We start from the raw sequence: 121,976 nt of genomic DNA, 5'->3' as shown, positions 1-121,976 counted from the left end.
TCTTAAAAACATCTTTTATTCAGAAATGTTAGTAGCCATAATTCAATACACTGGCTTGAGTATTCTACTTGTATTGTTGATAGTAGCATCAGTGAAACTATTGAAGCAAGTACTATGTAAATATTTTAAGAGCCCCACAACCTGAGCTGTGGCCCAAATACAGCTTGATGCAAATTTATACAGCACTATTAAATCAAGGGTATGCACCCACTGACACCAAAGCTGAATTTAACCCATTTTCTTTACCAAATACAAGGCCTGACGAAACATAGGAACAACTTTTCTATCATATAGAAAGACGCATAGCAGGCTTTGTCAAGTGTAATTTTATCATGTAAATCTATGAATGAAATAGCAGATCTATGCTAAAATCAGCTATTTCCCTTCCCCAATTCCTACCTTGAAAAAATGTCTTTTAGAGTGATTTATTAGTGCCACCTATTGGACAAAGTGATAAAATAATAAATTTTCTAAAGAAAAAGGGATTAAATAGCCAACTCTAGCTATGAGAAACCTCCTTTATATTCCTATACAGCCCCCCCAACTGCAACCCAGAGAGAGCACTTTAATTTACATGACCTCAGCTCCACACCAGGGCTTCGCATAATGTTACCTAAATGCATGCCTGAGGCTCAAAGTTCAGTTCCAGAGCCAAACTTCTAAATTCAGGTCTCATGAATTTAGAAGTTTGGAGGAGGGAATCAGATGTGGGTGTCTGTTCTGTACATTAGAGGTGTTCAGACCTAAACTGTCAATAAGTTTAGGGATCTTTGGATGCAGAGTTTTGGTTTGGGATTGTTCTGTAATAATTCCCATGCCTGAAACTTCCCATCTTCTATACACCATTCAGATTTCTCTTCCTCGCTTCCAAAGCACTTCACAACTCTGCCACCATGTACATCTCTGCCCACCTTTCTTCATTCAGTCTCCACAAGCTACTTCCCTTACTGTTTCTTTTTTCCAGTCCTGAGGTCTAGGTCAGATTGTGTTGTAAGTACCACAGAATAAGAACCTAGATACAGCAGAACTCAGCTCACCCCTTAAGCTTTGAACAATGTCTCACTTAAAGTATACCAAGCAGTCTCTTCTCTCCTTCACTAAACTTTTGAAAACTCCTCTGATTCTCAAACACCATACATACCTCTAGTCTCTGAACTGTACCCTATATTTCCTTTACACACCCTAGGCCAGAGGTGGGCAAACTCCGGCCCACAGGACTGTCCTGCCCAGCCATTCAGCTCCCGGCCAGGGAGGCTGTCCCCCAGCCCCTCCCCTATTGTCCCCCCTCCCCCGCAGCCTCAGCACGCCATGCCGCCAGCGCTCTGGCCCACCGCACCTGTCGGGCAGCGTGGGCAGTGTGGCTGGCTCCGGCTGGGCCGTGGGGCTGCAAGCTCCTGCTGCTCTGAGCAGCATGGTAAGAGAGCGGGGAATGGGGGGGGTTGGATAAGGGGCAGGAGTCCGGGGAGCAGGGGGGGTTGGATGGGGTGGGGTTCCAGGGGGCAGTTAGGGGCGGGTGTGTGGTTGCCCACCCCTTCTCTAGGCTCCTAAAGACAGAAATCTTGTTGTTTGTGTAGCATATTGTAAAGGGATGTTCTAGTTATTTTAGTGAGAGGAAGGAAGATCCACATTTCCTCTTAACTTTATAGTTATAGCAAAGACCTATAGACTGACTGTTAGTCTTTCCAATGGCCTTGACTTTAAAAAGGTTTAATGTAACAACTTATTTATCACAAATGGTTTAAGTCACTTTTTGTTAACATTCCTGGGCTGTTTCTTGACTAAGCGATTCTTTGCATGGCAGATCAGCTGCTTCCTTACTTATCATGGGCAGGAATCCCATAAGTCCTGATTTGAGAGAGAGAGAGGGATTTTTTTTCCCATACTCTAGGGATCAAAAAAGACTTCAGAAGTTAAACATAGTAGGTCTCTTTTCACAGGAAATGTAACAAAAAGTTAAATAAGGAATGTGATGGATATAAAATGCAGAGTTTCTTTTATAACCTTCCAGTGCTGACATTTACCAGATTGGCAGCTGTTATGGGTTTTGCCATTCACAAAGAGCAAAATGTATGTTTTTAGTCTTATTTTTATTTCAGACTAAGGGAAATAAGGAAAACAAATAGTGTCCATGAGCATACAGTGACATAAAACAGAATAACATCTTACAGCTACCCCTGCCAAACAAACACTTCAAAGGAGGGAATGTATATATGATACACGCAAAACTATGTTAAAGGAACATTAAGGTTGCAAAGTCAAGCACTCAAAAGTTAGGAAATGCCAGAAGTAAGGTTGCTTGTGCAACCTTAATTCAGCTCCCTTGGACTTACGCATTATGATTGTCTTTACCTACATGATTTTCCACAGAACTTCTGCATCATTCAGTGCACAGGTGGATGGTGCTCCATTAATGAGCAGCTATTCAGTATTGTTTTATCATCATAGTTCAATGTGTAGCCCCAGGCCTTACTTACTGTACACCAGTGGTGGGCAACCTGTGGGCCACACACGGCCCGTCAGGGTAATCTGCTGGCAGGCCGCAAGACAGTGTTTACATTGATCGTCCACAGGCACGGCTGCCTGCCTGCAGCTCCCAGTGGCCGCGGTTTGCCATTCCCAGCCAATGGGCTCTGTGGGAAGCGGCACGGGCCGCAGGGACATGCTGGCCGCCACTTCCTGCAGCTCCCATTGGCCAGGAATGGTGAACTGCGGCCACTGGGAGCAGTGGGCAGCTGTGCCTGTGGACAGTCAATGTGAACACTGTCTCGCAGCCCACCAGCAGATTACCCTGATGGCCCGTGGGCACAGGTTGTCCACCGCTGCTGTACCTTCACGATACCCCTGTGAGGGTGAAAGGGTGGTATTTGCCCTGTTTTACAGATGGGGAGCTGAAGCACAGAGAGATTAAGATTAAAAAGTATTCACCTATTTTGGTGCCCAATTTGAGTTGACTAGGACTTGATTTTTTCAGAGTACTTAGTATTATATAAGACTCAGAGAACAGCTCCCATTGACTTTAGTTGAAGCTTAGCACTTCTGCAAATCAGATCCTTGGGTCCCAAGTTGGGCATCCAGAAAATGAAGAACATACAATTAATGCCCACTTGTGAAAATGCTGGTTTAAGTGACTTGCCCAGCATCACACAGGAAGTCTGTGGCCAGAGTCAGTGATAGAATCCAAGTCTCCAGGGCAGTATTCAGCTGGCTTAACCATGAGATCATCCTTCCTCTTCCTACAATCTCCTACCTCATTTGCTACATACCTTGCAACTTCTGCAACAAATGAAGCAGGGTCCTACAGAAACTGTCTCTTTCATTACACATCCCTGACTCATCCTTCAGAGTGGGTCCATTCTGTGCACTAAATGGTGTGGGTTTCTGTGGAAAAATTAGTATATGACCATGTAAATACTGTCATAAATATCTCTGTCAAGAAGGCCAAACAAAGGTTGCACAGGCACCCTTAAGTTTGGCATTCAGGCATTTTCTAACTTGAGCATTTGACTTTGCAACCTTACTGTTCTTTAGCATAGTTTTGGGTGTCTCATGTCCTAGGTATTTTAAAAAAGGAAACAAAAAATGGCAATTCTATCATGGGTCATTAGCGGGGTTAGAACAGCTAGATCAACTGCACAGACCTCTGCCACTCGAGCTACTAGAGTAACCGAGAGCCATAGTAGGTGGACGTCTATGTGGACCAGCATTAGAAGGGGATGAGATATGCTTTGCCAGAAGGTTTGCAGAGGAATAGTGAATCAGGAATCTTGGGTTCCATTTCAGGCTCTGGAGGGAAGTGGTCTCTAGAGGTCATAAGCCCTTCTGCCTGTTCCCCTGCACTCCCTAACCTTGACCCCTTCTGCCCCATTTCTTTCAACCTGTGCCTGTCCCAGTCCTGGCTCTTCCTCACCCATTCCCATCCAGTCCCATTCTCCTTGTCTACCCAGTCCCCGTCTCCACTCCTGAGGCTTTTCATTCCAGTTCTCTCCTCAGCTCATTGTCAGATCTGTCCTCTCTCCCCACACCCATCCACTGGTTCTCAGTCCCAGTCTCCTTGTCCAGCCAGTACCAGTCTACCTGCTCCCCTAGATCCATGTCCGATCTCACTATTCCCCTTCCCACCTGCCAACTGGCTCCCAGTATCCCCCATTTCCCATCTTCCCCAGACAATTCCAGTCTGTTCTCCTCCTGGCTGCTAGTCTGCCCAGCAACTCAGCGTTTCTTTCTCTCCTGTCACCCCACCCCCTCCAAATCCCAGTCTGACCAGTCTCCTTTTCCTAATCTACTTTCCCTCTCCCCGGTCCAATTTTTGTCCCCTCAACATTCAAAACAGGCAGTTTCCCTCTCCATGCTGCCTGGGTGCCAACTGACTGGGATCACTGAGAGCACAGGAGAGACAGGCTCCCTGCTCTCAGTTCCAGAGCCCAGCCCCACCCTGGTCCAGAGTAGGTGACAGCAGTAGTTACAGGGAAAGTCCTTCTGAGCCCCAATAACCCTAAGCTGGAGCAGGGTCATTTGCTTTGAGGGATAGGATTTGTAGATGTGGTCACATATAGAAGCTGTAAGGGGCTCGAGAATGCTCAGTGAGAACTGAATCTATGGAGATTTTAGTTGCTAAACTCTAGTGAGTTTCTTTTGAGTATGTGCAATCTGATATTTTTCAAATGCTGATAACCTAGCCACATTTGTGCAGATTTCCACAGAGCCATGCCTTTTGCTGATCCTGACACAAAGGCCATCCCCTGCCCAATTTCAAGTTTCTGCTCCAAAGCATGGGGGCACTCAAAGAAAAAATTGGCAGAATTTTTTAACATTGTTCTTTGAATCAGATTAAACATTCTGGCTGAAACTTGCCAAAACAATTCAGTCTAGAGACAGCCACTGCTCTTACAGAAAATTTCAGCCCTAACAGTTGTAGTTTGGCCAAGTTATAAGCAACTGAAAACTGGATTTTAAATGTGACTGTTGGACAATTTTAATAGATGTGGTACTATCCCACCTCTACTGTCTGGTTTGGGTCATTCTTATAGATTCAGGTTGATGAGTATTTTGCTATCAACCACTGTAAATAGATAGAAAGATCCAGTTCACATGCAACCAAACACTGCAGTATTTAAACAGCAGTGTGATAGGGTTAAATCAGCATGGCTTCAGTAAAGGAAAAACTGCCTTTCTGAGCAGGTAATTATTTGAAACTCTTAGTAAGGGAGTATATTGAATGAAACAGTTAGATGTACAAATCTGGATTTTTTTAAACCTTTTCATAGGTCTCCCATAAGAGATTATTTAGAAAAGTAGCCATGGGTAAAGTCGTGTTGTAGGAATCCTGCCTCCGTTTACAGTGTAAATGAGTACAGGCTTCTTGCTGCCCTGTGTGCACAGCTTGTGTAGGTCAAAACTTTCCAATTGTGTCTAACCCTCTGGCTGTTCAGGGAGGTCTATAGAGACCTGACTGGTCACATACTGCTGACATTTCTCCTTGTTTCCAGCTTCAGCTATTTATTTGCAGTGATTTCCGTTTAAAAAGGATGGTCCATGCTCCAAGGATTTCAACTTTTGCAGAAGTCCCTTAGGTCTGTCCTCTGCCTGCAGAGTTGTCAGCAATATATTGATAACATTAATAGCCCAGCTGAGGAGTCTAGGAACACACCTATACCTGTTCTTAGATAGCCCTTCCTTTGATTATGTTGCCTAGCAGGGGATATGGGAGCCATATTCCAAATTTTCTGAAGATCCTTGGGAATATAGGAAAGAAATTGATGGTTCCTTGCTTTCATCCATACTTGTTTTGAGTCCCTTTTGCTTATAAGCTCTGGAAAAATTTAAGTATATCTTTCCCCACCCTTCCACAATGCAACCTGTTATATTAATGGGAGGTGGTAACACCTTTGTAACACTCATGAACTGTATAGCATTTACCCTTTCCTAAGAGTTACTGTCCACATAACTTTAGATGTCATTGAACTTTTGCAAGCAGTGTTACTGAAGGCACAGTGGATTGTTTGATATAGTGCATCAGCTGGTTGGTCAATGTGCTATGTAAAAAATGCCTGTCCTGACTATATAACCCTTATCTCGTTGCTAGGCCTTTCATTGATTTTCGATGAAGTAAGAACTGGCCAAGCATGAAAAACACAACTTTTTGGGGGTAACTCTGCAGACATGTACCTTTACCCTGCTTCCTGTTTATTTCAACTGCCATTGGTGTCCCACTAAAACACCAACATCCCAGTCAGGACAAGAGTGATACAAGCAAGCAGAGTCAATGTTACATAGTGGCTCACTGATGTATGTACCTATCCCTCTGGTATTTAACAATGCATGTTTGCTAGACATGAGTAATGACTACTACATGTGAGACAGTAAATACTTATCCTAAGACATGATGTCCCAAGTTCAGCCAGCAACTTGGGTCCTAAAATTCCTAGCTCCCAGGTACAAAAGCCACTGTTTAAGAGTAGTGCCACCTTATGCTCATTGCTCATATAAAAAACAGCCCCTGCCCATCAAATTATTCAGCGTATGTCACAAAAATAACCTGAGACTCTATGACAGAAGGAGTGGAAACTTGAGTGTTCAGAAAGTGTATAAGGAAAATGACATACTTCAAATAATTCATTATTACCCAGCAACTGGGGTTTGAGCAAAGCCCTCTGGGCCCATTTTCATTCCAGTTGGATCTGTTCACATCAAATACAATAGATGAGGGGTGGACAAACTATGGCCTGCGGGCGGGATCCAGCTCCTCAGGGCTTTGGATCTGGCCCCCGCAGGCCCCACGCCACTCTCAGAAGCGGCCGGCACCATGCCCCTGGGGCCCTGGGAGGCGGGGGGGAGTGAGGGGGAAGGGGGAGGGGCGGCAGGCAGGAGCAGAGGGCTCTGTGCGTTGCCCTTGCCTTCAGGCACCATCCCCTGCAGCTCCCATTGGCCGGGAACGGGGAACCGCGGCCAATGGGAACTTCGGGGGAGGTACCTGAAGGCGCAGCAAGGGCAGCTTGTGGAGCCCTGTGCCCCTCTCTCCTCCAGGGGCCGAGCAGGGACATGGTTCCGGATGCTTCCTGGAGCAGCGCGGCATGGGTCCAGGGCAGGCAGGCAGTGAGCCTGCCCTGGCCCCGGTGCGCGCCGCTGCCACTCCGAAGCCGCTTTAGGTAAGTGGCACCAGGCCAGAGCCTGAACCCCTCCTGCACCCTGCCCCCCAACGCCCTGCCCTAAGCCCCCTGCCTGCACCTCGCACCCCTCCTGCACCCCAACCCCCTTCCCTGAGCCCCCTCATACAGCCCGCACCCCTCCTCTGCCCCCATCCCTTGCCCTGAGCCCGTTCCTGCACACCGCACCCCCTCCCACACCCCCTCCTGCACCCCAGCCCTCTGCCCTGGCCCTGCATACAATTTCCCCACCCTTGGCTCAAAAAGTTTTCCCACCCCTGCAATAGATGAATGATTGCTCCGAAGAATGCCCCTGTAGTGACCCACTAGGATTGCCACAGGGTTGGTGGGTTAAAGGCAGTGTGCACTGCAACATATGCATAGGCAAAAATAAACAAAAGTGGCCAAGGACCCTAAAAATCACAACTTAATGAAGCTGCATGAAAAAATCACAAACTCTTAAAAGGGATTTTCACACTGGGGCAATCTTGAATACTGAGAACACTGGTACAAGAAGCAACATAATTAGACAGGAAATTTATGTCATAAGCTTTGTGTTAGAATTGCATCCTTCTCTCTGACTGCTGAGTTTCTCCTCCTTGATCTTTGCAATGCGATCATATTCTATCTTGTCTTAATGACAGTGTAGTGGATTGCCATGGGAAAAGTGGCAATGTTCCAAATTAAACAATAGAAATTCATTGCCGATCAAATGAAGGGAGAAGATGAGTGGTGAGGAATAAACCTGCATTGTTTAATCACAAATACCCTTGACCATTAGCAAAAGGGACAAAGAAAACTATGAAAAACAGGTGAACTGAAAAACTAATCATAACAGATTGACCCCATTGACTGAGGAAGAAATCAGGCACATGAAGAAGGTTAAATCAGCTAAGAGAGAGAAAGAGACTCACTCATTGTATTTTCACCCAGTCTCCTATCAGAAAAACCTCATGTACACAAAATTGGATGAAGAAATGTCACCAGACAGAAAGTGTTTTTGTAAGTGTGGAAGATGATATTTCAGTATCAAGCCATAGTCTCCTTTTGTTCACAGCAGTGAAACCTCATATTTCTTCAGTGGGTTACAGCACTATAACTGAGACAATTTGTGTTAGACATATTAGTCATCTGAACTAATGCTGTACAGTATTAGGAAAAGGAAGAAGAAATATTATCTTGGCTGCCAGCTACAGATTGTAACAGCATAGGATAGTTTGTAATCGACTTAAGCTAAACCGATTTTAAGACCAATATAGGAATGTCCACACAAAGTTTCACCAGATTAAATAAACTGTTTCTAAACTGATTTAGTTCAATCAGTACACAAACTGTGTAGACAAGGCCTCAGTGCCAATAAAGTAAAAATAATCATTAATGTAGGTAGGGACAGCAAAGTCAAAATACTGTAAAGTAGATAATATAAAATACTAAAAATCTGGAGTCAGAGTTTTTAAACAATTCCTTTTCACAATCTTATCAGTCCAAAATCCATTAGTTTTCTCATAATAGCTATCAAAAAATCAGGCATTATCATGGTAAAAAAATCTCCAGAGTTCTCATTTTCAGATTAATATGTGGGCCAAGATTTAAAAAATTAATACCTAAAGTTAGGCTCCTAAATCCATATTTAGGCATCTAGGTACTGGCCTGATTTTCAAACCTGCTGAGCACCCAGCAGCTCCCACTTTTAATGTGAAATCCTGGATGCTCAACATGTTTGAAAATCAGGCCAATATCAAGGTGCGGAGGGCCCTGACCTTGCAAAGATTTATGTATGTTGTTAACTTTATACACAATGTGAGTAATTCATTTGCAGTTGAGGGTGTTAATATTGATTTAGGAACCTAACTTTCAGCCTCTGGTTTTGAAAATCTTAGCCATAGTTTTATTGGAAATAGAATGGTGCAGTACTGTATTACTAAACTCTATTTTTAGTGACAACAAAATCCACAAAGAGATTTAAATGTTGCAGTGCCTAACTTTTAAGCACCTAGCTCCGCCCAGGGGAATCCACAAACCCTGAGTTAAGTTCCTGAGAAGGGGATCCACAAAAGCCAGCATTGTAGGTGGGACTGAAGACCACCTAAATAGCCTATGTTGAGGAGAAGGGTATGTCCTCAGCCTCACTCCACTTGCAATCCATGACCAGTAAACTTCTCCTGGAGCCAGGCACCTAAGCGGGTTCTTGCAAGAACAGTAGTGACACATGCCTAACCCCATACAAAATAGCCAGGGATGGGGGAAAGGAAAACATCTCCCTGCTATTCTTCAGTGCAGTGTTCAGGGCACTTATCCAGCTTGTGGGAGACCCCTGCTGTTCAATTCTCTCCTCTGCTTGATGTGGAGAAGGGATTTGAACTGGGGTTTCCCTTCTCGTCATGTGTGCGCCTTAACCCCTGCACTATGGAATGGTCTGATGTGGGGGGCTATGGCGCCAGGGCCAGGGGGCCGTACCCCCCACTTTTTAACATGGGTGTAGTTGGGGGGTATGGCCCCCGGTGAACTGCAAGGTTCGGACAGGCATGTAGTAACACCAGCAGGGGCTGCGCTTCGTAGCAGGGGAGCTGATCAGGCTTGCAGCTTTGCGGGGGGAGGGGCAACACTGTCAGAAAGCGCAACCTCTGCTGGCCCTGCTCCACTAGGCTAAAGGTTATAAGAGAGTCTGCCCCTACTCCCACCCGTCAGTTTAGGTGGGAAAAGAAACAGTTTAGGCGGGAAAGGAAACAGTTTAGACACCTAACTCCAGGAGGGGATTCACAGCTGTGAATCTCAAGCACAGCGCAGATTTAGACCAGAGGGATGGGGCTTAGGCCACAACCCACTTCTTGGAATTTCCTGTTAGCCAATTTAGGTGGCTTCCCACTCAGTGTGTGGGCTTTTGTGGAGCCCATTCTCAGGCACCTAACTCTCCAAGCACTGTATAGGGACCATAAGTGCCTACCTCACGGCTGTGAATTCCACCAAGTGACTTTGCATCTAAAAGTTAGATGTCGCAACACTTAAATCCCTTTATGGATTTAATCCTCAATCTTTCTTTCCAGATGTACTAGCTAGGCAGCAGCAGAATCACAGTCTGCTGTTAACTCATGTATTTCTGATAGAACAGCATCAGTCAACCTTCCATTAACCCTGACAGCTGTTTTGAGTGAATCTCACAGCTGTGTACTCAGAGGCAACTGACTGTTTTCTACACCATGGATTTACCTGACAAAATGATGCAGATGTGCAAAGGAAACCTTTGTCCCCTATCCTTTCATGTTCAACAAGACCAGCTACTTTTCCAGATGCCTGTAATCCAGGGGTGTGCAAACTTTTTGGCCTGAGGGCCACATCGGGGTTCTGAAACAGTATGGAGGGCTCGGTAGGGAAGGCTCTGCCTCCCCTAACAGCCTGGCCCCCACGCCCTCCCACTTCCCTCCCCCTGACTACTCCCCTCAGAACTCCCCACCCATCCAACCCCCTCTGCTCCTTGTCCCCTGACCGCCCCCTCCCAGGACTCCCCCAACCTCTATCCAACCCCCCCTGCTCCCAGTCCCCTGACTGCCCCCCCATCCACCAGCCTGCCCCCTGACAGGCCCCCCATACCTATCCAACCCTCCCTGTTCCCCACCCCTGACCGCCCTCCACAAACCTCCGGCCCATCCAACCACCCCCTGCTCCCTGTCCCCTGCCTGCCCCCCTCCGCCCCCTTATTCAACACCCACACTCTCCGCCACCCTACCATGCCACTCAGAGCACCAGGACTGGCAGCCGCACCAGCTGGCCGGAGCCAGCCACACAGTCTGGTGCACCAGGGCAGGCTGGTGGCTCTCACAGCTGCCTGCCTGGCAGGAGCTCAGAGCCCTGCCACCCAGAGTGCTGATGGCACGGCGAGCTGAGGCTGCGTGGGAGAGGGGACAACAGGGAAGGGGCCGGGGCTAGCCTCCCCTGCTGGGAGTTCAAGGGCCGGTCAGAAGGGTCCCACGGGCCGCAGTTTGCCCACCTCTGCTGTAATCTCATCCTTTGTTCTAACTGCATTATATCCACTAAACTAATCTGAATTAGGCCTGGTCAGTACTTGGATGAGTGACCTCTAGAGAAAATGCAGTTGCAGGAAGTGGTGTGGGTGATTCCATGGGAATCTTCTGGTTGAGTCAGCAGCGTATGTGTGCTAGTGTAGATGGAGGGGTTTGGATGAGATGTAAAATAGAGCCCCCACCTATTAAAGATCCCATGACACATTTTGCAAGAGCAAAAGTGTTACCCTGGTTTCCTGGCCATATTCCAATCATGGTAATTACATCCATTACATGGATGTCTAAAATTCCCTATGTAATTTTAGATTCATAAGATATTCCTCACTTCCTCTTCCAAGTAATTGTATTTCTGAGTGCTGTAACACAGGTGCTGCATTTTCAGTGGTGGGAGACCTGGTTCCTTGCCAAAGTGAGGCACTTGTATTCTTTTGTCTTTACTGGAATAATTAAGGATTGTGGTGGAAGTCTATCTTGCTAGTATAAGATGAATTATTAAAAGAAAGAGAATCTTTCTCGGATTGTTTTATTTTTGTGCAACAATAAAACAGATACTAGGAAAAAGGTATAGGCTTAGAAAACAAAAAAATACTTGTTCATGATATTGTACTATCTCACAGATGGTTTGAACTGTGTAAGCATTAATCCAGTATGTAATGAATGAGCCCCAGACTAGAAGCCATTTTTAATTTTTTAAAAAGCCTGTATTGTATTTCAGTTGATTGGTGAATTGTTCCCTTAGAAGATGGTTATTGTTTGATGATCTGTTAGTCTAAGGTGTGAGGGAAGAGGAGAGTCTATGTATTGTTAGTCAGCACAGCAAAAACAGAACACATTTCCTCTTACATTTTTAAAGTTCTGTGTTCAAGTTTATTCCAAGTAGCACTGGTTTGTCATTGCCTTCACTTAGAACAGTATTGGCCCCTCAGCAAGGAGATGGTGGATAACGGGGCCATTTTCTCAGATCTTTCTGAGCTATGTTTGGCACAAGAATGAAGTGGGAAACCTGAGCAAAGAGAGCTTTGTGCCTCCCATATTCTAGAGCTTTCTCTGACGCATGGTTGGTCTCCAGTGCAAGTTAGAGCAACCTCTAGGCTGTTTAGCTGCAACAACCCCTTAGGGAACCATTCTGCTGACAAGATTAGTCAGAGCACAGCATGTGCCTCTGGCCAAGGTGCCTCCCTCCCCAACATGCCTCCTTACACCTTAGGCTGTGGGGGGACTAGCAGAGAGATATTCCATCAGCTCTGTATCACTAAGGGAGCCCCCTTACACTGAGGTTTCTCCAGAGTAGGGTGCAAATGTGAAAAATTGGGTGTGGGGGGGTAAAAAGTGCCTATATAAGAAAAAGCCCCAAATATTGGAACTGTCTCAGAGGCTGCTTCCATGCAGTTTACAACCCTTTTACCTTTCCAGAGCAACATAAAAGAGCACAGGAACGTGGCCTATTAGGACTCTGGACTGAGGATAGCGTATCTACATTAAATTCCTGGCTCTGCCATTCAGTTTCTGAATTACTCTGGGCAAGTCTCTTAACCTTGCTGTGGTTCAGTTCCCTCATTGTGGAAGTGAGGGAGCATGACTTACCTATCTTCCAAGAAGAAAAGGAGTACTTGTATCTTCCAAGGGTGTTGTTAAGTATTAATAGCAGCAGAGGGAGCTGCTAGCATGCAACACCCATAACTAAAGACACTTCCATTTTATAGCTATACTGTAGCTATAAAGAAATGATGGGTTTCAGAGTAACAGCCGTGTTAGTCTGTATTCGCAAAAAGAAAAGGAGGACTTGTGGCACCTTAGAGACTAACCAATTTATTAGAGCATAAGCTTTCGTGAGCTACAGCTCACTTCTTCAGATGCATATCGTGGAAACTGCAGCAGGCTTTATATATACACAGAGAATATGAAACAATACCTATTCCCACCCCACTGTCCTGCTGGTAATAGCTTATCTAAAGTGATTTCCAGCACAAATCCAGGTTTTCTCACCCTCCACCCCCCCACACGAATTCACTCTCCTGCTGGTGATAGCCCATCCAAAGTGATAACTCTTTACACAATGTGCATGACAATTAAGCTGGGCTATTTCCTGCATAAATCCAGGTTCTCACATCCCCCCCACCCCCATACACACACAAACTCACTCTCCTGCTGGTAATAGCTCATCCAAACTGACCACTCTTCAAGTTAAAATCCAAGTTAAACCAGAACATCTGGGGGGGGGGGGGGTAGGAAAAAACAAGAGGAAACAGGCTACCTTGCATAATGACTTAGCCACTCCAAGTCTCTATTTAAGCCTAAATTAATAGTATCCAATTTGCAAATGAATTCCAATTCAGCAGTTTCTCGCTGGAGTCTGGATTTGAAGTTTTTTTGTTTTAAGATAGCGACCTTCATGTCTGTGATCGCGTGACCAGAGAGATTGAAGTGTTCTCCGACTGGTTTATGAATGTTATAAGTCAAGAATTATAACATTCATAAACCAGTCGGAGAACACTTCAATCTCTCTGGTCACGCGATCACAGACATGAAGGTCGCTATCTTAAAACAAAAAAACTTCAAATCCAGACTCCAGCGAGAAACTGCTGAATTGGAATTCATTTGCAAATTGGATACTATTAATTTAGGCTTAAATAGAGACTTGGAGTGGCTAAGTCATTATGCAAGGTAGCCTGTTTCCTCTTGTTTTTTCCTACCCCCCCCCCCCCAGATGTTCTGGTTTAACTTGGATTTTAACTTGAAGAGTGGTCAGTTTGGATGAGCTATTACCAGCAGGAGAGTGAGTTTGTGTGTGTATGGGGGTGGGGGGGATGTGAGAACCTGGATTTATGCAGGAAATAGCCCAGCTTAATTGTCATGCACATTGTGTAAAGAGTTATCACTTTGGATGGGCTATCACCAGCAGGAGAGTGAATTCGTGTGGGGGGGTGGAGGGTGAGAAAACCTGGATTTGTGCTGGAAATCACTTTAGATAAGCTATTACCAGCAGGACAGTGGGGTGGGAATAGGTATTGTTTCATATTCTCTGTGTATATATAAAGCCTGCTGCAGTTTCCACGATATGCATCTGAAGAAGTGAGCTGTAGCTCACGAAAGCTTATGCTCTAATAAATTGGTTAGTCTCTAAGGTGCCACAAGTCCTCCTTTTCTTTTTTTAAAGAAATGATGGTGTATGGTCTGGGAAAGGTTTTATAGATGCAAGACTGGGATGACCACACTGTTTACAACTGATTCTGAGAAAACTGCCAAGAGGAACTCTGTGTTTCTTCCTCAGTTTGAATCCTGGACTCTAAAATAAGTAGGACTTTTTGAAGAATAGCAGAGCTAGGGTTCTTTCTATCCAGAATGAAAAAATGACCATATTTATATTATTCTACAGCTGGGCTTGAGAAACCAACAAAAGTTATATAATTGGCAGACCAATTAGATACCACCAATTAGATTTTCCTTGGTACTGTATGTAAATAAAAACAGGAAAGTTGTATATTATGCTTTCACCTTATAGAATCAAATTTACTTATAATATTTCTTAGGTGTCCTATTGCCTTGGTATTTAACCATCTTGAGAGCAGTTGTCTACACTGGAAAAAACCCAATGGCACTGATTAGCACCACTGAAGGAGTACAGAGATTGAGCTACCTTCTCATCTCTAAGTCAGGGTTGAGTAGAGTTAACCTGTTTTATATTTTGAATTAAATCCCTCCCTTTTCCCTCCTCCCCACCTGACAATTCCTACCCAACACAAAGCATATGATCAGATAAAAAGTATGTTGTGAGCAGGGGTGGTGAGTTATATGGGCCTGTGGTGCCTATACTCCAGGAATATTCAGGGGCCCAGCTCCACCAATGTTCGGGGCTGGGTCACTCCCCCGGCCACGCCTGCCACCCCTGTATGCCTCCCTCGGAGCATCTGGGAGTGGTGCCTGCAGGGAGCGGAGCACGGAGACTCCCTGCCCCTCCCATCTAGGAGCCGCTGACAGAGGGGTGTACAGGTCACTTTCAGGAGCTGCCCGAGGTAAGCCCTCACCCTCTCACACCCTAACCCCCTGCCCCAGCCCAGAGCCCACACCCACACTTCCTCCCAGAGCCTGCCTCCTGCACCTCAACCCCCTGCCCCAGCCCAGAGCCCACACCCAAACTACTTCCCAGAGCCTGAACCCCCTTCTGCATCCAAACTCCCTCCCACCCCTCACTCCTCCTGAACTCCAACCCCCTGCCCCAGCCCAGAGCCCGCACCCAGCATCCAAACTCCCTCCCAGAGCCTGCACTGCTCCCACACCCAAACTCCCTCCCAAAGCCTTAGGTATGTATGGGGGCGGGGACTTGAACCCGTTCTGGGCACCACCAAAATTACACAAACCTGCCGCCCCTGGTTGTGAGATGCATAAATGGCTTATTTGGCACCAAGCATCAAACATAGGTGGCATGTGATGTCCCCTAAAAAAACCCAACCAAACAAAAAAGCTGTCCCATTTCTTATACACTTCTTTGAAAAACAAGCCCTCACTTTAAGGTGTTTTGGCAGAATAGGGAAAAGGGATGCTGGCATGCCAGTGCTCCCTCCTAGCCTAAACAGGCTTTATTTACACTGGTGCAGTTGACCCCAGAGCAGCCTGCACCGGTACAAACCTTGTCAACGCCATGAGTTTGTTCCAGGAACTAAAATCCCAGCGTGTGAGCTCTTCAGGACAGAGCCATCAGCTGAGATTTTTAAAAGTGACTAGCGACTTGGGGTGCCCAACTTGATCCGCCTCCAGAGAGCCCATCCCCTGAGCAGCGGCTCTCACGTGGGCGCCCACCGTCTCCAACAACCACCGCTGGCAAGCTTGGCCGGCGGCCTCTTGCGAACGGGAGGCGTTCGGGACGAGGCACGGTGCCGCGGGCGGCAAGGAAACCCCCGCGGGCGGTCGAACCAGGGAGAAGGCGCCTTTACGCTCTGGGTGCTCGCCGCCCCTCCTCCAGCCGCGGGCGGCAGCGGCCGGGCGGGCCGCAGGGCCAGGGGACGGGGTCGCTCCGCAGCCCCGGGTCCCCGGCAGCAGGGCGCGGCGCGGCGCGGCGCTGGGGGATTGTGGGGATTGTAGGAGGGAGGCGCCGCTCTCCGGGCTCTCTCTGGGCGGGACTTCGCTTCCCGGCGGCCGCAGGCAAGCGGGCGGGGCGAGTCGGGCATAGCTGCGGAGCGGCGGCCCCGAGCAGCCGCCTCCGCGGGAAGCCCCCGGCGCGGGGCGAGGCGGGGAAGCGGCCGGCGGCCAATGCGAAATTGGCTGGTGCTGCTGTGCCCGTGCGCGGTCGGGGTCGCGCTGCACCTCTGGCTGCTGCTCGGCGGCCCCGGGAGGCACCCGGCAGGTAGGCAGCCGGGGGCAGGGCGCACGCACGCCTCGTTTGGAGCGGGAGGCGGTGGGGTGCTGCCACTCCCCACCCAAGGCGGGCCGGGGGTGGTTCAGGGTGCAGGCACCCTCCCCTGAGGGGGAGCGCTGGGCCGGAGGGGACAGAGGTGCATGCCCGGTGGGAATGCGGGGTTCACGCTTCCCTCCCATAGCATGTGTCCCTCTTAAGCCTTTCCCAGTTTTCTCAAAGAAAGAGCGTCCAGGGGGTGTTGTAAGGGCCGCAAAGCACAGAGGTGGGCTGCTAGCAGCAGACCTGCCCAAATGGTATGGGGGGAGGGGGGTCTTGCAAATACATCATTTGAGGAGTGATGTGGGAAATTGAAAAATAAATGTACTGCATAGTATTTGGCCATCTATAGAGCTGATCACAAATAATTAGGTCAATTAAAATAAGTGATAAAATCCATTGGTTAGATTATATACAAGAAATAAATTGACCAACTCTTCTTATTCCCCTGAGTTTAGAGAACTAGCAATGAGGCCCCCCTCCTGTAAACCCTTAAGCATGTGTCAGGTTTCAGAGTAGCAGCCTGTTAGTCTGTATCCGCAAAAAGAAAAGGAGTACTTGTGGCACCTTAGAGACTAACAAATTTATTTGAGCTGTAGCTCACAAAAGCTTATGCTCAAATAAATTCGTGCCACAAGTACTCCTTTTCTTTTTAAGCATGTGTGTAATTTGAATTTGGGAAGTAGTTCTATTAATACAAACACATTGCATTAGAGATCACAATTTTTTCCCTTTTAGGGCAGGGTTGGATGTTGTATAACTCTTTAACTGATTGAGTGAAGAAGCACATGCTGGGCACACAGTTGTTCAGGCATTTCTGTGGTTGAAAAATTCCAAGCAGCCTGCATGAAAATATTTGATATATAGATTTAGTGTGGAGCCAGTAGAATGCTTTTTGTTATTAGATAACCTACAGAGGAAAAGTGCATGAAAAGGTAATGTGGGTTTATAGGAAAACAATGAAGAATTATGTAGGACAAGAGAACAATTTTGTGCCTGTATTGTTATACTGGAGCTACTTCATTACAATTCAGCAAAGTGATTACTGGCAGTACAGTGGAACTTTCTTCATTGAGAGTCATCTGTTTTTTCGTAGATTAACTTAGTTATGAGCCCAATCCTGCTCCCATTCAAGTCACTGACAAAATTCCTCTTGACTTCAGTTGTGTAGGACAAGGTTCTATAATATGAATTGCCATTTGGACTTTGCTGTGTAATCAAAACCAGTAAGGATTTGCATTGCCCTTACTATAAAGTGGTTCATACTAAATCAAGGTGGGTGTAAGTGGATTTCACTTTATGTTAATACCTATTGGTCAGAATAGGCACTCTCATCAACTAATGAGATTACTCCATTGGTGGTGATTGTTAGAAGTAGATGACCATAAATAACTTTCCATGCTACCTGTCAGTGGGTTTCTGAAATTTTGCTATGGAGTTTTTTTAATTTGTTGGAAATGTTCTGTTTTGAAAAGAGACTAAGTAAAAGTGGTGTTTTATTACTTAGGAGATCTGCTTGGAGCCATGTATTTGGAGTCATGATAGCTAATTTTATTTTATTAACAAAAATATGTTTTTACTAGTACTGACTCCTATTAGCTGGGCAGAATCTACACAGCTAAGAAAGAATGAGATGGAGTCTGTTCTTTCTTAGGCATTTTTCTGTAGAATTGTTCACTAAATTCAACAGTCAATTAGTAACACCTGTCTAACAGATGTAAAGTCACTACGGTCACAGATATGTCAATGGGGGCCTGTTCTGGCGTGTGGAACCTGAATCTTGGTGATGCGTGAGCAGGAAAAAATCCAGCTTGGTTTTCCAGATCCTAGGTTGAACTTGCAGGACTGTCTGTCAGAAAAAAATCTTTTTCTTTGATCTGGAGTCATGGAGAGGCAGTAAACAGGGAACCCCTTGATGCCTTTTTTATAGTCACTTTTCAGCATTGCTCTCCAAATGTAAACGTTTCCAAAAGATGATCTAGAAGTGTCCTGGTAGAGAGAAAGAAATGGTTTTTGTGGGTTGTTGAAGAATATTTTAAACATGAGGGTAAAGATAGGCTGTTTATAGTTCCATACCGTGTTGCTGGGCCATTTATACTTCTACTGCTCTACTTTTTTCACAAGTTGTAGTAAAACTAATAATTTGTATTGAATGCTTATTAGATTGTTACAAGTTTGCTGACTTGCCTGAGGAAGTGATCCAGCAAGAGAAAGATATTCCTTTCCACTTCCTGCACCTCATATTTCTGGTGCTGACTTGTATCCTTTGGGGAAAAAAGACCAACCTCTCCCCAGGAAGGGCAGAGTCACAGTTTCAGAAATGCAGTGTTAGGGTAAATGATACAGTATTCGTATGTGACTGTTTTGTTTCCATGCTGTGGATTTCCATTTCCATCAGTTGTTACTCTTTCCAGGACAAACCCTAGTTCCTTTCAAGCCAATAGCAAAATTCTCATTCACTTCAGTAGGACCAATATTTGGCCCTAAGTGTCATACTGATGATGATTTTGATGTTAATGTATTGCTATTTGGGGGGCCTCAGTCCTGCAGACACTTCTATTACTATTCTTTATGCTCACCATAGCAAGTAGTCCATGTGACTGACTACTCGCACTGTGTCAAATAGTAGGTGCTAGCAGGATCAGGCCTTTAGTAGTCAAGCAAATGCACAATATTCTCTCTTTCCAGATTTTATTCTGAATTGTGCAGGGCTTGTTTAACAGTAACATATAGAATAAAGCAATGAACCTGAGCAAAGAAAAACACAGGAAATTTCCCCTGATATTAAGTGTAAAAATGAAATCTTTCAGTATATGGAATAGTTTCCTAGAGAAAGCACTTTGGAGCACTCTTGCAAAGAAAGTGAAAGGATCATGCACTTAATAGACCTTAAAAGCTTCTACAGACACATACACTATAGGAAACATTCCTGCATTGCCAGAGAGAGGAAAGATGAGCTAAGAGATTTCCTTCATCTATGATGTCTATTGTTCTGTGATTTTTGTTCTTCAAAGTGCTTTGTGAACATTAATAAAGTGGTGATAGGTTTATACCACAGAGTAGGAAATGGCCTTATTTTTTAAAACAGTTTTTGAAACTTGAATTATTAAGATGGTCTGGTACTGTTTGATAAAACCAGCCTTGTTACTTATTATTGATTAGTGAGGGGTTTTTGTTTTTATTTTGTGTGCCTTCTGCTCCTTTGCCTTACCACCTGGATTCTTTGGCATGAACAAAAATTGAATTGATTTCAAAAGTGTTTTATGGTAACTGGGGCATAAAAATGTGTTCTTGGTGTGTGTGTTGGCATTTAGTTAACCTTTGGCATCACAGCAGTCGCATAATTAGCCACTAGCATGGGTCAAAGGTGGCATGAACAGTGATCAGTCACAACATACTGAGCCAAATTCACCCTAATGTTACTCCGTTGTGGTAAATAGATTTACACTGGGGATTATTTTGCCCTTTGAATGGAGGTTTCCTCGAGAGTTGAGCTGCATATTGTGTTAATTGTTGTTCACGTTATTTTGGGGCTGGATAGCCTGCATGCATTTTGAAAGAAAGGAGAAATAGATCTGGAAGTCTAATTACAAAATGAGGGTTCGGCAGATGTGATGTGTCTGTACTTTTCTCTAACCAGATTAATCTAATCCAGCATATCTTTATTGTATCTTATTTTATTCTGGAAGCATACCAGATAGTTGTAAAACTCTTCAACAAATATAGTTCTTTTTGAGGTATGTTTATTGAAGAGAAAACTAAAAAGTGAAGAGAAACTTCTGTAAAAAGAAAATAGCCCTGATTCATTATTAACTGCACAATGCCTAAATTAACCTGAGTAAAACATGAATCTGAAGACCCTGCAGCAAATATGTGATTTTACAATTTCCCGTTTTCTTGGAGTCCTGAATTTAATGATTTCTCACTCTGCCGAGGCATTACCAGCCTGCGCTATGTGTTGGTAATGTCACTTATACTGCTTTGGGCAGGAGTAGGGCAAGGTGGTGTCTGCAAGTAGAGATAAGAGAAGCCCATTTTTAACCATTCAGAAACAGAAATAATCTAAGATTTCCTGTGTGTTCCTTTTTATGAGTTTCATAATATATTATAAAATACACTATAAAATTGCGAAAGATAAAACAGCTTCTGAAAAGTTAATTACAACCTGCCCCTCCCCCCAATTTTCTTTAATCCCTACAGATGGACTCAGTGCTAAGCAAATGTTCAGTTGATGGCACCACTGGCAGAGGCTATGTCTAACAGAAGTTGCTTATTGAGGGACTTCAGTATCTCCTCAAGAAGGAAACACACATTAAATTTTGCAAGGTACACCTTTGCTGAAATGCCCTCTGAGACATTGTTCCACATATGTTTATTTGGGCATCTGGCATCATTTAGAATTGGGCCCCTGTGTGTGTGTGTGTGTGTGTATAATGTCAATCTTTTACTGCCAAATAATTAAAAAAAAAAAATACAGCACCGACTCTAGTTCCCACATATTGAACAGCACATGAATGCCATTGGCCATCATATGGCCTGGTTCAGCAGACTACTTAGCATGTGCCTAACTTTAGGCATTGACTTGAATGGAATTATGCACCTGCTTACTTAGGCTCATGCTGAATTAGTGCCACAGTGCGCATGGAGTATTCTCTGTGTGACGTATCGGAGGGAAAGAAAGTGAGTATGGCCTGTGTTTGGTTTTTTAGTGGAGTAAGAATTTGTTTAAAAACAAAATATACAAGCAACCTCTGAAGTTGTGAGCAAGACCACGTTCTGAAGGGAGAATGTCACTTCATAAAAGTGTGTTCCATTTTGGGTCTAAAGTACTTATTTGACAGGGTCATTTTAAGTTTTTCAAGCATCCTGTTCAGGCAAATGTTAGATTGCTCACTCTAAAACTCGATAATTTGTGGAATGATTTTTTTTCATCTGCTTCTGAGGGCAGCAGGCTGACAGCCGTAGAATCTGAAATGGTCGGTCTACAGAACCGGCGGAGCACAGGCAGCAGCCACACAAGCTTTCCAAGAATGGCCTTGTGCCCTTTACTACAGGGACTCTCTAGGGGTGAGGGTGGCAGCTCGTTCTTCCTGCCCCTTTAGTCATTCACCTCTTGGCCAAAGGCCAACAAAAGTACCATTGTAGTGAAGTTGGTTTGTAAGAAAGACCTGTCCACTGGGAATTGTATCAATACCACCAGCTTATTTCTAAATAGGCCACTGAACAGTCTTGAGGTGGTAGCCGTCTTTTGAGTTTAATTTTTATTCTATGTCTCGATAAGGCATTCTGTGGCCAAGACAGCCTCAACTAGTAATGATGGGTTAAACTGCCAAATAATAAGTTTAGTGCTATCGACAAGAGACTTCACAAACAGGACTTTTTTTTTTGTATCTCCATTCCGTCTCCCACGGCCATTGCTGGTGGTAGTGGTCAGTGTATCTCAGATCTCTAGTTCAGGGCAAAAAGGTCTTGCCAGAAGTTTGTGAGTGCTGTATCATCACTGATACACTATCAGCTGCTATAGCATAATAGCCTCTCCAGTGCTTTTGTCTCCTCTTTACATCTGAGATGTTTACTAGAACTCTGAATGTTCTTTTAAAGGGGTATCATCCACAAAAAAACTTCCCTTCTGTCTAAAAGGTTTTGCTTACTGAAGCTATAAGTAACATCTAAGGGCTTACCTCCATCAGGGATTTTTGCACTGGTGCAGCTATGTGAGTGCAAACCTCCTGTGTAGATGTGCTGCACCAACATAAAGTGGATCCTACACTGATGTAACGTATCCCAGTCTCCATTTGGGTTAAGTCGCACCAGTGCTTGGCACTTACACGGGGGGTTGCATTGGCGTAGCTACATCACTGAAGAAATCCCTAAAGCAGGTAAATTCTAAGGCCTGGTCTACACTGGGGGGGGGGGGGGGGGATCTATCTAAGTTATGCAACTTCAGCTACATGAATAACGTAGCTGAAGTCAACGTACTTAGATCTACTTACTGCGGTAAGATCTACTTCACTGCGATAGGTCAACTGCTGACACTCCCCCGTCGACTCAGCCTACACTTCTCACTCCGGTGGAGTACCGGAGTCAACGAGAAAGCACTCGGCGGTCAATTTATTGCGTCTTCACTAGATGCGATAAATCGATCCCCACTGGATCAATCGCTCCAGAGGTAAGTGTAGACATGCCTTAAGGTGACTGTAAATGAAAAAGACTGAGGAGAGAGAGAATGTCTTTCTCTGTTTTTTCCAGTTCGTTCATTTTGTCCATTTGTCTGCACTTTGTGAATAATGAGTTTCTCAGTATACTCAGTTTGTTTGATTCTTGTACACAGCTACGCAGCCCATGGGAGAGTAAATCATGTAAAAAATAAGAAAATGTGGTTGCATGCAGTAGTCCCCGAAACAACTTTTGGTTTGGAAGTTGGTGGTATCCCTGGAACCTTTTGTCTTGGCTACTCAGTTCTCAGAATCTTTTGAGTCCATCCCTTTATTATTTAAAAAAAAATAAAAAATCAGTAAGTGCAATTACTTCAAGTCAAAGTTTCAGAAGCCTCTATCCCAAGAAAGGGGAAAAAATTCATAGGCAGGAGTTGTAGACCAAGCAGGATGAGCAAGCATCTCAGAGAGGTGATTAAGAAAAAGCAGAAAGCCTACAAGGAGTGGAAGATAGGAGGGATTAGCAAGGAAAGCTACCTTATTGTGGTCAGAACATGTAGGGATAAAGTGAGAAAGGCCAAAAGCCATGTTGAGTTGGACCTTGCAAAGGAATTAAAACCAAAAGTAAAAGGTTCTATAGTCATGTAAATAAGAAGAAAACAAAGAAAGAAGAAGTGGGACCGCTAAACACTGAGGATGGAGTGGAGGTTAAGGATAATCTAGGCATAGCCCAATATCTAAACAGATACTTTGCCTCAGTCTTTAATGAGGATCTTAGGGATAATGGTAGAATGACGAATGGGAATGAGGATATGGAGGTAGATATTACCACATCTAAGGTAGAAGCCAAACTTGAACAGCTTAATGGGACTAAATCAGGGGTCCCAGATAATCTTCATCCAAGAATATTAAAGGAACTGGCACACAAAATTGCAAGCCCACTAGCAAGAATTTTTAATTAATCTGTAAACTCAGGGGCTGTACCATATGACTTGAGAATTGCTAACATAGTTCCTATTTTTAAGAAAGGAAAAAAAGGTGATCCGGGTAACTATAGGCCTGTTAGTTTGACATCTGTAGTATGCAAGGTCTAGGAAAAAATTTTGAAGGAGAAAGTGGTTAAGGACATTGAGGTCAGTGGTAATTGGGACAAAATACCACATGGTTTTACAAAAGGTAGATTGTGCCAAACCAACTTGATCTCCTTCTTTGAGACGGTAACAGATTTTTTAGATAAAGGAAACGCAGTGGATCTGGTTGACCTCGATATCAGTAACGCATTTGATACAGTTCCACATGGGGAATTATTAGCTAAATTGGAGAAGATGGGGATAAACATGAAAATTGAAAGGTGGATAAGGAACTGGTTAAAGGGGAGACTACAACGGGTCCTACTGAAAGGTGAACTGTTAGGCTGGAGGGAGGTTACTAGTGAAGTTCCTCCAGGGATCGGTTTTGGGACCAATCTTATTTAATCTTTTATTACTGACCTTGGCACAAAAAGTGGGAATGTGCTAATAAAGCTTGCAGATGACAGAAAAACTGGGAGGTATTGCCAATACAGAGAAGGACCGGGCTATCATACAGGAAGATCTGGGTGACCTTGTAAACTGGAGTAATAGTAATAGGATGAAATTTAATAGTGAAAAGTGCAAGATCATGCATTTAGGGATTAATAACAAAAAATGTTATAAACTGGGGATGCATCACTTGGAAGTAACAGAGGAGGAGAAGGACCTCAGAGTATTGGTTGATCACAGGATGACTATGAGCCGCCAATGTGATATGGCCGTGGAAAAAGCTAATGCTGTCTTGGGATGTATGAGGCAAGATATTTCCAGTAGAGATAAGGACCATTATACAAGGCACTGATGAGACCTCATCTGGAATATTGTGTGCAGTTCTGGTCTCCCATGTTTAGGAAGGGTGAATTCAAACTGGGACAAGGACAGAGAAGGGCTACTAGGATGATTCGAGGAATGGAAAACCTGTCTTCTGAAAGACTCAAAGAGCTTGGCTTGTTTAGGCTAACCAAAAGAAGGCTGAGGGGGGAGATGATTTCTCTCTGTAAATATATCAGAGGGATAAATACCAGGGAGGGAGAGGAATTATTTAAGCTCAGTACCAATGTGGACACAAGAACAAATGGAGATAAACTGGCCACCAGGAAGTTTAGACTTGAAATTAGATGAAGTTTTCTAACCATCAGAGGAGTGAAATTCTGGAACAGCCTTCCAAGGGGAGCAGTGGGGGCAAAAAACATATCTGGCTTCAAGACTAAGCTTGATAAGTTTATGGAGGAGATGGTATGATGGGATAGCCTAATTCTGGCAATTTATTGATGTTTGACTATTAGTGGTAAATATGCCCAGTGGCCTGTAATGGGATGTTAGATGGAGTGGGATCTGAGTTATTACAGAGAATTCTTTCCTGGGTGTCTGGCTGGTGAGTCTTGCCCACATGCTCAGGGTTTAGCTGATTGCCATATTTGCGGTCGGGAAGGAATTTTCATCCAGGGCAGATTGGCAGAGGCCCTGGGGTTTTTTTGCCTTCCTCTGCAACGTGGGGCACGGGTCACTTGCTGGAGGATTCTCTGCACCTTGAAGTCTTTAAACCACAATTTGAGGACTTCAGTAGCTCAGACATAGGTTAGGGATTTGTTACAGGAGTGGGTGGGGGAGATTCTATGACCTGCATTGTGCAGGAGGTCAAACTAAACAATCATAATGTTCCCTTCTGACCTTAAAGTCTATGAGTCTGACTAGCACTGGAATCTTTTATCCTTTCCCCGGTGATAATGCCAGTAAATATGTATTTGGCCACTGAGTGTGACACTGTGAATAGGAGGCATATAGTCTCCGAAAGAAAGTAGTAGTAAAATCTATTTATGATAGAGGTTGTTGAAATCTGGTTGGGGCCAATATACTGCCTTCCAGTATGTAACCCTTACTGTGGTGTCCTGACTCAGCTCAGCGGTACACATTTTTACAAGAGGTTCTCTGGATGGCAGCTATATAACACAGATTAGCAGCTGTGAGTGCAGCTGCCTGTTTTATTTTACTGCACTTATTGCCATGAGTTAACGGGGTTAGGCAAAAGAGCAAAGGGAAAGTAAGTATTTTGTGCCAAAAGAATGTAGCATGGGAATTGCAGTGGGGGAGGAGAGGGGGAGACTTGCAAAGATTCACTGAGAAGCCTAAGGCTCCATAATGTGTCTGAGAGAGTCAGTCTTAGGAGAGTTCCGAATCTTGATTTTTAATGACTCTGTGACCAACGTACCAAAAAATGTTCCTTTCTTCTTAGCCCACTCCCACTATCTACAGTTACTATAATATTTTATGCTTTTATATTGTTCTTTACATCTTCGGAGCATTTCATGGTCATTAACTAATTGGTATTCACACTCCTCCTGTAAGATAGGTGAGTATTTTCTCCTGGGGAAAACTGAGCAACAGAGAGTGCCTTGCTCAGGGGCACAGCGAGTCCGTAACACAGCCAGAATTAGAACTCCAGAGGTCTGGCTTCCAGCCCTGCCCTCAAACCACAATGATTCATTTCTTGTGTTTAAGCTTTTTAGAAACTGCAAGTTGTAAACAGATAGTTACATAATCCGTATAAGGTAAGAATAGCATATTATGAGTAATTAATAAGAAGATAAACAATAATAGAGACAACATCAGAGGCTGCTGTTACATGCATAAAGAAAACTCTAGCTTGTGAATGTGTGGAAACAGTTGAATGATGATGCAGTAAGTTTGTTCACTTCTGAGTTAAATATAAAATGATTGACTCAGAAGTCACTAATAGTTTTCTCTGAACTTTTACTGCAGATCACATGTATACAATGCTCTTGCTTCCTGAATGGTTCATCATAGGTTAATATCTTTTTCTGTACCTTTAGCTTTATCTCTTCTTTATATTAGTTTAAAGACAAACTGTTACCCTTTCCATTAGAGCTTAATAAATGCTCTTTCCCATTTACCAGTAATAAATAAGAAGCTTTGCCAGGCAAACAGGGGACTTATTCATCAATTTCAGCAAAATTTGTTTTCATTTTTTAAAAAGTGACTATCTCTTATGACTGAGAAGGCAACTTTCTGAAAGTACTGATGCGGTGCTGTTTTACTAAATCTACGGACAGCGTGAAACAAAAGAGAAGGGACCTGCTACCTCTAATCTCAACCAGGTTAATTCTGAAGGCTCTCTCTGACTGCCTCTATGAAGTGCTTTGTTAAGGGATTGTATCCACATGAGAGAGTTTCACCAGTTTTAAAACTAATTTAGTTTAATCAGTGCAAAACCCTGTGTAGACACTCTTATTTTGGTTTGAGTGGCCTGTTTTGGTTTATCTTAAATTCAGAGAAATTGATTTAAGCTAAATTAATATTTGCCTCTCTGTAACCAAAACAAAGAGAGTGCCAAGGATATATAAAACATAATGAAATAAATAGAGCAGACGCAGGTAAGAGACAGTATATGTGAGGAGAAGGGGGAAGAGGAGGAATTACAAGAGGACGTGTGAGCTACTTCTGATATTGCAGTCCCACCAGACATATGGCTGTTTTACAGATACCAGCTAATAGGGAGTACTGGCAAACTCTAATTGTATAAATGTCGATGGGGACATCTAAAACCTCCAGATAATCAGCATTTACCTATATAAGAGAAAACCAAATAGTATTCTGATGAAAGATTGTCTGACTTGAGCTGGGAATTCTCTCCTCTAACACTTGCCAGGCATTACTTAGATAGAGCAGTTATACACACTTACATGCAGCAAACAAATCTCACTCCTGAAATCTGTCAAAACTGCCATGTATGTTTATTTGTTACAAGAGCCGTAACTATCGGCTTTAGTGAAAACATGCAGGTTTCTGAGGAAGAAAAGAAATGCTAGTCTGTGTAGAAAGAAAATGTTTTGAGAGATTTTTTTGGGTCCTTCAGAGTTAGTTCCTAGGTTATATAAATTCTTTTAATTAAACTAATATCTTAACTTTCTACCTATAGTATGTGAAGATTGAAAGTGTGCTGAAACATCCATGTTTAAACAGCTTGCAGAAGTAAATTATCTTTAAAACCTAATATTGTGTGCCTTTCCTGCAAAATGTCTGTTGCAGAGACACAATGGACGTAGGATTTTCAGAAATTATATTTTACTTCTCTTCCAATTCAGTCCCAGGTCACACATGTCCAGTCACCACGACACATGTTTCCTTCTCAGTGTTTAATGAGGGCACTGGTGTAGTGAATAGAAGTCTGGAACATAACATTGTATAATCTGGTTATAATGGGTAACTTGCAGATATTTTTAGACACCCTAAAATTAGACGTCTAACATGACCTTGTCTGTATTGTTTGCAGTAGCTGTGTTAAAGAACTCTGGCACTCACTCATTTTAACTGTTTGGCTTAGGTCTCAAATTAAGGAGAGTGAGATGGAAGTGATCCCTCACCCCTGCTAAATATAAACCTCTCTCTTTTGGCTTTAGAATGGCTGATGAACAAAACCACGCAGATCCATATTAGCGGTCTGTCTGATTGGTTGTGGGCTCCTAGCCATTCTTCTCAGGTTTCTCTTTAGTCAGAATCTCACTTTAAAGGAAGTACCATTTTTATAATCTCTAAATTTTAGAAACAATGCTTAGCAAGATCTAAATGTTATTTATTACTAGCATTTATGATGAAGCCCATTGCTGGTATATCTGGGGAAGACTCATGCCCACAACTGAGCAAGGCGAAAACATTTACCTTCTATAGGGAGATAATACCCCTGTCCCCAACCCTTTTTCCCACTCTCACAACTTTACAAGGGCAGAGACTAGGAAGGCCCTGCCAATAAACTAAATGGCAGTGGAAACTGAGCCAGCATGGACAAAGACATGTCTCTTAACACTCTCTGTGACCGCACTCAGCTTAAGTGGATATAGTCTAGTGGCAAAAGCCCGATGTCAAGAATGACTAGGCCCCGGGTTTTGTGGTAGGTCAGAGAAGGAAAGGCTGTCCATGAGGCAGCTGAGGCCAGGCTAGTTACATAATCAGGATTATGTATCCTACATTTAGGATTTTGCAGATTGTAAGCAGCACCTTGAATTTCACCCAGAAGGTTTCTGATAGCCAATGCAAAATGTGGAGAACAGCTGTGATGTGCTCTCACGGAGCAGCTTGCTCAGAAGGCAGCCACATGCACGCATAATTGGCTATCCCATCATTCAACCTACAGAGGGGTTTTCTTTCGTTAGCTTTGAAGGTGTCATGCACTTGGTTACTTTAGTTTACCAGCAGTCATTTTCTCTGTTCTTTCCTGTAATAATTTCACAGCTCTGTAATGGTAGTTGTGGCATGTTGAAAGCATCTTCCAGGCTTTTGACGAACAATGTGACACAAATGCTGTTTCTGTTTTTTAATGCTCAGGACGCTTAATACACTTACTTCTGATGCGTTTTTTAATTAACGTTTACAGCTCAGACATTTGGGTTTATGTTTCTGTAATAAATAGTTGTTGTTTTAAACTCTTAGGTCCACTGGCTTTCTTTCCTCAGTGGGAACTGAAACGTTACGATGTTATCGTCGGTGTATTATCCGCTCGACACAATCATGAGCTGCGGAACGTTATAAGGAACACTTGGGTCAAGCACTTGAAACAACATCCAGCGCTGAGCCCTCGGTAAACCTTTTATAAATAATTTATATTGCTTGGGCTGGGTGAGAAGCTAGGAATCAAATGAGTAAATGTTGTTTGTTTCTTATTCTTTATTTTGGAAAAAATAAAGATAGGTTCATGCTGGTAAACACCTTTTATTATGGCTGACAGGGCACTTTCATTCTTAACTCTCCCTTAACGTTTTATAAAAATAATAGGCACTCTGGATTGAAATTAATTTTTTGAATGTGATTAAAATTTGTTATTTGAATATGTGCAAGAGCATTTTTCATCCATTAAGAAATGCTCACAGGGTTGCTCTGTGTAGTTGAATGTTACACGTGGATTTATTTTACCGTGTAGTAGTAATTGGCAAGCATGTAACCTTAGTTCTGTTTTGATGTCAGGAGAAATTTGGTAGCAAGATACAACAATGGTAAAAATGTATTGCTGAGCATGTGCAGCAAAGCTATTTTGTTGACTGTGTATAGCTGCACCAAAGTACCACCCTCTGTTCATAAAAAGGCTGTTTCTGATGGTGCATTAATTGAAATGCAGTGTTTTTGAAGGCGTATACAGCCAAATAACCACACTTTCCATGTTTGCTGTGATCATTCACATACAAACAGAGGCTGGGGGGACTTTAAATCATAAGTCCTGAAGTTGTGTGTCTCTAGGAACAGATGCTCTTTGGCACTTTTCAGGATTGAGCCCTTATTAAAGTTTCATACAGTGTTTGCGAGTTTTATCTTGAGTCAGAGGAGGAAATTACCAACATTCAATGTTAATGCTTCATCATGGGTCAGGTTTTAATCACATCAAAATCAGGAAATGCAGTCATGGTTTCCACAGCAAATTTACCTTATGCTTCATTGCAGAGATGTGTACGTTACATGACCACTCAGTGTGGCATACTATTTAGCAGAGAATACTTGAGCACAGGCAGGATCATGTTTGCTGAGGGAACTACAAATTTTGAATTTCCCTTCTCTTTTGGAATTGATCTCTCAACCTTAAAATTGCATTAAAGTAGGTTTCTGTTTTCCGTATTGAATTGCTACTTCCTAACAATTGGAATGTCTAAATTGAGATGGATGCTGTAATAGTTACAGAACTTGCAGATATGTCCCATTATTTAATAAAATGAGAAATAAAACAACTGATAACAGGAAATTCCTCATTCTGCCTGATGTGAATAGTTTCTTAGTTAACTATCTTTTAAAATGAACTATTAATTCTATTAAAATGACAGCACTTGGCTGTCTGTGTGTATCAATACAGTGTTTCATCGGAGATTTGTGCAGCTAACTCACTAAAATAAATAGATGGTCAAGAATAGGATGTCTAAGCACAATGTTCTTATGAGCCAAGTTCAGTTTTAAATAATATTTATTCTTCTGTCAAACTCCAAATAAACAAAATCAGTATTAAGACTTTGTGACTAATGTTTTAAGGTAATCAGAAAGCTCAAACTATGGAAGGACAGGTCTTTGCATTGAAATTAGCATGTTGAAGATGAAAATAAATTACAGGTGTTAATAAAAACAAATTATTTTAGTGTCCTTGTGAAGTTTATAATAGGTGCACATGGCTGTGGTGTGCCAGTGGAGGACAGAGAAGATCCTTACTCCTGCAAACTTCTGAACATTACTAACCCAGGTATGAATGATAATCTTTTAAACTATTATATCATATTAAACAGAATCCTCTTTGTTGCGACACACGGATGGTTTAGTGGCTGTCCCAGTTAAGGGCCCAATCCTGCAAATACTAATGGACTTAGAGCTTACTCTCTATGTAGGCACTTATATAGCCCACCTCTGAGCCCCATATGCAGACATTAATGGGGGAGATTTTCCAAGGCACAAAGGGCAGACCATTGACTTTCATTGGAGTTGGACATCCTTTGTCCCTTGGAAACTCTCCCCCAATTAATTTATCTTTTCAATATCTCTGTCACATGGGGCTATTGTTCCCACCTCGCAGACGGGGAACTAAGTCAGAGAGCATTAAATGACTTGTTCAAGTTTGCACAAGTCTGTGTTGCTTTAGAACTGAGAACTTAATCCAGATAGTCCAGGTCCAGTGTCTTGGCCACAAGACCATGTGAGGCCACTTCTACTGAAGTGAATACTACATCTGATAGTGTTTGCGGAATCTGTCCTTAGGAGAAGAGGCAATTGTTTAAAGTATAAGTGTCAGAAAATACTTGAAATGAAACACTGTCCTCAATAAAATACATAACTAAAATTATATTTCCTGCCTTTCATTTTTCCTCCGTTGAATATTTACTTTGCAACTATTGTATTAGAATTTCACAACTATGATTCTAACTCCTGGTAAAATGCACTTGGCCTTTTTGGAATGAGTCACTTTAAATGCCACTTCTGCTAATTTAGTTCCAGTTAAGCAGCAGTCGTTGCCATTCAGCCTCCAAACGATAAATCAGATTCCTGAAGGAGATGGAATAAAACAGCTGTTCTTGTTAAATAGAGCACGGTGTTATATATAAGCGTGTGTGTGTGCGCGCTTCCGTTCAGCTCTCTGTACATGCTCAAGCACTGACTTACAGTTGCTGATAACCAGCAGGCTACTAAATCATTCTAAACATCTCCTTACAGCTGTATGCAGTCAGTCATCTTTCCTCTGGAATTTGATTACCTTTGTGCGCTTTGCCAGCCATGCTAATTATTCATCAGACATTCCCATGTATACATAATTCCAGAATGATAAATCTACTCACATTGCAAGTATAATCCTTGTTCCATTTTTAAAATACAGTTTTGAATCAAGAAATCGAAGCATTCAATCTCCCTGAAGATACGCCTTCAGTGCTTTCTGAAGACCGCATTGTCAGTGTGAACTTCCGAGTTCTTTACCCCATCGTCATTACTAGTCTTGGGGTATTTTATGATGCTGATGGTGTGGGATTCCAGAGGAATATCACTGTAAAACTGTACCAGGCAGAACAGGAGGTACAGTATTATAGTTATCTTACCAAAGAGGACTAAAGCACATTTTTTCTTTCTATCGTGGATTGAATGCCTGCAGAATGAGATGTATGTGTTAGTGACCTAGCAAATTAATGATTTCACCTATCATACACTAATAAGAGTTTTCTTTCCTACTGCACTCTTAAGAACTGTCTGCTGAATAACTATACATCTTTCCTATTTCACATTTGTCATCTGTAGAATGTGAAAAACTGGGGTTTACAAACTTTTAATATTAAAATATTTTTTTCTGTATAACTATAGACTACTTTAGATTAGTAATGTGTGGGTTAATAGAAATGCTTCTTAATTAAATGTTCCTTGTAATTCCAAGACAAAACAATTTTAGTTGAAATTAAGGTTATACAAGTTTATCGATAACTTAAAGACTTATATGTATTCAAACAAACAAAAACCACCACTCTTTGAACGTTTGAAAGTAAGGAAATACAGTTAAGCTAGTAATTCTTGTTCTATAGTCTGATCCACTCTCTAGCTAGACATCTAGAAGTTGTTGCACACTGTTATCATTTAGCACATAACCAGTGTAATTATCTCTATGTAGTTTTCCAGCTCTGTTATGGACTCAAAACTTTAGGCCATCTGTAGTCATTGTCATCATCTTTATTTCCACTTCCTTGTTCTGGGTCGGCAGCTTTTATAGCCTTCTTCCAAAACCCATGATTGTATGCCTCTCTGTCATGTAAATTGGTCTCTCTAAGGTCCTCTGATATCTAGTCCTTTCATCGAGTCTTTGCCCTCCTCCTTGGTTGTCTTCTGTCCGTGGTCATTTCAAGGGCCATCCTACCAATATAACCCATACCAAAGTAGCCTAGCCTCCCTCAACTTGTCTTCAGATGGGCAACCAACATTAGGCCCTCTTAACCTTATTTTGTTTCCTACCATGGAGTCTCCAACCATTTAACTATCTCAACCTCTTTATTTCTCTAGTGGAGAGCATACTGATTTCTTGTGGCTGGTCAAGTCTCTGTTCAGTACATTAGGATGGGTCAAATTACAGTTTTATACACTCTACCTTTTAACTTTATTGGTATCTTTTTATCACAGAGAACTTGGGTCAGCTCCTGCCATTTGCACCAAGCAGCTCTAGTACTATGCTGGGCATCATTCAGGAGGCCTCCACTACCAGCAACCATTCATTGGTTCTAGGTATTTAAAGTCTTTCACTCTTCTAAGATCTCTGCCTGTAATATCCTTTATGGTTGGTGGTCCTCCTTCATTGATCAAAACCTCAGTCTTTACCAATGTTCTATGTCCTGCCTGCTCCTAACTGTGTTGCCACCCTTCATTTGTAGGGTGTCACAATCTTCCGCACATATCACTAAGCCATCCAGGAACAGCATATTCTGAGGCAGATCCCTTTGTATATTATCACTTGTCACATCCATGACAGCCGCAAACAAAAAAGGGCTCAATGCTGACCCCTGATACAGGACATATTTACTAAAAAATTTCTGTTGGGTAGCCCCATTTGGCTTTGACTACAGTAGTCACTCTGTCATACACATCCTGGAGAAAATGGACCTATCCTTCTGGCACACCTTGCTATCTCGTACTCCACCAAACTAATTATCTTGGTACATGAGCAAATTCCTTCTCCAAGACCACAAAGGCTATACCCAGTAGCTTTATCTTTTCTCTGAACTTCCCCAGGAAGATTCATACAGCAAAAATATGGCATCAGTGATACTCCTTCCCAGCATAAATCCATACTGACCCTTCCAAATTTCAACTATTCCAGGCAGTTACTTTTCAGTAATCTTCTATGCTTTCATAGCATATGCATCAGCTTCATTGGATGATGATTAGTATACAGTGTAATATCTCCTTTCTGTTTAAAAATGGGCAGCACAAAGCACTGACATCATTCATCTGACATTTTCTCTTTCTTAAGAATATTGTTGAACAGACTTGTAAAATACATGACGCCTTCCCTTCCCATCGACTTCAGTGCATCCACTGGTACTTTATCAAGCCCGGGTGCTTTTTCCTTTCTAATTTTCCTAATGCTTGTCTAATCTCTTCCTCCTGCAACCTGTCATGCCCTGGTTCAGCCTAAATGTTGTGAGTTCCTCTCTTGGGTCCTCCTCATTCATCTTTTTGTTTTTCCTTCTTCAAAATAATTACTTCAGACTTTGCTAATTGCTCATTTCTAATATAAGCAAACTCATTCACATCTTTCGTCATTTTCTTCTCTTGCCTTAGCAAGTTTCCAGCTGGTCTTTTCTCCTTCATATCTTCCTAGTAGTTATATAGCTCATCACAGGCCAGATCTGTAGTTGTTGCAACACTTCTTTTGGCCTCCTTTTTTCCCCTGCATATACGCCATCTGATCACTGCACAAGCCATTGGCCTGCCATCTTTTAAAGGTTACCTTTTTCTTCTCAGTGGATTCTAATAATGCTGGTATAGTCTGGTGGTATAAAGACTTCCTAAACTCTATCTATGACGACAGGTAGATTTTATGAACTGTGAATTTCTCATAGGTTTAGATCAAATGCATCCTAAAACTAAGGCTATGATTTTTGTCACGGAGATCGCGGAAGTCATGGAATCTGTGACTTCCAAAGAACTTCATGATTTCAGCCCGCAGGCGGCTGGGAGCTGTAGGGTCCTGCCGGTGCCCACAACGGCTGGGGGCTGCAGGGGGTACCTTCTGCAGGGTTGTCAATTCAGCACTTCTCATGAGCCCATATATGAGTGTGAATATATGGGGGGGGGAATTCAAAACAAAATACTGTTTGGTTTTAAGGGCTATTTCTGCATGAAAAATAGCTAACAACATTGTTTAAAACAAAAAATGTTAGGGGTTGCTTTAAGAGGTTTGTCCTTTCTATTGTGAACCAATTAAGATTATGTAGGCTAGCATTGTTTTTACAGCCCTTGTGATTTAAGAATGTAAGTTTCTTATTTTTGTTTTCCTTTCTTTATTTTGCATACAGGAAGCTCTCTTCAGTGCTCGCTTTAGCCCACCTAGCTGTGGAGTGCAAGTTAACAGATTGTGGTACAAACCTGTAGAACAGTTCATTTTGCCAGAGGTACGTGCAGTGTTTAATTTCCCATGCTGATTTGATTTGTAAGACTGGCATTTACTTTTCATTTCTTTATATTTTTCAGGCTTCATTTATATCTGTTAGTGGCATGAGATGGTGAAATACCCACACTACACATTCTGGATGCTAGTATCTCTCTTTAAAGCTAATGCTTTAGAGGTTTTCATTTACTGTTCACTGCCTTAAGAAATCTCTTAAAAATGATTCAGTGGTTTGGAGCTAGCTCTAGAAGCTTTTATGTGAGAATTTGTCTCCAAATCTTGGTCTGTAGAGGAAATGCACTAACATTCTGTGGGATAGTGTTTTCCATACAGTGGGTTATTTCCCGTTCCTTTAGGGGTAAGTGCAAAGGACTATCCAGGGGGCACAGACAGATCTCTCAGTTGTTCTCTTGAGTCTCTGCTTTCATTTTGAAAAAAGCACTTCTTTAGCTATTATGGTTGCAAAGAAAACTTTCAAAATATGAGATTGGTGTAAACAATGCAGAAGCATCTGCCTGAGTTTGCAGAGAGCCTGAAACAGTAGCTCTGAAGTGTAAGCATCACATAATGAATTACACTATATTAGTGTTTCTCAAAGTGAGGGGGAATGTGCATGAAATACTAGCCATAGGTGGGAGAGTGTACAGAAGTTGTGTAAGTTAAAACACATCTGCCTTTAACAACACATCTGCCAGGGTGCAAGGGGTATGATTGGTTTCATTTTCCTGAAGTGGGGACTCAGCTTTCAAAAGTTTGGAAATCACTGCTGTGTGGGGTGGGTTGGTAATGTTAACACTATTGCTGCTTGTGAGCAGCAGTTGCTAAGCTTCAAAGGCTGGGTCCTAGGTTTTGTGATCCCACTTGGGAATGGTGCCTGCAGTTTGAGATTGGGTTGTACTGTAGGGATATGGTACCAAATGGTGCTTTTCAGGGTTGTACTGGAAGGAAGTGGTTAAACATAGTTTAAAAAGAGTGTGGGAAGAAAATAGAATTAACATTATTACAGTTAGGGCCTAATCATAGAATATCAGGGTTGGAAGGGACCTCAGGAGGTCATCTAGTCCAACCCCCTGCTCAAAGCAGGACCAATCCCCAACTAAATCATCCCAGCCAGGGCTTTGTCAAACCAGGCCTTAAAAACCTCTAAGGAAGGAGATTCCACCACCTCCCTAGGTAACCCATTCTAGTGCTTCACCATCCTCCTAGTGAAAAAGTTTTCCTAATATCCAACCTAAACCTCCCCCACTGCAACTTGAGACCATTACTCCTTGTTCTGTCATCTGCTACCACTGAGAACAGTCTAGATCCATCCTCTTTGGAATCCCCTTTCAGGTAGTTGAAAGCAGCTATCAAATCCCTATTAATCCAACAGTCCTTACTCAAGTGAAACTTCTATTGACCTAAAGTGGGAATGCTGACTGAGTGACTGCTCCCATCTGTGAGGAGCAGTTTCCATGTGAGTTCCTAATCTCTAAATATTTCAGATATAATTTTAAAATTTGGCTTCTTTTAATTTAAATATCTTCTTATATTGTTAAACCAGTGTTCTAATAACTACGTCTTAAATAGAACTAGATTTCTGTCAGTGGTTTTAGGTCCTGGAAGAAATACAGTGAAGTGGTTTATATGGAAAATGTGGGAGAGGAAATGAATGGCTGAGTAAATTAGGCATTCAGGGCCAATTTAGTCCTTGATATTATTCCACTGATTTCACAAGAGTTAATACAGGAATGAATTTGGACCTAGGTCCCTGTGAGAGGAATTAGCAGTTGACTGGGTAGTTTATCTCAGCGTTTCTCCCCCGGGGGGTCCTGAACCAAAGACGATTGTAGCGGGGTCATGAGAATGGCAGCTGCTGGCTGGGCACCCAACTCTGAAGACAGCACTGCCGCCAGCAGCAGCGCAGAAGTAAGAATGGGATGGTATGGGAGTAGAGGTTGTCAGCCTGAAATATTTTCAAAGGGGGTCCCAGCAAAAAAAGTTTGAGAACTCCTGGCTTGTATGCAATTTAATGCTGCTTAAATTTCTTACCCCTGAAGAAATTTAATTTAAAGTGATGTGCAGCAGATGCTGTATGGTATTAATTTTTAGAAAATATTTTGCCCAACAGTATAGCGAGATGGGATGGGTTTCTGCACAACTCAAATATTATTCCTGTAAATCTTCGATTGTTTTTTCCACTATATTAAATTCCCAGGCTCTTGTAATTTTTTCCTCTTATTTTCCAGCTATAAATATTAATACATATTCAAGCTGTGACATAAATTTATCAAAATATAAGACTGGAAGAGACCTCAAGAGGTGATCTAGTACAGCCCCTAGTGTTGAGGCCAGATCAAGTAAATCTAGACCATCCCTGACAAGTGTTTGTCTAACCTGTTCTAAAAACCTCTAATGATGGGGATTCCTCCTCCCTTGGAAGCCTAATACGGTGTAGGGCAGCTCCAGAGCTTAACTATCTTTGTAGTTAAAAAGTTTTTCCTAATATCTATCCTAAATCTCCCTTGCTGCAGATTAAGCCCGTTACTACTTGTCTTACCCTCAGTGAGGGTGTAGAACGATTGATCACCACCCTTTTTATAACAGTCCTTAACATATATGAAGACTTATAAAGTCCCCTCTCAGTCATCTTTGCTCAAGACTAAACATGCCAAGGTTTGTTTTTTATCCCTTCCTTATAAATCAGGTTTTTTAAATCTTTTATAATTTTTGTCACTGTCTTCTGGATACTCTCTCCAGTTTATCCACATCTTTGTTAGAGTGTGGCACCCAGAACTGGACACAGTACTGCAGCTGAGACCTCACCAGAGCCAAGTAGCGCAGGACAGTTACCTCCTGTGTCATACGTAAGACATTCCTGTTAATACACCCTAGAATGATATTTGCCATTGTTGGCTCCTATTCAATTTGTGATCCATTATAACCTGCACATCCTTTTTGACAGTACTACTGCCTAGTCAGTTCCCCATTTTGTAGTTGTGCATTTGATTTTTCCTTCCTAAATGAAATACTTTTCACTTGTCTTTATTGAAGTTAATCTTGAATTCACACCAGTTCTCCAGTTTGTCAAGTTCATTTTAAATTCTAATCCTGTCCTCCAAAGTGCTTGCAACCCCTCCCAGTTCAGTGTTATCTGCAAATATATTAACTAATTCTCCACTCCTTTATCCAAGTCATTAATGAAATATTGAATAGTACTGGACCCAGGACAGACCCCTGCAAGACCCCACTAGGTATGTCCTCCCAGTTTGACAGTGTTCCCCTGATACATTTTTGCGTTCTTATTGAAAAAAAGGTCTGAAGCATTGTTTAGAAAAGAGACAAACTCCAAGTGCTTTATATTGATATTTTTACTATGTTATTGGCATTGTATATCTACAGGATGACATGACATTTCTCATTTGGATTGATGGGGTTTACTCTTTGTCACATAGTCTTTGTGATATTTAAGATGCTGAAGCATTCAGGACCACCCAGAAGAAATTTAATGCACATATACTGACATCCAGTTATCTGAGATCTGTTTGTAATGAAGTGTTTAAGTGCTACAAGATTGGTATGAGACAATACCTTTCTCTACTCCTCTACATTAAGAAATACTGGATTGTTCAAATTACCAAAGAACTTCATCTGTCTTTCAGCTAAAGTGTTTGTTTGTTTGTTTGTTTGTTTGTTTGTTTGTTTGTTTGTTTGTTTGTTTGTTTGTTTGTTTGTTTGTTTGTTTGTTTGTTTGTTTGTTTGTTTGTTTGTTTGTTTGTTTGTTTTGGCTCATCCTTGTAAGAGTGAGGAAAGATGGAGGGAATTATAACTTCAGAACAAGCAGTTGGCAGGCCAGATTGTCAAAGACAGGCTCAGTCATTCATTTTCCAGATGATTGTGGAGCAAGCGAGCACAAATCAGCAAACTTCTAAGGATGAAGGAGGGATTCATAGACAAGTTTTAAAGAAGCATTTTTATTTTACACAGAGCTCCAGACCACTCACATGGAATTAAGACTCTGTGCCATTTGCTGACTGTTACTAATGAGAAATAGTCCAAACAACAAAAGGCATGGCACTGTAACATTCAGAAAGGAGTTTAACAGGATTACATTATGTCAGTCCACCTGTTCAATCTTCATAATAAGTGCCAATGCTCTCCAATTACAGAGAGGATGGACTGTAAATAGGGAGAAAACAGATGGTGTGCGCTGGTAATGTTCTCCTTTCCGCATTTTTACAGATGAAGTTTCCATTAGGCAGCTTGGAATAAGAATAGCTGAAGGCTAAAGTCATTCGTGAACTTGCTCACATCTCTCAAGATGTAAAGCAATAATATTTGGCACTTCTAGAACACCTTGCATTCAACCATCTAATTGATTAAGTCTCTCGATGACCTTTTTGAAGTGGGTATAGTAAGTATTTACATATCCTCTTTTACAGAGGAGGAAACTGAGTCACATACAGGCTAAGTGACTTGCCCAACGGCACACATGCAGTCAAATGGCAGAGCTGGAACTAGAACCCAGATTTATTGATCTCTAAAGCAAAAATTGTTACCGTGGGAAAAGGCAGTTACTAAAATACCTTGTAAATACAGATGCTTGGTAAGTGCTGCTATCCAGGTTTCAAAGCCTAGGGTGATGGGGAATCCTGCCATTGACATTAAAAAAGTCTTAGTAATGGTCCACTTGTCATATTAAAATGACAAATAATTAGAAGTAAGCAGAGTGGAGGTACTGAGCACAAAGATCACACCAGGATGAGTACTGATTTGGTCCATTGTTCAACGATAAAACTAATTAGAAGCAACAGACGATGGAGGATATGAGACTTTTGAAATGTGTGGCTGTGACTGAATATCAAGCATGCTATGAGCATAAAAGACGTATTGATGGAGGATGTTAAAGAGCTGGAGGAAGTTGTAAGAAATCAAGCTGGACTGTTTTGGATCTGTCAGTAAGAGGACACAGTCTGGAGAAAATGATAATACAAGGAAATGAGTTGGGAAAAGGTCAAAGGAGAGGCTCAGGTAACTGGAAACCAAAGAGTGGGATCTGAAGCATACAGCAGCAGAGAGTTAGCAAACAGTTCTGAACATTGAGGATCTGTCTGCATTTGTAGATAAGTTTAAAACAAGATGAGGTGTTTCTGTGCTTGAATAGCTACGTTTATGTGCAGTGTGTCAAAATTTTTGTTTTAGAAGATGAGGAATTGATTTAAAGCTATATCATGTATTGCTTTAAACAAAATCATTTGCTTTGGTTTAACATTCATGAAACTAATGTTAATGTATTCAGTGTGTAGTCTCTCGACCAGAACAGGATTACCTAAAAAAACTATAGAACTTTAAATTACTACTTTAACTTTTTTTATATTGCATTCCCTCTGTCCCTTCCTAACCATCTTAGAGACTTTCAACAGAAAATAATAGTAATATATGAGATATACTGTATGGATAATATGTAGCATTCAGCAAATCAGTTTAAAGGTGGACTGAACTGCTTTTTAAAAACTAAGTTACACATATAGCCTCTTAGTGATGTAGGATCTTAGGTTTTTTTAAAGTGTCATACGGTTTAAATAAAAAGGGAAAAAAGACAATTTCCTCCTTTACTTGTATACCAAGAACCGAGGCCAGGGTTCTCTGATTCTCCTGTTACAACTCATGACACCTGTACCAAGGGAAGAAAGGAAATTCCCTGCTTCCCTCTAAGTTTTGGTGATGTCAGTGATTGTTGCAGGATCAACAGAGATCACTAATCTCAAGTCTTGGCAGATAACTAAAAGAGGCATTGATTTTCAAATTTCTTATAATATATTCTGTTTGTAACATTGGTTTTTATAGTTAATTTTTAAAAATCATTACAGTTCACCTTTTAAATAAAATTTTAAAATTTAAATAAAAAGGAAAAAATCTTTCATTATAGACTTCTGTTAAAGTTTAATCTCACTCGTGATGTAGAGAAATAAGTTATTTGACTTAAAGCACATTGTCTGGTTCTGTTTCATAGATGCATCACTTTACCTAGAACTGATTTTATTGCAGTGAAGTCTAAGTAAAAACATTATGCTATATTATAAAACTATCATTTATGTAAAATTGACTGTTTTTTAATTAAAATTGTGATACTTCCATTTGATTCCACTCTCTAAAGTCTTTGTGTGTGTGTGTGTATATATATATATATGTGTGTATTTTTTTTTCCTGTTAATAGTGAATTGTGGTGTGCTTTCTTAACAGAGTTTTGAAGGTACTATTGTGTGGGAAAGCCAGGACCTTCAAGGCCTTGTTTCTAGGAATCTTCACAAAGTGAAGGTTAATGATGGAGGAGGAGTTCTCAGAGTCTCTATGGTGCGTCATCTCTTCATACTACTTATGTTCCAATCATAAATTATTTTTTGGTAAAACTTTAACTTAAGATCTTTTTCTGTCCCATTTCCCTGTGCTCCCTAGGTTTCCTTTGTAAATGTCCAGTCATTTCAGGTCACATCAGTCTGGCTTCCTCTATTGGTTTAATTTTCTACTTACACCCACCTTGGGATCCAGCCCTTTGGTGAACCAAGAAAATGGTGCCACTGACTGTATTAAAGACCTGTTTTCCACTCTGCGTGGATATAAAGTTCACCCCTCCCCTTTGTGGACTTCAAAGATAATGGGTCAGATTCACTGCAGCTGAATCTGCATGAAAGACTGTTCTTGAACCCATTTTTGCCAGCAGTGAATTCTGCCCAGTTACTGCAACCCTAAGGCGATGAATTCTCTTTCCTTGTCACCACTTTCTGCTGATTCACAAACAGCATGCTGAGCCCTTGTATTTTAGCCATTTAAAGTATTCCCTTTCCTCTTAATTTCAAGTCTAGCTTTCCAATGTGATATGAGGATGGAATAGAACACAGAAATTAATGCTACAATTTTGAAAGCTGCCTTTGTTTTGGATGCCTCATTGCTATTAATTTGAATGACAATAGAGCACCTGAATCCCTTAGGCATGTTTAAAAAATCTCATCCTAAAATTATAACCATCTAAAAACATGTACTGTACATAGTTTTATTCTTAGTTGTTATATCAAGCTTTGTATTTAGAGAGAGAATTAGCTCAACTTTCGCTACTGACATATTTCTCTTTTTGTAATGTTTTTAATCAATCTCTAACAGACAGGGGAAGGTTCATGGCCACATGAATTCACAGAAGGTGTGGAAGGAATAGCAGGAGGCTTTATTTACACTATTCAAGGTAAGTCTGCAAAAAATGTAGTAGAGAATCTCTCTATCCTCGTACAATAGAACATTTAAATGACAGCTCTGAAATGAATGATCAAACTGTGTCCAATATTAATTTGATTGACTAAGAAGTTCTACATTTAGTTTATTCCTCTCTCATATAAGTCCGGTACTAAGTAAAATTTTGGTGACATGCTGACATCTTTGGTTGCTCCTTATCACCTAGCTAAGCCAATTTTTATCTCTTTGCTGTCTTTTTATTAACACAGTAACCTTTTCCTCTTCTGTCCAAAACGATTTCCCTGTCCCCGTCCTTAATTCTTGTTCAAAAGACCAAGTTAAAGAAAAAAGTTCTACATTGGTTGTCTTTAAGAAGTCAACTTGTGCTAACAGTTACCACTTTTCCCCTATATTTAGAATAGACAATAACTGCAGTTTATCTTGCAACACTATGGAGCAACTGTTGGCTAATGGTGACATTAAAGCTAAAGTGGGCTTGCTTTTCCCAGCAATGCTGTTGCCCTTTGCACCCATTTCAGCAGGTTGTGTGTGAGCCTCTGGGAGCCCTTTCAAACTCTGCATGGTCTTTGGGCCACCTAGTACTGAAGCATCTAAACTGGCACCACAGAGCAGCTGCTGTAATGCAAAAACTGAGGTGGCTCTGTATTAACACTTTTCAAAAGTGAGGCTGGCTTGTCTGCCCTGACATAAGGAAAACCAGAAATTTATTTTCCATAAGTAAAATAACTAACTTAGTTTTAAAATGTGGTTTGGGGGCACACAAACCAGCTTCAGCCTATAAAAACTTTTCAGTGAGTTAAAGCTTTACTACAAGAGGAAAATAAGGGAATAATGGATCCAGTTCTGGGCTTTCCTCTGAGCTAGTAAGTGCCTGTCTCCACTACAGATCTTTGCTGTGTGTAATCAGATTGTAACATGGTTGACTCCACACAACAATTAATATCGTGTCGGACGCCAAACCACATTCAAGTACCATTTCTGTGCTGAGTAGATAGGACTGGCAGATATGATTGAGCAGTCTAATCTCCCATACATCTGTGCAGGAGGATCTTAAAGTGCATTGAAACCATTTATAAAACCCGTTGCCGCCTCCTCCCCCCTATTCTTAAAAGTTCAGGTAGTACAGAATACCTGCTCTGATTTTTCCTGAATATGCTTATGCAAAACTGTTTATTCACTGTGGTAGATGTGGACAGGCCAGCACGACTGTACCATGAAAATCGGTTGTGTTGAGCCTTGTCAGAGCAGTATGTGAGAACCTGGTTTTCAGCCTCTGTCTATGCTACAGGTAAATGTGCTTAGGATAAACTGATATTGAGTTGGGTAGCCCTCCTATTCATCCTGTAAAAAGTAGAGAGTAGAATGCCGGATAATTTGTATAAAACATTCTTAAGACTTTTTTGAATTCTTTCATTAGAGCAAAGAAGCATTCTGTTCCTTTTTCGTTAGGGTATATGTAGGGCCCTACCAAATTCACGGCCATGAAAAACGCAACACAGACCGTGAAATCTGGTCATTTTGTGTGCTTTTACCCTACACTATACAGATTTCATTGGGGAAACCAGAGTTTCTCAAATTGGGGGTCCTGACCCAAAAGGGAGTTGCAGGGGGGGTCAAAAGCTTATTTTGTGGGGGGAAGGTGTCACGGTATTGAAACCCTTCTGCGCTGCCTTCAGAGCTGGATGGATGGAGAGCAGTGGCTGTTGGCTGGGCGCCCAGCTCTGAAGGCAGTGCCCCTCCAGCAGCAGCAGAGAGGTAAGGGTGGCAATCCCATACCATGCCATCCTTCCTTCTTTGCTGCTGCTGGCAGCGGCTCTGTCCTCAGAGCTGGGCGCCTGGCCAGCAGCTGCTGCTCTCCAGCTGCCCAGCTCTGAAGGCAGCGTTGCTGCCAGCAGCAGTGCAGAACTAAGGATAGCAGTACTGCAACCCTCCCACCCCCCAACAATAACCTCGCATCCTCCGCATACCTCCTCTTGGGGTCAGGACCTCTGACAATTACAACACCGTGAAATTGCAGATTTAAACAGCTGAAATCATTAAATTTATTATTTTTTAAAATCCTCTGACCAAGAAATTGACCAAAATGGACTGTGAATTTGGTATATGTATGACTCCTTCCCCTTCCCTCCCCCAAAAAAGTATTGTCTGCAACTTTTACTTTTTATCATTGTAAATCATTTTACATTGTAAACTTGTAAAATTAGTGCCTTCATTTTTTAAAAAAATTGCAAAATTTCCTAAATCCAGATTTTGGCTGGATGCTTACTCATAAAATAAATATGTAAATATGCTACTTCTAGTACAAGAAAAATATACACAGCTGTATGTAGTGTACTGCACATGGATGTTAACAGATGTGTAATTTTGGCTATGTATAATTTCTCCTTCCTCCCCTTTAGAAGGTGATGGTCTTTTACAAAGCCTTCATACTCGCCCTGAAAGGTTTGTAAACCACTTAAAAAACCTTGAAGAGGAGGATGCATTATTGAAGGAAGAAAGCGGAGCCTATGATGATATTGTTTTTGTAGATGTTGTTGACACCTACAGAAATGTTCCAGCCAAATTACTGAACTTCTACCGATGGTAGGTTGGAAAAAAATATTTTTTAATCAAGGATTTCCCTGGTTACTTCTGGTGCCAGATAGTCCCTGATATGCTGTATTCTGAAAAATTACACACTATAACTGGAAATTATTTACTCTTTTCATTGTTTGTTTTTGTTTTGTTTAGTTTTCACACTAGAAAGGCCAAAATTGTATTACTCCATCTGGTGATTAAAAGTGAGAGCTCGGTTTTTAGGATTGATCTTTACTGACTGAACTCCTTCCCTTCCGCACCCCAAATATCTGTAAAAACAGATATCTGCTCCACAAATCCACATATGCAAGTTAGGGTTAAATCATGCCCACAGCCTTACCTGGGATGTTTGCTAACAACATGAAATCACAAACCAATCTGAAGACCAGCAGGTTAAATTTTAAATGCTGGCTGTCAGCCTGATTTACAAACAGAAGGCCTAATCAAAAGCCCATGGAAGTCAACAGAAAGACTGGCGTTGACCTCAGTGGGCTTTGTATCATGACCAAAGGGTTCAACTCTGTCAGGTCCTGAGCACCCTCAATTTCCATTGCAAGGTAGATTTCAGCTTGAAGTGCTCAGTGCCTCATGGGACCAAGCACCCAACATGGAGAGGCTCAGCACTCAGACCAGAAAGGCCTTCCAAATAGCTTTGAGCACCCTTTGTCATCACAACAGTCTCACAAGAGCTGCCTGCTACTGCCAGAGCCCTCTGTCGTGTGTGAAAATAGGGTCTAAACATTAATGCCTGAAGCATCAATCTAAAACATGAATTGAAAAAGCAATTGATAATACCTGCAAACTCCTTGGAGTAAAATGTATTTTAAAGGTTTCGGTTTCTTGGAGATGTTAGCCATAAAAGCTGAAAAAACACAGCCTTTCATTCTAAAAATTAGATTTTTTTTTTATTTTAAATTCTGTTTAGTTTCAGTACATTTGCACAACATAAATGTATTGGAAGATATAAACATGAGTAATTATCAAAAACAAATACCAGAACATTTTGAACATTGCATAGTTCCAGTTCTAAGCTCAGTTTACAATATATGTGGGTATTTATTATTATTTATTTATTTATTTATTATTTGTAAACAGCAATCCCCTCCCCAAAACTCACATTTGATCCCCAAAGGTATGTGCTTAACTTTACACACACAAATGAATAATCCCATTGCAGGATCAAGACCTCAGTGAGTAATACAATCAGAACTGAGTCATCGGAACTTTAAAAATAGCATTGATAATTAACTGGAGAACATTTAACTGAAAGCTCAAGCATATTTTATAGCACCTCTTGCATAAAAATAGTCTAAGGAGATCTATTTAGATATGTGCAGCAAATCTCCTACAACTATGCATATATATTCCCAAATATATGCTTACACATCAGTAAAGACAATGGGCTTGGTTTTCTGTTCACACTCTCTTGTAAATAAGGAGTAACAATTGAAGCCACTGGAATTACTAATGTTGAACTTGGGCTGATTCTTCCGTTGTTAAATAATAACTTTAAATGCTACCTGTGGTGTTTGGTTTTTTTAAAGCCACCAAAGGAAGGTGCCGAATAGTGTAGAATACACAAATGAGAAACAGAAGAACACTTCTGATTGCTAAAAGGGGAAATAAAGTTGAAGTCATCTAACTCTCTGTGGTGACTGGTTGCCCATTAGCAGAAAATTGTTTCTTTTTCAGTAATAAAGGATTTAAGGAAAACAGTTTGCTACTTAGGGGAAGTGAATATATAGGAATGTCCTTCAAAACATAGCCTGTCTTTCTGGATAAACCAAGGAATAATCTCACTCTAATTCTTTTGAGTTTCTCCTTACAGTCAGCTTCTCTATCCGTAAAATAATGTATGTACCTCACAGGGATGTTGAGGATTACCCATTTAATATTTGGAGAGTGCTTTACAGAGGGTAAGCACCAAATTATTACTACAAATCATTACTACAAATCAATTATTACTACAAATCATTCCTTGTAAACTTTCCTAGTTGCACTGCCCTTGAACCAGCTGTTCTCATACAGAAGGCTAGCTGGACTACCAGCCCTTTATACAAGCCCTGGCATTAATAGCTGTGATGTAGTTCTCAGCGGGAGTTCCTATCCTTTTGAGGTCAGTGCTGTTTTAGATAGATTCATTGTAAGTTAAACTCATCAGCTGTACTGGATAGCAAAAATCCTACCTCAGGTTCCTTTCATACTTTGTACAAACCCATGAAAATAATACAACAGCTATGTGTTTCTTCTTTAGAACTAGTACACAGTCCTCGCTATCAGTCTATAGGAAAAACATTTGAAAGGAAGAGGACAAATGGCTTACCTTTCCAATGGGTCCTTTCACTGTTTATGTTGCGTCCAGGTTACGTTGTGGAGTTGTAATGCAGTTTAAAATTATTTCCCAGTAAATCATCACCATTTTTCTTTTGGCAACAGGACAGTAGAATCAGCTAACTTTGATTTGTTGCTGAAGACAGATGACGACTGTTACATAAATTTGGAAGCTGTGTTCAACAGGATAATGCACGAAAAACTTGACAGGCCAAATATCTGGTGGGGCAAGTGAGTCTCAAACTCTTCTGCTTACTGCGTTTTTCATGGATCTTTTAATTTCTCCATATGTCTATGGAATGTTTTACTGCTGTAAAAATCAGTTCAGCAGTTGCCTTATGGAGCCACCTCCCCCCCCTTGTGCCCACTTCAAGTCACTAGTAAAGTTCCATAACTTCAGTCAGAGCAGGTCTGGATCCTGAGTTGCAGAAGCCAGCTAATAATTGTTCTAGAATGTGCCCTTACAATAGCTGATACTGGGCTATTTCCCCTCTGATACTGGGCTATAACATGCGTCAGGTGGCACATAACATTTCTCTGTAGCATATAGGAAGTGGTAGGTAATACATATTTCTGTGTAGAAATAAGATGAAGTTAAAAACTGCAAGCATGTACCAACATACCATTGTTTTGAATTTTACCTTTTTTTTCAGGGCAGTATGACTTTTTCTGGTTGAAAATGGGTTGTGTATTTTCAGAATACAGGGTTGTGTATGAGGGGACAAAATTGGCTTTATAGTCTGGCACCATGTATTCTGCAGCTTATAAATGACAAAAGTCAATATTACCTATTTTACTACTGATCGTGTTACCAAAACATCCAGCTAATGTGCTTATCCCAAACTACCTACTACATCATTCTAGTTGCCAAGAAATCCCAACTGTCCTCTATCCACCAGCTAAAATGCCAGCTTTGCCCCACTGACAGCTGTACAAGGCAGCTATGGATTGTCAATATAAAATAGTCTGTGACACACTGAAAATTGAATTTACTATTGAAAAAAAATACAAATTTTAACAGTGAAGTTAATTAATCAATCCTGGGAATTGTTTACCAACAATATGGTGAATTCCGCATCACTTAGACATCCAATCTTGATTTAAGATTTTGTTCTAATATACTGTAGCTCAACCAGGAGTTACAGGCATGATGCAGCAATTACTGGGTAAAATTCTATGGTTGGTGGTGTTCAGGAAGTCAGACTAGATTATCACACTCTCTCATATTTTAATGGAAATGGGTTAAAAACACCAGAATGTTCCAAGCTGCAACTCTTGTGTGCCAGGGAAACCAGGGGTCTAGGCTCGGAATTTACATTCATCTTGCAGTGGCCTTGCTTATAATGGAAACTCTGTTGTCACCCCATTAAGAACTGCAGACACACAGGACCACATTAATCTGTGGCATAATTTCCTTGGCTTCAGTGGTGGTGTCCAGAGATATCAGTGGTAGGTTTGGTCAAATGAGTTTTAAGGGTGGTTGCCCTGTGAAACTGATTCTGGTCTCTTCAAGTTGTAAAAGAAGAGTAACTCCTTGAAGTCAAGGGGGTAAAAATGGATGAAAGTTCAGAATTTGGCCCTTAGTTATGAATTAAGATTAAAGAAAAACAGGAGGCTTCAGAGATTTTTAATGATGATAATTAGCAAGCCTACCCCGGAAGGTTTATCTAACCTTCAAACTAAAAGAGTCTGTATCAGCTGCATAGGGTAGGTCCCATCCTTACTGTCGTGTCCTGGTAACTGACAGGCTTGAAACCTCACCCAGACTTTTTTACAAAATATCATATTGTATGAACTCATTAAGATTCTCGCTGCTGTCTACTCCCAACTCAAACGGACTGTTGAGAGCTTTCAGCTTCTCCCAGTTACACCTATATTGAGGCCAGTAATTTGTGTATGACTAAAACATCTTCCAAAAAGGCATCCAATCTTGGATCTGACGATTTCAAGAGATGGAGCCACCACTTCCCTTTAACTCTTGCTCCTTTTAGCCATGATTTTCCTGTGATGATACCTAAAAACTGCCAAGACCAAATTGTAGTCGGGCACACTGCTCAATAGACTGACCAATGTGAATTGAGTGAGCTTAACAGAGTCCTTTGAAACTGAGGAAAGTATGCCATTCAGGAAGCAGTCTTGACACAGGAAAAATATTAAGAATCTTAAATTCAGATTAAACTCCATTACTTGTCTCTGTTTACACAGGTTACCAAGTATCTCCTCTCCAGAAGTACACAGTCCATGCCATCTGGTGTTTAACAGGAGACGCTGTTAACACCTTCAATTACAATAATGTGGCTTTAGTGGGACATAGAAATGTTAAACTCAATTTTAGGCTAATCTCTTGGCAGCGCTTTTGTAAACTTTCTCACCAGTGATGCTGATATCTTGGGGATGTTATCATGTTGCAGAAGCCCTACTGGACTGGAAGGGTGGGGCTGATTAAAGGTTATGGCTAAGCTGCAGTCGGAAGCATGATTTTTAGCATGGGCTGCTATACCCATTCTAGCATGGCTAAAAATAGCAGTGAAGAGACAGTGGTGTGGGCTCTCCAAGCATGCTAGTATCTTACTTGTGGTGCTAGCCCGCACTGCTGCATCTTTAGTGCTGTTTTTAGCCATGCTAGTTAGGTTAAAGCTTTGCCAGCCTGTGTTGCAATCACACTTCCGATTGCAGCATGGCCATACCCTTGATACTTCCGGTGCTTGGCACTACTTGACAGAGCCAAAATGTCTTATGAAGTTTCTTGAGTAGCTGAGACATTTCATTTCATTATATAAGCAACCAAGTATCCGAGTGAGTTATCAAGTGTTCTTCAAGCATTGTGTAGGAAAATAACGGAATATGCTAACATTCGGTAAAGACAAAGGCAAGATTGTAATAACCTAAAATTTCAGTAATAAATAAGAATAATTGTGTTAATCCCTATAGAGGCCTATACCCTACCTTTGGTACATGGCATTCAGATTTTCTCATGGTAGAATCCATTGTCTCTGATGGATATACAGCAAACAACCATAAATAATTAAGGTGTCAGAGTAGCAGCTGTGTTAGTCTGTATCCATAAAAAGAACAGGAGTACTTGTGGCACCTTGGAGACTAACAAATTTATTAGAGCATAAGCTTTCGTGAGCTACAGCATCCAATGAAGTGAGCTGTAGCTCATGAAAGCTTATGATCAAATAAATTGGTTAGTCTCTAAGGTGCCACAAGTCCTCCTTTTCTTTTTATAAATAATTAAATTGTAGTCCTGAATGCATGATATTTGCCTTCTATCTTTAATTGCCAGGGCTTGATGCCATCTAAATATACTTAAGGCTTTGCTTAGCAAAATTTATGAAGAATCACTGCTTGTTGGTAACAAGCCTAAGCAGAAAAGGTCTCAACCACTTGCAGCTGAGTACTTTTGGGTGAATGTCAGTGCTTGTTAAACAGAGATGGCTAACAGTGACTAGAGCCGGCCATTGTGTGGGCATATAACGTGATAGTTTCATGTTCACCTCTGCCCATCCATGTCAGTCTTCATCTTCATCTTCTGTTGTTCAGTACTAGGCACCTACCCCACTGCAACTGACATGCCAGTGTGTAATGGCTCTCTGGGCCATAAAAACTCACTTAGCTTTTGATTGACCTAAGCCATGTTAGAACCTGTTTCTAAATAGTAAAAGCCTGGCACACTGACACAATTATGGCAGCTGGCTGTGATTACATCTAGGACCTGTTCATAAAAATATTTAGTTCTTATATAGCACTTTTCAACTGTGCTTCTCAAAACATTGTTTGAAGGTCGGTAAATACCATTATTCCTATGTATAGGGAATTGTGGTATTTTAAGACTGAGCAGGGAAGAAAAGACACTGGAGCCATATTCAGCCCTTGAGGGGTTGTATTTTAAAGGACAGACCTGTGAGAAGAAATGGTCCCAGGGTGGAAGTTCATGGTTTGAAAAAACGCAGGCAGCTGACTGTCTAGGGCTTGGGACCAGAGCCTAGAAGTGTGATTCAGTCCAGGTTTCCCTCTCAACTGGGCCCAGGGGGATGGTGGGGTTAGTAGGCCTTCACCCTAAGGTATGCTGGGAGGGGGGAACAGGAACAGTCTCCCTCACAATAGGAGAGAGTATGAAGGGAGTTTGGAGCCTCTTACGGTATGTCGCACAGCAGCTTGCAGTAAGCCTCCCAGCCTGGATAGATGGGCTCATGCTCACTCTGCTCACCAAATGTAGCTGTGGGGGTGTTGTGGCTTGGGTGGCTAGCCTGCCTCCACCAGAGCTGCACCATCCACACAGTCTAGCCCTTAGGGTATGTCTGTGCAGCAATTCAACACCTGCAGCTGGCCTGGACTTGCGGGCTGTAAGATTGCAGTGTAGATGTTCGGGCTTGGGTTAGAGCCTAAGCTCTGGGACCCCACCCTGAGGGAGGGTCCTTGAGCCTGAACATCTTCACTGCATCTTTTCAGCCCAAGGCCGAGTCAGCTGACACAGGCCAGTGTCAGCTGACAGTGCTGTGTAGACATACCCTTAGAAATCAGGAAAGCTCTCCTTTTTTCCCCCTTCCCCTTCAACTGATCTTCGCGGGAAGGGCTGAAGACAGAATCAGGAACAAGGAAGTGAACATGGGGAAGGAGTTATTTTACTATTTTTAAACTTAGACTTCAGTTTGTATGTTTGTTAGGATTTTACCAGCAGCCTGCTGGGGACAGTCTGGCCTGTCTGGAGAAAGAAACCTTGGTGGATAAAGCCTGTTGCTTGTTTTGCTAAAAGCACTAAATGGGTGTGGCCTGCAGCAAATGTCTGCCTTGTAAGCACCATTTTACAGATGGGGAAACTGAGGCATAGAGCAGTTACATGACTTGTCAAAGGTCAAACAGCAAATCAGTGGTGCATTTGACATTAGAAACCCAGGTCTGGTGCCCTGACAGCTTGAGTTGAACACTGTGTTGGCTCACATGAAGAAAGGTGATTTCTGTTATGTCCAGGATCCCAAATTATTGTTCTGGTTTCTGCAAAATTAGCCATGTTTAAAGGATAACAGATATGCCTTTTGCTGCCTTTTCCCCCTTGATTGCTATTTTTTAGGAGGGCATTTATTTGGTCTCAGTGGACCAATATGCTTATCACTGTAACTGCATGCCTTCTGGATGTACCTGTTGTATTTGTCATAAGTTTAAAAAAAAAAAAAAGTACAGGGTAGGGATTTTGACAGTTAGGGAACTGTGGTGTGTGTTGAAGCACAAATTTATTGACAAGAGATGTGTTAATTAGCTGAAGCTGGTAACCGTGCAAATGCACCCTAGAGCTAGCAATGCTTTTTTCTGTTAGTGTGTTTACAAATCTTCTTAGAGGAAATTAACATGGCATAATTGCCTCTTTGAAATTAAATGTTTCAATGATACTCTTAACAGGAAGAAAAGGAGTACTTGTGGCACCTTAGAGACTGAAATAGGACTGTCTGAATCATAACCCAGTGAAAAGTTTTCTACACTTTTTCTTAGAATTCATTACTTAGTTTGCTTCAGTTGTATTGACTAAATTGCATGGATTATTGGAGCTTTTTATAAATATCTTCTTCAAAAGCAGTTTGCATGATTATTTTGCTCTTAAGTTTCAGACTAAATTGGGCAGTTGATCGGACAGGGAAGTGGCAAGAACTGGAGTATCCCAGTCCAGCATACCCTGCCTTTGCCTGTGGGTCTGGTTATGTTATCTCCAAAGACATTGTTCAATGGTTGGCAAGCAACTCTGAAAGACTCAAGACATACCAGGTACTTAAGCCCCATGCTAAAAACCCCAGAAAACCTTAAGGTCTCCCACTCCCCCTACCCTTTTCTCACACCACACCTTTGATTCTGGAATTAGATTTGTTAGCTCTGGCTAATTAGTAGATTTTTATGTTGAGAGAGATGTGAGATTTGTGATTAGGAGCTCCAGAGTTCTAATCCTACTTTTGCATTGGCTCCCTGTCTAGTGTTGGAAGTCACTGTGACTATATTTGCCTTAGTTTCCTAACCTGTAAAATCCACCATTTTAACACACAGCTTCCTCAGGGATGTTGGGAGGAGTGGGAGATATTTTTAAGAGATGCTTAGAAAAAACTACATTTAAGAAATAATATAAATAAAGCTAATATTTTACTTGTTCAGTTAGTGGTAACTGCACATACATGGTGTACAACAGACTTTGGTTCAGAATTTCATAGTTGGGAAATAATTAGTTGGAAATGCACCAAGGCTAATGTTTGTTTTTGAAATGCATCTACAGGGTGAAGATGTGAGTATGGGCATTTGGATGGCAGCTATAGGGCCTAAGCGATATCAGGTGAGCAAGTCTGCAGAAATTCTGTTTTTCCTGGTACAGTAGCATGGCTCTTAACCCAAGTTGGGCAGCCCCTGGAAAATACAATTTTCCTCATCATGGAAGGCATTCCTGCAGTAGCTGTTTTAATGCATGAACAGGAGTTTCAAATGGGTTTTTTTTTAATCCATACGAGTAGTTCAATATACAAACATTTCCATCACACCTTCTCCCAGTTAATTACAAAATAATTCTTTCTGGGTGCATACAGGATAAAATCTTTAACAGATTACTACTGGGTGACTTTCTTCTAATTAAATAACTTTTCAGTTTCTGCTATCTTGCACATATCAAACTAGGTGGAGGGGTTATACGAATACATTGTTTGGGGCACTTGTCTTTCCAGTTTCCATCAGCACTCCTATTAACAATAGTTTGTGCAAGAGTTTCTACTCAAGGCTGATTGGTTAACCAGACACTCAGTGGTAATGTGTAAGAATATAGGAATTGCCTGACCAGATCAGACCAAAATGTAAGTGCACCCATCCCCACATACATATTGAGACCATTATGGAATTATTTGATCCACAGGAAAATTTCTAGCACCTATCAGTCAGGGGCTGGCTGATACCTTGATGCATCTGTAAGCTGTCTGATACTTGACCTTATTGTGTCTGTTCTCAGATTAGCATAAGAGCCTTGCAGAGTTTTATTTATATACACACTGCCTCTGTCTACATTCTGTTAATTACTGGCATATTATTAACAAGTGTCCCACACCATGAAATACTGATTTCTGATAGACTGTGTGTGTGTGAGATTTAGTGAATGTAAAGTACTGTCCCCTTCCAAAAAAGCCCACTGAAATCATTGTCTTTTTAAACAGGACAGCCTCTGGTTGTGTGAGAAGACATGTGAAAAGGGAATGCTGTCTTCCCCTCAGTATTCTCCACAAGAACTAACAGAGCTCTGGAAAGTGAAGGAATTATGTGGAGATCCTTGTAGATGTGAGGAAAGATGATAAAGACTTGTGGAGATACACAATCAGGACGGCTAAGGTGGTGTTTAATAGTGGAAATTTCACCTATAATGTAATTAACATTTGCCCATCCATTTTGATAAAAATTGAGTGATCCTGTCCAGAGAAGCATTTTTCTATAGGTGAGGTGTTAATCTGACAAAAACCAGAAGTTTGACTTTATAAAAAAGGAAATTATCTTAAAGGACTATTGGTAATTAATGTGCACATAAAGCTCTAGATTTCTATTAGGATGATGATAGGTGCAGAACCACTGGTATCCATGAGAGTCAGCAGGTGCAAGGTTCCATGCCAGCACATCTATTTACTGGATTAATGTAATCTGCAAATTGGGGGAGGGGAGGGTGGTAAATGGTACTTGCTCATGTAGGGTGGGGATAGTTATCTTTTAGGATTTATATTGAGGTTGTGTATACTACTTAGTGATTTGGATGAGATTGATGCAAGATATTAAACTTTGCTTATACCAAATCTTGAACTACAGCAAATAATATAACCAGATTCAAAGGAATTTGCATCTTTCTGATAACTCAGTAACTATCTAGATAAAGTAAAAAGTTTAAGCAACATACAGAGAATATCCATTAAACTGTATAGCTCCACAATATGCTGATAAGTTATTTTGAATAAATCCTCCAATTCAGCAGCTTAATTGTGATCTTTTTCCCCTCTAGATGTGTAAATAGGATATAGCAACAAGATCAGAATATGGATCTAAACTTTCCACACCCCATTCTAGGTACCTCTCGCTAGAGCGTGGTGTTACATAAAGTATTCCTTGAGGGGAAAAAAAACAAAGCTTAAAGTTATTTTCTCTCTCACTTAAAGCAGAGTTTGTGTCCTTTTCTAGTGCAACAGCAGTTGTCTTTGTAATCTAAAATCTCATGTGACTTTTACAAATGTCACATGAGATTTTAGATTACATGTTCTGAATAAAAGTGATTCTTCTATAGAAATTCGCTGCACAAGACCTCATGCTAATCTTCCATTTAATCTGGGAATTTAAAAGAATCCCTGCAATTATGCACCAATTTTTTTTAATTGAAAATATACATGTAGGAGTTACAAGCATCATTTCAAATAGCCCTCTGTCCCAGTTTATGAAATCCACATTAAATATGTACAAGAGTGGCACAAATTGCAGATGCTCTCCTGGGGTAGCCTGTGGACTCCTCTTCTGAAGTTGCATTTTAAAAAAAGTTACCACCGTACTAAGATAGAGTCTCCATTTTCTATAGAGTAAAACTGCAAGGGCTTTAGGTCATTTTCTAGTTCAATTTCTTTGCCTTCCATCTAGAAGAAGAAAAAAAAAATTCATTCGATGAGGCTCTTTTAAAATGTACACACTCAGGCAAGTCTCTTTTCCCCAGCCATCTTTCAAGTCCAAAGGAGATGGATCAGGCCATGGTAGTCAGTGAGAATCTGACTTTTAGGGCCTTTGCTGGCCTTTAAGTGAAATCTGTTTCATTCTATAGCATTTTAGAATGCAATGTTGACCTTTTAAATACAACTTATGTTACCTACTTTAGAACTTTCATAGGACAATTTCAGTTCTGAACCAGGAATTTTAAGTAGACGATACAGCAAGCCTTTGACCTTCTGAATAGTCATAGAATCTGTCAAGAAAAATCAAGTAACCTGATTATGTACTTACATCCTTGCAGCCAAATATGGTTTTATTTCTGAATCAACTTCAGTAGACTAGACTGATAAGTAACATGCTACAACCTAAAAATATTTTCATCCAACATAGACATGAAAGGAAAAATAAATCATGAAGCTAAGTGACCTTTAGTATAGTTTTCATACCTACCACTCAGATTTTGGTGTGATTTCTTTGGCACCAGGTGTCTCAACTTTCGAAGCACAAAGAAATCAAGGTATGTTTCAGGATTTAATTAGTTCCAACCAAACTGCTAGTAGTGTTATGGATTGGTTCATAACATAGTGCCAAGGTGATATTTTTATAATGGAACTTTGAGTAAGTTCAGTTTGTACAAGAGAGATTTCCCATTGTGTGTGTCTGGTACAGAGTTATTGAATTCTATTTTCATTCTTTGAAGCTTTATCTGAAGACACAGCAATAGTGAGTTATTTCTGTAATATCACACAATGTATGTAGAAAACTATTTTTCTATCAAACATTTTTGTAAAAGTTGTATCTGATTTTATGCAACTTGTGATAATAAATGTTTTTTATTTTAGAATAAAAACTGAATAAGTCTTTCCTCATAGAACAAATTCAGACATTTAGTATGTGTCTAAATATTTAACAGCAGTTCTTCCCTTGAGGTTTAGCTAGGTCAGTAGAACTCAGACCTTCAAAGCCTTGAGTAGAGCTGATGATGTGAAGAGGCAGGAGAACGTTCTAGTTTAGACATACAGCAATAACTATTATAAGTAGACCTTATATTCAGTTATGTCATTTTCTAGAGAATCTCCTTTCATTAGATTAAATTCCTGCCTTAGTCTTCCCTGACTATTCTAAACAGGCAAGGAACACAGAGTTGATGTCCAAGCCATAAACTTAGCAAAATTTCAGCTCCATAATTTGGAGCATGTCGCCTATACTGAAGATGAATATTTTTTGTGCATTTACAATATCATGCTCAGAGAGCCCCCCCCAAACAGCACAGAAACTAATTTGGGCTACAATGCTATCACTACACAAAGCATAAGATTCAATTTTTTTCCCACTTCTGGGAGACTACATATAAATACCTTTCCATCAATCACATTTACTTACAAACAAGTCTGAGGGCAACCAAATATTAGTTGTACTTCCACAAGTACTTTTTATAAGTTTAAGGTTAATATGAAATTATTTATCAAATGCAGAGAGGTTGGTAAAATCATACAGGTATCCCTTGACTGAATCATGCTCATGCAAATTCGTCATTGGCCACTCAGTGCCAACTTAAGTCTTGTGATGTATAAGCATCCGCTAGGAACTGGACTGACTATAGCTTGTTTTCCACATGTTACTGTACAGCCATCATATGGTAATGACTGTCATTACTAACCTTGAGGTGAAAGGTTGCATATCCTGCTAGCAACTCCTCCACCAAAAACTAGCCCCAGTAAAGAGAAGAAGTTGGTCTTTGCCTCCTCTCAGCAGCATTCTTGCATTCTGAAGCAGCTGCCTCCGGATTTCTTCAGGAAAGGAAGCATTTAAAAAAAGGGGGAGGGGGAGAGACCACAAAGGAACTGCTGAGGCATTGAAACAAACAATTAACATTCCTGTTCTTACCTGGTAGTTTCTTCTCTATGGGTTTCTGATCCGGTTGGTCTGGACATTTAATTGTCAAAGCTTTAAAAAAAATTAGACAAAGTCAGTCACAATGAGAAGTGTAACTGAAGTTTGAGTACAGTTTCATTATATGAACTTTAATGCCTGGTACCAGTGGATCTAATTTCTGTTTCTTTAAGTGTGAATACAATTTGCATAAATCCTGCAGGGAATTCCAACTTAGTAAGTGAACTGCAAAACACAAACAGTGAATATGCCAGTTAGGATGGATCAAATGTTCTAAAGTCATTCCTCCCCTCCCCCCCCTTCCGCCCCCCGAGAGGGACATGATTTTTTTTTTGCTCAGTTGGGAATGCACATCCCAGAAAGCTAAAACCCAGGCTGCCATTCTCCCAAGCCCCCAATAAAAAGGGAGGTTGTTGAATACTAGGCAGCATTTTTAAAAATAAATTTATATATATATAAATGCCCTTCCACATACCAAGGTTTTTAAATGTGATTGACAGAAGTACCCCTGATTTAGGACTTCCGTTCAAGTCAGCAGAATGAAAGCTTTTGTTTCCCATTAGACTGGCTAAATCAATCATGGCTCCCTACCTCAAAATTTAAAAATGCTCTGGTTGGAAAGGCAAGGATAATTACATTCAACTGTAAGGCTGAGTCTCTGAAGATATTAATCTGACTGGATTCTGACTCTTGGATCTTAGCTCCATAGCCCAAGGCAGGCTGTAACTATTAGCTCTCACAGACCTTAGAATCATAGAATATCAGGGTTGGAAGGGACCTCAGGAGGTCATCTAGTCCAATCCCCAATTTTTGGCCCAGATCCCTAAATAGCCCCCTCAAGGATTGAACTCACAACCGTGGGTTTAGTAGGCCAATGCTCAAACCACTGAGCTATTCCTCCCCCATGGATCATAGTGTTTTCTGGCATGCATATGGGGGATAAGGGGACATAAGGGATCAAAGTAGCCCAGTCTACCCTACCAATCCTTAAAGCATACCATGGTTATAATACTTCCTATTCACCCTCCCTGCTATATCCTGAAAGTCTGCAGGGATCATACTGTCCAAAATTCACTGATGTCTCAAAAAGTAATACATCCAGATAAGTCACAGTTGTACAGTCTGCAAAGCAGCTACATGGGACCAGAGTTAAGGCTGTCTGAGGAACCTTTACAAGGGAGATCCTGACACATGCCATGCTAATAAAGCTGGAAATACATCCCTAAAACCTTTACTATCAGTTTGTTTCTGGGAAGTGTATTCAACTTCAAGATGAAGTGGAAGGCAATTTTTGTGCCCTTTACTGTTCCTTTTTGGTGTACAAATTGGCTTCAAAGGTACTTAAAGCACCTCTTCCTTACTACTTCAGGGAGAGTATTTTAAATGCAAAATATATAATTTTATTAATTTCTGGCCTCATACTTAGCAGCTGATTTTTCAGAATGAAAGGCTGTTGTCGTTTCAATTCACCTTCTTCAGGAGCACCATATTCTGTTAAAAAACACACAAAAATGGAATTAACAAACTAGATTAGCGGGAAACAGAAGGTAAAAACAAAAGAAAGTTGTGTAGAATTTTAGCTGAAATATCTTTCTCTGGTTTAAGTCATCACATAGGAAAACTTCCCAGTAATTATCTGTGGGACAACATGGTATCCAGATCATGCAATGACCATGAAACTCTACTGCCTCTCACTGTTATTCTTCCATAGAAGCTAAGCAGTCCTGCTTTCCAGAGTCAAGCAGCTCAGTAGCTGGGCTCCTGCAGTGCTGTGAGCTAAAAACATCAATTAGCAGATCTCAACTCCTGTAAACATAATAATACTGAGAATAATTTCACTTATTTTCAATAATAACCTTTTTAAAAAACAGAGGCTTACTGAGAAGATTGTTTAGCATGGAACAGCAACTTGAATACTGGGCATTTAAAAAGCAAAATAGGATGCCTGAAGTATTCATGTTTGTCAGAACCCAGAACACTTTTCCAGCTCACATCCATTTCTTAGGAGCAGTGAGAGCAACCCAGGAACAAACACAGTCTGTGTGTAGCTGTGGCCAGCATGCTTCTCTGCTTTGTGTATTTGTAATAGCATATATCTGAACAATATTATGGACTAATTAAAGAAAACCAAGCAAGAAGGTAGTTGTAAAACAGGGCCAAGGAACTGCAGCACAAACGTAAGGGTCACAATTTAACAGCAAGACAGAGCAATGTAATTCAAAGATCAGTCTGAGGAACTGGACACCACAAGCTCTTTGCGAACTGAAAAACTGACTGATTGAGAAGGCAGCCTCTCCTACATCTGTCTCTTTACTGTAGTGGGATATAATCAGGGACAGTATATAGACACTGCCACTATAGATACTGAAGGAAAATGGAACAAGGAGCTACTTACTTAATGGGAAATGGAGGAATAGAATTTGGCTGGATATGCAAGAAATCAGAAGACAACATAGACAAGGAGCTATCTGATTAAGTCTACAGAATCTCCTTGTCTTACAAGAAATTCAAATCACTTAACCTACAGATTGTTGGAGGAGCTGCCAGGGCATAGGATCATATCTCCAGCCTGGTGGAGTGCTCCTTTGGCTGAAATTTCTGGAAACAGTTACTAACAGTCATTAAGAAGGACAGGGATGCAACCTTATGCTCCGAGTGTCCCTAGTCTGTTTGCCAGAAGCTGAGAATGGTCCACAGAGAATGGATCACTTGATGATTGCCCTTTCCATTCATTCCCTCTGAAGCACCTGGCATTGGCCACTGTGCTAGATGGACCATTGGTCTGCTCCAGTATGGCCCCTCTCATGTTCTTACGGGGAGACCCCTTAGAAATCGACCAGAAGGTCCTGGTAGGCAGGTGGGCTGTAAATAGCTCCTTAAAGTCAGTTTGCCTTACTGCGCAGACACTACAGTACTTTTTTGCGGTGGAAATCATGACCTGCAGCACGGCACTGAGTATGACAACTTAAGGGTATTTCTGTCCTGAAAAAACTATAAACTTAAAGGGAAAGGAGCAGAGTGGCAGTGTCAGAGGGCCGTTTTGGAACTAATTAGAAGCAGTAACGCTGGAGATTGGGATAATGACTACAGGACCGTTTACTGTCCTGCACACTGGCCTTTTCCAAACCAGTAGGAGCACGTGGGCAGAAAGGTCCTTATATTGCTTGACCTTGATTTGTTTTCTTCCTTTCTCTTCAAATATGGTAAGTTGAAAAAATAAAGGGGGCCCCCAGAACAGAAGGACAAATAATTAAAAGATCTCTGCCACCCCTGTACCCTGAAAACATCAGAACATACATAATACCAAAGCAAGGAAATTTTCATTTCACCTCCACTGTACTTACTAAGGCAGAGTAACTGGTACCTAGGATGAGCAGCAAGAAATTCCTCATTTGGTCTGTCTTTGTCTGGATTCTGATTTCCACCAGCCGTTATCCAGTCATTGCCAAACATTTTGCGATAGTCAAGCTCTGCTCCCTTTCTTTCATCAGGAAAGATCTATATTGACAAGTACAAAACACTTACTGTGTCACTAAGCTACATTTCCAAAAAACCCAAGTTCAGGGTCCTTCAAAAGACAAGATTGCTAGATATTAGTTACTTGTATGTTCAGCACCTTATAAAACTGCAAAGAGTCTGAAAAAAAATCAACTTCCACAACTGATTCAGACTCAGTTTAGTCAATGTCATCAGTGCGCTCAGAGTACAGTCTGAAAACAATATCATGAGGCATGAAAGCTCAGAGCTAAATGATTTCTTAAATATGGAACAAGTTATGGGGTTTTGAAAGTTCTCTTTTTATTTTCAAGATCTCCCAGCATCAATTAATACAATGATACTGTATTTTGAAAAGGACAACACCGAGGTTGTAATGTGTACATATGTTATAATTTCTGACCTGAAAAGGGGGAAAGAAAAATGGCAATTTACTTTAAATGGTTTTATTAAACCTATTTAAGTCCTATGTTGGGGGAGAAAGATCCATTTCTGACATCTACAGGACTTAAGGTAAATTTTTCAAAAATACCTAAGTGTCTTGCCCAAGGTTACAATGAGTTAATGGCAAAGCCAGGAACAGAATCTAGGGTTTCCTGACTCTGTCCATTTTCAAAGTGAAGATTTCCAGCGATACACATGCATTCATTCAGACAAAGGAAGAAACTCCAGACACCCTCCCACTTTCCAAATGCTTTTACAGTGACACTTTTTCCAGAACTTTTTTTGTGATTAGTTGAGAAAAAAAAAACCCACCACATACCTCAGATTTGTTCAGAACCTTTAATTGGCCTATTTTGGCAATGATAAGCTGTCTCACTGTCTCTGGGTTCTTCTCTGTGCCCATCAAAGGGTTATTCTGACAGTGCAGTGACTGCAAACATTGTAGTTTATCAAGCTCATTGATAAACGACCACTGGAGTGAAAAGGGGAAAGAATTGCAAAACTGGATTTTTTTAAAAAAAGAAAAATGTCTGAACAAAACAGCACACAGTCCTGACAGACTCTACCCACACAATGACCATCATCAGTGACACTTCTCTTCTGTTAGCCGACCCTAATCTTTTTTTTTTGTTTGAATTTCAACACAACCTACTTTACTGAATGCCACTTTCATCTTACTTCACTTAGCTTATAAAAATGAAAGACACCTTTGAAGGAACTGAAAGATAAACCGGTGGCAAAGCAAACAGGACATGCAGGGAGTGTTCAGTGGGTGTAAATTATTGATGCATATTAGAACATCAGCATTCCAGAAAGGCTTTCTGTTCATTGTATGTAGAGATTCCTGGAATTGAGGTGTAAGCTTGGCCTAGATGTGACATTGCTTTCCATGGCACAGTTCAATTATTTTGAGGGCTTTCTGTCCATTTTAATTTTGAAGTGCCTCCTAGCCAATGCATTCAGAGCATGACTGGCTATAGAAACCCATTAATTTAATATTATACTGGGGGATCACGTGATGCAAGAGGTAGCAATGTTCTGTGCAGGGTTAGATGGTGAAGAGAGACTAGAATTGCAGGGAATCATGCTGGAGAAGGTACAGCAGGGGCCTAGGCTAGGTCTACACTGCAATTAGAAATCCAGGGCTGGCGCATGTCAGCTGACTCAGGCTCCTGGGGCTTGGGCTGCAGGCCTGTTTAACTGCAGTGCAGATGTTTGGTCTCGGGCTGCAGCCTGAGTTCTAGGAGCCTGTGAGATGGGATGGTCCCAGAGTTCAGGCTGCAGCTGGGCCCAAACATCTGCACCACAATTAAGCAGCCCCATGAGCCCGAGTCAGCTGGCACAGGCCAGCTGCGGTGTCTAACTGCCATGTAGACATACTCTAACAGAGCAGGTTAGAGACAGATGATCAGGGTCAAGATATGAAAGGTCAACTGAAAAGAGAAAGTTTGTAACATAGGGTCATGGATGATGAATTGATGAGGAAAAAAATAAAGGTCTAGGAAGGATGAGCAGGTACAGCATGCATGTGCATAATGTATAAATTAAGAAGGGATAGGAAAGTGGAGTTCAGGAATTAGAGATAGTTCAGCAGATTTGGCCTCTTGATGACTGAGTTTAAAGAAGCTAGGTAAGTGAATAAGAGAATTTGAGATGAAGGCAGATTATGTTATGGGTAGGCTGAAAAGTGATAGGGTTCATTTGAACTTAACATTTCCAAGCTCTCAAACCATGGAGAGGGATTGGAAAGAGCAATGTAGCTGTGACCTAAAGATAATTACAGTAGGCGTTCATTAGTAGCACTATATCAGTGCCCTTTTGCTATGTTACTCCTAAGCAGCTGTTGCTGTTATGGGGAGTGTCGACAATTCATAGTAGTGAAAGTGTTCCTTGGGGAAATGGTGCTTGTACGTGGCGGTTGCTCTTACAAGGTGTTGCTGCAAACAAGCATCTATTGTATTATAATGCCACTTCTGGAACATGAGCATTTGTATTTAATTTTAATTTATCAGACAAGAGATCCAATTCATTCTCAACATGTACATTTAGTGAGCAATGATTTTGCCAATTTCTAACTACAATTAAGTTAATATATCTATATAGAAAATACAAGCTTTCCCAATAATTTAAAAGGGCACCCAAACAGTAGCAGTGCATCTATACTCCCTAGCAGTCACCTGATTCCTATCCAACTTAATGCTCAAGGAACTGCACATCAGGCGTGATCATATTTTGTCATTGGTTTAGCTTAATGAATCATTTTAACCACAAGAACATTGTAATCCTTAAAAGAATAATTCAAATCAAAGAAACATACCTCTCAGGATACAACACTTTCTTTTGGTATCCTGTAAGCCTTGCTATCAAAGGTCACGTGGTCCAGTTCCCAATTAACCTTTGAGTAAATTGGAACGACAACCTCAAAGCCCAACCCTGAAAAGTGCTGAACATCCTCTACTTCCACTAAAGAGACGATGCCCCTACCACATTATGGGGGCACTAGGACCCAGGTGGTGCCCCTCACATCTGACCTCAGGGGAAAACTGCAGAGAGGAGCCAGCCAAAGACTCCAGCCAGTTGAGGAAGAAACAGCCAAAGCAGGGACCTCTAGGCTACACTACACTACAAGAAGGATGTGGATAAATTGGAGAGAGTCCAGCGAAGGGCAACAAAAATGATTAGGGGTCTAGAACACATGACTTATGAGGAGAGGCTGAGGGAGCTGGGATTGTTTAGTCTGCAGAAGAGAAGAATGAGGGGGGATTTGATAGCTGCTTTCAACTACCTGAAAGGGGGTTCCAAAGAGGATGGCTCTAGACTGTTCTCAATGGTAGCAGATGACAGAACAAGGAGTAATGGTCTCAAGTTGCAGTGGGGGAGGTTTAGATTGGATATTAGGAAAAACTTTTTCACTGTGAGGGTGGTGAAACACTGGAATGTGTTACCTAGGGAGGTGGTAGAATCTCCTTCCTTAGAGGCTTGACAAAGCCCTGGCTGGGATGATTTAACTGGGAATTGGTCCTGCTTCGAGCAGGGGGTTGGACTAGATGACCTTCTGGGGTCCCTTCCAACCCTGATATTCTATGATAGGCATTCCAAGAATTTCCTACAGTTGAAACTTTCTCTGCTCACTAGCTGTTTGCTCAAACACTCCCTCTCCCTCAGTCTCTCATCTTAGCTTCACTCCACACCCACCCCTCTCACTCTCTACTCCCTTGCCCCATCCCCTCGCCCCCTTCCCTTTTCTTTCCATTTAGCTAAATCCATCCTAAATAAACCACCCCCCTCCCCCCCGCCCCCCCAAAAAAAATCATGAAACTAACCTGCCATTTGCCACCATCACATTGTTCACTCTGCTTCCCCCACCCTGTGTCAGTCTGGTCTAATTAGCAGATAAGCTCGGCAGGGCAGGGCAGGGCCTCTGCCTGCACAGTCTGAACACTCCTGGCTGGCCTATAGGCACTACCATAATAATAACTGTAACTCATTATTAATCAATCATGGTTAAGTGAACTGGAGAGGAGGACATAAAGCACCTTTCAGCATGGGTCCCTTCTAGGGTTTTCGATTAATCGCAGTTATCTCACGCGATTAACTCAAAAAAATCAACTGCGATTAAAAAAATTAATCTTGATTAATTGCCGTTTTAATTACACTGTTAACAATAGAATACCAATTGAAATTTAAATATTTTGGGTGGTTTTTTTTACATATTCATATGTATGGATTTACAACAATTACAACACAGAATGCAAAATGTACAGTGTTCACTTTTTACTACAAATATTTGCACTGTAAAAAAATGATAAAAGAAATAGTATTTTTCAATTCATCTCATACAAGTACTGTAGTGCAATCTCTTTATCGTGAAAGAGCATCTTACAAATTTAGAATTTTGAGTTACATAAATGCACTCAAAAACAAAACAATGTAAAACTTCAGAGCCTACAAGTCCACTCAGTCCTACTTCTTGTTCAGTCAATTGCTAAGATAAACAAGTTTGTTTACATGTACGGGAGATAATGCTGCCCGCTTCTTATTTACAATGACACCTGAAAGTGAGAACAGGTGTTTGCATCGCACTTTTATAGCTGGCATTGCAAGGTATTTACGTGCCAGATATACTAAAAATTCATATGCCCCTTCATGCTTCGGCCACCATTCCAGAGGACATGCTTCCATGTCGATGACACTAGTTAAAAAAATGTGTTAATTAAATTTGTGACTGAACTCCTTGGGGGAGAATTGAATGTCTCCTGCTCTGTTTTACCCACATTCTGCCATATATTTCATATTATAGCAGTCTCGTATGATGACCCAGCACGTTGTTCATTTTCAGAACACTTTTACTGCAGATTTGACAAAACTCAAAGAAGGTACCAATGTGAGATTTCTAAAGATAGCTACAGCACTCGACCCACGGTTTAAGACTCTGAAGTGCTGTCCAAAATCTGAGAGGGACGAGGTGTGGAGCATGCTTTCATAAAAGTCTTAAAAGAGCAACACTCCGATGTAGAAATTACAGAACCCGAACCACCAAAAAAGAAAACCAACCTTCTGCTGGTGGCTTCAGACTCAGATGATGAAAATGAACATGTGTGGGTGCGCGCTGCTTTGGATCGTTATTGAGCCGAACCCGTCATCAGCATGGACACGTCCTCTGGAATGGTGGTTGACGAATGAAGGAACATATGAATCTTTAGCTCATCTGGCACTTAAATATCTTGCAACACCAGCTACAACAGAGCCATCTGAACACCTGTTCTCACTTTCAGGTGACATTGTAAACAAGAAGCGGGCAGCATTATCTCCTGAAAATATAAACAAACTTGTTTGTCTGAGTGATTGGCTGAACAAGAAGTAGGACTGAGCAGACTTTTAGGCTCTAAAGTTTTAGATTGTTTTGATTTGAATGCAGGTTTTTTTTGTACATAATTCTACATTTGTAAGTTCAACTTTCATGATAAAGAGATTGTACTATAACTTGTATTAGGTGAATTGAAAAATACTATTTTGTTTTTTACAGTGCAAATATTTGTAATAAAAAAATAAATATAAAGTGATCTCTGTACACTTTGTATTCTGTGTTGTAACTGAAAACAACATATTTGAAAATGTAGAAAACATCCAAGAATATTTAAATAGTATTCTATTATTGTTTAATCGTGAGATTAATATTTTTAATTGCTTGACAGCCCTAGTCCCTTCATATCCTTTTTCGGGAGAGTATACGTATAATAGGTCTTTTGTACACGTGCCTTTCACAAAAGCAATGATGATGCAATTTCCTTCATCAAATAAGAAATGTGATAAGCTGGTAGCACAAGACTAATGTTTCACTTAGAAAGGCAATGGAGAAAACCATGAATAAGAACTTAAGAATGGTCAGACCAATGGTCCATCTAGCACAGTATCCTGTGTTCCAACAATGGCCAACAGCAGGTGCCCCAGAGGGAATGAACAGAACAGGTAATCATCAAGTGATCCATCCCCTGTCGCCCATTCCCAGCATCTGGCCCAAAGAGTCTACAGACGCTTCAGAGCATGGTTTTGCATCCCTACCCATCCTGGTTAATAGCCATTGATGGACCTATCCTCCATGAACTTATCTAACTCTTTTTTGAGCCCTGTTAGAGTCTTGGCCTTCACAACATCCTCTGACAATGAGTTCCACAGGTTGACTGTGCACTGTGTGAAGAAATACTACCTTTTGTTTTAAACCTGCTGCCTGTTAATTTCATTCGGTGACCCCTAGTTCTTGTGTTGTGAGAAGGAGTAAATAACATTTCCTTATTTACTTTCTCCACACCAGTCATGATTTTATAGACCTCTATCATATCCCCCCTTAGTCGTCTCTTTCCCAAGCTGAAAAGTCCCAATCTTATTAATCTCTCATCATATGGAAGCTGTTCTTATACACCTAATCATTTTTGTTCTCCTTTTCTATACCTTTTCCAATTCCAATGTATCTTTTTTGAGATGGGGTAACCAAATTTGCATGCAGTGTTCAAGATGTGGGCATACCATGCATTTATATAGAAGTGTTATGATATTTTCTGTCTTATTATCTATCCCTTTCCTAATGATTCCCAACATTCTGTTTGCTTTTTTGACTGCCGCTGCACACTGAATGGATGTTTTCAGACAACTATCCACAATTACTCCAAAATCTTTCTTGAGGGGTAACAGCTAATTTAGACCCCATCATTTTATATGTATAGTGGGGATTTTTTCCCCCAATGTGCACTACTTTGTATTTATCAACACTGAATTTCATCTGCCATTTTGTTGCCCAGTCATGGCAACTCATGAGACTTTTGCTTTCTGAGTAATGACAAGTTTCTTATTTGACTGCATTTCGGTAACTTGGGAGGAGAAAATAGTATTGCATAGGACAAGCAATTTAGAAACCAGTTGGGCTTAACTTTCTGGTGCCTCTCTAACTGCCAGAGAAAGAAAACTGGCAGAAAACAGCAGCCTGTATCAAGAGGCTAGACAACATCTGACGAAGGCCTTTGTCCTCAGCCTCAAATACATCATCACTGGAGGAAGAATAAAAGAGTAAACATTGCTAGCCACATGACACCATTGCTTGGAATGGAGAAAAGAGTAAAAAACAAAACCACATCACCAAAACACTACTGTTATTAATGCTAAAGCCACAATTCTTCCCACACTAAACTGTGCAAGTCTCTAAGATTTTAGAATCGCAGTCCTTACCTGCTTTTAACTTCTTGTCCCAGCTTCAAATTGAAATTGTTCAATGACTGAGTAATAGTACGTGGCACTACTAACTGGGAGAATCATGATTCAGGCTCATACTTCAAACAAATGGACAGTATCACAGAGCTATTCTGCAGAAATGGTAAATTCATCTATCTCACAGTCCTCCCATATGACAAGTCAGACACCGTGGGAAAGACCTACACTATACTAGACAAGTCATGGATTCCAAGGAGAGAAGGGACCATTGCAATCATCTCATCCGACCATCTGTATAACACAGAACTTCCTCAAAATAATTCCTAGAGCAGATCTTTTAGAAAAAAAACATCCAATCTTGATTTTAAAACGGTCAGTGATGGAGAATCCACCATGACCCTTAGTAAATTGTTCCAATGGCTAATTACCCTCAGTAAAAAAATGAACACCTTACTTTCAGTCTGAATTAGTCTAGCTTCAACTTCCAGCCATTGGGTTGTGTTATGTTTCTCTGCTAGACTGAAGAGTCCATTATTAAATATTTGTTCCCCATGTCAATTCTTATAGACTAATCATGTCACCCGTTAGCCTTCCCTTTGTTAAGCTACTTAGATTCAGCTCTTTGAGTCTATCACAGGCATAGTTTTTAATCCTTTAATCATTCTCATGGCTGTTCCTGAACCCCTCCAATTCCTCAACATCCTACTTGAATTGTAGGCACCAGAACTGGACACAGTATAGCAGCAGTAGTTGCACCAGTGCCAAACAGAAGTAAAATAACTTCTCTACTCAGAATCAAAAGTCCCGTTTGTGCATCCAAGCATCCTATTAGCTTTTTTGGCCACAGCACCACACTAGGAGCTTATATATTCAGCTGATTATCTACCGTGACCCCTAATCTTTTTCAAAGTCACTACTTCCCAGGATAGAGGCCCCCATCACGTAAGTATAGCCTACATCCTTTGTTCCTAGATGTACACATTTACATTTAGCTGTATTAAAACGCATATTATTTGCTTGCACCCAGTTTACCAAGCAATCCAGACCGCTCGAATCAGTGACCTGTCCTCTTCGTTATTTACCATTTCCGGGTCATCCGCAAACTTTATCAGTGATGATTTTATGTTTTCTTCCAGAGCACAGACGGGACACTGTCTAGACAAAATTCTGTTTTTCCCTTCACCAGTTATATCTATTTCTAATATCACCGCCGTGGACTATTAACACTGAAAAACCATTTTCAAATCCAATATAAATTTTTCACCATTTGTTTGTTTACTTTTTGCAATTCACTGAAGCACAAAACAGTGAAACTCTATAGGTCTATCAATTTAACTTTCAGGTACTCAAGCACTAGAAGAATGCTGAAGTGTTTGGGTTCCATTCATTGCATGGGAATGGCTAAAGGCCAGAAACAGAGTTCTCTGCAATGTATTTAATAAATAAATAAACAAATCAATCCTCTCTGGTAAAGCTGAGTTTTGAAAAGCTTTTTAAAAATCTAACTAAAGCTAGATGTTTGTCAAAGAATTTGACATAGGCTTTTTCCCATTACATAATACATAATCAGAGAAAATGAAAAAGCAATTTTACAAATTCTTGTTAAACAAAAAATTAAAGTAATGTGAAAGTCACCAAAAATCTTTCTTACTTGCAATATTTTATTGTCATCTACTGCAAGACGTTGTAATAACGGAAACATTTTAGTCTTGCATCCTAGGAAAAGGAGAATAAATTTAAAAGACATCAGTGAAGATCTAAATTTAGAAATATAATACAGTGCTTACTTTACTTACCAAATCCAACATCAGGAAAGCGTATAGAAGAAATTCCAGTGTTTGAAAGAATTAGTTGTTCTAATCTGAAATTTAGAAGTTAAAGTATGTCTGTTAGAAAGATTTTAGTAAAAATACTAAAGTTTTTATGTGATACAACCCATGTTAACTTTTTGACAGCAAGCCTTGTGATTTATAGAACATTGTTACCAACTTCACAGCTGGTAACCAAGTTTAAAAGGCAGTTTACAGAAGGACAGCAGTGGAGTTCCAAGCTTTCAAAATGGCAGCTTGCTTTGGAGGTACTAATCTTCAGAATGGCTTGATTTTTTCTTTAAAATAGTTTACTGCTCCCTTCCCTTATGGGCCTTATTTTTGGTATAAGTAACTTTGCAACTTATCATTTATCAGGTTCCACATATTTGAATGGATACAGAAGTAGATGAAGTTGAGTAGGGAGAAAACAGTATTTTTTCCTAAATCATATACCCAAGTGCAAAGTGGCATTTCACACCAGCTCAGCACTGTAACTACCAAGATGCTGCTGTGCAGGAATCTATGGAACAAGATGTTATCGCTACAAAAGATAACCTAAACCAAAAAAAAAGGCACTTTAAATTCACAAAGACAACATCCACACAAGGAACAGCAGCAGCAAATAATTATACTAGTGTAGGTATGTTGGTAAATACCCCAGTGTGGACAAACTCTTCGGCTTGGTCTATACTTAAAACTTGTATTGGCATAGCTACTGCAGGATGTGAAAAAACCACGCCCCTGACTGACACAGCTATGCTGACAAAATCCCTGTTGTAGAAGCAGCTATGCTGACAGAAGAGGGCGTCTGTTGGCATAGGTAATGTCATTCGCGCAGATGGTGTTCCTACACCAGCAGAAAAACTCCTTCTGTTGGTGTAAACTACATCTACACTAGGGGGTTATGCCAGCATAGCTATGCTGACATAGGCTCTGTAGTCTAGCCATCGTCCTAGTGTTAACTGGGAAAGGAGCAGGAGGTGGGTGGAAGTACCTTCTTCCGTGCGATCGTAGGGATTAAAAGTGAGGCTCTGCCTCCATCGCACTCTAATCACTTTTTTTTTTAGAAGGAAGGAGAGAAGAGAGGAAAAATCTTGTGGGATCCTTTCATGTCCATGGCTAAAAGACAAGAGCTGCCAGCCAATTAAACATTCTTGGCTACATGGCCACCTATAAAAATCTTCTCTGATTGACTGCATCCCAATTAGAATAGTAATCCATTCAGTGTGTTGCCCAACCTCATTTCCCAGAATCAGATGGACATATAGGAAGGGAGGAAGGTCATATGCAGTTATTTAATGCATTTAATAACAACTGGCATTATGTATCCACTACCAAAGAATTGCCCCCCTAAATCAGGAGCAATCTCCAAAGCTCCTTATCATAGGAAGCCCATACAGGTTCTAAGAGCTAGTTGCCCTGAAAAGGGTTTTCTCTAGGATATGGCTCTATAATTGCAATATCTGAACTTCAAACTGTTGTGTAAAAAAAACCAAAAAACACACACACACTAATTCCATAAATATCTTAATAAAAACATGCTTTAATTAAATCTTAAAATAAAATTAAATCCTTCCCCAGATTATGTTAAATAGTTCAGATACTCTTCACAAAAGAGCAAAAAAACCTTAATTTTCAAAATTCTGTAACCTTCACTACCAAGGCAATATTATCATGCTTCAAACCACTAAGCATATGTGAACGAATCAATTTACAGAGCATGACAAAATTTACAGTAAAAGTTCTTTAACAATTACCTGGGAAGATATGCTATTAGCTGCAGTTGACTTCCATCAATTAATTGGTTGTTTGAAAGGTCTAACAATTTCAAGGTCTGTAGAACGTTAATGGGTCTGTAAGCATTACAAAAAATGCAATTATGTTTTTAAATTGTTTTAAAATATTTACATTCATATACACACAACTGTATAATAAAATCAGTGTGTTCACACACAAGTGTCCCAGATCACACAAAATCTCCTTTGCAAGATTACCATGGTAATGGTAATTTAACCCACAACTGGAATTTAGTTTAATTTTTATCAGACATGTCATATAACTTTATGCATACAGGATATTAATCACAAAAGGATGACTTTAGCATTTAAAGCTAAGCCTCATACCTTTCTAAAACTGTAATATCATTGGAAGCAAGGTACAATTCTTCAAGTGCTGGCCACCCTGGAGCACACAGAAGAACCTAATAGGAAAACTTCATTTAGTATTAGTAGTATAACTGTATATATGCCAGAATCTGTGCATCATATAAATTTTACTTAAAACACATTCAAAGTATGCCATAACTATCTAAAATAAGCTATCTGGAATACTGTTTATTTCAGGTTTCAGAGTAGCAGCCATGTTAGTCTGTATCCGCAAAAAGAAAAGGAGGACTTGTGGCACCTTAGAGACTAACAAATTTATCTGAGCATAAGCTTTCGTGACTAACAAATATATTTGAGCATAAGCTTTCGTATTTTATTTCAGTAACCCTTCCTATTTAATAGTAACTATACCTCTGATCCTGTATCTCATCTGCTAGTACAGATAGATGGTAGTCACTAGGATTCCACACAGCTACAGGATTCACTGTTACTGGACTGGAATCCATATTTCAAAAAGAAAAGGCTGCAGGGGAACCGACAACATTGCCATTTAAATTGTAACTTCAGGATAGTGTCACCCATCTTCCCCCATTCTGTGAACCACCATTTTCCATTTGGATTTTCATGTTTGGTTTACAAAATCAAGAACTTGGGAAAACTCTAAGGTTAGCCAAACAAGGCTTTTTCTAAGATATCGGGCTCTGAAAAATCTCCACTATTTTCAGTGGAACTATGCCAAATTGGCTTAGCCTAGAAACCTCAAGATTTTATTTTAGTCCTGGATGGGATCTAATGCACAGTATTATTTCTGATAAAGGCAGGTTGACAATTTAATCTGTCACTTTTAGGCCAGGCTTATGCTAGGGAAAACGCCCACTGCTGATAACCCTCGGCAGCAACAAGTCATCTTCCTAGTGTACACAAGGTGTAAGACGAGGGTAACTAACAGGAAAAGCAATTTGCACGTTTCCATGCATGGAAACAACTCAGACTTTCATTTTCCTATGTTGTATCTGAGTTCATAGAAATAGGCTCTATACTACCAGATGTTTGTCTGCTCCTTTATAAATACAAGCATATTAAAACACCTACTATACAAAGTGATGCCAGAACCACATTTCATAAAGAATCTCAGTATGGTTATATCAAAGTGGGTCAGTCACATAAAAATAACTTTAAAAAAGTCAGTGTTCTGATCTATATTAGAAAAGTTGCACCAGTATAACAAACTGAAAATCAGTTTGCACAAACACACACCCCTAATGCAGACACATTAGAACCAGGTTAAACTTCAGATAAACTAAACCTATTTAATTCAGTAATTTACCAAGTTACCAATTTAACCTGGTTTAAGTGCGTCCGCATCAGGGTTTCATGCCAGTGTAACAAGAATTTTAGACTGATTTAATTATACCGGTGCATCTTTTCTCTAATATAGATCAGACTCAGTTTTGGAAGATTATATGATCTAGTGTAACACCCTTACACTAAGTGTAAGCCCTTATTATGTTTTTACTGACCCATGTAACCAAATGACTAACAAATAAAAACAATTTACTTCATAAATGTAAGAAGCTCATTACCTCTGCCCATGTTACTCCAGTTCGATTAAGTGCCAGAACCCTCAATTTACTAAGTGTACAGGTTATAGAAGCAGATGGAAATTTCATCTTGTTTTCACTGTATAAAAAGAATAAACAGGTTCTTATTTCTACAGCATAAAACTAAATCACCAATTTAGAATTTCATATTTCAAAACAAAAAGGAACACATAAGATTAGAGAGGCACATTGTCAAGGACTTTATATATTTAAATATTTTCCAACCTATTTAGAAAAATGCCTTGGTAGTTTGAGTGCAAATTCTTTCCTTGCAATTAGTTAAAGTACTGAATTCCTTGCAATTTAGTTAAAGTACTGAAGCTGAAGGGGTTAGTTTAAGTACTGAAGCATTAAGGTGGGAAAAAGGAATTATTTGTTACCAGAAATAAAAGTGACAAGTCAAATGTTGGGCCTATCACCCTTGACACTGTATCTTAGGAAACAGATTAAAATGAGGGTTGCCGCAGGAAATTCTTAAAGAGATTCATCTTATGACAAAATGTCATAGAGATTACCAGACCTACCCCACTCAATGCTCCAGTAAAGGATCTACATTAATTTGTCATTTTGTTAAAAATGTCTTTTTTATTGTTAGCAGCTAGACTTTGTATTGTACACTATTGGAAAAATGCAACTCCTGCTCCTATGAAATAGCGGTATAATAGAATATGGGCTCTTCTTGTAATGGGAAAGCTTTCACACCAGATATGTACACAAGAGAAGCACCAAAAAGAGGATAGGTATTTAGAAACTTAGCCACCCTTTTTAGCATACTCAGAACAGGAGGACTCCCCTATCAGCAATCCAGAATCTTTAGCCAGGTTCTTTCAATACCTTGTAAGAACATAAGCACGGCCATACTGGGTCAGACCACTGGTCCATATAGCCCAGTATCCTGTCTTCCAACAATGGCCAATGCGAGGTGCTTCAGAGGGAATAAACAGAACAACTAATTATCAAGTGATCCAACCCATCATCCATTCCCAGCTTCTGGCAAACAGAGGCTAGGGACACTTCAGAACATAGTTTTGCATCCTGAATAACTAATAAGTAACGTTCAGTGTAGTATGCTAAGGTTTTATTTTAACTTTGCCTTAATAAACTAATTTTTTAAAAAAAATTAGAACTAAATAGTATGCATAAATGCCAGAACATTGATAAAATAAGGATTTTAAGGACTCAGAGCCACAGAAAAATGCTGACATTAAAGAGCTTATTCATGGTGCCATAGTGTCCTTAAACTAACTCTAGGTCCTATTTCCCTCCAAGCATTTCTTTCCTCTGGGCTTGCATACAGAGGGAAAATTACCAGAAGAGCTATGTCAGTACAGCAGTATAGATATGCAGGTAAATCTCCCCATGTAGACAAGCATTTAGAGATTTGATAGCAGGGGCTTCCCCAGTTTTCATCTACTCTCACCCTCCCCGCACCAGAATTGTTTTTACTACAGTTGTGTATCTACTTCCAACCTTTTTAAAAAAAATTGACAACTTCTGACAAAAGGGACAAATAAATCCAAAAATTCTGTTTGTGTCATAAGCACCATTTCTATACAATCCATTTGAATCATAACTCCAAAAAAAAGAAAAGGAGTACTTGTGGCACCTTAGAGACTAACCAATTTATTTGAGCATGAGCTTTCGTGAGCTACAGCTCACTTCATCGGATGCATACCGTGGAAACTGCAGCAGACTTTATATATACACAGAGAATATGAAACAATACCTCCTCCCACCCCACTGTCCTGCTGGTAATAGCTTATCTAAAGTGATCATCAGGTTGGGCCATTTCCAGCACAAATCCAGGTTTTCTCACCCTCCACCCCCCCCCACAAATTCACTCTCCTGCTGGTGATAGCCCATCCAAAGTGACAACTCTTTACACAATGTGCATGATAATCAAGTGGGGCCATTTCCTGCACAAATCCAGGTTCTCTCACCCCCTCACCCTCCTCCCAAAAACCACACACACAAACTCACTATCCTGCTGGTAATAGCTCATCCAAAGTGACCATTCTCCCTACAATGTGCATGATAATCAAGGTGGGCCATTTCCAGCACAAATCCAGGTTTTCTCACATCCCCCCAACCCCCATACACACACAAACTCACTCTCCTGCTGGTAATAGCTCATCCAAACTGACCACTCTCCAAGTTTAAATCCAAGTTAAACCAGAACATCTGGGGGGGGGGGGTAGGAAAAAACAAGAGGAAATAGGCTATCTTGCATAATGACTTAGCCACTCTCAGTCTCTATTTAAGCCTAAATTAATAGTATCCAATTTGCAAATGAATTCCAATTCAGCAGTTTCTCGCTGGAGTCTGGATTTGAAGTTTTTTTGTTTTAAGATAGCGACCTTCATGTCTGTGATTGTGTGACCAGAGAGATTGAAGTGTTCTCCGACTGTTTTATGAATGTTATAATTCTTGACATCTGATTTGTGTCCATTTATTCTTTTACGTAGAGACTGTCCAGTTTGACCAATGTAAATGGCAGAGGGGCATTGCTGGCACATGATGGCATATATCACATTGGTGGATGTGCAGGTGAACGAGCCTCTGAAAGTGTGGCTGATGTTATTAGGCCCTGTGATGGTGTCCCCTGAATAGATATGTGGGCAGAATTGGCAACAGGCTTTGTTGCAAGGATAAGTTCCTGGGTTAGTGGTTCTGTTGTGTGGTATGTGGTTGTTGGTGAGTATTTGCTTCAGGTTGCGGGACTGTCTGTAGGCAAGGACTGGCCTGTCTCCCAAGATTTGTGAGAGTGTTGGGTCATCCTTTAGGATAGGTTGTAGATCCTTAATAATGCGTTGGAGGGGTTTTAGTTGGGGGCTGAAGGTGACGGCTAGTGGCGTTCTGTTATTTTCTTTGTTAGGCCTGTCCTGTAGTAGGTAACTTCTGGGAACTCTTCTGGCTCTATCAATCTGTTTCTTTACTTCTGCAGGTGGGTATTGTAGTTGTAAGAAAGCTTGACAGAGATCTTGTAGGTGTTTGTCTCTGTCTGAGGGGTTGGAGCAAATGCGGTTGTATCGCAGAGCTTGGCTGTAGACGATGGATCGTGTGGTGTGGTCAGGGTGAAAGCTGGAGGCATGCAGGTAGGAATAGCGGTCAGTAGGTTTCCGGTATAGGGTGGTGTTTATGTGACCATTGTTTATTAGCACTGTAGCGTCCAGGAAGTGGATCTCTTGTGTGGACTGGACCAGGCTGAGGTTGGTGGTGGGATGGAAATTGTTGAAATCATGGTGGAATTCCTCAAGGGCTTCTTTTCCATGGGTCCAGATGATGAAGATGTCATCAATATAGCGCAAGTAGAGTAGGGGCTTTAGGGGACGAGAGCTGAGGAAGCGTTGTTCTAAATCAGCCATAAAAATGTTGGCATACTGTGGGGCCATGCGGGTACCCATAGCAGTGCCGCTGATCTGAAGGTATACGTTGTCCCCAAATGTGAAATAGTTATGGGTAAGGACAAAGTCACAAAGTTCAGCCACCAGGTTAGCCGTGACATTATCGGGGATAGTGTTCCTGATGGCTTGTAGTCCATCTTTGTGTGGAATGTTGGTGTAGAGGGCTTCTACATCCATAGTGGCCAGGATGGTGTTATCAGGAAGATCACCGATGGATTGAAGTTTCCTCAGGAAGTCAGTGGTGTCTCGAAGGTAGCTGGGAGTGCTGGTAGCGTAGGGCCTGAGGAGGGAGTCTACATAGCCAGACAATCCTGCTGTCAGGGTGCCAATGCCTGAGATGATGGGGCGCCCAGGATTTCCAGGTTTATGGATCTTGGGTAGTAGATAGAATATCCCAGGTCGGGGTTCCAGGGGTGTGTCTGTGCGGATTTGATCTTGTGCTTTTTCAGGAAGTTTCTTGAGCAAATGCTGTAGTTGCTTTTGGTAACTCTCAGTGGGATCATAGGGTAATGGCTTGTAGAAACTCGTGTTGGAGAGCTGCCGAGCAGCCTCTTGTTCATATTCCAACCTATTCATGATGACAACAGCACCTCCTTTGTCAGCCTTTTTGATTATGATGTCAGAGTTGTTTCTGAGGCTGTGGATGGCATTGCGTTCCGCATGGCTGAGGTTATGGGGCAAGTGATGCTGCTTTTCCACAATTTCAGCCCGTGCACGTCGGCGGAAGCACTCTATGTAGAAGTCCAGTCTGCTGTTTCGACCTTCAGGAGGAGTCCACCTAGAATCCCTCTTTCTGTAGTGTTGGTAGGGAGACCTCTGTGGATTAGTATGTTGTTCAGAGGTATTTTGGAAATATTCCTTGAGTCGGAGACGTCGAAAATAGGATTCTAGGTCACCACAGAACTGTATGTTTCATATTCTCTCTGTATGTTTCATATTCTCTGTGTATATATAAAGTCTGCTGCAGTTTCCACGGTATGCATCCGATGAAGTGAGCTGTAGCTCACGAAAGCTCATGCTCAAATAAATTGGTTAGTCTCTAAGGTGCCACAAGTACTCCTTTTCTTTTTGCGAATACAGACTAACACGGCTGTTACTCTGAAACTCCAAAAAACACACTATAAATCTGGATTACAAATTTTAAACACTCAAGGATTAAAACTTTATATCAGAGTAATTAAAAATAATTATCTTATTTTTCCTACTGATACTAGTCAAGGCCCTGTATACCCTGCAGCAAACTGGGCCTAAATCCTGCAGCAACTTCATTTTGGCAGCATTCTGGCGCTGAATTCTGCGAACAAATGGAAAATCTCCAATAGCTTCAATTTAAAAGTTGGGATCTTTTTTTAAACTGAACTAAGTAGGAGAAGGAATACAGTCAGTAAACCATTCCTTTTTTATTTTGATATTAAATTCAGTTTATTGTATGTCACCGTCAAATTTCAGTTTGCCTCAGGTTTTTGTATTGACACAACTACATTGTAGAAATTGACCATGGAGCCCTTGGACGCTACTATGGGGACAACTGTGACTTTTGACACAGAGAAAGGTATGGAAGATTTTTGGTACCCAGGAGTCTTTTGGTACTGGGGGAGTGCATCTTGTCTTTCCCTACCCTTATGGGATAGGGGAAGACGCAACTTAATTTGGGAGTAAGGGAACCTGCACTCCTAATTCCCCAAATGTGGAAACCATGACAATAACCAGCAGCCATACTGTCCCTTATCCTAATATTTTGCTATTTCTTCCAACAATGATGGGTAACATTAGCTGAATATTTCTACTTAAAAAGGATCAGCTTTCAAAGTGTTAATGTTAATATTTAAACATGTTTGAGTTAATATACTCCATGCTGATGAACGGAGAAGTTTGTCTATGAGTTATGGTTTCAAGCTGTCTGCTTACAAACTCAGGAAGACCACAATGTATCAGTTCACATTTGGAGGTTTTCTTAGAGTTTGTGTCAGGGGGTTGCCCTATTTATTTAAATAAAAGTTAAGATTTCACAACATAATTCTATTGCAAATTCCTTGGCCATGAAATTATGGAAAAAATGGAGCCCCATCAGAAGTTGTTCTCCTGAGAGTAGGTTCCTCAGTGAAAACTCCAGTCTCAGCCTCTTCAACAATCAGCATGCGTGTATTACTCATGGGTGGCAGCTGGAGCCTCCCTTTGGACAGGCTAGCCCCCGGTTCTGCCCCCCCTCCCCGTGGCCAAAGCCCCAAGACACCCTGCCCGGAGGTGCCCCGAGGGCCCCCGCACACCTGCCTGAAGGTGCCCCAGACCAGTCGTGGTCATGCCATGCCTTCCCCACCTCCCCCCAAGCCACCTCAGGGAAAAGCGTCTTCCTGAAGCTTTTGATATATCCCATGCAGGTTCAGGGGCTGCTGAGGAGGTGGTATTTACTACACAGCTTCCTGGGTTCATCAGTAATCTCACTGGAGCCCACGTAGATTACTGATGAACCCAGGAAGCTGAATAGCACATACTGCCTCTCAGCTGCCTTGCAACCTGCCTGGGGAATAATAAAAGCAAAAATTTCCCCCACCAAACCCTGCAACCGGGGGTCCGGCAGCAGCCTTCTCCTGCCTATTATACCTGCCACCCATGGTGCAACTAGTTATAAACTAACTGGTCAACCGCATGTCTCATTTGGAACCAGAAGTCCGCAATGATGCAGCAACAGTGACAAAAAAAAAGCAAATACAGTACCGTACTGTGTTAAATGTAAACTATTTTAAAAAGGGAAAGTTTAAAAAAGATTTGACAAGGTAAGGAAACTGTTTCTGTGCTTGTTTCATTAAAATTAAGATGGTTAAAAGCAGCATTTTTCTTCTGCATAATAAGTTTCAAAGCTGTATTAAGTCAGTGTGCAGTTGTAAACTTTTGAAAGATCATAATGTTTTGTTCAGAGTTACAAACAACCTCCATATCCGAGGTTTTCATAACTCTGAGGTTCTACTGTACCTGAAAAATACTACTAGACTCATACAAAATATAAAAAGGAGCACATCTCAAAGGCTCCAGTTTCCTCTGCCAAAATTACAAATACAAAAATTAGATTGCCCACAGAGCATTGAAGTCCCCTCCCTTCAATTCCCCGTCCATCTCATTTCTCTGAGATCTATTTCTAACAATTAGGCAGGCCTGAATACCCATATAAAAGTGAGATCTCAGCTCCCACTTAGCTGCCTCTACTCTTCTCCCCTAAGGGTGGGGGGTTTAATGTGCGTAGTAGGAATGTGCAAACACATCAATATTGTCATAGATATTTCCCAGCAGGTTTGTCACTGTGATCCACTAGCATTCTTTCAGGTCAGGTGTGGACTGGGTCCCAGAGAAATCAAGGCAGTGCCCCTGAAGCATTTGGGATACTTCAGTTTGGTGAAAGATGAACATTCTGAATAAAACATGATGCTCTAGATAAAAATCAGACTCTTGAACAAAAGCGTACTGGGACAATGGGGCGGGGGGGGGGGGAAAATAAGCAGCACCAGGAGATAGAATCCCAAGACGCTAAAAACAATTCAACAAAAGGAAAACAAGTTTGTTTTAAAGCATTCCTACATTAAAAGAGAAAACTCTTTAAGTTATCAACTTTAGAATACAAGGAAAAATAGGTCTGGAAAAACAACAATGAAAATAGATAATTAATAAAATTAGCTAGTCTTAGTAGTTGCCAAATGAGCTCCCTCAGTGAGGATGAGAGTGTACATCCAAAAGGCTTGCAACTGTCACCTTAATTGCAGTAAGGTGGTTTAATGTTTTTCACTGTGAAATTCCATAGTGCCCACCTTCCCATTCTGAGTCAAAGGGATACTACCAACTTGATTTTTTTAAGTCTAGTTTCTAAGAGAGCACCCTTTAAACAGTATTTTTCTGAATATTTTAAAAATAGCTTTTCTATAAACCTTTTTAAGGGTTTTTCAGCCCCCTGTTGATGTTTACAAGGAATTTATTAGTCAATTTCCCCCTTGCCAAGTATATACTAGAAAATGATTAAATTGACAGTTCCTTATGTATAATCAAACACAGGAAGTAAACAACCAAAAAAATAGAAGCAATCACAACAGCCTTAGGAGTTTCTTTCAACCACAGCAGTCTTATTGTCATTTGTAACAATAATATAAATACTCATTTTTGAGTCAGAATTGTGATTTTCTAGTATATAGTATTCCTTTAAAGCTTTGAGACATATAGACAAGACAAAAATGTCTACCCTAAACACTTTTGGAGAATTTGGTTTCACACAGTCAAACATCCTTGGGAATCTATTCTTTCCTTGATGTGACACACTATTGGAAGGTATCGCACATCCAGAAAAAGACTAGATACCTAATAAAAAATAAAAAAACAAAACAATTTGGAACAATTATGAAATGAAAAAAATATATTCATATATATACACCTGAGATCAAGACTTTCCAGATTCTGAACTTGACAAGCAATATCTGTTACTTTCTCCCAGGATGGCAAAAGATTTTTTGATAGATTTATACTCCTGATATCTGAGAATTCACTTTAAGAAAAATGTATCAGAATTCTGAACTTTTTTCAGAGAACGGAGGTACAACTTTACAACTATTGTGTTCTTGAACCAAAATATAGCAGAGTAAGTCTGTCTAAGCTAACAGATACTACTGCTCAGTTACTCCTAGTTTGTATCCTGGAATCTGTTACAGAAATAGTACATTAAGACTTATAAAACAACTCAGTTCTACAGGTCCAGAAGAGTGTTTATGTCTAGAGTAAAGAATATATAATTCTTATTTGTTCATTTAGTAACACGGTGTACAATTCTTGCTATGGATTTTGAAAACATAACCACAAAATGTAAGAAATGAAATGTATTATTACTGATTACATATTCACAGCCACTGATGCCCATGAATAAAGTGCTTCTCCAGTAACAGCAGCAATTTTTATGGCCGTATCTACACTAAATTTTTTCTTTGCTACCACCAATGCAGCGCTTCTGATAAAAGATGGTAGTTACCAGGGTAGATTTGATTTAAATCACGATTAAAATCACTAGTCAGGAAGACTATTTAATCATGGATTTCTACATAAAAGCGTGTTCTTGTTGGTTGTTATAACCTTAATACATATTCTTCACAACTCAGAGATAAAAGTAGGTTTCATTTTTAGAAGGTACACACTATACATGTTTTAAGTGATTTATTCTGAAAGCTTTTCACATTAGTTTTACATCAGAAAATGAATGATTGGTTATTTCAATTACTAAAGGTAATTGAAGCAGATATTTATGAAGTTATTGGGAGTTGAACTACCTCCAATTCAACAAGTTAATCATGAATATTTGGAGGAGTTTCATGCCATGCTGGATTAGAAGGAGGACATCACCAGTCAGACATTTAAATTGTTTTATTTAAATAAAACAACAACGTTATGTATTCTGGATTTTTTTCTTCAACAGCAAACATAATATTTTAACAAAACAAGCATATGAATTTTGAATTTAGTTAAACATTCAAATATTTTAAAATCAGGGTTGTTTTTGTTAAAATTGTTTTTAGCAAATAGTTAATGATTTTTTTTTTTTTTTAAATCCCAAGAATTAAAATAGACAATGTTAGCCAGGTCAACATGAGAAACTTAAAATATTGGCTTCTGCAGCTAACTCAGTTGTCTTCACCTTCATTTTCCTGTTTGTTCATAATCTGGAAAAGAAAAACAAGCTTTCCTGCTTTTTCAGGTCCCAAATGATTTCTCAGTTTGGAATGAATTAGTCCAAAGGAAGAAAATAGTCTTTCTACGCCAGCAGAAGAAGCTACTGTTGTTAAAAGTGAGATCATCATTTCAACAGTCTCTGAATCCGATTGTTTAAGGGACTTCCACCAGTTCACTGGTGTGACTTTCTTTAAAATATCATCAGCAAACATATATTTCTTGAATGGTTCACCCTTAGCTCTGAAGTTTATCACAGTTGGCATTATGGAGGGATGATTGCTGGATGTCCATGTCATAGCCAGCTCCTCTTCTTCAGCAGTTAAGGTTTGACTCTGATACAAAGTATCGAGAATATTTGCAAGAAAATGAGCTGGAGATAGTGCTTGTCCAAGTCGTTTTTTAAAATGCTTGTAATTGAACTCTGTCACTGCATATTTCTCTTTTTAAGAACTCACTCAATTCCTTTCAAATTTCAACAGCATCAGCAATAAAACAGCTACTTCCCTGCATTTTGGTCCAGGCTACAGAAGTAGGCTTCAGGGTACCCAGCAGGTGTTCAACATTTCTCTTAAGCCCAATGTTGAGACCTTTGTGAACAAAATCGTGTAAAAAGAAAAGGCAATGTCACAGCCAAACTGTCATCAGATTAGGCCAGTTCTTGATGTAGTGCTCAAAACAGTCCACTATGGAGTTCCATCGCATGTCTTGTGGGACAGTTAGCTAACTGCTGCAAAGTGGTTGTTACAGAAGTATTTTGCAATTTCAACATTAGCTTTTATTTCTGGAACACTGAAGTCTTTAGCTAGGAGGTGCATCAAATGAGCACTGCAACCGTATGTTAGTAGCTTGGGACTCTCTTCTAAATTTCTTCTCATCTTTGATATATTTGCAGCATTGTCTGTGACCAACCTGCGTACCAGACATTTGAATATTTTTTCCCAAGTTTGTTATAGCTTTTACTGCTACTTCTTCCAAGTATTCTGCTGCATGCACATTTCCTGATGTATCAATTGTTTCTGTAAGGAAGACATTCCCTTCTGTTGTTACACAAGCACAAACAACAGAATTATTGTGGACAATGCTCCATCCATCAAGATTCAGGTTAACAATTTCACCCTTTAGACCTTTTGCACACTGCTCAATTTCTCTTTTACACACTTTATCCAGCAATTTGCCTCTGACACCTGCTCTGTTGGGTGGACTGTATCCTGGTCTTAATGACTGAACCATGTTAATGAAGTGTGCGTTCTCAATTGTACGGAAAGGAGAGCTTATTGCATAAACAAACGGGGTAATTTTTTCAATCAATTACCTCTTTTTATAATCTGCTGGTTCTTATCACAAACTTATCTATGGTTGATAGAGATTTTTTTTCCTTTTTGCCACAGATGATATACTGTGGCTATGTGACATACATGACGTGACTAAAACACTCTCACTGGCAGGTAACTCTGAAACTATAGAAAATGATGGTGATCTTGAAGTTTGATAGTCTTCAGAATCCTGTATGTTGACAATGGATTCTCCTAAACAAAATAAGTCAATGCAATTATTTAATTATTATTACCATACTGCTCATTTAGTATTACTCATTGCATTCACCGACACTCAGTACTACTTTAGAGGTGAAATTGTAAAAGGATTATCTGCCTATTTCAGCTATTTTTTATCACAACTGCAACTAAAATGCAGCTGTATATTTTTTGCTCAAACATGAGAATTCAAGAATAGTCCAGAAGGAAGACAGGCAGTCCTTAAGAAAGGAGTATGAAATAAAAAATAGTTTACCAACCCGAAGATCCTGCCTGTTCAGACATGTTCCTTTCATCATCTTCAATGCAGCTTCCTCCTGAGAAGGTACATTTCTCATGATGTTGTTTCATTCAGGCAACCAGGCCTTACATTTCTTTGTTGCACTGTTTGCATTTTGCACACATGCCTGTCTTACCCACAGGTAGAGGAACTTCATTAAAATATTCCCAGACTGGGTCTCTTTTACAGCCTGCTGCCATTATAGGTTTTCCCTTCTAGCGAGAGAATGGTATGGTAGATCTCAAATCAATGAAGGCTACACTCAGAAAGACCTCAAGACTTCTGGAATGTGCTGCTCAAACAGTTTCACTTTTGTTTCTACTGCCTGCCCCTCCCTTCTCACATTTATCTCCAGACTTCTTCTCCTTGTCCAGATCTGTTCCACTCCCAACAATCTTCTATTCATTGCACTTTTTGAAACTTTGCACTTTTAGAGAAAGGTAAGGGATTGACTCTGTGTACACAAATTTGCAGAGGGACAATAGGGTTGAGGTCTGTTATTTCTCACTTTTATATATTATTTATTTATTTAAAAATGTTTTTGCTGTTAACAAGCATATTATCTCTGGAGACACAAATCCACAGTTTGAGAACTGCAGAACTAAGCAACTCTGATGGTATCTTCTAGACTGAGCACTGAGTCCCTTAGGGTAGATAGAAAAATTAACCTAAAGAATGTATGCAGAAGCCCCTGGAACCCCATAAAATTGGGTCCCTAATCCATGAATTATTGTAACCCATTTACAAAACTTTTCTTAAACATTACATTAATATATTGTCTCATACTATAGAATTGGAATTTTCCATGAATTCTATTCCATGATGAGATATCTTTGAGCTCTAATGTATCTTAATTACAACTACTTGTGCCCATTATTATGGAATTTCTACCATTCAAAAGCATTTATCATTAGAGGACAGACTGAATAAAGCTCCTAAATTTAATAAAAATGAACTAAACTGATTTGAAAAATATGTAAATGTAATCCCTTAATGTCTGCAGATACACCTGGAATGCTTAAAGCATGTGTTTGATTTATGTAAATAGTAGCACATAATAAAACACTTTTAGAAAAGGATACTAGGACATGTTCTGCTGATTTCCTCTTTCTGACCAGCATGGCTCACTGCACATTCGCTCACTGAGATGTCTACCAATTTGTTCAGTTGACTACATGAAAAAAATACTGAATGTTAATTTATATACAAACAGAGAAAAACAGAACAGATTATATATTGTATAAAAGCACCCAGATATTAAATCTAAACACTATGCATTTTACATTCTTTTTACAATTATTACTATACAAACACTATATTACCAGATAGTGGTATCACCTTCATCTAAATCACAGAAATGCTCCCATGTAATACCCCTCAGCAACTTTACAGAACAATTTGTAAAAGCAGCAAAGAAAATGATCCTATCAGATTTAAACCACACAGAGTAATTCAAGTATGCAAAATTTAGTAATGTAATTTGGAACATCCAGGCTCTTACAAAAAGTGCTACAGGAATCTTAATTATAAATTATCAGTACCTTTGGTTTTAAGTCTCTTCTGAAAAAAAAATGGTATTTTCAACTGTTCAGTAGCCTCTAATGACATTTGTGGGAGGGGGTGAATTGATTCAGTATCAGCTTACAGGAGAAGAGTGCCATCTACTGAATCAAGACCACCCAACTGCTGCAGGAGCTCCATGGAGACACCAGCATATGTGCAGCCCATTCCATACACCACACCAATTATCAACAAATAACTAATTTCCTCCTCCTCTTCTTTCCCAGATAGAAGAATGAGAGCCACTTAGAATAGGTGAAGACAATTCCTCATTACTGGTACTGTGGGCTTTCAACCCTTGACTTTTTTATTCACAGAACATAGTCACCACTGAGCTGAGTTGATACCGACATTAAAACACTAACAAATCATACACCATACAACAATCATAGAACATTAACATGAATTTTAAAAGGAACCCATTAATGTGTATGACAAATGCTAATCTCATGATAAACTACATTCCCTTACTTTAGCCCTCAAATTGCTGTCATTACCTTTTGTTGTGTGAAGTCAGACTGTGAGCACCTAGGAACTGGGATCATGTCTGATTAGTCTATAAAACGTAATGCAAATTGTGGTGCTATATTAATAAGTTTCTTGGATATCTCCCAACCAAGATCTGACAAGATCACAGCTTGAGGTGGTATACTAATATGAACTAAAACCTCACCAATTAAGGTACATATTCTCCAACGGAAGCAAAATATAACTCATTACACATGCATAGGAGAGGAGCACTAAAAATTGAAAGAGTTACACCTTTATATATCAAAAAGCTTTTACAGTAATTATGGCCCAATTTATATAACAAACAAATAATTGCAATATTAAACGTAATGGTCTTTACTTTTGCCAGCCTGCATAAGGCTACTGGCAAGAGATGCATAATACTTACATATAGTAAAGATGTTAGGGTGAAAGATGTTTTGGATGCATAGTTTTAAGAAGTAACATTGTCAAGATAGCCATTAAAAGAAATTCCTCACCTGTGTTACTACATCTTGTATTAACTAAACATGAAGAGCTTTACAAATCTGATTTACTGTTCATCATGAGGGTTTGGGGCATTTAATTCAACTGGAACAGTGAAACTAATGAGTTTCAGCTTCTGTCTCCAGATCATTTCACTTTCTGGTTTTTATACGCTCTAGCATAATGTTGTTGAGTTTGAGTTCACAATTCTAGACAAATGTTTAACCCCCCACAGAAAAAGGTCCAGCAAAAAACAAGAGATATATATATATCATTCTTCCCCTCCCCCCCCCCCACATGTTTTCTCCATAATGGAAAGTTTCTCCTTTGGCAGAAACCTTAACTCAACACAATAGTGTTTGTGGATCCAGACTGGATTAAATTTTCAGTTATGAAAAATTACAGGAGGAAAACATTAATCTTACAAATTATTCAGATGTAGCCTATGCATAAGACTTCAGTGAGTTTTAACTTTTTGGAAAGTTTGATGAGTCTGTGTTATACGTTAGTGAGACTTTTAAAGGCAAAAAATGTCTGACATGAGGTGCTATATATCTTAAAAGGACACATTTTAATTAATTTTAATTCCTAAACTAATTAACAGATTCATTTGTAAATTCTCAGGAAAAAAAATCTGCACTCAGAGTAAGTGTTTTATTTTTGAGGAGGCTACACAAGTTTTCATATATAACAAAGAAGCTGAATTCCTGATTTAAAGGACAAAACTCAACTCAGCCTTAACTATGGCGTCAATATAAATATCTCCATAATATAACTCAGATTTACATATATAAATGACACTTGCCTTTGTTGTTCTATAATAGAGTCAAAACCAACAAGTTCCACAGTCTTCTTTCCAATGACTAAAGCATTCTCTTTCTCACACTCAACATCTTGCTCATCATTCAATCCATAGCGGTTCTTTACTGCAGTAAGAAAATCCACACCAAAATTTGCCTTGTTTGGGCGGATAAAGGATCCTCCTGTCGAGTGACTGGAAGGGGGGGGGGAGAGAGAGAAAGAGAGGATGTGTACAAAAAAGAGGAAATACAAAACAGTAGTCATGGTTATAACTCCCAGACAAAAACTGTTAAAATACAATTAATGCTGAGAAGGCATATCAGTAATTCAGCATAAAATATGTTACAGGCATACTGCAATTATGCTGCAATTCTGGTAACAGTTTCCTGTTCTCTGGGTACTTTTTAAAATTATTTTTACTTTGAGTAACATTAGAAAAAATATGGTATTATCATTCTACTACTGGTGTAGAATTATGCAGTTGTGAAGTATCAAGCAGCATACTCACCCCTTACTGCAATCAACAGAAGTCAGTATAATCTCCAATTCCCCCCATTTGATGTTATTAGCAGCACTTGTACCAATGTAATGAGATTATAACACAAGAACTAAATTCTTCCTAACTCCACTCCTTAAAAAAATCTTAATTTATAGAAAAAGAGAAATGAACTGTATCCACAGCAATGGGTTATTTCTGGGTATTGTTAAAATTAAAGTAACTGTTTTAAAAGAATCATAACTAAAAATATTATCCATCTCAGGTACATGTAAACATCATCATATTAATAATTGTTAGTGCTTTGTGTATTCCACAGATAGCTGTAGTATTCCTTGCTATATCACCGTGCCCCAGAACCAAAGACAACAGTCATCCACCTGTACAGTAGCTGCTGTTCTTCAAGATGTGGGTGCAGATGTGTACTCCACTCAGGTGTGCATGCACCTCGTGAATCAAAGCCAGAGAACTTTGCTTATCAGTACCTGTAGGTGCACCATTTGCACCCTCTGGCCCGGTAGCCCCTCCCCTGGCTATTAAAGGTCAATGCCACCCCAACACCCCCCCCCCGAGTTCCTTCACACCGAACATCAAGAATTGAGACTCCAGTGCAGAGAGGAGCGAGGGTGGGTCATGGAATACACATCTGCTTCCACATCTCAAAGAACAGTTACTGTACAGGTAGGTAACCATCTTTTCTTCAAGTGGTTGCAGATGTGTATTCCGCTCAAGTGACTCATAAGCAATATCATTAGGAAGGGGTTGGAGACTACTTGAAGAACGACCACAGAACTGCCTTTCCAAAATTTGCACCTGATCTAGATGCAGTCATAATAGCATAATGCTTGGTAGATGTATGTATGGAAGACCCTCTAGCAGCTCTCCAAAATGTCCAATATTGAAACGTCACCGAGAAATGCAACTGAGATGCTTGGGCCCCTGTCGAATGAACTCAAACTTTGTGGAGGTGAAGGCAAAGCTATCCCATTCACCGCTGTAACACAGGATGTTATCCACCTGGAAATCATTTGTACAGAGAATGCTTGACCCTTCAGCTGATGTGAAAAGGAAACAAAAAAGGCTCAGTTCTTTCAAAATAAAACACCAAGCATAGTCTCACACCCAAGGAATGAAGATGCTGTTGGTCTGCATTTGAATGAGGCTTGGGAAAAAATACAATTAAATATATTATCTGATTAAGATGAAATTGTGACACCATTTTAGAGAAAAACTTGGAGTGAGCCCTCAAGGCCACCCCTTCTTTGAAAAACTTGGCATACAGAGGGTTTGCCACTAGGGCTCACAGCTCAGTAACTCTTCTTGTGGAAGTTATTTCCACAAGAAACACTGTGTTTTGGTAGAGGAGTTGCTAAGGGCTTAAATGGAGGACTGATGAGGACAGCCAACACAGTGTTATGGCCCCACTGAGGAATCACTTTCTTCACCAGTGGAAAGAGACTAATGATCCCACTCAGAAATCTGACTACCATGGATTTCAAGAAAACTGATTTCCCTTGGACTGGAAGGCGAAACACCAAAATCACCACCACGTGGGCTCTCAATGAAGTGAGAGACCAGAAGACTGAAGATGTAACAGGTACTCCAAAATGTCCTGAATGCAGGCATGCATTGATTGAATTCCCCGAGCTAGGGATCAAATCAAAAAACTTTTTGCACTTAGCTGAATAGGAAGCCCTAGTAGAGGACTTCCTATTATTAAGGAAAACCTGTCAAACAGCTTTGAAACAGTGTTCCTCTTCTAATCTAACCAATCAGCATCCATGCTGTGAGGTGCAGACTGTTCAGTACTGGATGCAAAATTTGACTGTGGTACTGAGTCAGTAGATCAGGACACCAAGGAAGAGGAATGGGCAGATGAACAGAAAGACTGACAAGCATGGTCTTAGACAAGCCACTGCAATGACAATCAGTCTGACATGATACATCCCCAGCTTGAGCATCACCTGAGGAACAACTGCAATATTGGGGGAGGGTGTGTGGAGGGGGACATGCGTCAGCACTGATCTCCAGTTCAAATGAAACACATCAGACCGAGAAGCCCTCCATAGCAAAATGTATGTCACTTCTAGTTGTCCTTCATTGCAAACATGTCAATGGACCTCAGCACATTGCTGTTCAGAGACCACTCAAAATTCCGGGAGAAATTCCTGCCAAGATAATCAGTTAAGTGATTCTGGGACCTTGGTAAATGAGCTGCTGTGGGAATGATATTGTCTTCGATACAGAACCGCCAGAACTTTTATCACCACCTGACAAAACCAGATGGAGCGGGTACCTCCCTGCTTGTTCACATAATACATTGTGGCGGTGTTGTCCGTGAGTACATGAATCACTGTGACCTTGATATCTGCACAAAATGCCCTGCATGTATTGTAAACAGCTCAAAGCTCCAGGATATTGATATGAAGCAATACTTCCTGCTCTCTCCACAAACCTTGAACCTTTAATCCCCCATATGGGCCCCCCAACATACTGTGTAAGCATCAGCAACTATGGTCCCAGATGGATGATGATGAGCAAAGGGGACACCTTTGGAAACACTGACCTGATCTGTCCACCACTCTAGGATGCGCAATGGTATCTGCACCAAACTGTCCAACTACTAACAATTTGGGAGATATATCAGTTTCAACCAACCATGAAAAGGACAAACACGTAATCTTGGATAAGTGCACGTGGCCATATGACCTAACTTCAGGAACATCTGGATCATAGTTGAAGGGTGAGAGCGGAGACACATACACAGCTAACAAAAGCATTCATTTGGTAGAAATGCCCTCAACTCAGAGTCTAGTAGGGCCCTAATGAATTCAGGGTTGGGTTTTTTTGAGTTAGTACTGTTCACTTTCCCTTGTTCAAAACCAGACCCAGATGATCAAGATAACAGTGTGAACTGGACATGCAAGGACTTTTTCTCTGGAGTTGCCCCTCACTAACCAACCATCCAGGTATGGAAAGGAATGAATTACTCTTTTTCTGAGGTACGCTGTCACTACAGCCATGCATTTGGTAAAAATGCATGGAGCCGAGGACAGGCCAAAGAGGAGCACAGTGTACTCATAGTGCTGACCTGCCACAACAAGTCTCAGAAACCTCCTGCGGCTCAGGAAAAATGTCATCACATGGAAATAAATGTCCCAAAGATCCAGGGCAGCAAACCAATGGTAATTCAATACGGGAAGAACAGAAGCTAGGGTGACCATGACGAATTTCATGTATTTGCTGTACTTTTTGAGACTATAGAGATCAAGAATAGGTCTCATTCCTATATAGGACTTGAGGACCAGGAAATACCAGGAATAGAATCCTTTTCCCTGATGCTGCAGGGGAATCTTCTCTATAGCTCCCAAAGGACATAGAATCTGAACCTGTGTTCAGAGGAAGATCCCTAAAGAGCGATGGGGTTGAGGCATGGGAAGGGGTGGGGAATAGACAGTAATTGGATAGCATATCCCCATCTCATGGTGGTTGAGGACCCTTTTTTCCATGGTTACTGTGTCCCAAGAACTGTAAAGGTCAGACAGCCTATCTGTGAACTGAGGGAATGGGGAGGTCACAACTGGAATGGTGTCCTAGATGTGCAGCTCAAAATGGCTGCTTGCTCAACGTTGGATGAGAGCGGGCTTACTGGTTAAAATTGGACTCAGAAGGCCTCCTCCTCTATGACCCTACCTGGAGAAGTCTTGCTACAAAATAGGGAAGGCTGACTACCAGAAAAGCCGCTGCAAGCTGTATTGCTGCAGTTCTGTTTACCGCCGTAATGACATCCCTTGGAGGTTTACACCCCCGCTCCAAACAAACGTAATGTAGCACACGAGTCCTTAAGAGGACGTAAAGTCTCACCAGTTTTCTCAGAAAACAAAAGCCAACCATCAAAAGGCAAGTCTTCTATGCTCTGCTGAACCTCTAGAGCAATGCCGGAATTCTGGAACCACAAGGCCCATCTCGTAGTCATAGCTGATGCCATAATTCTGAAGGAAGCATCTTCCATGTCCAGAGCTCACTGCAATGATATTTTGGCTACCAGATGGCCCTCCTCAATGACTGCCTTAAAGTCTTCCCTGGAGGATCCTGGCAATTTATCAGTGAATTTGGACATAGCATCCCAATTGATGAAGTCGTATTTAGAGAACAGTGCCTGATGATCTGTAATGCACACCTGTAACGACTAGGTTGAGAATATTTTTCTCCCATCAAATCCAGCCTTTTCGACTCCAGGTCCTTAGCCGTGGACTTGTACTTCCTCTGCTGTGATCTATAATTTATTGCCAATGCAACAAGAGAGTTAGGGCTGGATGGGAATAGAAAAAAAAATCCTGCATACGGACAAAATATCATTTATCAGCCCACTTTGCAGTAAGAGGCAATGAAGCTGGGGTATTCCATAAGGACTTTACAGGCTCCAAAAGAACTTCATTTATTGAGAAACCTACCTTCCCCGGAAGTGAGGACTGGAGAATAGCCAACAACTTATGTGTATTCTCATGCACAAATTCTGCCTGAATACTCAAGGCAGAAGCCATATGCCTCAGGACACACTGGTACAATTTAAAATCCTCAGGCACAGGGAAGAAGAAGAATCTGGTACCGTGGAGTCATCTGGTGAAGAGGCAGTCGAAGGAAGTGGGGCTAATGGAGGCTCCTGAGAGAGCACTTGTTCATGTACAAGGGGTTCAGGGTGAGCTGGCACAGTAGGAATGACCTCGCACTGTCTTTTCCAGACAAGGTCAAAGAATGGAATCTTGTAGACTGATGAACATCCCAAGGAGGCCACTGGGATAAGGGTATGGCATTGGTGGCCAGTAGGTATGAGAAAGGAATCCCCATCACTACACCATGGGAAAGATGCTAATCTCAGTACCAATGGTGATCCAAGGATGATCCCGAGGACTTCCAAGAGCGTTGTCTCAAACATAAGAGATTTCGGGGACATCTTCCCCTTTCCATCTCAACTAGCCCTGGAAGTCATCTGATTGTAGCTGAGAAGCCCTGCCCCCAACAGAGTAAGCAAGGAATAAAAACAAACAACCTCATCTGAAAACCAATATGGAGATGGCACTAGTACCAAAAGAGGCATCACACTTCGCCTTAGCACCAGAGCAGACAGACAATGGTACTGAAGCCAGGGCCAGCACTGATCTCAATGATGATGTCTGCGCTAAAGGCATTGAGATCAATAGCGTCTGTGTCAACGGGCCCCTCAGTACCCTCAACTCTGCAGTCTGAATCTTAGACAGTGCAGAATACGGGTTATGATGAACAAGACTACTCTGCAACCAGAGCAGGCAGTGCAAACAATATGGCAGAACAAACAGCAGCCATGGCAGCTGCATGTTCCTGAATTAATCATGAATGGAGAGCCAGAGAAGGTCTGATGCCACCTGGTATGCCAGTGGCATAGAAACAGGCAGTACTGATGCAGACAAAGTCAGTGCTGACATCATCTGTACTGGACTCAATGGACACCCCATCGCTGGTACCAGAGTCGATGGTACAGTGTCTAACGGATCTCAGCACAGTAGTGGGGAGCAGTTAGATGGCCCAGCTCCTTCCCACATACCCGAGGAATCATGGTGCCAGTCAGCACGCTCCTCTTAGATGAGGAGGCATCGCTCCGAGTCCTGGCATGGCATCGGTTTGTCTTGTGAGATTTCTTCCTTGAAGGACCAAAGGAAGGAGAGCGATCCCTCTTCCTCTCGAGGAAATATCAGAACTTGGGCTTGGAGCAACTCCTCATGTCAGTTCCAAAGGCCTCCGTGGGACTATCTATGGAGGTCCCCAGTGTCAAAGCGGTTCCCCCTGGCCTGCTCCAGAAAGTGCTGCTTGAGGCACAAGTCACTCATCACTTTTGTTCTCTTCTTGAATGACTTGCAGACTGAGCACCTTTCCTTAACGTCTCCCTGTCCCAGGCACAATAAGCACCGAGTGCAGGGTTCACTATTTGGTACAGCCACCCCACACAACGGTCTGTGTTTAAAACCTGGTGAGAGCATCCCACCAGTCTAAAATATGCTGCTGACTGCTACTTACTAGCAAAAACTTAAAGGCACTATTAAACTAGCTATATACAACTCCTCCAGAAACAATGGATAGAAAGAAGCATGATGTAAACACCACATAGAACAGTCCGACTCAAGCCGTGGGTGGTGAGAATGAACCGAAGGGGGTTGGTATGGTGCTGTCCTTAAATAGCCTGGAGAGGGGCAATGGAGCCAGAGACACGAGCGCTGTCCCTATAGTTATTGCTAAGTAAAGTTCTCTGGCTTTGGTGCACTGGGCACACGCGCACTTGAGTGGAACACCCAGCTGTAACCACTCCAAGAACTTTCTTTATAAAGAAAAACAATTGTTTCTAGCCCTCAGGGGTATGAAGAAAACTTTAAAAATATTAACCGACATTATAACAATGCAGTGTTGTCTTCCTGTCTCTACAAACAGCCTGAATGAGCAGTATGAATTGCCGTCATTGTATTGGTATGCTAACTTTAAAACCTAAAGATTATAATTAAATGTTAACATTAAATGCTGATAATTTTAGCAAAAACATCCAACTAATCTATTTATCCCACAATCCTATATCACTTCCCAGGCTTCCTTGGATGCCAAAAAGCCCTAACTAACTGTTCCCTATCAGTTGACAAAACCTCCAGCTTCCCTCTGACAACCTTTATGTTACAGTTACGTTTTCAAAACAAAAATCTGCAGTAAACTGAAATCTGAAAGGGTGGGGACAGTGAGAAATGAAATAGACTATCAAAACAGACAGACTACTGCACGGACTAGGTTTTTCATTTTCCTATTTAATTAAATAGAACCTCAATTTTCAATTTATCTGAAATTGCTGCAGAATTGCTAGTCTGCTGCACCAGAATGCCAACAAAATTAAAGGATCTTTAATTAGATTAGATCCACCTTGTCACTGAGTACACAGGACTTTGACTATTAAGTCTTAGAGAATATTTGTACTAACACCAAAGACAAAAAAAATCTCTCATTTAACAGTATTCCATGAGATAGCACAAATCAAAGACAAGTCACTTTTGAAACGAATGAATCAATGTTCAAACTGCTTTATAATTTAAAACTGTATAAAGTGACTAACAAATGTGTACATTTACATCTGGTTTATCTGTATATAGCATTGTAACCTAGCCAGTTCAAACCATTGCAACTCTGATTCATTCAATCACATCAAAGTCTGAATATGGATTAATTTTATGCTTTCAAAAAAGTAATGTTCATGTAGAACCATTATATATAGATAGATAGATAGATTTGAAGGATTATATTTACCAAGGGAGAACTCCCTTTTTGAAAGCAATAAATGCCCACAAAAGAGCACCTAGATTCCTGTGTCACATTTTCTGCTACATTTTAAGTACAAATTTGATTCTCTGAACCCTGATGCTAGGAAAACTTGGAGACTCTGATAAGGTTGGATGGATGCAACTGGCTGAGGGTTGGTATATTGTGCTGTATACCATTTCCAGAGGTAGCTCAAGTTTAGTATTATGAGAGAAGAGTTAGTGAAATGTAGGACAGGAAGAAAAGTGAGCTGCACAAGCATGATAATGAATGGTTTCAGAGTAGCAGCTGTGTTAGTCTGTATTCACAAAAAGAAAAGGAGTACTTGTGGCACCTTAGAGACTAACAAATTTATTTGAGCATAAGCTTTCGTGAGCTAGAGCATAATGCACCCGATGAAGTGACCTGTAGCTCACGAAAGCTTATGCTCAAATAAATTTGTTAGTCTCTAAGGTGCCACAAGTACTCCTTTTCTTATTATAATGAATGAGAGCAGTAAATAGCTAGACTCTAGAGCAGAGGTGGGCAACTATGGCCTGCGGGCCACATCTGGCCCGCGGGACAGCCCTGCCCAGCCCTTGAGCTCCCAGCCGGGGAAGCTAGTCCCCAGCCCTTCCCCTGCTGTCCCCCCTCCCTCGCAGCCAGCACTCTGGGCGGCAGGGCTGCACGCTCATGCAGGGCAGCGCAGCAGTGTGTCTGGCTCCCGCCGGGTGACGCAGCTCCCGGACATGCTGCTCTAAGCAGCGTGGTAAGGGGGCTGGGGGGGCAGTCAGGGGACAGGGAGCAGAAGTTCGGGGGCGGGGGGTGTTCAGGGGATGGGGTTGGATAAGTGTGGGAGTCCCGGGGGGCCTTTCAGGGGACAAGGAGCAGTGGGGTTGGATGGGTCAGGGGTTCTGAGGGGGGCAGTTAGGGGGCAGGAAGTGGGAGGGATCGGCTAGAGGGCAGGGGCCAGGCTGTTTGGGGAGGCACAGCCTTCCCTAACTGGCCCTCCATACAGTTTTGCAATCCCAATATGGCCCTCGGGCCAAAAAGTTTGCCCATCCCTGCTCTAGAGGAAATTTAAGAAACATATCTTCAGAAATAAAACTTGTCTTCTCAATAACACAAATAGATTTTTCCTGATTTGTTAGCCATTAATCATCTCCTTAGAAAAAACTGAATATCACTAACTTTGCAGATCTATTTAGCAAGAATTGTCTAATATACTACTCCTTGATAAGCATTTTCTTTGTTCTAGATATAGACAAATCCCGCTGCTCCATTACTCTGTTCTAGAATTTAGGTATGGAGCCATCTGGTTACTTTAGACTTGGTTACATATAGTAAGTCTGTGTTATATACTTTTGCTAATTTTGATAGCTGTGTATTTTTCAAACAATAAAATCTTTACTGAAATTTATGAAAATAAAATATATAAGGGACTTGTTATAGTTAAACATGCCTTTGTTACTGTGAGATTACATTGCTGTGATGTGCTCTATAAGAGGCTATGACCTGGAACCATACAGAAGCTGAAGCTAATGCAAAATGCTATGACCCACTTATTAAAGCAGAGTTGCATTTTGAAACCACATGAGGGCAGTGCTTCAGGATCTGCACTGACTCCCAATAAGCTTCTAGGTGGAACTCCATGTGTGGGTTTTAATCTATGAAGTCTTAAATGGTTTGGGTCCTGGTTACCCTCTCCCTGAGCCATACTATTATGCTTGAGATCAGCAGACACATTCAAGCTGAAGTCCTTTCAATATAAATTAAAAGGACTGCACGTCGGGTGTTCTCTGTGAGGGGCCCACAGTTTTGAAATTTGCACCCCTTCCTCACTCTGTCCATCAGAAGCCAGATTTGTTAACCTTCTAGGCATGCTGCAAAACCCATTTTCCCCCCTTCAAGCTATATTAAGGGGCCTGATATTAGATTATCATTAGTAGACAAAACAGACCACCTCTAAAAACAAACTAAAAATGACCACAGCAACATAGTCTGAGATCAACTCACCCCCTCATCCCTGTATTTTCTTAAATATTTAGGGGTGAAGGGAAAAAATCAGACAGGGAGTAGCAAGAGAGATGGGTAGTGAAAGTTCACAGATGGAAGGAGGAAGAATTGGCAGAGAGCAACTGGAAAAAATGCTGTGGGATGCAGCATCCTGTGGAGAGGGCTAGATAGAAACACCTTTTGGGGGGAATGGGAAATAAACCATAGCAGAAAGGTAGAAGATGAGGAAAATACTGGAGGAGCAGGGAAGATAGGAGGAGTGTGCAAGCCAGAGGTATATCCAGCGAACAGAAGGTGGCAATGGGTGTAGCAAAGATCCCCAAATTGTGGGGTGTGCCCCCCCAAATTGTGGGGTGTGCCCCCCCAAATTGTGGGGCATGGAGAAACATTGGGGGGCACAGCTGGGGCCCAGGCCAGCCCTCATAGGGGGCAGGGAGAAAGCACCCCCCAACTCCACTTCTGGCCCCAGCCACCGGCCTCCTTACCCTTGTCCGTGTCCCCCGCTCCCGGCACGGACAGGGGTAAGCGAGGACGTAAGATAAAAAGTTTGAGGACCACTGGGATGTAGGGATAAGTAGTAATGGGTGTCATGCTGCTTAGTATGGAACACAGCTAAGAGAGCCAATCTCAGGTCAGGCTACCAGGAAACAGGGCACGTACCCCAAACCGGTGGTATATTCTCATAAGATTCCACCAAGTCAGTAACAAATGTGTGCTACCAAAATACTATACTAGTATTATGAAGCTACAGACTGTCCCTTTCAGGCCCTCTAGCTCCTCATGCACCATCCAGACAAACCAGGCTTCTGTGATAAAAGATTATTAAAACCAAAAATCACATATTAGATTCTTTCAGTTCCAAAGAACCAGGTACACATCCCTGGTGAAAATATACTTCAGATCTTAGCCAAAAACCATGCTGGTAGCAAATCCTTTGGAAACTAAAAAACTAAATGTTTATTAATATAAAAAAGGAAGTGTGTTAAGAGGTTAAAATCAATCATATGCATTACGGTTGATTTCAGAGTTTGCAGATCTGCATAGCAGTGATGTTAAATCTGCCAGTTTGTAATAAGTCTCTCTGGTTCATCCAAAAGATTGGAGTCCAAATGACAACTTAGATGTAGAGTCTGTTAGAGTCTTTCCATAAATCTTTTGGGGCATCCCAAGTAATTACTTGGGGATCTCCATCCAATGGCTCAAACTTTCTCTGTTAAAGTTAAGCAGACTAGAAATGGCAGGATAGTGCCTGAGGTTTTTCTTTTATAGCTGAAACATGCTGCCAAGTGTCTTGAGCACAGCATGCATCTGAAGATTCCTCTTTGCTGAGCCCCAAGACCCACCCTTTGAAATTACCATTCTATTTCCTATGCATACACAGGTAATCCAGCTACACTGATCTACATGAGGCAATTGCTGGTTATTCATTACTGCAGGGATAGATAAGCTGAAGACAATATAGGTAATATTCATTAGATTCATGCAGTATATACTATTCTCCTGAGGGAATTCTGCACCAAAAAAAATTTCTGCAAAATTCAGCATATTTTTATTTGTCAATAAATAAATGTTGAGGCTCCAGCATGGTGGCAGGGAACCCAGGCCACCAGCTGAACAGAGGTGGGAGATCACCCTGCAGGTGCCCCTCCCCCACCCACAAAGAGACATAGACTTGGCAGTGAGGCAGCAACAGTGCAAGGCCTGGGCCTGCCCCAGAAACACCCTGGGGCCCAGCCCCTCCTTGCCAGGTGCACCAAGATAGCAGACAAGGAGGGTAGATCTCGCATGTACGCCCAGCCCTGGCCCCTGATACAGGTGTGGGGCAGGCAGGCTAAGGGCACCAGGACCCATGTGTAGGGGCTTAGTGTGTGTGTGTGGCGGGGGGGGAATCAGGTTCTGTATGGGGAAATCTGGGCGTGAGGAGCTTGGTGGTGGGTCTGGGTGCAGAGGGGATCTGGATGCACAGGGACTCATTGGGGGGTTCTGGGTGCAGGGGGAATGGGACTCTGCAGTGAGGGTCCACATAAAGGTGGTTGGAGCTCAGCTTGTCCAGGTGCAGGTGGGGTGTGGGTCCAGGTGCAGCTGGTTGGGGCTCAGTGAGGTGGTCCAGGTGCAGGGGGTGGGGCTCGTCAGGGTGGGGGTTCAAGTGTGGGGGGCTCAGCAGGGGATGGTCTGGGTGCAGGTCCAGATGCAGAGGGAGAGGCTCAGCTGGTGTCCGGATGCAGGGAGAGTGGGGGTTTGGGGGCTCAGTGCGGGGTTTTGAGTACAGGGTATGCAGATGTACAGGGGCTGGGCAAACAGTGGAGCCGCTCCCCATGCGGTGACCCCGTCCCCCATGGTTAAGAAGCAATGGAGGCAGGAAGTGGTGCAGGAGGGGTGCACACCTTCCTGCAGCTGGGAGAGGTTTCTGGAGGGTGGGTCTGACCTGGACCCAGCCACTCCTTGCAGGGGAAGAGGAAGTCCTGTCCTCCCCCTCCCCCAGCCCAGCCAGGACTAGCAGCTGAGCCCAGCACAGGGTAGGAGCCACCGGGCATCCCCAGATTTAAGTCTCCACCAGCTGCTCCAAACGCCATGCCCACACTACTGGGGAGGGGTGTGACACCACTCTGGTGGCTTCCCTTTGCTTCCCCATCCTTTTTCTGTGGGGAAGCAAAGAAATCTGCAGGGGACAAGAATTCTGCCTGCATATACACAGCATCTTCCTTGGTTTCTTATCAACACAAATGAATGGGCCTAGCATATTAGTCCTTTTAAGCATCTTTTGATGCCCACGCACAAGTGAAATGTCCTGATTACAATTCCTCTCAATTTGCCTTTAAGGGTCACACGCAAGTTACTTAGCTGCCAATTTTAACCTGTGCTGGTTTGCTAATGTCACAGTGTGTAAATATGGAGGCAGACAGGACTCACAGCAAAGGTAAGCAGCAGCAGCAGCTGGCAGAGGAATACAGCAGAAGGTCAGCTAGGAGGAAGCAGCAGAGGGCAAGCTGTGGAAGTAATATACAGGGTAAATGGGAAGGAAGGAAGATCAGCTGGCAGACAGGTGAAGAACACAGCAGGAAGTAAATGAGCAGTTAGGATGTCAGCTGGGAGGCAGTCTGGAAACTTGCATTTGTTGGTGGGGAGGCAACTGGGAGGGAGTAACCAGTTATGTAAACAAAGACTGTCATCAACATAATAGCATGTCACAGTGAAAGGATTAATCAGCCAATCAGAACATAGCAAAAAAACCTCTACAAAATTCAAGACACACTGTTTCTCAATGTAACTACACCACGTGCTTTAGCAATCATGTTGTGCGTACTGACATGATGATCTTGAGACATTATGGGGCTACCAAGAGTAGGGGAAATCGTTTGGGCATCATGCATCCAAATTTTCAGTTGGAAATTACAAACCAGCCCTAATGATAAATTTAGTACTGGCAGCAGGCTTTCCCCCCAATGTATTCACAAACGTTCCAAATACCTACACAGGATAAGAAAGTACTTGGAAAAGTATCTTATTTATTTAAAAACTACTTCTAAACTGGCTTTGCAAAACATACAATAGTGAATTGCAGATTACAGTAGTTACAAAAAATGCATCGAAAATACTTTCACATAATATACATCATATCCTACTTAACTAGCTAATTTCACTGTTTTTTTTATAAATATAAAAATATAAAAACCTAATAATTCTAACCACATCACTATCTAAAATAGCTTAATATGATGTGAAAAACTCTCACTCAAAACCCCTGATAGTTTGAAAACATGATCAATTTAAATGCTCAGCTTCCCCACCCATCCAAAAAAAATTATTACATATCACATAATTCAAAAGTTTCTTCAAGCAATAAATCACAGCACTTTTGCAATCACGGTCTTAACCACCACCTCTCTTACATGTTAATCACAACACAAATTACAAATGGCTTTGGGACCGGCATGGGATCCTGCCTTGGGCTTGGAGACTGGTGTGTAGCATAATTTTTTCCTGGGTATCTGACTGTTGAATCTTGCCCATATGCTCAGGGTTTAGCTGATCGCCATATTTGGGGTCGGGAAGGAATTTTCCTCCAGGGCAGATTGGAAGAGGCCCTGGAGGTTTTTCGCCTTCCTCTGTAGCATGAGGCACGGGTCACTTGCTGGAGGATTCTCTGCTCCTTGAAGTCTTTAAACCACGATTTGAGGACTTCAATAGCTCAGACATAGGTGAGAGGTTTTTCACAGGAGTGGGTGGGTGAGATTCTGTGGCCTGCGTTGTGCAGGTCAGACTGGATGACCATAATGGTCTCTTCTGATCTTAGCATCTATGAATTTTTTTCTGTTCATCTACCACACCCCACTTCTGTATCATGGCATCTGTCATCCTCCTCCTTTCACCCTTCCTTCCTCCTTACTGGCTCCAAATCCCCTTGCTCACTACCCTCACGACTCTACAGTTCCCATTAGCTCCACCTGCACCTCTTTCTCTCTCTGCCAGTCAGCACAAATCTAGGTCCCACATGCACATCCTCACCACCTCCTAGCCCCCCCTTCATCCCCACATCCCACACCCATCTCCACCACAGCCTCCCTGGTGCCACCATTCCTGTCCTCACCCACATTAACCACTACCTCCTCAACCCTTTCTCTTGTGTCTGGAACGCCTACCCCACTTCTAAAGAGCACAGCCATCCACAATCTTTCATAGCTCATTCTTCCTGGCTCTCATGGACACCTGGATTCCTTCCTCTCACAGTGCCTCTGCAGCTACCCTCTCTTATGGAGGCTTCTTCCCTTATACTCCTGACCCCGGATCAAGCTGTCAATCAGGCTGATTACCAGGATCAATCATCCACTTTAGTATTCTCCAGAAAGATCTTCCCAAGTTAGAGAAACAATGGTTCAGAGGCAGAAAAGTGAAAGCCTCACCTCCAATTTAAATACTCTGTATTCATGAGTGGGGAACATGAACCAATTATTGCCAGAGAAACACTAATTAAAGCACAGTTCTGAAAAGAGGTATTAAAACAGATTTAAATAATACACAAAATTTTAAATTTGATAGGAGAAACTGTACAGTTTTGGCTTTCTATTATATTCTCTCAAAGATTTCCTTTCCATAGAATCACAATATCTGGTATTAGAGAAATTACAGCTGCATCATCTTTGGGTATTTTTGTATAATCAGTTGAGACTTTTTGGAGTATGTATGGCTTTGTCAGTTGCCTGTTCAGGCTGGACACCTTACACAGACACATACACTGCACATACTTGTATTATATCTCTCTCCTAAGGGAGAGTGCAGCTAATTATATCTTGGAAACAGAGGATCTCTTTACTAATTTTTTCTTCAACTGAATTCAAAGCAGTTGGGCCACTTCCATTACGAATTACACTATTTAAGAAGGATGGCAGTCTTGGGACTCTCAACTGGAATACTTCTGCTAACGGGAGTTCAGTAATGTGTAATTCTTTTTCTTCCATTAAGAATGGCCTTATCTTCATTAAGCCTAATTTTATTAGTTACTATTATTAGATATAGGGCAAAAGAGTATCCATCCCTCAGAGCTGTATAATTTTCCCCCTTTTCTCTTCTAAAGAATAAGCTTAGCTTTATCACCTCCTTTTCTGATAATGAAACCTCTAGGGCTTCCATGCCAGATAAGTCCTGAATTTTAGAAGATACAGGCTGAAAGCTGTGATTTACATTAGCCAACAGAATCCATCCCTTCTATTTCTGCCTCTTTGCTAAGGGTGAGCAATAGCTATTTTGGAATCCCTCTGGGGAACATTAGCTTATTTTTCATTTGAGTCATTAAACAAAATAATGGGTAAACTCCTCTACAGCTTCAAGGAGAGGCTGAACTGCTGTCCCTCATTAAGAATTCAGAACACCAGGTTTTCTGAAGGAGAGAAGCAAGTTCTTTAGAGAGTCTTGTAATGCTACTGAATTCTAGATACAACTGTAGGAATCACCCTTCATCTTGATGTTTCCCATTTGATTCCTATGGCTCTCTTGGGACACGTGACCTGGGGGTAAACTACATCCAGTTTCTCTCTCAATAAACAGAGAAATATGCTTCATCTCATGCACTGCTGTTTCTATAGGACACCCTAAAATAGTGATTCTCATCCTTTTCTATACCATAACCCCATTCTAACAGAAGACAGTGGCAGGACTCTTCCCATCTAGTCATAAAGAAAGATGGATGATCATGTCCCCCACACCAGGCCTGGCTGCAGCCTACAAGTTGAGAACATATCTGGGAGGTACTTGGAGAACAGCTATATATTGTGCTGGGGGTGGGGTTGGGGAGAACAAAGTGTCCCAAATATCACGTATCTCCTGTTATGTGAGTCAGAGTAAGGCAGGTACTGCCAGTTTTCACTCATTTTCATGAAGGAAATCCTTACCATGAAGTTCTTCTCTCATTGCTTGTGCTTTGGAAGAGAGATTACAAACTTTTCCTACTGATTTGAGCTGGATGTGTCATACACAAGTCAAAAATTCTTCATCTGCAGATGCCAAGAAGTTTCAGTTTCTAAAATCAACTAGCATGAGCAGATGGTCATTCAGATTTGTTATGGGAATGGCAGTCTGTTTACTTCCTACATTAAATATAAGCATAAAGTTTCCACTGCAAAACCACAGATGGTATTTAAATTATCTTGTATTCTGTCACTTGGCCGCAGCAGTCATTTCCAATGGTAAAACACAAAAGACTAAAATAATAAAAAAAAAAATTCACAGAAAACATAAAAAAAGTAAATCGGAATAGAAAAAACTGGCCCTTCCTCTCCAAATATTCATGGCAATACATTTGATTATTTAGTTTGATAAAAAAAAGCTTGTTACACTATTTAACAGTACTAAATTTTGGTTAAAGTTTTTTTTAGTATTAACAATAGGTTAACTCCCCTGTGGCAATTATTGAGAACTTCAGGAGACAAGAAAGTGACAAGAAGGTGAGAATCTCTTCTCTGGAAATCTCCAAAGACTTTAATACACCCGGGATGGATAGATCTCAGCTTTGCACAAGGGAAGGGAAAATCTGTGGTGACAATCCATTGTTTCCAACATCAGTCACTTCCATGATAATAAAAAGAGGTCTTCTACACAGAACTCTTAATTATTATAGAAAAACATTATGATGTCAAGAGGTCAGCATAATTTTCCTTTTAAAAATTTCTACCAGAATTTTTAGTCTTAATTTCGGAGACCCATAAATCAGGAAACACAAGATTTAAAGTTTGGATAAAAATATTAACCTGTGCTTAATCATGCGTTATGTACTTCGAGTACAATTTTTACCTCTGTAACCTGTACCAAAATACTCCACATGTACAATCTGAGCAACTTGCCTTCTGCAATTCTTGACTTGGGAGTGTTATTTATAACCTTAATGTTACATCAATGTAGACATTACATTAAAAAAAAAGCCACCATACCACTTACTCTGATGCAAGTACTCCCAATTTGATCCAGACTGGGGAAATTGTACAAGGATAACAATTTGCATTTCTAAAGGGTTTTCTTGGGAGCACAGAAGACTAAAACGTCCGCAAGTTTTCCCCCTTTTTCTAAGCACACAAAATTACAAAATACTAACTGAATTTTTAAATACAATATAAGGCTCTCTAAAGAATTTTAACAATGGCAGGCAAAAATAGTAACATCAGACAAGAATTAAAGAAGGGAAGAATAAAAGACCGATTTTACACAGAGTGGAAGTCAAAGATATTATGCTTGCTCTCACCAGGCTTTGTTACCCCCCCAAAAAATGCATGCCAATATGGTCTATTAAATGCATCAGACAACAAACGTCTTCCCCCTCAAACCAAAGAGAAAGAAATCGTAGTATTATTTTGTATACCCCCTTGAAGTGCATTTATGAATAATTTTAAATCTGAATTCTAGCTATATTCAAAACTAAACATCACCACAGAATTGCATAAGGAAACAGTCAGCAGAACACAATGATTTTCCCACTTTACTACAGGGCCTAAACGCCCTCTACTCCTTCCAGGACACAGAGTGACCAAAGACCACCTGTAATAGTGCCCAGAAGTCAAACCTTGTAGATGCACGAGAACCTCCAGGTCAGCAGCTTGATATTAGTCTATGGGTTAGATCCTGCAACTGGATCCACTTGGATGAGTGGAGCCAGAAGTAGGATCTAGCCTCTAGGATTTAATGCAACTTCAGTGGCCCTTAGAACAAGCCCTAAATACTGAGGGACAGAACTCTGAATATTTTACGAATATTCACCATTTCTATTGTTCCTGGGTATGATCAGTGTTTATCTCTCTCTTCCCCCTTTGTGTCTTGGTCAAATATGTAATCTTCTTAAGAAGATACTTACGTGCATTTAAAATACTGTATTCCTTCATGGCTGCCATTATGCTTTCCTCTTTGAGGACTGTCCCATTCTACTCCAAGCCAAAGACCTTAAAAATAATAATAAATAATAATATATTGATTCAAAAAAATAGAAATTTGGAGTTCAGATATTTTCTGCCCAGTACATTTGATTCATTATGGGTATACAACCTTTCTCTATAGTACCAATTTCCAATATAAAGCCCTACTTACAAGCCCACCTATAATTCTGGCATTCAAAAATTGATTTGGCTTAGAAGTTGCCACACTTACTTTGAAGGCAATGAAAAATGTTTCTGCAAAGTTCTTCCTCCTAGTTCTCAAAATGTAGTTAATATTTTTAACAAAAACTATACTTTGGATGAGATTGTTAATGTTGAACTGTTAAAGGAATTCTTCAGAAAGGCTCAAGCGTCTGGAGAGAGAGAGAAAACAGGAGCAGGGAAAGAGGCCCAGGGCTATGCACAGTCCTACAAAAAGGTAGGAGAGGGACTATTATCTCTCCCAGGACCACAAATGGGGGGTCTGTGCCAGCACAGAGAGAATCCTCAAACTTTACAAGTGCTAGGAAAATTATGCATCTATACCCTCTCTCCTGGGTTAATGAGTTACGAAATTGACCTAGCAGTTTGTTTAGCCCAGGCTGTTATTACCTCAATCAGAAAGCATCCTCAAAATTAAAGTAATGTCAAAAAGTATTTTGTTTAGGAAATCACATACCCCAAAGCTCTAATAGAAAGAGTTCTAGAGACACCACACACTTTTGTTGTTTTTGTAGGACAAGAAAACTAATTTTAATCTATGAGTTTATTGCAAGATATTCACCCTAGGCGTAAATTCCCTTTAAGCTACATGGCTGGGCAGGCTATCAAGTGCCGCCACTTCTGGTGTAGCACTTCTGGTGCCCCTCCCCCTGACCCCAACTCCACAAAGCAGAAGTGGTGGGCATAACAGGGCTCAGGAGGGAGGGAGCTTGCTGGCAGCTCCTGCTGTGTTTGAACCTTCTGATCTACTTAAAATGGCAGTGTACTTAAAGGGGCAACGCGCATCTCTCGGTCACACACACACCCCCACACCCCATGTGTGTGTCTGTCTCACATACACACTGTCTTTCACACTCACCTCCCAACACATACTTGTATTATTATTGTTACTTCTTTCAAAGTGTGTTATTTTAGTTTTTTGACTGGTCTATGCATTTCATAAGTTTTATTTCTCTTACACTTAAATTTAATTCTTTCAGTAATGAGTTCTAAAATGCCTAACCTGTCCTGGCTGGAGTAATTATCCCTATGGTAACTTTTTTAAAACTTATATATTACACCTAGGTTTTTGGTTTCTGTTGGTGGTGCACATACGCACATTACCTCAACATGGTGCACATAACAAAATTCATTTTGCACATGGATGGAAAAAATTAGAGGGAACACTGTCCTAGGCCATCTCTTGTCCTCTCCCTTCAACATTCCCTGGCTACCCCACCCAATGAGTATTTTCCAAGAGAGTAATGGACCTCTCCATAGTAGGGTTGCTTTAAGTGGTATGCCCCAGATAGCATTTCTCCATGTTGGAAGCAAGAGATCTTGCAATAACGTTACATTCCATTTAGGATAAAAAGGTCAGTACACGTAATCAGGTCACTATCCTAAGAATAAGATGGTTTGCTATACGGGTGAGGCTTTTGGTCATTGGAATCAGTTTCTCCCCTTCCTAACATACTGTCATGACTCCACCACATCATCAGTTATATTAAAAAATAATTCCATTTCATTTTAGGTATTAGGAAACCATTGGAAGTTTTAGTACTAATGAGGCTGTACTGAAGCTAACAGTATTTTGCAAAGTTACCAGAGCTGCTCAGCAAAGTAGGCCAATCTGCATCAATTAGTAAACAAAACCAGACAGATAGCAAATGGCACTATGATCTACAGCTAGTAGCTTCTCATACAAAAGTTAACCTTTACATTTACAAAACATTAACTTTACCTGTTGTGGGAGGAACACTACCAGCGTACCTCACAGTTGCATATTCTGTATCACAAAGGATTCTTCGACCAAGCACATCAGAAGGCACACTACTAGTCATTGTGAGAAATCTGCAGTCCAAGGCACTTATTTAAGGATCTGGGGAAAGGGAAACAACATTGCTGACAAATACACACAAGTGCTTTTAAGTTACAATTTTTGGTTTTGTTTCTCATTGTTCACAATTTCCTCTTAGAGACAAGAAAATAAAATTCTTCCTCCATCAGTCTTATACCTTTCAGTCTGGCAAATACAGATTCTCCCCTGCATCTCACTCTGATTTTTCTAAAAAGAACAGGAGTACTTGTGGCACTTTAGAGACTAACAAATTGATTTGAGCATAAGCTTTCGTGAGCTGCATCCCATGAAGTGAGCTGTAGCTCACGAAAGCTTATGCTCAAATAAATTGGTTAGTCTCTAAGGTGCCACAAGTACTCCTTTTCTTATTGCAAATACAGACTAACACAGCTGCTACTCTGAAATCTGATTTTTCTGTTACTGTTGCTTGAATAGCTATAGAAATGACACTTATTACTCAGCAAGTTTTTTAGTCACAGGTATTTTCTTATTGTGGTTTACCTCCTAATTCTAATTTTTAAAGACCATCATGACGATTTTCACTCCTAAGTTTCATGCCTCCGATAATGCAGAAAACTCCACCTAATTTTTTAAGACTGACCCTCTAATCCAGTGGTTTTCAACCTGGGGGTCCAAAGTCTATGTCTAAGGGGTCCGCAAAAGGTTGTTACCATAGAAGAGTGGTTTTCAACCTGTGAGCTGCAGAAAATCCCTGGGAGTCTGCAGACTACGTCTAAGACTTCCAAAGGGGTCCGCAACTCGATTTGAATTTTTTTAGGGGTCCACAAATGAAAAAAGGTTGAAAACAACTGCTCTAATCCAGGCATTCTCAAACTTCATTGAACCGCAATCCCCTTCTGACAACAAAAATTACTACACGACTCCAGGGCTGGGCAGGCGGGGGGGGGGGGGGGGAGAATACTGAAGCCTGAGCCCACCCGAACCCAGCGGCCCAGAATTGGGGGGGCCAAAGGCAAAGCCCCACTGTGGGAGAGGCCAAAACTGAAGCCCAGGACTTCAGTCCCGGGCATGGGGCCTCTGGCGGGGGTCTGGCAGGAGGAATAGCTCAGTGGTTTGACCATTGTCCTGCTAAACCCAGGATTGTGAGTTCAATCCTTGGGGGGGCCATTTAGGGATCTGGGGCAAAAATTGGGGATTGGTCCTGCTTTGAGCAGGGGGTTGAACTAAATGACCTCCTGAGGTCCCTTCCAATTCTGATTCTATGAACTTAAGCCCCACCACCCAGGGCTGAGGCCCTCAGGCTTCGAGCCCAGGTGGTGGGGCTCAGGCATCAGCTTCGGCCCTCGGCCTCAGCAAGTCTAAGCCAGCCCTGGCAACCCCACTAAAACAGGGTCGTGACCCACTTTGGTGTCCCAACCCACAGTTTGAGAACCACTCCCCAGCAGACCAATCTCAAAAACTCGGCTTTCCTATACGTGCTCCAGTCTCAGAGCATTCCTGCTAATTAGTGCCTTTCAAGAACAGGAAGCAAGAGCTCCCTTAACTGCATATTTGAGAGTGAGACTCAAGTCAGATATGCTCAAAGAAGCAGAATTAGGAGGTAAGGGAATTATCCTCTCTTCAAAGCTAGGCATTCTGCATGGATTATAACAATACAATACAATGCTTACTGTTGCACCATCCATTAAGAACAGAGCCAAAGCCAGGCAATTAACACAAAAGATATTTTCTTTTTCGTTTAATGGTGGATAAGATACATCAGCCCTGCAGCAGGGCTGCACACAGTAAACCTGACTAGTGTGTTCTGACAGACAATGAAACTCTCCAGAGCAGCGGTTCTCAACCTATTAACCGGGGTGGGCCACATATGCAGCTCTCTGTGGGTTATGTTTCTACTACCCCTATGGCCCTGAGGATGTCACAGCTGGGTGCTGACTGGGTTGAAAACCACTGCTCCAGATGTTTAACCAGCTCGAGTGATGGCCATGCGGGGTGACAATCTTTGTACAGGGTGAGGCGAGATCAGGCGGCTCTCCCGGCTCAGAGAGAGCTTGAGCCGGAAGCAGGTTTTCCAGTTCTCCCTAGAGACCAAGGGCGCTCCGCAAGCGAGGCCCCCGTGGGGGCTAAGTCTGCGGGGCAGAGGCCGCCCTCCTTTGGAGGGAATGTGCCCGTCAAGCCTTGGGCTGCAGCAGCGAGGCCCCGGGACACCCCCGGCAGCGGGTCCGCGCGGTGCAGCCCTGCGAGGAGGCCGGGGCTGGAACCATGGGGCAGGGCGGCTCCCATGAGACAGACCCGCTGAGGCCATCGCCCCGCGCTGCCGGGAGAAGGCCGCAGGGTCCCTGCACCAGCGGCGCCGCCAGAGCGCTGCGGGGAGGGGCCGCCCCGCCAGCCGGCGCGAAGCAGCTCGCGCGGAACCGGGGAGGGGCTGACTCGGCGGAGCTGGGCGGCTCGGGACCCAGCCGCTCCCCAGGGCGGGCGGGGGCCGTTGCGTGTCCCCGGCCCGGGGGTCCCGAAGCCTGACCGGCTCCCGCTGGCCGCTGTGACCGGTACCTGAGTCCCGCAGCAGCACCCCTGCTCCCCGGCAGGCTGGCGCTCCTCCCGGTAAGGACCGTTCCCACCCCAACCAAACCGACAGAGATCCGCCCCGCCCCGCCGCCTTCCCATTGGTTCAAAGCGCTCTATGCCCGCCTATTTCCCCCCTCCCCATTGGTCGCCTCGTCGGAAACACTAAACCGCTCCTCCTCCTTCTATAGTCACAGAGTCGGCGCCGTAGAGACTCCGGGGAGTTCTTCAGTCTCTCCTCATATGGAGCTGCGAGGTACCCGGACCACAAATCCCATGATGCATCGCGGCGAGGAGCCGCTGAGGAAGGTGTGCAGTTAGCTCTTTTCTGATTGGCTGTTGGTTGCGGTGCGTTTCCTGATTGGGCGAATAATTCCAGCCCGCTGCTTCTCGGGGCTGCAGTGAGCAGCCTGGGCCAGGGAGGGCTCAGCTGCGACCCCACTAGCATCCGTGTGCAGGTGGCGGTGTCTCCCTCGGTGTGTCAGAGGTTGGTCCTGGCAGAAACTGGCCTCCCTGCTCCCACACTCCTTGCCAGGTGCATACCCTGCAGTCGGTCCGGTTTCAAACCATGGCCAGAACCATCTGTACACACTCATGCTCCATATGTTACACTTCCTCACCCTCGTGTCCCACCCCGATACCAAATGGCAGGATTATCTTCCACCTAAAGAGGGTGAGGAGCCCCGGTGGGCCAGCCTTTATTCCACCTTGGTCCCACGGCCCGCCGGGGACATTAGTTGGCGGCTCCTTCATGGAGCCATGAGCACGAGTGTGTACCTGGCGCGGTTTACCCCTGTACCTGAGGCCTGCCCCTTTTGCGCCGTGAGGGAGAACCTGGCGCACGCCTATCTCGAATGCGCCAGGTTGCAGCCCCTATTCTGGCTCCTCCAGAACCTCTTGTTGAGGTGCTGGCTGCACTTTTCCCCACACTTGTTCCTCTTTGTGCACCCTATCCGTGGCCCCACAAAGTCACAAGACCTCCTCATCAACCTCCTCCTGGCTCTGGCCAAAGTCTCTTATCTACAATACCAGGAGGAGGATGTTGGACGAGGGGGTGCTCTGCGACTGCGGGGCCTATTTCCATTCCTCCCTAGTTTCATGCATCTGGGCAGAGTTCCACTGGGCAGCGTCCGCTGTCTCCCTCGACAGCTTTGAGGAGCAGTGGGCGCTGTCCGGGGTTCTCTGCTCGGTGTCCTCTACCGGTATCCTCATTTTGAACCTCTGACCCTCACTCCGGTCCCTGTTTTTCATTAGTTGTCCCCCATAATCAGTTGGTCCCTGGGTCCAGTGGTCCCTCCTGCTAGGCTGGGGGAGGGGCCTTTAGCAGTGGGTGGGCTTTTCCAATAAGACTCCGCTAGGTTGGCCAGCGTGGATGAAAATTGATTATTTTTTTTAAATTGAACTTTTAATTAAACACCAATTTATTTCAGAAAAATAAACCTACTTAAAATTATAAGTGAAATTATTACAATTTATGGTAAGGCCTAAATTTTCATTGATTAAAATAGTTAATAAATATATGTTGGCTGCCACTTTTTAAAGCAAGTCTAGCCCCTGAAACCAGGGGTAGTCACAGACTAAGCACTTGGAACCAGAGTTTGCTGAAGGGCTAAATGAGCAATAGTCTTTTCTGCAGGTGCAAAAACACTTTTTTTTATTTCAGTTTATTTCACTAGTTCAGTTCAATAACTAGTTTATTCAAAGTTTAAAAATAAACTGGAAGTTGAGAAAGACAGAAAAGGTTGGTTTCCTTGTCCAAAAATATGAATACAAACTAGGTTTGTAAGGATGAGATTGACTAGTTCTAAAATCTTGAACATGGTGACCAGAAACAATCAAATTAATTAATTAGCAACAGATACTTTGTCTAATTAGTTTTAGTTGTAAAACCTGTTTTGATACATTTTTTGATAAATGAGTTAGATATAAAAATGTTTTAAGAGTTTTATTTAAGGAATTAAAACATTTTAAATTGCTGGTTTTGTGCATTTTTAATTTGATTTTCCAACCAAATAGACTTGAAACAAATCACAAGTAAAAAATTAATAACCATTGAGGAAATAAATCATTCACCATTTTCTAACATAAAAATGTAAACATTAAAAATTGAACAAATGTAAGTTAACTATAACATTCCTTAATTGTGTATAAATATGGTGTGTATCCTCGTGGTTAGCAAAAAGCAACACCAAAATTAGTGTAAAGACTATATTTAGTGGCAAATCAACATGTGTTAATGTTTACCAACCAATGAGAATTAACCTTTCTTTCAACTAAAAAGTACAAATGTAAAACTATTAAAATCTATTTAAATCAAGGTTTCTTGCTTGCTAATTTAAATGATTACTAAAATGAGTGACTGAAACCAGTCCACCAAGATCTTGGTACTGGGGGGGAAATTACTAACAAATGTCTCACAAGGATGCAGCATGTCCTGTGTGTTCTTATGGATGAGATACTGGACTGGGAATGAGGACCCCTGTGTACCAGGCTCAGACACAAACTCACTGTGTGATCTTGAGCTAGTTACAGGTAAAATATTTCTGAAGTGAAAGCAGATTGTAGGTGCCCAAATTAAGATACCTTGGACCTAATTTTCAGAGAATATATTGCTCCCACTAACTTCAACTATCATTTAAAATTCAAAGCAACTTTCCAATCATAGGATCTTTTGAAAGGAACACAATGAACAGAACAGTGCATTTTATATCATTGTGACTAGTCAAGCATTCTAATAAAAATATTATTTCTCTACCTATAAAATATCTGAACCCCCTCAAATTCAGAAATTGTTTACAGTATAGTCATGATTGTCCTAATAGCATAGGGGACACAGATTTTATTTGGATAATTAGGAGTTTGGATAATCAAGAGGGCAAGAGCACCTCTGCAGCTCCACTGTCACAGACCCGCTCACTTACTCGTATGACAGCAGGGCTGCAGAGGGCTCCCTGCACTGCTGCTCTTGTCCTTTCAATTATTACAGGTCCCAGGGGTGGGGAGACTTTGGTAGCGTAGGGCCTGAGGAGGGAGTCTACATAGCTATCCAAACTCCTAATTATCCAAATAAAATCTGTGTCCCCTATGCTATTAGGACAATCATGACTATACTGTAAACAATTTCTGAATTTGAGGGGGTTCAGATATTTTATAGGTAGAGAAATAATATTTTTATTAGAATGCTTGACTAGTCACAATGATATAAAATACCTTAGCTATATAAAAATAGCTAGTTTGGATCAAAAGGTGGAAAGTGTAAAACTAATAAAAGGAAACAACATCTGATTAGACTGTGGAGCTCATTGCTATATGAAATCATTGAGGCCAAGAACTTGGCAAGATTCAAAAAAGGGATTGGACATTTATATGGATGACAAGAATATCCAGAGTTATAAGTAATGGTTACACGATTTTTGGAAGGAATATTAAGCCTTAGCATCAGCACACAAGCCAGTCTTTAACTACTAGCAATCAGAATGAGATCAAATATGGGCTTCAGTGTCAGGAATCAGGGCCTACAGCAGAGCCAGTCTCTGGGCCACCTAATGAACACAGCTGGCCTGTAGTAAGCTGCCTGACTAGCTACAATGCTAGGTTGACTGGAAGAGTCACAAGACTAGACCAGCTCTAAAACCCAGCTACAGCAGTTACTCATGGGGGAATTCTGCACCAAAAAATTAAAAATTCTGTGCACAACATTTTAAAATTCTGCAAATTTTAATCGTCAAAATAACACAATGTAATCACACCAGTTTCAATTATTTTGGTAATTTCTTTCAAAATACCTGTCAGCAAGTATATCTGTAACAATATAGACAAAACTGATTCAGGAAATTTTTGATAAATAGATTCCTTACTAGGCATATTACTACAGAACTTTGAGTAATAATTCATTTAAACTACAATACAGAAACATATTTCCTGCTCCCTTCAGAAGCAGTGCAAAGGCTTGAGGGAGTCAGGGGTATTGGAGGAGGGAAGTCATTACTGGGAAGGAACCTGGAGGGTTGTTGGGTGTGGGAAGTATGGAACAGGTTTTTTGGAGGCGGGAGGGATTGTTACAGAGTTGGGGAGCCTCCCCCTTGCAGACCCTGGCTGACCCCTAGTCTCCCCCATTCAGTCAGCACATCTACCCTTTCCCTATGTGTCCTTTCACCCCCATTCCCATGTGGACCTGCACCCCCACTCAGCCACCCGTTATCCCCCATCCCCACATGGCCCTGCACCCCCACTCCCATTCAGCCCTTCCCCGACCTGTCCCCCCACTAGCCCTTCTGAACCCATCTGCATGACCCCACCCCTCATGTGCCCCACTGTCTGTCCCTTCCATATCCCAAGTCTCCCACCTGCGGGCATGCACCCTCTGACCCCTCCTGATCGGCTGCTGATTGCTACAGTTGGTGAGATGGCTGCCCTCTGTTCTGGCACCACAGAAGCCTCTGTGGGCAAAAGGTGTAACTGCAGCACTTCTCCAGCAGAATGTATTTTCTGCAGAGAAAAAAAATCTGCGGGCGAATATGAATTCTGTGTGCGTGCAGTGGTACAGAATTTCCCCAGGAATAAGTAATTCAGTAGATGTTAAAAACATTTGCTGACAGCTGTGATAGCTCCTATGCCCTGCTTTAGTCTTGGCCCTAGCCTTTCCTCACTCTAGATAAGTTGGGTGTGACTCTTGGCTCCAATTCCTGATCTCTCACTCTGGCTCTGGCCTCGAGCATCTGACCCTGGGTGCTGATATCTGATTATCCTGGTCACTAACTTGTAGATTCTCTACATCTGCCTAACACAGGGTTCTTCCACCTTTCTCTGAAGTATCTGATACTGGGTACTCTTGGAAGCAGGATACTGGATTAGATGGACTTCTGTCTTGATGTAGTATGGTAATTCCTGTTTTCTTCACTGACACGTGAAACTTCTGAAATTCATTGCTGTACTACTAGGAACTTTTCTGATTATTCAAGAGCAGTTTGATGGTAAAATACTTTTTATTCCAACAGTAACTAAGGAGACTAAAACATTTCCAGCTTTGATAGCTACTGTTTAAATCAGCAGGTCTGAATTCAGGCTCTTAGGTGAATTCAGCTTATAATAGGGGAGCCCCAGTGCTGGGGCACTGTCAGCCCAAAGTGAGCTCAGCAGCCTATAACTAGACTTCTAATGAAATCAAAATTAGCTCTGATATTCCACAGTGGAGAGAGGAGGAAGTGCAATTAGCATGTAAGGCCCTCACCAAGGGGCCCATGCCACCAAGTATTAATACTTGTCCCCAGCCTCTCTCCATTCACACAGTTTTGGAACCCATGACCCTTGCCTAGCGAGTGCTACTTAGTTGATGGTGAATCCCTCCATCATAACAAAAGGCCACGTGCAGTTCCAAGCACAGTTCCCATAATCAGGGTAATAACAATTTATTCTTCCTGCCCCAATAACAGAGACACTGGGGATCCCACAGCAGCCAAAGTGACCATTTGGGCAGCTATGGTCTCATTCTAGGCGTGGTGGGTGTGCCTATGCAAATGAGATCGGCCCCTGAAGTTCTTTTCCACAACTTGCCACACCTCACCACCAGATGTCAGGGTGGAGCTCATCCTGACACTGCTTACATAAGAACTCCTTTTCCAAAGAGAGAGAGAGGAAACAAATGGATGTTGTTAAAGTAAAAAGTCTTACTTCATACTTTACTTTTAAAATGCTTTAACTGTTTTTCCTTTTCTGTATCTTTAATTGTGTGTGGTGACATGGTACTAAAGCAGGCCGAGGTCTCGGTATACCAAACCCCAAACCCTGTTTGTTGGACACTGCCAGGGTTATGTTAACACCTTTGTCTCTGTAGGCCCATTTACTCCATCTAAATTAATATAACAGCTCACTGAACCCTTGAGTTGAACCACTATTATTATTAATTATTATTATTATTTCCAATAAAAGTTTTGGAACACTGGGAAAATTCTAGATGATTGGAAAAAAGCTAATGAAGTACCAATCTTTTAAAAGGGTAAACAGACATATAGTTATCTGGGTCATCTTATCAGTCTAATAGTGATCCTGGGCAAAATAATGGAACAGCTAATATAGAACTCAAGAATTAATGGAATGTGATGTAATTAATGCCAACATACATGGGTTTATGGAACATACCGTACCGTAGAACCTCAGAGTTACGAATACCTTGGAAATGAAGGTTGTTTGTAACTATGAAATGTTTGGGAAAAAAAAAAGAGGAGTACTTGTGGCACCTTAGAGACTAACATTTATTTGGGCATAAGCTTTCGTGGGCTAAAACCCACTTAATCGGATGCATGCAGTGGAAAATACAGTAGGAAGACAGATATACACACAGAGAACATGAAAAAATGGGTGTTGCCATACCAACTGTAACAAGACCAATTAATTAAGGTGGACTATTATCAGCAGAAGAAAAAAAACCTTTTGTAGTGATAATCAGGATGGCCCATTTCAAACAGTGGACAAGAAGGTGCGAGTAACAGAAGGGGAAAAAAAAATTAGTAGAGGGAAATAGTTTTTACTTTGCATGATGACCCATCCACTCCCAGTCTTTATTCAAGCCTAAATTAATGGTGTCCAGTTTGCAAATTAATTCCAATTCTGCAGTTTCTCGTTGGAGTCTGAATAAAAGACTGGGAGTGGATGGGTCACTACGCAGAGTAAAAACTAGTTCCCTAATTTTTTTCCTCTACTGTTACTCACACCTTCTTGTCCACTGTTTGAAATGGGCCATCCTGATTATCACTACAAAAGGTTTTTTTTCCTCCTACTGACAATAGCCCACCTTAATTATTTGGTCTCATTACAGTTGGTATGGCAACACCCATTTTTTCATGTTCTCTGTGTATACATATCTTCCTACTGTATTTTCCACTGCATGCATCTGTAGAACTGAACAATGAAATTGGTTTTAATTGTTCACTTTATTAATATAACTTCATAAGCAAAGCAAAGTTTTATGAATGACACAACATTCATTCATAAAACCAGTTACCCCAATAACTGGCTAATTGAGTTTCACTTTCAATCCAATTGTTGCTTAAATCACTGAAACTTACACTGCTTCAACATTGTAACTTCTGCTCACTGTCTGCCTTTCCTTACACTTGTCCATATTGTAACTCAAACTCCATTTTAACTTGTCCCAAACTCCATTTTAAAATGCTCACTCATTTTGTAAACCCTACTGCAACCTTCATTTTCAAAACCCTGACGTAATCTTATTAGTGTAGTTTAGATGTGTGAATGAGGTATGTATGGATGATAGAATCAACCTCCAGCCCCCGCCTGTCCTGATGAAATAAAATGTAAACACCAACGGCTGAAGATGCAGACAACAGCCCTGACAAAGCAAGAAGAGTCCACCCTAAAAAGACAATTGAAGAAACATCAAAACCAGGTCCCAGGCTGAAAGTCATGTCTGCAATTGATGGGTGATCAATCACACCGAACCCAGAGGCAGCGTGACACAGCAAGACCCATAGACTCTGGATTCAAACTAAAGCCTACAAAAAGGATGGGTGAGATGGAAGACTTTGGAGGGTAACATTCTGCTGCCAACATGGAAGGGCATCGGTGCATGCCCAACAGAGACCCAGCCCTTCCTTGTACCCAGCTTTCCTGGCCAGTTAGCCACCACAAGCTACAAACCCAAGCCACGAACTCAAGCTACATTCAGGACTGGTAACTATGATAACAACCTTGCAGACCCTGTGTGTGTTTGTATGAATGAATGTATGAATAAATATGAAATTGAATGGAATGTTATAGCTATATATACAAGATTCTTTTTGTATTCACAATAAAAGTGGCATTTTGCCTTATCCCCTTTAATAAGATCCTGCTGGGTTTTATTTTATTGGTATAACACATCCGATGAAGTGGGTTTTAGCCCACAAAAGCTTATGCCCAAATAAATTTGTTAGTCTCTAAGGTGCCACAAGTACGCCTCTGTTTTTGTTTTTTTTTTTGCTGATACAGACTAACACAGCTACCACTGAAATCTGAAATGTTCGTAACTCTGATCAAAACATTATGGTTGTTCTTCAAAAGTTTACAACTGAACATTGACTTAATACAGCTTTGAAACTTTACTAATGCAGAAGAAAAAATGTTGCTTTAAACTATCTTAATTTAAATAAAACAAAGCACAATTTCCTTACCTTGTCAAATCTTTTTTTAAACATTCCCTTCATATTTGTAGTAGTTTACATTTAACACAGTACTATACTCTATTTAACTTTTTTTGGTCTCTGCTGCTGCCTGATGGTATATTTCTGGTCCAAAATGAGGTGTGTGGTTGACTGGTCAATTCATAACTCTGAGGGTTTACTATAGATACTGTCAAACTAACTTGATTATTTTTAATGAGATCACAAGTTTGTTTGATAAAGCTGGAAGTGTTGATGTAATATATGTAGACTTCTATAAGGCATTTGACATGGTACTGGACACATTTTGATTAAAAAACAACCAAGAATATAAACATGGGAATTTGTTATTTTGAATTATGTATTTAAATTAAATAAATATATTATGGAATGAAATTTAAAGAAGCACAAAGTAAGAACACACCTAAAGTATCAAGTAGGCTAATTACACATGAATCACAATGAGGTGTTTAATCTAAAGACAAGGAAAAAACTGATATACAAGATGTAACTGAATATGACCAACAAAGTTAAAATATATAATACTTGCACGGCTGGTGCTGTGGGACATCAACACCCAGAGCAATGAGGAGACAGCAGGCATGGTGCGCCACATCTACTGGGAGATCTCCAAGGCGGCGGGCAGGGGCGAAGGCAGAGGGAAAACCCATGCCTCGTTCCCTGGCTGAGCGGTGGAGGTGGCCCCACATCCTGCGCTCATGATAGCAGCTCGTCAGCCAGTGCTAGTGGCAGTGAACGGGGGGAACTAGTCCCGACTGCCTCTTGGCAAACAGAGAAGCTCGATTGGGTGGCTGAACTTGCTGGCTTGTGTTGGGCAAGGAGCTGCAGCCTTGGGGGAGGAAATCTGGTCGCGCAGAGGGAGCTTGTTTCTCTTTAAAGTCTCCCTGTCCTCAGCCCCGCAGCCAGACAGCAGGCACAGCAGCTTCTGAGCAACCAGAGGAGGCAGCAAGCTCCGCGATTCCAAGGTTGCTGAGGCTCTGCCAGACTGCCAAACCAGCAGCGTGCAGCAGAGATCTGGCAAACTGTCACTGTCACAATGAGGGACGGTGCTCTGTACAGAACAGCAGCAACAGGAAAGTGGATTTCTCTTTTTTTAATCTTATTTTTTATTAAAAAATATGTACCTATCCCATCCGTCCAGGCCCTTTTAAATTGCTGGGCCGCTGGGCAATTGGCCGGAAGCAGTAGCTCTAAGCAACACTAGGGCTAAAAGTGTGTTCCAGGAACTAACAGACATTATTGTCAGGGTAGGTTGGCCCTCCGACATCCCTACAGATGCAGGATGTAACTTCCTGGCAGGAACTATGGAAAGCCTTTGGGAAGCTCATTGGGTGAACAACTTGGTTGCCACCTCTTACCACCATCAAACAAGTGGCCTGGTGGAGAAGTTTAATGGAACTTTGGGGGCCATGATACGTAATTCGTAAATAAGCACCCTAGTGTTGCAGCAGTTGCTCTTTGCCTACAGAACTGTACCACACCCCAGTTTAGGGTTTTCACCATTTGAACTTGCATATGGCCATGAGGTTAAGGGGCCATTACAGTTGGTGAAGCAGCAATGGGAGGGATTTACACCTTCATCAGGAACTAACATTCTGGACTGTGTAACCAACCTACAAAACACCCTCCGAACCTCTTTAGCCCTTGCTAAAGAAAACCTAAAAGATACTCAAAAAGAGTAAAAAGCCTGGTATGATAAACATGCCAGAGCACGTTCCTTCAAAGTAGGGGACCAGGTTATGGTCTTAAAGGTGCTCCAGGCCCATAAAATGGAAGCGTTGTGGGAAAGGCCATTCACGGTCTAAGAGTGCCTGGGAGCTGTTAATTATCTCATAGCATTCCCCACCTCCAACCGAAAGCCTAAGGTGTACCATATTAATTCTCTAAAGCCCTTTTATTCCAGAGAATTAAAGGTTTGTCAGTTTACACCCCAGAGAGGAGATGACACTGAGTGGCCTGAAGGTGTCTACTACGAAGGGAAAAGTGCTGGTGGCGTGGAAGAGGTGAACCTCTCCATGACCCTTGGGCATATGCAGCAACAGTGGATCAAGGAGCTGTGCCTTAGCTATGCGCCAATGTTCTCAGCCACCCCAGGACTGACTGAACGGGCATACCACTCCATTGACACAGGTAATGCTAACCCAATTAGAGCCCAAACTTACCGGGTGTCTCCTCAAGCTAAAACTGCTATAGAACGGGAGATCCTGGATATGCTACAGATGGGTGTAATCCGCCCCTCTGGCAGTGCATGGGCATCTCCAGTGATTCTAGTTCCCAAAATAGATGGGGAGATACAGCATTTAGCTTACGGTAGTCCACGCAAAAATGTAACGTGCCCAGACAACTATCTAATGCCACGCACAGATGAACTATTGGAGAAACTGGGACGGGCCCAGTTCATCTCTACCTTGGACTTAACCAAGGGGTACTGGCAGATACCGCTAGATGAATCTGCCAAGGAAAGGTCAGCCTTCACTACACGTCGGGCTGTA

The 121,976-nt window shown here is 41.4% G+C and overlaps 2 protein-coding genes across 4 annotated transcripts; one reads left to right on the top strand and one right to left on the bottom strand.

Moving 5' to 3' along the window:
• Positions 1–16,301: 16,301 nt before the first annotated feature.
• On the top strand, positions 16,302–56,992 carry B3GALNT2 (beta-1,3-N-acetylgalactosaminyltransferase 2). Of its 3 annotated transcripts, none has more exons than XM_073338151.2 (12): positions 16,303–16,502; positions 29,221–29,368; positions 30,903–31,003; positions 32,126–32,319; positions 35,301–35,396; positions 41,615–41,725; positions 42,530–42,608; positions 45,016–45,199; positions 47,630–47,755; positions 53,131–53,284; positions 53,781–53,837; positions 54,700–56,992. In XM_073338151.2, exons 1-12 carry the CDS (start codon positions 16,409–16,411, stop codon positions 54,832–54,834), a joined length of 1,479 nt encoding a protein of 492 aa, XP_073194252.1. In that variant the 5' UTR covers positions 16,303–16,408; the 3' UTR covers positions 54,835–56,992. The 3 variants fall into 3 exon arrangements, with proteins under 3 accessions (XP_078708353.1, XP_073194252.1, XP_073194253.1); XM_073338152.2 differs by having other exon boundaries at positions 16,306–16,502; positions 53,125–53,284; XM_078852227.1 differs by lacking the exon at positions 53,131–53,284 and having other exon boundaries at positions 16,302–16,502; positions 54,700–54,788.
• Positions 53,346–111,380, bottom strand: TBCE (tubulin folding cofactor E). The gene is made up of 17 exons (XM_073338150.2): positions 111,296–111,380; positions 108,668–108,805; positions 106,665–106,749; positions 88,517–88,705; positions 86,259–86,347; positions 82,082–82,181; positions 74,249–74,345; positions 72,684–72,760; positions 72,318–72,413; positions 70,546–70,610; positions 70,401–70,465; positions 62,367–62,519; positions 61,453–61,606; positions 59,531–59,599; positions 58,103–58,162; positions 56,377–56,468; positions 53,346–56,145 (listed from the first exon to the last, which is right to left on the bottom strand). Exons 2-17 carry the CDS (start codon positions 108,765–108,767, stop codon positions 56,053–56,055), a joined length of 1,584 nt encoding a protein of 527 aa, XP_073194251.1. The 5' UTR covers positions 108,768–108,805; positions 111,296–111,380; the 3' UTR covers positions 53,346–56,052.
• Between the last annotated feature and the right edge of the window lie 10,596 nt (positions 111,381–121,976).

The sequence above is a fragment of the Lepidochelys kempii genome, chromosome 3, assembly GCF_965140285.1.
Source record: "Lepidochelys kempii isolate rLepKem1 chromosome 3, rLepKem1.hap1, whole genome shotgun sequence".
Taxonomy (NCBI): domain Eukaryota; kingdom Metazoa; phylum Chordata; order Testudines; family Cheloniidae; genus Lepidochelys; species Lepidochelys kempii.
Note: the sequence above shows the minus strand (reverse complement) of the source record. Positions and strands in the feature narration are given on the sequence as shown.

What these genes read in the sequence shown, in the direction of transcription:
- B3GALNT2 (XM_073338152.2), top strand. Translation starts at nt 16,409, where the DNA reads ATGCGAAATTGGCTGGTGCTGCTGTGCCCGTGCGCGGTCGGGGTCGCG. An exon ending in CATCCAGCGCTGAGCCCTCG is followed by an intron (nt 29,369 to 30,902) that starts GTAAACCTTTTA and finishes AAATTATTTTAG; the next exon opens with TGTCCTTGTGAAGTTTATAA. An exon ending in TGTACCAGGCAGAACAGGAG is followed by an intron (nt 32,320 to 35,300) that starts GTACAGTATTAT and finishes TTTTGCATACAG; the next exon opens with GAAGCTCTCTTCAGTGCTCG.
- TBCE (XM_073338150.2), bottom strand. Translation starts at nt 108,767, where the DNA reads ATGACTAGTAGTGTGCCTTCTGATGTGCTTGGTCGAAGAATCCTTTGT. An exon ending in CTGGAGTAACATGGGCAGAG is followed by an intron (nt 72,761 to 74,248) that starts GTAATGAGCTTC and finishes TTTTCCTATTAG; the next exon opens with GTTCTTCTGTGTGCTCCAGG. An exon ending in GATATTACAGTTTTAGAAAG is followed by an intron (nt 72,414 to 72,683) that starts GTATGAGGCTTA and finishes TAATGCTTACAG; the next exon opens with ACCCATTAACGTTCTACAGA.